Source organism: Podarcis pityusensis (genome assembly GCF_964106645.2).
Source record: "Podarcis pityusensis genome assembly, chromosome: 3".
NCBI lineage: Eukaryota > Metazoa > Chordata > Lepidosauria > Squamata > Lacertidae > Podarcis > Podarcis pityusensis.
In genome coordinates, this window is record NC_138026.1 from 31,694,603 (window position 1) to 31,837,425 (window position 142,823).

Below are 142,823 nucleotides of genomic sequence, written 5' to 3' on the forward strand. Positions count from 1 at the left end.
CGGATCTGCTGGCTGCTATGAATGGCTCCCTAGGTCATAAGGCCAGTGCTTTTTTCTGGGGGGGACGGGGACGCAGGGGTATGCATATCCCTAAACATTTTGTGAATCTAAGTTTGGCCTCATTGAGGGGTAGTATTTCAAGATGAGTAGGAAAATGAGAGTACCCCTAAACATTTTTTTTTGTGGGGGAGGGGAAGCATTGTGTAAGGCCACCAGAAACCTATCAAAACCATGAATTTATAGAGAAGTGTGTAAAAATAGTTTTTTCCCATGCCTGTCGTCCTATAACCCTTATCATGGAGTACTATCCATTTTTTATTGTTGTTGTTATTATAATAATTGAGTCCCCCGCAATCTTCTAAACAACCATCTCAAGGCAATTTACACATAAGATTATTATAAATAGTTAAAAACACATATACTATGCATTTAGGACTGAAAAAAAAGCTAATGCTCATGGTAAAAAAAGAGGCCCATTTATCCAGATGGGAAATCCTATCAGGAAAAAGAAATACGCAGATAGAAAGCACTTGTCGGGTTTCAACAGGAATGCTACTTCACAGCACAGAGGCGGCCACACTCAAAACCCCACTCCAAGTTATTGTAGAGGCAGCTTATGAGACCTTTGCAGGAGAAACTGTCCCGTGGACTGCAGTGATCTCTTGGGTGTACAGTGGTACCTCGGGTTAAGTACTTAATTCGTTCTGAAGGTCTGTTCTGGAGGTCTGTTCTTAGGCTAGCGGAGTCTGTAACCTGAAGCGTATGTAACCTGAAGCGTATGTAACCCGAGGTATCACTGTATAAGCAATAAGGCGGTCTCTCAAGTCGCCTGGTCCTGAGCTGCATAGGGCCTTATATGCTCTGGAGGACATTCCCTTCCGCTGGGGGATTTCAAATTTATTTTTTAGGGCAAGTGGAGAAAATGGCAGGTCTGTTGCCCTTCCCAGTGGCTCCTTCTGTGTTGCTGAGGAGAGGGGAGCTTCCAGAAACGGTGGGTGCTCCCCATGGCAGTGGAGCCCCTTATATCCATTAGCAAGCAATCCCTACCACTTGCCCCCTCCAGTGTCTCCTCTTTTGCTCTTGGTTGCCAACTCTCTCCCTGCCCCCCACCCAAATCATTGTTCTTGTGGCTTCAATAGAAGTTTCATCAGGCAAAGCTTCCCCACAACTGAAAAAACCAAATGTATGGGAGAAGGAAGCCCAACTTTATTAAATGTGGGGAAAGGGTGGCAGCCTCAGTCTTTGGGTAGGGGTCACCTTGTTAATTCCTGCTTGTTATGTATCCATTTGGCTTAGTGTTTAGCTGCCGAATTGTCAAATTTGGCTTCATTTATGCAAAGCACCAGGGACGTGGGTGGCGCTGTGGGTTAAACCACAGAGCCTAGGACTTGCCGATCAGAAGGTTGGTGGTTCGAATCCCCATTACAGGGTGAGCTCCCGTTGCTCGGTCCCTGCTCCTGCCAACCTAGCAGTTTGAAAGCATGTCAAAGTGCAAGTAAATAAATAGGTACCGCTCCGGCGGGAAGGTAAACGGCATTTCCGTGCGCTGCTCTGGTTCGCCAGAAGCGGCTTAGTCATGCTGGCCACATGACCTGGAAGCTGTACACCAGCTCCCTCAGCCAGCAAAGCGAGATGAGCACCGCAACCCCAGAGTCGGCCACGATTCGACCTAATGCTCAGGGGTCCCTTTACCTTTACCTTTATGCAAAGCACCAGCAGGAACTAGTGGTGGTTGGACAGACATGTTATTGGCTACTCAAGAAAAACATTGCACAAAAGTATAAAAGCTGTAGAATGTTTTATTACATTTCAGTGTAGTGCCACACAATATTACTATCTTTTACTCTTGTTGTTCTCACTGTAGCTTCGTGAATTTACACCCCAATATGTGTAGTTGTAGGTACCTTCCATGAGGTGAAATTATTTTGCTTTGTTTCAGTTTATCCGTAGAAAATCTTCATGATCTCTGGCACATCCTTAACTTCTAATGGTGGTTTTCTTGGACTCCCGGGCTGCAGAAATTTCTTAACTGTAGGGATGCTGCTGATTCTTACTTCAAAAGCCTGAAAAGAGAAACAGCAAAACATTTAGAAGAGAAAAGAAGAAGTCTTATAGCAAAAATGGTGGCATTCCTGAAGAATCATCTCTCACCATGATGGTAGTACAACTTGATCATCGATACTGAAACTATTTATGAGAAACTTTATTATCTACAAAACACAGTTATTTCAAGGTTGCTCCTTTGAAGATGGAAGCCACTATTTGAACACTATTTGCAGGCTTCTGAGTTGCTTTTAAGAGTCCACAGTAAATTCACAAATGGCTTATCAATGAATATGGGCCTTATTTGTGTGATGGAAACCCAAGTCACGTTTCAGAGACGATGGTGTTTTAGGTATGCAAAGGGGGATAAAAGCTCCATACTAGAGCTCGGCTTATGCTTCAGTAAGCATACTGAGCTCTCATCTGTGAGGCCTCCCACTTTCCTTTATATGGAGGCTGAAGATATCCAGAAAGGGGTGTGTCAGGGAACTGCCATCGGAGCTAGAGGCGGAGGGAAGGCTCCAGAGGGATGCCGGAGAGGGTCCCAGTAGGGAGAGAGGCAGCCCGTCCGCTGGGGAAGGAAATCAGCGTAACACCAGTGGAGAAGGGGGGCAGATGGGGGAACCGGAGAGGAGGCTCCAAGACTCTTCGCCGGAGACCAGCGGAGAGAGTACGGGTCCTCCGCTGCCCACACCCTCCCTGCGCAGAAGGCTTCCGCGCAGGGAGACTAGGCGGAGACTAGGTGTCAAAGAACTTTTGTGCTGGAAGAAGTTCAAGAAACGCCCACTGACGGATTCTGCCAGCGACTGAGACAGCCATGAAGCTAGAGGCTGTCCGGTCAGAAAGGGTTCAACCAGGTAACCTAGCCAGGAGTGGCGGCAACTTACGCACGAGCAACCCCTAAACCCATTACAGGGTGCAAGTATAGATCTACTAGTTCGGTTGAATTAATGGCACCATACTTATGAGCTCCAGAGCTGCTCTTCCTATCAAACTACTAAGTCCTCGTTTAGGATGTGTGCCTTTTGCCGTGTGATGCTACATGCTCAATCATCAAAACACATGTGCACACATATATACTATATGCGTACAGACATTTTTAAAGCCTGGGAACCTGCACAATCTATCTATTGTATACCAGCAAAGGTCCCCAGAGAATTACAGTGCTGTACTGAGTATACCTTGGAAAACGGAATATGGAGTCTCGCTTTGGGGCAGTTTGACTCGAATGGCAATTGCAGTTAGTAGACGTATTGTTCCCTATGGTATGTCGCTGCTTCCAACCCCCTTGCTATTCTGCTACTCTTGTATGGATAGTGTGCTCTAGCACAGAGGTGGGGAACCTATGAGCTTTCCGTTATGGACGGCCTACATTTCCCATCAGCCCCAGCCAGCATGGCCAGTGATCGGGGTGGATGGGAGCTGCAGTGCAGCAAGATCTGGAGGGTTTCACAGCTAATGAGAACTTGCTAGAGCAAGGAACCTGTACCTTTTTAGGGAAGTTTTTAATGTTTGATGTTTTATTGTGTTTTAAATATTCTGTTGGGAGCCACACAGAGTGGCTGGGGAAACCCAGCCAGATGGGCAGGGTATGTATGTATGTATGATATGTATAAATACATACATACATACATACATACATACAGTGGTACTTCGGGTTACATACGCTTCAGGTTACATACACTTCAGGTTACAGACTCTGCAAACCCAGAAATAGTGCTTCAGGTTAAGAACTTTGCTTCAGGATAAGAACAGAAATCGGGCTCTGGCAGCGCGGCGGCAGCGGCAGCGGCAGCGGGAGGCCCCATTAGCTAAAGTGGTGCTTCAGGATAAGAACAGTTTCAGGTTAAGAACGGACCTCCGGAATGAATTAAGTACTTAACCTGAGGTACCACTGTACATACATAAATACAACAACAACAACAACACCTGTTCATTCTCTATCTTTTATAATAAGTTGTGAAATTGTGTTGCTTACCTTTAAAAGAGGGAATTGGGAGAGAATATCAGCCTTCAGCTCTTTTGCCATTAAAATGGCTTCAAGCAGTTGAATATCTGCTTTGCTGAGCTGATTTCCAACCAGGAAATTTTGCCTGTGATCTTTGAGGACCTACAGAGTGGGAAATGTTTTAAAAGTACTTCAGGTACATAAACAAAATGGAGAATATATATTTGGGCAACTTTTGAAAACCACACACCCAGATAATATTGCATCATGACATGAAGAGGATTTGGATCAGTACTGATGTAAGGAGTGCCAAAAAACAACAACACTTCATCTGAAAAGCCACTGCACCAAAAATGAGAAGCTGGGGTATTAACATGCTGTGTGCTATGCTTACTCTTCTCTCACACCACTAAAATGTTTCCTTTTAGCTCAGGACATGGTCTAAAATGTAATGTTGCCGTTTGGAAAATGAAGAATTAAGAAAACGATTTCTGACGGACCAGACAGTCCTGTCAATGTTACCAGGTGCCAACTACTGTTGAGCATAGGTGACTCTGTTCTCTCAAAAGGGGTTGTAAGTTCCGTTCCTTCTTTGCCTCGTACCTTTTCGAAGGCTGGGAAATATCTGGTGGTGGCTTTTTCGATGATGTTTGCAAACTCCTTCTCCCTCGTATCAGCTGGCTTGAAGGGAAGCATCAGCATCAGTTCATAGAGATCCATAGTACCTTCACAATACATATCAATCCTGAGGGAAAGAAAATGTTGTTGTGACTGGATCGCCAGAGACCATGGGACTTGGCGTGGTACATTGAAAATCGCAGACACCAATAAAGCTCGTGCGTCAATAGTGGGAAAGTGTTTCTTCCTCTCAGATAATAATAACAACATCGGCAATAATATTTTTTTAAAAAAGAAAAAAACTAAATTTGTGTAGCCACTTCAACAATTCAGAGCACCTCACCCACAAAGAAAGACGGCAGCGAGGAACTTGAACCTCAATTTGCTTATTTCCTCCTCACACCTGATTCATGTTCCTTTCATGTCATTTCTTTTCAGATGAGAAGCTTGAGGTATGTGTGTGTGGAGGGGGGTGTCTTTTCAAAGTGATTTTTAAGCTGCTCCAGGAATGTTTTTTTGGCTGAAGGGTGGGCTTTAAAGAACAACTCAAATAACTCCATAATAAAAATCATACGGATATCCCTGTGTGCTAGACCTGTTGCCCCTCTGTAGCAGGGATAGAGAAGCTGTTTACCTCCAGAAGTTTCTTCGGTTCCTACTTCCATCACCCCTGACCTTAGGCCATGCTGGCTGGGGCTAATGGAAGCAGGAGTAAAACCACAAATGTAGGACAGAGTGGGATTGTGAAAATTAGCCGCACAGATCTAGAGTCTTGTGGCAACTAATTCCTATTTGTATGGGGCTTTCCATGCCAAAGCCTCTTTTACCTTGCTCTCTGAGGAAAGCCCTTTAAACTATACTCTTTTCAGAAAACAGCACACATGGGCACTGGACAAATGGATATAACAACAACAACAAAAACAACAACATCAACAACAACAACAACACAATGGTAAGACAAACAGAACCAACACAAGAGGGAGAGGGGAGAATTGTGTCATCTCAGTAGAAAAACAGGGACAATGCTTCTATATTTTGGAGAAGGCATTTCTTCCTTTGAAAGAGCCTTTTTCTCTCTCAGTGTCTCTCAGTCTCAGTCTCTCTCTCATACACCATAATAAAAGTGCTTTCTGAGTAATATCATTTGTCTGATAGAAAAAAACACATTGGCAGGAAATGCCCCTATTTTCAGGGGCATAAATATGCACAATGAACAAAAAACTGTATGGTTTGCTGATCAGTCATAGAGACCTTCAGTTACACTTTTTTTTAAAGCAAATCATATTAAAAATCAGAATTATATAAGTGAAAAGGGGGGGGGGAATGGGAAAGGTGTATTGACCTCCAGTGATCCAATCTATTGAGATTAAATGAATGTCTAGGGCATGAACTTTGGAGCAACCACCTTGATTTCAAATGAACCAGTGCACATGAACTAGTTGGGAAACTGAGAGGTTCTATTAGCTCACATTGCTCAATCTTGAACCTTTTTTGTTTTAGTTGGCAGTCACAGGGAGTTGAAATGTGCTGACTCATAGCTTGTCAGCAGATTATATCACAGACTAGAGATTTCTTCTTGGATCATGCATTAATAACAAAACTTATAGAAATGTTACAGTACAATGCTCTCTGCTTCACATCCTTCCCATAGAGATTGTATTTGGTTGCAATGTAGTTGAGAATAGCTCGCGTCTGCACCATCTTCATCCCATCAATTTCCACCATGGGCGCTTGTTGAAAGAGCAGGACTCCAGCTTTTCAAAGGAAGATGAAAAGTGTCATTTCATTCTCCCAATTAATTACAAGAACATGTGAATTTTCAGGAACAGCTTTGAATCTGAGTATTTAGGTACTTCTCCATTGTTCCTTTCTGATCATAAAGTTTGCCTCTGCTTTTTTTCGTATAGTGAAGAATGCTTTTGCAGAAATGTGCTAAACCTGTACAGCAAACACACAGTAGAAAACTAGTTTTGTGTGTATATGCTAAATCTGCTCTCTAGCTAAAAACAAGCCCTGCAAAATGCAGTGTTGAATATCATGTGTCGAAGGTTGCTGTCTATTGCTAGGAAACTCTCTTCTCTTTCAGAGGACAGAGTTAAAGGCAATACAACCAGATAACAACTGTGAATTCACACATATTCTTGCCGAAAATCGTGCACAGGTAACTGAGATTAAGGGCACAATGAAGAACTGGAGAACTTTGAAAACACCTATGATTAAGACTGGAAGATAGTCCCACTGAACTCAATGTGGCCCACATGTGAGGAGGTATATGTAGAATTGCAGTGACTCTTCAGAGTAGATTGTCTATTCTTCATATTGTACAGGGAATCCATCTAGACTATAAACTTGCTCTTTTAACTTCCGTGTAATCTTGGTGTCTGTGTGATTATCCTCTAAAGTAACCTGAGATATTCAGATGTCATACTCACCCTTCCTTAACTTTTCCAGATCTTCGTTTGACTCAATAAATTGTTCTTCAAACTAGAAAATAAAAGAGGCAGAAGATTTCAAGGGTCTCATGAAATAATTTCAGCTGCAATAAATGGCCCAGAGTTTTTCAAGCACTGGAGGAAATTTCATGGAAACCCCCTAAGTAATCTCCTCTTCTGTTGTCAATTTTTTGGGAAAGCAATCTGAGACAGGAAAGTGCCACAAAGCAAGGGAGGGGATTATAAGGGCTGGGACAATATTAATTCCACTGCTAATGTCATTGATGATTGAAGTGGGGATATGATATTAAAAGTGGTGTGAGTCTGAAAGCAGTTCATGCGCTGAAGCAGGGAAGTCACAAAATGGATGTCTTGGTGTGAAAGCAAGGCCAGCCCAAGACTTTTCTCTGTCTGAGACAGAACAGCAAATGGTTCCCCTGCACAAGTCAATTTATTTTGGCGCATGACGCAGAAAATCCCAGTCCCTGACAATAAAGGTACAACAATAGTGAATGAAAACACTGTAAATGCGACAATTTGCTACCCTTCCAGGATAATTAAAATCAGTCACCTGAGGCAGGTGCCTCACTCTGCCATATGGTAGGACTGGACCCAACTGCTTGAAATGAATTCCTAGTCTGCATGCCTTCAAAGCACTTTGAAAGCACATGACTTCTCCCAAGGAATCCTGGGAGATCTGGTTTATCCCCACAGAGCTACAATTCTCAACACCCTCATTTATGTATGCACATAACAGCCTTGAACAAGCTACATTTCCCCATATTCTTTTTCTTGTGGGGGCAGAGAGGGATGTCCTTCAAATATGCGGTTATATTTACAGCCTTAAATAAATGGTGGGTTTAAATTCTGAAGACAAACCTCGACCCCAGCTGCAGCCAACAGCCACCTTATGGTTTCCATCCGGCCTCTTCCATTGATGTAGTAAAGCTTTGGTTTCCCAGCCATGTTTCTAAGTGCTTACTTTTCTGTTGTGATAACAGAGAGAAAGAGAGATGGTGTTTAGTAGAGAAACAACCACCACTAGAGAAGGACAACTTTTTAAAATGCTGGTTGGTGATTGCTTGTAGCAGGATTTCAGATTGAAGAGGAAGAAGAAGAAGAAGAAGAAGAAGAAGAAGAAGAAGAAGAAGAAGAAGAGTTTGGATTTGATATCCCGCTTTATCACTACCCGAAGGAGTCTCAAAGCGGCTAACATTCTCCTTTCCCTTCCTCCCCCACAACAAACACTCTGTGAGGTGAGTGGGGCTGAGAGACTTCAAGAAGTGTGACTAGCCCAAGGTCACCCAGCAGCTGCATGTGGAGGAGCGGAGACGCGAACCCGGTTCCCCAGATTATGAGTCTATCGTTCTTAACCACTACACCACACTGGCTCTCTTGTCTAACGGCTTCTTGTCTGTTGGTTTTTAAAAAACCAGTTTCATAATCATGGTGCACAAGCAGATATGGCATATCATAGTAAAGATAAAATTGAAAATGTGTTTTTAAAAATAATGAATGTTTAACCCTCATTACAGATAGGTAGCCGTGTTGGTCTGCCATAGTCAAAATAAAAAAATCCTTCCAGTAGCACCTTTAAGACCAACTAAGTTAGTTCTTGGTATGAGCTTTCGTGTGCAAGGTATCTGAAGAAGTGTGCTTGCACACGAAAGCTCATACCAAGAACTAACTTAGTTGGTCTTAAAGGTGCTACTGGAAGGATTTTTTTATTTTAACCCTCATTAGACAGCCATGATTCACAGAGGCACAAAATAGTAAATTCCCCCCTCATCCCTGCACTGTTGCCATTGTCACTATCTGCCTTGTATCTCCTAAAACAGCTCTGGAAACCTGCCTCTCCAGGATGGCTAGCTATCAGGGATGATGGGATTTTATGGTGATGGATCACATCTGGAGCCCACCTCCATCCTAAAACTATTTCAGATTTCCTCACAGAGACACTCCCTTCTCTCAGCCAATTTGCCCCAGTCTCCACCATCTGTAAATTGCCAATTTAACGAAAAGCAAAAGATTTGCCTTGCCTTCCTTGCCCCCTCTTCTTGAGGTTTTGAATCCTGTTTGGTCCTTGCCTTTGTATCTATGCCATGGCACCATTTGGACAACAGCAGGTGCTGCAGAATGGACCCATAAAACTCATCCTTTAGCTACTTAGGTGGCAATTCACACTAGAACTTTGCAAGGCAATAAGCCAAAGTCAGCCTTCCCTGTTGGAGAGCTGAGTTCGCAGGATCCTGGCATAGGAACCTCGCTCCCAAAAATGTAATGGATCTATTTCTCTGGACAACTACATGGTACATTGTTTTCACTAATAAATGCATTTATATGCACACTTTGTGCATTTTTATGCACTATTTGTCTGGAGGTATTTGTCAGGTATTTGCAAACCTCAAACGAGAGCTATGTTTCAGGTGGCATATTATTTCAGAAAATGCAAATTTGGCACGTTAAAATGCAAACTGAATCAAATTTCTCTCGCTTTCCTGAAATCAAGAATAAGAAATCAAGATAACAAACTTTTTATAGAAGAATGGAAATGGTTTATTGAATATTTGCAGATAAATTGCAAACAGATATAAACACCGGCAGGATTATTGTAATAACCTGCAGTTTCATAAGAGTACAGTATATATTTAAAGTAGATAATTAAATGAGCAAATTAAATGAATTTGGATATGCAGAAGATATTAAAAAATAAATTTAAGGAACTGCAGAAAGAGGGGAAAGGAAGACAGACTTTGAAATGTTAAAATGATTGTAAAATTAATGAATATTTGAAAAGTATATATATATATATATATATATATATTAAATCAAATTTCTCTCCCAACTCTACCCAACACTCCTTTGAGGTGCCACCAAAACCCTCAACCCACCGCTATTTGATTTTTAGAGTTCTGCCACTGTCCAGCTCCTGCCTTTGGTCTATCCAGACAGAAAAGCTTCTTTCACAAGATTACAGATCTCCAGAAAATCCTACCACCACCTTTTAATGTTCTGTTGGGAGCCACCCACAGTGGCTGTGTAAAAGAAGAAAATCTTTGGGCAGAAGTGAGGTCTTTGGGAATTGTCCCTGCACCACTCCTCTGTCAAGGGTGTCACTCTTGAGCTATGACTCTCCAAAGGAATTGCCTACCTTTGACTACTAACCTGCTGGAAGTCCTGCTGGGCAAGTGATACTTCTTATGAGACAGAGCAAAGGCTGAACTTGTGTGCATCAAGTTTATAAAAAGCTCAGAAGCTCCACCTTACAGCTCTGCCTTTTGTGAGACTTTTCACCTAGGGTCAAATCAGTTGCACAAAGTTAATCCATAATGGGAAAGGTTCTCTCGCAGGTACATAACGTGATGCAACTCAGTTTAGTGTAAATCTGTGCAGCTGCATTGAGGGCAAACGTTAATGTCCTTATCATAATTAACCCAAGCTCTTGTATCACTGGGCAGGAGGCCACCGCAATCTTTGGCTGCAGCTGCTGGCTAGGAAATATGGACAAAGGTCATCTACAAAGGAGTTCCCTGCTGGTGGCACTCACCTTTTGAGGGGTTTGGGGTATATAGATGGCTGTGATTAATTTACACTGGTGTGCAAAACAGTGAGAAGTGCTTTTGGTCAAGGAGTCTGGACGCCTGTGTCAGCTGCTTCTCTTTAAAGAGTAAATTATTATTGAAAGGCTTTTTTCCATAAGGTGCAATACATTCCATACCACAATATCCATGAAACCAAACATTGGTACCAGAGCAAAGGGAAAATGAAATATCATAGCCTGATAAGAGTCTGGTAGAATAAACAAGTTTCGCATAGCGTGAACTTCTTTTGACATATAGGGTTATAGAGTAAAACACCGAGATCCAGCTCCGAGGGTCTTCTGGCAGTTCCCTCACTGTGAGAAGTGAGGTTACAGGGAACCAGGCAGAGGGCCTTCTCAGTAGTGGTGCCCCCCCCCCCGTGAAACGCCCTCCCATCAGATGTGAAGGAAATAAACAACTGACTTCTAGAAGACATCTGAAGGCAACCCTGTTTAGGGAAGTTTTAATGTGTGATGTTTTATCGTGTTTTTAATATTCTGTTGGGAGCCGCCCAGAGTGTCTGGGGAAACCCAGCCAGATGGGCGGGGTACAAATAATAAATTATTATTATTATTATTATTATTATTATTATTATTATTATTAAGACAGAAATGTTTCTGCGTGATATTAGACCAGAGTAGATTATTCCCATCTAATACAGTGGTACCTCGAGTTACAAACGCCTCAGGTTACAAACGCTTCAGGTTACAAACTCCGCTAACCTGGAAGAGCTACCTCGAGTTGAGAACTTTGCCCCAGGATGAGAATGGAAATCGTGTGCCGGCGGCGCAGCGGCAGCAAGAGGCCCCATTAGCGAAAGCATGCCTCTAGTTAAAAAGTTTCAGGTTAACAACGGACCTCCAGAATGGATTAAGTTCATAACTAGAGGTACCACTGTACTGGGGTTTATCCATCTAACCCATTTCAAATTTTTTGAAGACTCACTGTACTTCCTCCTCCATTATCAACTATTCTATTCTTTATGGTCATGTGGCTACTTTTTATCTACAGCTTTCTCTAAAACAAAAAAAAGAGCTTCTGATGGAGAGCTAGTAGAATAGTAGAAACCTATAAAACATCTCTAAAAGTGAGATTAATGTCATTAGTAGTGAAAAGGGAACTGTCATCTATCACAATATGACAGGGTGCCATGCCAACTTGAATAAAATATGGGGGGGAGCAGGTAAGCCCCACCCCGCATAATTGATCACAATATGTGGCACATGCACACCATTTGAATAGCAATGCCCATCAGCTTTGTGGGGGCCCGGTCCCCTCAAATATTTTATGGGGGGGGCAAAGGGACCTTGGCCCCTAGGAATTGGCTCCTAAGCAACATGGCCTATATGGTTTTGTTCCTTCTGGACCTTAAAGGCTCTCGGTATCATTTTAGAGCATTTATTTCCAAGCTCATAATATACACGGTTACTTTTTGCATAGAGGTGCTTATATACTCAGCATCTAGTGCTTAGAAGCTCACTGTGCTTATGCAATAAATTGGCATAAAGTTTTCAGTTCAGTCCTTGTGTCTGCTGAGGCCGATATGTCTTTCACCATCTCAGTTTGCAATGCTGATTTCTGCTTCTTCAAAATGATGGACTTTAGGCAATGTCTCCTCAGTACTGCTTTCATAGCATCCCAGATTATGGCCTAAACTGGTTCAGTTCAAAATAGGCTATCAATTCTGTTTTCAGTCTGTTCCTAATTTCTGTATGTGTTAAGAGAGTTATTGGGAGGCACCAACAGAAGGGTCTCGAGATCCCCTCTCATAGTGTTGAAATCAATGATGACTGAAGCATGGTCTGATTCATGTATGTGGATTATCAAATTGTTATTTTATCAGACAGGGATTTGAAAGAACTACATGATCTATTCCGAAATATTGTGGCTCAAGGATTAGAAAGAATAATCACTTAGGGTCAGATTATAGAGCCACCATGCATCTAATAAACCATTGCCACAGAGTACTGCTGGTAGGAATGTTGAAGACCGCTGTTTACCGGGACCAGACATACTACTATCCACTTGAGGGTACATAACTTCATTGACGTTCCCTCTCTTGATGAGACAACCCACCTTAAATTTGTCCAACTCTTTAAACTCCTTTTGGCCATTGTTTGGAAATTATATTGAACCCAGCATGTGACTCTGTCCTTCTGTTGAGCCTTGGATAAAAAATATAGCGTCCTTACATCATATGTTACAAAAATAAGCATTTTTTAGCTAACCATACTCCCTGTTCCATTAGCTTTGGAGGAGCCATGTGAACAGTGTTGTTTTACAATCCATTATGTGTGTGTGTTTGATTATGGATTGTGGTGTTTTTTTTAAAAAAAATTATTATTGTAAGTCACTCTGGTTAATAAGAATGCATTAGATGGGAGGTTATAAATATGTGAATGAAAGAATGCATAAATAGCCTTGTCATTTTGCAGTATGAAAGAAAATACACTCTTGTTGAATATTTTAATGCAAGCACTTTACACACTTTAAATCAACATCTGCTCAACATTCCATGTTGCCACTTTTGCTTTTCATGGCAGGTAACAATCATTTCATTTAAAGATCCCTTGGTTTTCAGCATTCATGGTGACTCTGGCAAGCAGCCTTAAAATCTGATGCAATGTTTTTTAGTCACTTGTGAGAATCTTCAGCACAGTTGCGATATATGCATCGTCAGGGGGTGGTTTCCTTTGGCTTCCAGGCTGCAGGAACCTCTTTATGGTGGGAAGATTGCTCACCTTTGCTTTGAAAGCCTAGGGCAAAAAACAAAAAACAAAACAAAACGAAGAAGTGTTTATATATATATAGCATCAGAATAGCTCGTAGTGTATAGACTAACATCCTTCTAAAGGATATTTGACAATACAACCTGAAGTAAGGAATTATGCCAATATACGTTAACCAACCACCAGAAAGAGAGACTCGTCCTGCACATAAAAAGCTAATATCTGATCCACACAGTCTGATTGCTGCTTCCCCCTGAATGGATCCCACTCTGTGGCGCTAACATCTAAATGTGCCAAACAGGTTCACTCCTATTATATGGAAAACAGATGCTGGAATCAGCTGCATAGGTGGAAGCCTCTGGGCATTGCTGGAGCTATGTGGGGATTTCCCTAGGGTACATCTTCTTGAGTACCTGTTTTTCCTCAATCCCCAACTTCCCGTTTATTGTAAGGATGGGGGAGAAATTTGGTTTGATTTGCATTTTACGAAGAAAGTGCATGATTCACATTTCGTGAAACAGGAAACTGAAACACAGCTATCCTTCAACGTTTGCACTTCCCTGCATTTTGCTCTCCAGTTAACCTTTTCCACAAAAATGTATATTAGGAGAAAGGGCACAAAAATATCCTATAAGTGAAAATGACTTCCCCCAAATGATTCATATTAGGGGAAATTACTTGCAAAGGTTAGGCTAAATTGGATAGAATAATTGGTTCCCCTGTCTGAAATCATAGAGAAATGGCCATTCAGTGTAGAGAATACTGAGCTGTGTGTACCTGACTTCCTATAAGGCAGCTTTTTGGAATCAATTGCCCAGAAAGGGAATCATTATAGTCCCTTAACTATAGCTTAACCTTAACTGAACTCTATGCACCTCAATCCAGAGGTCTGAACAAACACATTCTGAAACATAACGAGAGCAGAATTCTGCACAATGAACTCTACCAACAGTTTACCTGCAGTTGAGGGAAGGATTCAAGAACCTCCGCTTTCTTCTCCTCTACCATTAAGATTGCCTCAAGCAGCTGTACGTCTGCCCAGCTGAGGCAATTGCCAACGAGAAACTCTTTTCCAGCCTGTTTCAGGGCCTAGAAAACAACAATAAAGAATGTGCTTGGTTTGTACTCTCTTACCTTAAAATGAACTTTTAACTCTTCTGAGAAATGTTGGGACAGTGTGAGACATTTTGGGGACTTAAATTTAAATGTCATATAAGCCACATAAGATGATAACCACTCTGATCACTTTTAATAAACTAACACTGAGAGGGCCCAGCACACATTGTGTGTGTGTGACATTGTGCGTGCAGTGCATGTTGTTCATGACATCACAACGTCTGGAGGAGGCCGAATGCTCCGGAGGAGCTGGCCGCTGAAGCTACGGTGCATCCTGGGGCCCCTTTCCAAAAAATATTGAGGGGGCTCAAAACTCATCAGCCCCCTAGAGTTGGTGCACCTGGCCCCCAGGAATCTTTGGGAGAAGGCATGACTGTTTAAAGTTGCACAATGCTGCCTTAATTGCATAGCACAGATGAAGCCTCACTCTATATTCAAAGAAGTCTCAGGACATAGTAAAACCTGTCTGATATTTTCAAAGAGCTACGAAAAATATGACCTGTGCCATTAGTCCAAGTCATCATTCCCCAATGAAGAACCTTCCAGATATTGTTTGGCTACAGCTCCCAACATCTTTGACCATTGGTGATGATGGCAGAGGCTGATGGGAATTGTAGTCCAAAGTTTCTGGAGGACACCAAGATAGCGCAGGATGATCCCAAGTAGCTCATCTTTGGGTTCCCCATCCCTGATGTAGCTACTAATAGGAATCTTTGGTGCCATACCTTTTCGTAGACTGGAAAGTACCTGGTAGTGGCCTTCTCAAGGATGGAAGCAAGCTGCTTCTCCTTTTGCTCAGGTGGAGAAAAGGGATACATCAGAATCATCCCCATCAGGTCCATGGTTCCTTCCACATACATGTCAATGCTGTGAGGACAAGGCAGGCATAGGTAGAGAAAATTCATCTGTTTAATTGAACTTATTGGGAAAATAGGAACATAAAAATGGGAGGTGGGTCTAGCTCATGTGGCCTGTCGATCTATCCTCATGTATTATTTCAGTGCTTAGGGGTTATCTGAACCACCTTAGAAAGAGAGAACTGGAAGCTTCTAAGCAGAATTACCGTATTTTTCGCTCTATAAGATGCACTTTCCCCCTCCTAAAAAAGTAAGGGGAAATGTGTGTGCGTCTTATGGAGCGAATGCAGGCTGCACAGCTACCGCTGCACTCAGGAGGCTTTGTGTTCCTTTCGCTGAAGCCAGGAGAGCAAGAGGGATCACTGCTTTCGCTGTGCAGCGATCCCTCTTGCTGTTCTGACTTTGCTTCGCTGGAGAGGCACTGTGCAGCTTTCCCTCTCTGCTTCTGTTTCTCCTCCCACTTTGTTGGAGAGGCACTGTGCAGAGAGGGAGAGAATATATTTTTTCTTGTTCTCTTCCTCTAAAACTAGGTGCGTCTTATGGTCGGGCGCGTCTTAAAGAGCGAAAAACACGGTAGCTGAGCCTGGGAGTGCTACTTTAGGAGGAGGAGAACTGCACAAATAGCTGCCTAGGGACTTGTTACCGGCTGATGAAAAGACTCTTTGCTTCCAGTGTGTCCCACCTGTAGATATGTAAATAATGCCATTATTTACAAAGGCACCATCAGTCTCCAGGGTTCTCCCTCTGTCATCGAAAAGGAAGCCAAATTCTACTCGTTGACATGCCAAAGTGAAACCACATAATTGTAGGTTGTTTGGGTTGTTGTTGTTGAAGAAGAAGAAGAAGAAGAAGAAGAAGAAGAAGAAGAAGAAGTGCCCTTTTGCCCATTGATTTCAGTGGATCTATCCTGAGTGTGATCAACATTGGACAAAGACATGCACACACACATATAGGTTGGGCATTAGAACAAGTTAGACACCAAACCAGAAGCCCAAATCTTCAAGAATATCTTTTCCCTGGCCTCTCACAGCTTTTTTCTCTTTCCTAGGCAATGCAAATTTGTGAGCATGTGCAAATACTGTTAATACCACTAGAGTCTTTTAATGCAGCTATTAAGTACAGTATGGTGAATCATGATAAGTACTGTGCTCTTTCTTTCAGGTCCTTCCCATGGAGGTTATATTTCCCCGCGATGTAGTTGAGGATGGCCTTGGTCTGGACCAGCTTCAGCCCATCCATCTCGACCAGAGGGACTTGATCAAACAGCAAGTATCCATCTTTAGGAAAGCAAAGGAAAAAGCCAAAACAAAGTCATTGATCAGTCCAAAATGGTTATTCCGTGAGATTAAAGAAATGTGGCAAGATTCTGCCACAGTAAAGCACTTTCAGAGCTAGCATTTGGCCTCACTTTCTGCAAGAATGCAAACAGCCAAGTGAAATTTTGATCAAGTAGCCAAACTACTATCATTTTGCAACACGTCTCATACTCTGAATGCGTGGGCACCTTCGAAATAGACTGGAGGGTCTTCTGGTGTCAGAGAAGAAAAGCTAGCTTCTCCCTGCTATTATGACCAATGAGTCCAACATTTGAGACATTGAATAAGCTCTCCTATCTTTCCCAGGTGCCATCAAGCTCACAACTTGAGATAGAAAACCACAACAAATTCTTTACATGGTTTGCAAGGATGGGAAAAAACAGCTCGGCATAGACACAAAGTGCTGTGCAAGGACCACGGCATTAGTTCTGCAGAGAAACCGACCCCCTTTGGCTCCTCCTTTCCCTGATGTGTTTCTCCCTCCCCCTAGCTGGCTTCTATAAGTAACGCGATGGTGTTTGTTTTTGCTTATTTTCCTCTTCTCTGCCCAACACCTTTTCCTTTTGAGTCATGTCTTTTAGGCTGTTAGCCTGAGAGCAGGAACTGTCTTGTTTCTGGGAAGCTTTTTGGCTAAAAAGTAGGGTAACAATGCTTAAAATAATTAAAAGGCTTAGGTAAAAAAAGATAAAGGTAAATGACCCCTGAATGATCAGGGTCAGTCAAAGGCAACTATGGGGTTGCAGCGTTCATCTTGCTTTCAGGCCAAGGGAGCCGGCGTTTGTCCACAGACAGCTTTCCAGGTCACGTGGCCAGCAGGACTAAACTGCTTCTGGTGCAACGGAACACCGTGACAGGAACCAGAGTGCACAGAAATGCTGTTTACCTTCCCGTCACAGAGGTACCTATTTATCTACTCACACTGGTGTGCTTTCAAACTGCTAGGTTGGCAGGAGCTTGGACAGAGCAACGGGAGCTCACCCCGTTGCGGGGATTCAAATTGCTGACCTTCTGATTGGCAAGCCCAAGAAAACATTGCTGAGTAGTAAACTTTATATCCCAGGCCCTGTTTTAAATATGATTCAAACCTCCATCCTCCCATGGGTTCTGAGAATCAACCACACCTTTAAATCTGGAAAGATTTCTACATGCTCAGGTGATTTTAATGTCAGATCCTGGGGCCATTTTATAATCTACCACCCCCAAAGAATACACCAAGCAAAATAAAAGGAAATAAATAAACTAATTGTTCCAAGGACAGTCTGTCTTATAACCCAGGTACTCAAACCCATCTTTAATTGCCTTTAAGGAAAAAATTGTATATTGTAGCCTAGATGATATAACGTGCAATAAAATTCGAAAGATCTTTTGCACTGAGGAATGTTACACATTTTGGGGAAAACATGAATTATGTTTTCCCCCATCCAGATCTCCAATAATGCATGTTGTATTTGCCATCTACATGACACACTAATGACACACATTTGGGCATCTGTTGTTTTATTGTGTGGGGCAGAAGGCAGAATAGAAATATTTTAAAATATATTCCTATCAATATAGATTTTACATTTACATTTTATATGTGGGAAATGCAGAGGGAGAAGGGGCAACAGCATGATTTGTGCTTTATGTGCGAAAACACCCTTGGCTGGAGCAAAAGAGATTTTACTTATTTTGCTGCTTATTGCATGCAGGCCTTCCACTTTTGTCTCTGGTAAACATTTTGTGGTTTCAGAAATATCCATGGGTAGAAAAAAGGCTGCTCACTCGTCTGGGCTTACGCCCCACTGAATTTAGTGGGGTTCCCCTCTGAATAGCCATATATAGGTTTGCACCATGAGTTTACCTTTGATTAACTTCAAATACTGTTCTCTTGTTTTCAAAAACGTTTCTTCAAACTGGAAAAAAAAGACAGGAAAACAGATCAAGTTATTTCCATTCCTGTGTCATGCCAGTTCTTTTTATTGCATAAAGTTACTACGTGGCTCTTTTGTAGATACAGAAATAGCTAAGAGTGTGAGCTGTGAATTGGGAAATCTCCCGTTCAAAGCTCTGAGCACACAATTGTGCAAATTTCTGGTGCGAAACAGAAGCAACCAACCTCCACTCCAGCTGCTGCTAAGAGCCACCTGATGGATTCCATTCTTCCTCTGCCTTCAAAGTACGTCAGTTTTGGTTTCCCAGACATATTTCTAAGCTGGTGGTTTCCTGATGAGTGCCATTTAATGGGGAGAAGAAAACGTTTAATTAAATATAAACCAGCAATTGTGTACACAACCATGCAGGTAGAATTTTGCAGAACAGCTCAATTAGGTGGAGCAAAATGAAGAGAATATGTATTATGAATTTTATTAAATGTTACAAAAAATGAATAGAATATGCGTTATGAAAGGCTGAGCATTATTGTGGTTACAACAGGAAAAGGATCTAGAAGGATTGTCTGATTTCCAAAGACTGCAGTCCCAAGCACACTTAAGGAGCAAACAAACTTCACCGAACACAGTTGAACTCACACCTGAGTTAAAACATGCTTAGGCTCGTGCTGATTTCCAGGCATACGGAATGGTACAATTCCTGGATGTCAGCCTGGAGGCAAAAGTCAGCGTCTACACAATTTCTAGTTTTCTCATCCCCTTCAGCTCATAAACACGCTGTGCGTGCCTCCCATTATTCCCACCCAGCCTCCCCCCTCCACTCATTCAAGGCACATGAGTGAGCTCTTGTTCTTTAGCAGGGTGGATTGGATTACAATAGGCATGCACAGGCCTCAAGTTTCTCAGTGGTGTGGCTTACTGAGTGCATAAAAAGGTAAAGGGACCCCTGACCATTAGGTCCAGTCGTGGCCAACTCTGGGGTTGCGGCGCTCATCTCGCTTTATTGGCCGAGGGAGCTGATGTACAGCTTCCAGGTCATGTGGCCAGCATGACTAAGCCACTTCTAGTGAACCAGAGCAGCACACGGAAATGCCGTTTACCTTCCTGCCGGAGCGGTACCTATTTATCTACTTGCACTTTGACGTGCTTTTGAACTGCTAGGTTGGCAGGAGCAGGGACCGAGCCACGGGAGCTCACCCCGTTGCAGGAATTCGAACCGCCAACCTTCTGATCGGCAAGTCCTAGGCTCTGTGGTTGAACCCACAGTGCCACCCGCGTCCCTTACTGAGTGCATAGCTACCCACAAAACTCACCACAATATAATAGATATGTTAGGATGGAACTTGGGCTCCATTCAAGCAGCTCTTTGCCCATTGTCCCAACATTTCCTTACCTGATAATGTCCATGTTTTATGTGATCTTCCATAGGATGTAAAAGCCACTTCTTAAAAACTAGCATAATCTAGCTGATGATCAGTGCTCATTTCCATGTTAATTACTTCCAGGGGAAAAACAACCCAGAATTTCACATGATCAAATTTGGGGCAGCATTCTAGCATACAGTTTCCCTCCACCATTTAAAATTTAGCACACATGGCAATATATCAATCAAAAAGCCACAGTTACACAACGCAACAGGTAATGCAGTGAAAAGGGAACCTTAGAATCTAGGATAGCAGCGCTGGCATTATAGTCAGGAAAACAAATGCAGTAATCCCGCAATCTGAATGTGCCCCTGCTTGAGTCTCCATCCTCCTAAATCCAGATCATTGAAGAATGGTTCAACAAGCCATTGTTTATTGGCTAAATAATGAGCAAAGTGCATGTGCAATGCGTATTCACTCCTCTCTTCACATGTCCAGCTTCAGTGCCTATATCCTGGCTAGTTAAACCACATTTCCCATGAGGTCTGAACTGGGGAACTGTGCTTTAATTTCTTTTTGCAAAACACAATATGAAACCAGGATAGTTTCTCAGCTCAAGATCATTATGTCTGACTGAGCCAGGTCATCCTGCTTTTCTTGGCAATACCTGACACCAAGGGGGGGGGGCAGGCAGGTAGAGAAGCAATGTTGTAGTTACTATGAAGTAACTCAACCCAAGCCGAGTTATGGGTATTAGTGCTCAAAGGTTTAAAGCAAACACTCAACTTTCAATTGTCGTCAAAAAATGGATGGATTGACGGTGCTATAAGATCATTGTTCTGTAAACAATGCACAGCTCAAAAGCTCTTTATTAGCTTTGGCAGCGTATATTTTAAGACTGGAATGAAATCCACAGCACATCAGAGATGTTGGATGTAATTGCAAGAGGGGGGAAAGCAAAGAGCTTTCTGGAAACGTAGGACTTGTTAAGATCCAGATCCAGTATGCTGGCTGCAAAAATTTCATATGTAAATATGTAAAGTATTCGTTTCATTCTAATTAATAAGGTGATCTAATTATTTCACCTGAAATAAATACCCCCCTTTAGCTGTTTTCACATGCTGATGCCTTCATGGCAAATCATGAGATTCAGAGGTTTCCAGTTGGACCAGGATGGGTGGTGGGTGGACAATTAAATTTTCCAGCTGGAGACAACTGAAAGGGGGAAAGGGTATTGCCTTGAGGGTTATTATCAGGGGTCATTCGCCTACAGCAGGAAAGTGCTGGCCCACATTTTAAAAATTCCAAAATCCATCTTAGTACAATACCTTTATTAGGCCAACCAAAATGCCACAAAATAGTGTGCAAAAGTTCTTGTTCTCCGGAACCCTTTATCAGCCTAGTTGGCCAACTAAGCAGGGCGAAGGGAAGAAAGAAAAATTGCCCAATAGTTTGGCTCTGCATGCCTGCATCTGTTAAGGAGCCTTCAGATGGAAGGTGGGAGAAGGTAACAGATATTCAAGTGATGCTCTGTCAGGAGCCGTGCAGGTTCCAGGTTTGCACAAGACCTATCAGGAGGGAGAAACACACAGGGCTCATCCATGCTTCTGCTTCTCCTGTGCCTAGAAAAGATGGGTCGGAGTGGTTTTCTCCTCCTTTCCCAGGGAAAACCCTCTCTTTGGCTCTAAACTGGGGAAAATGGGAGTCTACAGAAAACCAAAAGTGCCATTTGCTTAGATTGAGCTCTAAAGAGCAGTTTTCCCTATGGAAGGAGATGGGAGCAGCAGGAGGGACAAATCCACTCCACTTCCCAGTGGGGAGGAGTTGCGGTGGACCGCATGGCCACTCACTCCCCACCGGGGACAGGGGACTTTGTTCCCCATTGTCTGGGGGATCCCGGCCACATCAGAGCCCGGCCAGCCAACCTGCTGTCCGGGGGGGGGGCGTGGTCGGGGCTGTTTAAATGGAGGGGCGAGCCAGAGGACTTCCTCTTTGGCTCACTTCCTCAATCACCTGCCCTCCCTCCCTATTTTGCAGCTTAGGCAATGGCCTTGCTATGGACTTTGGTTGGTTGCCTTGGTTGTCTGAGGGGCCTGGTAGGAATTTTTCCACTTGGCAAATTGGCACTGGCCACTTGGTTTTCACCTACCTCGTAGCAATCATCACAACTTTGTTAGGGTTGCAGGTAGGCATTGTTTGACCTTGTGTGGGGGAGGGGAGGTGTGGCCATCACCTGCCCCTCCATGCTTAAGGGTATTCCGTTAAAGGAATCCAGGGGTGTTGATCTAGTCTGAAGCCCGGCTGGGGGGTAGGGCCTTGACACGACCCCAACGGAAATACCAGGGGGAGCTTGAGTGGGTTCGCATCGACAGGGCTCCCCCTACCGGTGGCTTACCCTTACTGGACTTCCTGCACAATGGGCAGGAGTCAGGTATGGTCAGGTCCAATCAGTGCCTAAGCCAATACTGCTCACATTCTGTAATTTCAATAAAGTTGTGGCCCAAAATTTGCCCAATACATAAACCTAATATCCGTGTCCTTGTGTGAGTTATTTCCAACGAGGGGGTGGCTGTGGGGTCTTGACACGCAAGGGGAAATGCGGATAAGTTGAACTCCCATCTCTGGAAATGCAAAACCCAAGCATCTCCCTCCAGGTCTGACTCTCTCCCATGCCCAATGGAGGTTCCCTGGTAGGTGAGAAAGAGGAATAAAGAGAAACGGGGAAGACTTTAGACCAGGGGTGTCAAACTCAAATTCATCAGGGGCCACATCAGCAGTTTGGCGCCGCTAGAGGGCAGACGTTCTCTGGCTTGTAGGCTGCCGCGCATGCGCTGAAGAGGCGGCTTTCTAGTGTTAAAAAAAAAAAAGCGAGAATAAAAGATGAAGGCTGGCGGCCGCCGGTGGCTACATGGGCCACATGACGAGGTCTGGCGGGCCGGATTCGGCCCGCGGACCTTGTGTTTGACACCCGTGTTTTAGACTAACAAAGGTGGGGTTTGAGTAATTCTTCCAAAGAAATGAGAAGATGGGGCGTTTTGCATTGGTGTGGTTCAGTGGTGGCCGTTTCTCAATATAGAAACAGGAAAGTGATGCCATCACCACTTCGTTTCGTGCATACAGATTCTGCAGTCTACACTATTCAAGTTATTTGGTGTGTACAAGTTGTTTTGGTGTGAGGCAGATACCAGCAGCAAAGCACCTTGTTCATATTTTCATGCAAAAACAACCCTGCTAAAGAGGCACTCTTCTGGGTACACTGTCTATCAGGAATCATCTGTACTGTCGGATAGGCTATCATTTTAACTGCACATGTTCCACTCTTATATTATCTGCACTCAAGTTCATGCAAAGTTTGTCTGAGACCCAAGGCAGGAGTCTTGTTAGAATGTACAGTAATGAACACAAAGAGAAAAGCAGCTGGTCCCTGGTGCTTCCCCCCCCCCCCAGCCATAGCCCCTCAATACCTGGGGCAAGTGTACCCTGCTGCTCTGTCCAGGCCTCTCTGCACCGAAGAGTATGCAGAAGAAAAGCAACATATTCTGGTTTGGGGGTTTTGTGTTTTGTTTTTTGCAATTTATATGGCCGTCAAATCAACAGGTGCTGTTGTATGCCTAAGCCAATCCTTAGCTTGAGGGATGTTTTGCAACAGATTAAAAGAAAAAATATGCATAATAAATAATATTTAAATGCAGCGCACACACACACACACACATTTTTTGTTAAAAAATGTTGTCTTGGAAGTAAGTGTCACTGGTATTTACTTCCAGGAAAGTGTGCTTAGGGAATCCCATTACAGAAATAAGCGCCATTGAATAAGTGCCATTACAGAAATAAGTGCCAGGGCAGTATGCTCAGAGATTACAGGCTTTGTTTTGCCCCTTCAGATGATGGCCGTTCATTCCGTCACCCGAAATGTATTTGCTCTATTAAAATAAGAGGCCCAACAATCTTCCCCTTCCCTCCAGCAACATAGTATGCAGCAAATCCATGTGAAATCCCCATTTCTCACAGCAAGAGGGAACGCTCTTCAACCTGTTGCTGTGCTTCAAAGCAAAACATAGAATCATAGAACTGTTGAGTTGGAAGGGACCACGAGGGTCATCTAGTCCAACCCTCTGCAGTGCAGGAATCTTTTGCCGAACATGGGGGTTGAACCCATCATGACTCTGAGATTGCTTTCATCTAACTGAACGTCAGCCACTCTTTATTATAGTAACCTTTAACCAACCCCACACTTTCACTTTTTGCCCTGGCTAATCCTCCCCATGCTTTATTCCCACTTTCCTTGCTTTCATCAATTAAAATACAATTATTTATCCCCTCCTTCCTCATGCCAAAGGCAAAGTAAAATATTCTTGCATTGCTGCACGCAGCTTTCTGGGGTGAATATTTAACCCAATATCCACACAGCAGCTAATTTAAAGCCTCTTAGACCCCACTTAGCCTGTGAGCAAGTTCAACTGAACTCAATGGGGCTTACCTTTGAGTAGAACTGTATAGGACTGCACCTGTTAAGGCTGAAAAAGTTGCTTATTTCCAACTTCCAGTACTAACCTTTTCCAAAGCCGAACTTAGCTGATGTCTTTCTCCACACGCAGATAAATTGTGCCTTCAAAATCCTGCAGTCCAGGAAACTCCACCTACTTTGGGGGAGTCTCTTCCTCTTGTCTTACCACTCAGTTAAAAAACAAAACAAAAAACAGAAACTTGGGCTTGGTTAACATTACTAAAGTTTTGTGGGCATGCACGAATAAACGATGTTCTATCTGAAACTGCTGTATTTACTGTTTTTTAAAGGTAGATCAAAATGTACAGTTTCACGCATTCAAAGCAGGTGAGAAAGGGTCCATTATGCTTTGTATTTGAGAGAATCCTGTGTACAGAGCTGCACATTTTTCATGGATTTACAATGCATGATATCTGCATTCATCACATGATGATCAAAGGCTTCACACTTACCTGGGAGAAAAGCTGTAAAATGCATTGGGGCGTGCTTCATTCTGAGCAAACAGTCCTTGGGATTGGAGTCCACATGACCTCACTGAGCAAAACGGGTCTTAATGGGTCCATTAAGGTATGAATCTGCTATGATTCCAAAGGTACTGCACCACCACAACCACCAAACAGAATTAAACCTGCAGCAAAGTATGTATTTCCACCTCTGGTGAGTCAGGACCTAATGCAACTCCCTACCACACCATAGCTGCTCCCTACCATAGCTGCTCTATGCATCTCAGACTGACAGGGCCGGTGGCTTCCTGTCAGGTGTAAAAATGGTGCCATACACTTCCTGTCACGTCATGCATGAGGCAACCTTAATTTTCCATTTGCTTGAATTCCTGATGAGAGAATAGGAGGACCAGCTCCAGGTCTGAGGTGGACCAATGTAGGACATGGGTGGCGCTGTGGTCCGAGCCTCTGAGCCTCTTGGGCTTGCCAATCCGAAGGTTGGCAGTTTGAATCCCTGCGACGGGGTGAGCTCCTGATGCTCTGTCCCAGCTCTTGCCAACCTAGCAGTTCAAAAGCATGCAAGTGCAAGTACAGTGGTACCTTGTTTTGCGACCGGGATCTGTTCCGGAGCCCCGGTCGCTAGCAGAAAAGGACGCAGGGTAAAGTGCTCGTCTGCGCATGTGCGCAGAGCAGTTTGTGCTTCTGAGCATGCACGAGTGACAAACCCAGAAGTAACCCATTCCAGTACTTCTGGGTTTGCTGTGGATGTTCGCTGGAATGGACGCTAGACGAGGCAGATGTTCACAGAGGTATTACTGTAGATAAATAAGTACTACTGTGGCGGGAAGGTAAACGGCGTTTCTGTGCGCTCTGGCTTCAGTCACGGTGTTCCGTTGTGCCAGAAGTGGTTTAGTCATGCTGGCCACATGAGCCGGAAAGCTGTCCGTGGAAAAACGCTGGCTCATAGCTGTCAACTTACAGATTTGAAAATAAGGGACCAGCAGTCTTGAAAATAAGGGACCAGCAGCCAAAATAAGGGACCTGCAGCCTCACCTGTTCCAGGCACTCCAGTCTTCCTGTCCTCCTGCAGTCTGGTCAAACTCATGCTGGTAGCTTCGAGAACACTGTCCAACCAACTTTGTAACCAGAGGTTCAACTGAATAGAATCTGAATCACATGCACCACAACTCAACTTAAGATGGCTCCCCGGCCTGGCTTTGCACTGCAAAGTTTGCAGCAGCACATGCAACAAAATGGCGTCCAGCATTCAAAAACTCCCTCAGCTTGCATGAACTAGCCACACACAAGGCATGCAAGCTCCACCCCCAGTCGTTCTTAGACTTCTTATTGGGTGAGCAACACAGCCAAGCAACACAGTTGGAGCCTCCCTCCTCCCTGGCCGGCAGGGAGGGAGGGAGAGGAGCTGCTTCCTTTGAAATTTAAGGGACATCATTTAAGGGACATTTAAGGGACATCCATCAATAAGGGATAGCAGCGGGACATGGTGCTGGAATAAGGGACTGTCCCTTCAAATAAGGGACACTTGACAGCTAAGCGCTGGCTCCCTCAGCCTGAAAGCGAGATGAGTGCCACAACCCCATAGTTGCCTTTGACTGGACTTAACCATCCAGGGGTCCTTTACCTTTACCTATCATCAGGTCCTGGAGACATTTCCAACAGCTGACAACTCTGGTTAATACAGTCATCTGAACAGCCATTTTTAGTCTGCATTTTCAAGAGGATCATCTTTACCTATGTGTGTGCATACAGTGGTACCTCAGGTTACAGACACTTCAGGTTACAGACTCGGCTAACCCAGAAATAGTACCTCGGGTTAAGAACTTTGCTTCAGGGTGAGAATGCGCGGTGGTGGTGCAGCGGCAGCAGGAGGCCCCATTAGCTAAAGTGGTACCTCAGGTTAAGAACAGTTTCAGGTTAAGAATGAACTTCCAGAACGAATTAAGTTCTTAACCCAAGGTACCACTGTACATAGTCTTTCTGGCAAGCCATGCTTGCTATCTCTCCTGATTCCTGCGGTACCTCACTTTCTGCCCTCTGGCTACTCCCACTGGAAAAGTAGATAGAGCTGAAGGAGGAAGTTGGGAGAGAAGTACCCTTTCCCACTTCCTCTTTCAGCTCTATGTTCTTCTCAGGGTTTGGGTTGGCACGTGAGCAGCTGAACAGAAACTGGAGTGACCAAGAGAGTGGAAGGGAAAAGGAAGTGGATGACGGGGAGCAGAAAGTGGGGTGCTACAGAAATAAGGAGAAAGACTGCCAGTCATTCTATTCCCCCCCCAAGGTGCCAATCTAAAATTTGAAAAGCACATATAGCTGAAAGAGGAAATGCCAAAGAACACCACTCTTCCAATATCCCCCTTCAGCTCTGTGTACTTGTTCAAGAGGAGGAAAGATAACTATCTCATGACAAAGAGGACCTGAGTATCATAGGCTTCATGAGCACCAGGGGAAATATTCAAGGGTGCCATTTCATACATCATGTCTGTGACCCCAGCCTAAGTATTTAAACTGGATAAAAACACAGCATTTCTTATTATAACATCATTTTTATTGTTTTATTGTCAAATGCTATCTATCTTAATATATTGCCCCAATCTAGGTTTGTAATCGCCCACCCCTACACCCAAATGCGGCCCGCTAAAGAGTTTTAGATTAGCATTTATCTCAAAACTTTATTTGTTAGCCAGAAGCCAACTGGATTATTATTTAAAAGCAGCCCACTAGCTTTAAGAAGCATTTGCAAAGCATTGTTAAAGACAGCTGCTTCCCAGATAGGAGTTAACACAGTGCAACATATGCCCAGTTTTCATTTCCTGTTGAAAACCCTGTTTGCTGTTGTTACAAATTTTTCATCGGGGGGAGGCTTCCTTGGGCTTCCAGGCTGAAGGAACTTCTTAATCGTAGGGACATCACACATTCTTGCTTTAAAAGCCTAAAATTGCAAATGTTGCAAATCATTCAGAGCAAGTAAGTTAGGTCTGCAATCTTAAAATTACAGTGCTGAACAAATTTGAAACCAGTGTAAGTGTCAGGCCCAAATCCTGAGAAGTGTGAGTTTGCTGACTGCAGCCCCCATCAACGACTGTCAGTTCCTGAAGTCTCTTGGGGAAAACCACAATAGTAAAACCAATAATTCATACTTTCCAAAACAAAATGCTAACCGAAACACAGCTACCCCTTGGAAATAGGCCCTTCTCTGAATTTTGCAATGCAGTTCTGCAATGAAAAAATGTATACAAAAATGTGTATATTAGGGGGAAATGTGCATAAAATGGATAGCTCATATGGAAAGCAAGAGATAAAGGTTTAGGATACTTTGCTGCAGGGACTTGGGCCTTCAACGTAATCTAAGATAGAAACTAGGGTTGCCATATGTCCGGAATTTTTCGGACATATCCAGGTTATTGCTGTCTCTAGCCGTGTCCAGGCAGAAATCAGCAAAAAAAAGTCTGGAAAATCTGGACATATGGCAGCTCATGCAGGCAGTGCAATTTTTGGCTATTTTCCTTAAAAATAGCCCCCAAACAGCATTTATTTACTTTTATTATTTTTTTGCGATTTTGCCATAAAAATCTCAACCATTTTTGTCTGGATTTTCACTGTTTGAAATATGGCAATCCTATGGAAACTCTAGCTTTCATTAGAATGGTGTTGTGTTGTATAACATACTTCCTTGTTCTCAGGAGTATCAGCATCTGACTAGCTATACGTGAGTTTGGAAAATGTCGAGGACACAATCAGTCGAATGCCTGTTCACTTCAACTGAAGGTTTATATTACTGAGTACACGGTCATTGTTAATTCAGCTACTTCTTTTACCTGCAACAAAGGAAACGGTGAGAGAATGGTGGACTCCTTCTCTTCTGCCATTAATAGGGTCTCAATCAGTTGGACATCAGCCCAGGTCCACTGGTTGCCAAGAAGGAAAGGTTGCCCGTTCTCTTTTAAAACCTACGGAAGAAAAGTTCATTGAATGCATGTACATGGCTGTACGAAGCGAGGAGGTAGCTACAAGGCAAGAGGGCCTTTTCAGGGTGGCACTCATATCTAGAATGTCCTTCACACAGAGGGTCATCTAGTGGCCATGCATTGGTCATTAAGGCACCAGGCAAAGACCATTTTGTTCTTCAAGGCCTTTTAGGGTTTATGCATTTACACCCCACTTTTTACCAAAGCTTAAGGTAATGCACATGGTTCTGCCAAACCCTAACTAGCACCAAAATCTATGGCCTTTCATTTTCAACAAAATGTGACGTAGCAGAACATGGTGCCAGCATGTTACATACAGTACCTTCTCATAAACTGGGAAGTATCTTTTTGTGGCTTGTTCAATGATTAAACTAAGATTCTTCTCTTTTTCTCCAGGAGGTGATTTGTGGTGAACCCTGATCATTCCCATCAGATCGGTTGTTCCTTCCACGTACATATCAATTCTGGGGGGAAAGAGAGGCAATGTCATCCTAAATAAACTACAGGCTGCCCTGATCATTAGGCGTTGCTGAGGCTTAGCTTCCCATGTGTCTGGTTTCGGCTCCAGCACTTGATGGGATGCAAAAGCAAATGGTGGAGGAGAAGGGAGCAGGTGGAGCTGAGCATCTGTGCAACGCATACTTGGATGCATGCTGATCCCGCTAGTCCCAAGGCCACCATCTGAATGGTCAGGGATCAACACAGGGATCTACACACTCAGTGTGGGGTTTACAGGTTAGCAGGTGTACTGAGGTGGCATTCCTATGTACCTGGACCAAGCCTCATAGGCCATAGAAGAATTTACTTCCAAGGAAACATGCATAGGCTTGAATTCGGGGGGGGGGGTATATCTGCTCCTACCACATAAACACACCTCCTATTTAGGAACACCTTTACAGTATTGTCAATAAGTACTGGGTGCAACTTGCTTATAAAACTGCACTGTAAACCAAATCCTTCCCTATCTCTGTTTGTTCTGCCTTTCCTCCCACGCCTTCTATGCCTTGCTTCAAGTGGTGTTTGTAATATTAACAATCACGCAGGGGTAAAATAAAACAAAGAACTTGATTAAAGCAAGCTTGCATTCAACGCCTAACTCTCTCTGACCCTCCAGCAGTTTTTGCTAAGACACTTCCTGGTAGCTGTTTCCTGAATCTGTGGTAAGTTTCTCTCCCTGACTGCTGTCCTCTTGCTTCGTTCCACATATAAATATTTATATAAATATAATCTATATAAATTAAATTTTCTGTTTTACATTTTAAAGTACTCATTTTTACATCCTTAAGATATCAATGACTTCCCGTCTTCTCCTTCCATAGCTCATTTTGCATATCATAAAGGTCAAGGTCCAGTCATAGCCGACTCTGGGGTTGTGGCGCTCATCTCGCTTTATTGGCCGAGGGAGCCGGTGTACAGCTTCCAGGTCATGTGGCCAGCATGACTAAGTCGCTTCTGGCGAACCAGAGCAGCACACGGAAACGCCGTTTACCTTCCCGCCGGAGCAGTACCCAATTATCTACTTGCACTGGCGCACTTTCGAACTGCTAGGTTGGCAGGAGCAGGGACTGAGCAACGGGAGCTCACCCCATTGCAGGGATTCGAACTGCCGACATTTTGATCGGCAAGCCCTAGGCTCTGTGGTTTAACCCACAGTGCCACCTGCGTCCCTCATAATCGTATTAGGGTGCTCCTAATAAGCACCCCTGAGGAATGCATGTGTATAAAACACATAAAACATGAAAGTTCAAAAATACTAAGAAAGATGCTAAAACACACCCTGGACAGCTCAGTTGGGTAGAGCGTGGTGCTGATAATGCCAAGGTTGCAGGTTCGATCCCCGTATGGGACAGCTGCATATTAAAGTTGTAGTAGATGATCCTCAGGGTCCTATATGATTCTTCCAAAGTCTTAATCCCTTTGCACAACATTAGCCACTGCGGGAGTCAGAGAGGTACCACAGGCTATCGGGTTAACCCTTCATCTGCCAATCACTCTGCAGAAAGTATTGATAAAAGGCTACTTTCAGTCAGGCCCTTTTCTCAACAAAAGGGCCAATTTGTCAATGAAACCATACTCTATTCGAATAAAACATGAACCAAACAAATACACTGAGCAAGGCTGAGACCATGTTTAGCCTCTAGTCGACCTCAGAGACCCCTCCATCCACATAGCAGGAAATTCTTCCTGAGCCTCCCGCCTGTGAAACTGGTTTAACAAGAAACTATCTAAGCAGACCTGTCAAAAAGGCAGATCTGTGTATGAGTGAAACTGGTCCTTGTCAATGGATTCTGGAGTCGAGGTATTCACCATTTCAAAAGGGTGTCTCAGACAGGCCAGGGAGGGCTGTTTTCAGGTATTGTCTTCCAATCAAGATGCCTGACTTGTAAATATGTCAGAGAAACATGAACTCTGAGCAGGATCTGATTTACATAGAATTGTAGAGTGTAGAACTCATTTTTATGGCATCCGTATTACAATTTGGGGTGGTCTTTCTGTTACAATTTCTGAAGCTTTAAAAGGGTCTGCACATTCTGCTCTGGGCTCCTGACCTCCTTACGTGTGTGTATTTGTGTGTGTGTGTGTGTGTGTGTGTGTGTGTGTGTGTGTGGTTGCAACAGATATGCAATGAATAACAGCCAGCCTTGCTTCCTGTTACTAGGTTCCATCTCAGTTTTGTTTTCTCTGACCAACACTGGACCTTGACAGAGGTGGGGCTGTAAAATCCAACTCCAAATTTTCTTACATGATTGCTATAAATATGGAAGAAGTGTATATGCAAAACATATGCATATGCTTCTTCACAGCTGTTCCAAGACCTTTTTGCTACCTGAAGCTGAGCTCAGAGGGTATCCCCCCTTCTAAGTTACTGCTGTTGCACTATTCAGTCACCAATTCCTGCCTTCATTTCTCCTCAAGCAGGTGGCGCTGTGGGTTAAACCACAGAGCCTAGGGCTTGCCGATCAGAAGGTCGGCGGTTCAAATCCCTGCAATGGGGTGAGCTCCCGTTGCTCGGTCCCTGCTCCTGCCAAATTAGCAGTTCGAAAGCACATCAAAGTGCAAGTAGATAAATAGGTACCGCTCCGGCGGTAAGGTAAACGGCGTTTCCGTGCGCTGCTCTGGTTCACTAGAAGCGGCTTAGTCATGCTGGCCACATGACCCAGAAGCTATACGCCAGCTCCCTCGGCCAATAAAGCGAGATGAGCGCCGCAACCCCAGAGTCGGCCACGACTGGACCTAATGGTCAGGGGTCCCTTTACCCTTTATTGTTTTGTTATATTAAAAAGGCAGGTGCTTAGGCCAGAAAAAAACCTTGCATATTAGTGTAATATGGCTTCTAAAAAGCATACTGTGCCCTCTCCTTCAGGTTTTTCCCATAGAGGTTGTGTTTTGCAGCAATGTAGTAGAGGATGGCTCGAGTCTGCACTAGCTTCATTCCATCGATTTCAACCATGGGGACTTGTTGAAAGAGCAGAAATCCATCTGTTGAAAGAGAATCATCATGTCAGCCCTGACAAGTCCCTGTACTGCTTCCTACAATGGTGAACTTCCTACAATGGGAAAGGAAGCATCTAAAGAAAAAAAGGGGGGATTTCATTGGTTGAACCTCTGCCCACGTTCCCTAGCGAGAGCAGAGAAGCTTGTAGCACCATTTCCAATGGTGAAGCAGAATCAACGTAGCTGAGTTCTTGTTCACACACACCCTGCCCAAACACACTTGCATTAGAATTTCTTGGCACACACACACACACACACACACACACACACACACACAGCTGTGGATCTGGATGAAGTTATTAAATCTGTAGCCTTACCTTTTAATAACTTTTCATACTGCTCTCTTGTTTCCAAAAACTCTTCTTCAAACTGAAAAAGCGAGAGGACTAACATTTCATTTATTTCGTTAAATAATCAACCAAGAGTGCTGTAGCACGTTAACCAATAAATTTATTACAGCGTATGCTTTTATGGGTCATAGCCTACTGCATCAGTGACCATCTAAGTGGACAGTTTATATAACCTGAGAATAGAAAGAATGAAATTTAAACAGAGGTCCAAAGGCTAAGCAACATACAAACCAGCCATGGCTGTGTTACGAGACTATACAGAGCATTAATGGATTATTATGGATCAGGGATATTGAGTGAATAAACATAATTGGTTGATATAGGACTTTAATTCATGTAGAAGCTAGATTAATCTTTTCCTAGTCCCCGGCATGGCAGCTGTTGTTCTGTTAAGTGGTTCTGTTACGGTAATTTCAAACAAGAACACACACTTGTCTATCATGTTGAGAGCTCATTTCCATGTTATTGTATTCCAGGAAGAAAGAAAAAGTGTTTGTAGCCTGCTTAACCTGGAAAAGGTAAAGGTAAAGAGGGAAGCGGGTGGCGCTGTGGGTTAAACCACAGAGCCTAGGACTTGCCGATCGGAAGGTCGCGGTTCGAATCCCCGTGACGGGGTGAGCTCCCATTGCTCAGTCCCTGCTCCTGCCAACCTAGCAGTTATCTACAAGCACATCAAAGTGCAAGTAGATAAATTGGTACTGCTCTGGCAGGAAGGTAAACAGCATTTCCGTGCGCTGCTCTGGTTCACCAGAAGCGGCTTTGTAATGCTGGCCACATGACCTGGAAGCTGTACGCCGGCTGCCTCAGCCAATAAAGCAAGAGGAGCGCCGCAACCCCAGAGTCGGCCATGCCTGGACCTAATGGTCAGGAGTACCTTTACCTTTAGTAATCTGGAAAATGTGGGAGTAAGGTGAGGGAGTCAGAGGCAGCATCCCAGCATACAGTTCTTTCCTGATTTCCAAGTGGCCCTATAACCAGAGAATTTCAACATTACAGACAGGAGTGTGGCTTGTGGGATATGTGATATCCTTCTGCAAAAAAAGGAAGCCTTGTGGCTTCCTTGGTTATGCTTTCCTTGGTTTTTAAAACAAAAAATATTGCATCGAAAGGAAATGTGTCCATGATGTTGGGTGACAGCCAAGGAACTTACTCCTATCGTTGTGAAATAATGGGTTATGTACCTGTGGCTGCCCTGCCAAACCATCTAGATCAGAAACCCAGTCTCCTGTCTGCTGACATGGTCCTAAGGATGCTCTAATTGTGGCAATGGTTCCCATGGTCATCCTGGCATGACTTCAAACAAGCAACTCATTTGCAGATTTCCTTCTGGAAGAAAACAAAGGCACAGACCTCGACACCTGCAGCAGCTAACAGCCAGCGAATGGATTCCATTCTCCCTCTTCCATTGAAATAATAAAGCTTAGGTTTCCCAGCCATGGTATTCAGGTGCTGGGTATTCTGGAAGGAAAGAGCGGAAAGATGGAAGTGTTTATGGGGAGGCTGAAAGCCATGCAAACAGTATAGGTTTGGGGAAGAAAATTAATAAATGGTAGGATTTTTATTAGTTGGGATATGAAGGGAATATACCAGCTGCAGAGGAATTCCTAGGCGGGCCAATGCAAAAATGACCTGGCCAAGCGAGGGCCATTAAGAAACAACAGAGGACCATTGAAAACCACTGGCAAGGCAAGAGAACTGTCTTTCCCCCCTGCCCTGAGGTGTGAACAGGAGGGATTGGGAAGGTGGACCAGGTAACTGGGTGTAAGGTGACAGGAAAAGGGTGTTTTAGCAAGGTGTACTGGGGAGAAGAACAAAGACAGAGATCCATCTTGAGCAGGCTGACTGAAGACAATTGCGGCGGGGTGGGGGGGAGAGATGCCTTGGACTCCAGTGCTGGCTTTGTAGTCTAAACCACTAAGCCTCTTGGGCTTGCTGATCAGAAGGTCAGCGGTTCAAATCCCCACGACGGGGTGAGCTCCCGTTGCTCTGTCCCAGCTCCTGCCAGCCTAGCAGTTTGAAAGCACAACAGTGTGAGTAGATAAATAGGTACTGCTGTGGCGGGAAGGTAAACGGTGTTTCTGTGCGCTCTGGTTTCCGTCACAGTGTTCTGTTGCACCAGAAGCGGTTTAGTCATGCTGGACACATGACCTGGAAAGCTGTCTGCGGACAAACGCTGGCTCCCTCGGTCTGAAAGTGAGATGAGCGCAGCAACCCCATAGTCACCATTTGACTGGACTTAACCGTCCAGGGGTCCTTTACCTTTAACTTTACCATTTCTTAAAGCTACAATAGCCTCCGTCGTGTCTTGAATTCTCCAAAGGAGCACAGACCTGGCTTGAGGTCCAAGACCCCTAGAATCCTGTGCACAGCTTAGCAGGGATTGGGGTGGCTTATAACAATATTTTGCAGGAGGTACATTTTACAATATTCATCTCAAGTCTGGGAACTAAATGCAGATCTTTGTTTTCTTTGATAGGTTTTATTTATTATTCATGTGTGTATTGAAACACACTTGCCTTTTCACGCACAGGGCAGCTTATTATGAGTGATACGAAATTACACAGAACCAACAATAAAACTGAAAAGCTCCACGACATAACAAAAGCTTTCAGCATCCAGCTGGTTGCCAACTCTCCAATGAGAGCATGACGACAGTAAAACCACAAATCCTAGAAAAGCATCACTCTGTGGCCAAATACCTTATGAAACAAGCTTTTTTAACATTGCTTTTGAAAGATCAGGAGACACAAATGTATACAGATTAACCTTCCTTAGAAGCTTGTTCTACCGGTTGATTCAGTTGTGATCTCTCCAATGGGACATGTTTTTTTTTATCACCTCGGGTGCCAAATTAATATGCAGCTGTAAATTCAACAATTGTGGAAGCTACAAAGCCTTAAAATTGGCTTAAAATTAAGGTTCTGTTACAGGAAGCCAAAAGAGCAGTATTGTATGTCTTAACCCCACCCAAACTCTGAGTTAGCTGGCAAGCAGACAACTTCTGCCTTTGCCATGCTTTCTGCCAGTGTTCTTGTGCCTCTGACAGTTGCCTGACAAGGAAAAAGGCAACAGGTGGAAGGTGAACCTTCTCTAAACATGGAGGAAATGACCACAAATGCTTCATTTGCTGAATGCTTGCTCTTGAGGCAAGTGGCATGCAAACTCATACAGACAGGCATTTCCTTTTTGCCTGTTAAACCGTTCTTCAGAACACATAGATTAAATGCAACCACGCCAAGATTTTTTATGATTGCTGTCCCTGCTTTCTTTGTATAGCCTTAACTTCGTTATTAAAGACATGGATGTGCATCAGGAACTAACCTTGGAGCCTTTGGTGTGAGCGTCAGGTGGGTCTTCCTGTTGTGGCACAAAAAGCTTTGCCTAAAAGCAATTAAATCCTGGAACTCCTCCCTCAGAGGTGACTTTCCCACTCAAACAATAAAGATAACGTTCCAGCCTCTGTTTGAGTGAACCTAAAGCTACGTTCGCAAGCTCAACAAGGATTTGCAGTTCCTTCCTGCACTAGTACTGGCTACTTTGTCACATCTCGGTTCTAAAGTGTCTGTTTTCTACCCCGGATTAATGATATTCTCTCTAACGTGCGCACAGGGGGTCAAAGATGGTTTTTAATGTCATGTGTGAAAACACTCAGAACTTTCAGATCTGCGTGAATTTAAATATAAGTTAGTGTGTGATAAATTCCAGAGAGTTAGCCATGTGAATCCTTTTTGGCAAATCCAGTTGAACAACTCTTCAAAAAATCAACAACCTTGTTAATAAATAGTGTGGCATAAGCTGTTGTGGGCCAGCTTGTCTGTCAAAGTTGGATGTGGCCCATGATAGCTTGTGCCAGGATATTATCGTCAATTTGTTCATCGACATCTTTGGCCAGAGAAGGAGGTCCTGACAGGCCCCACTGTTGACACCTAGACCATGGGTAGGCAAACTAAGGCCTGGGGGCCGGATTCGGCCCAATCGCCTTCTAAATCCGGCCCGCGGACAGTCCAGGAATCAACGCATTTTTACATGAGTAGAATGTGTCCTTTTATTTAAAATGCATCTCTGGATTATTTGTGGGGCCTGCCTGTTGTTTTTACATGAGTAGAATGTGTGTTTTTATTTAAAATGCATCTCTGGGTTATTTGTGGGGTACAGGAATTCGTTCATTCCTCCCCCATATAGTCTGGCCCCCCACAAGATCTGAGGGACAGTGGACCAGCCCCCTACTGAAAAGGTTTGCCGACCCCTGACCTAGACTCTGTCTCCCTTGCTTCCCCTTCCTAGCCCACCATTCTGAGGAGTGCCAGCTTTTAATTGCCTATAATGCCCCATAATTTTGTTTTGCTTTTGCACTGTTATGCTGTGAACCGCCCTGAGATCTTTGGATGAAGGATGGTATACAAATTTACGGTAATAAATCATCATCATCCAGAATCACTTTTTGGGAGTCGTGTGCAACAAAATCGTTCTGTTGATGCTTTTAACTGGCAAGATTAGAAAACAAAGCAGTAGCCAGCAGGTGGCACCGGCAGCAAGCAATTGAATTTGATTCATTTCCTCTACCTGGCAGGTAGCTTTCGCCTAGGAAAACTTATCAGAAATGTAGCTTCCAAAAAACAGCCTTATTAGCAAAAGAGGGTGTCTTCAGAAAACCCACACTTATTTAGTAATTTGTGCATTGCGAACTGACCAGGAATTTGAGTTAGCAGACTATACTATCAGCTGTAGCCATAGCCTTTGAAACATAGCATTTTGGTAGTCTCCTATCGCCCACCAACTGTAACCTTAGCCAGTAACGTAATAGCCCTAATATTAGTCATTATCCAACTGAGGTTCAGATTCAGTCTAAAAATAGCCACTGATATGTTATCTGAAAGAAGGTTCTGAAAAAGCTACCCCAGACTGCCTTTTGTGGCCTGCGGCTTTTTTCAGCTACGTCAGGCTGGGGCTAGCGAATCATATGGTTGCCGGTTCGATCCCCATATGAGACAGCTGCATATTCCTGCATTGCAGGGGGTTGGACTAGATGATCCTCAGGGTCCCTTCCAACTCTACAATTCTATGTTTCTATAAATATATTAAGTGAGAAAGCAGCAACAGCAACCACAATCCTATGTGTGGGTAGACACATATAAAATTGCAGTATCAATAAAGGATCCAGAATAGGGCCCCATTTGGGTTTGATGAGGCCCTAAGCTACTGAAAGTAATGGGTACAGCTGTCCTTTGTGAACAACAAATTGTCGCTGCTTTTGTGTTGAACATATGCTATATGATAATTTATGGATCTAATAGGCATCAAGCCATTTGCACATAACAAAATATGTATTTTTTCAAAGTAATTGTTGAACTGAAATCTGGAACAGAGAACCAAGGTACCACTATATATAGAAATGATCAAACCAGTGATATTTTAGGGAGCAGACTAGCAGGTGGGGCCCATTACTTACATCATAAGTAACACTGTTGCTGTATGTAGGTTTTGTTTTTTATCTTATATTTTGGAAATGTGTTGGGAATCTGAATACATGCAGCTACTCACACAGAGTCAGTTAGGGTTTGGCAGACAGCCAAGGCAATGTAAAGGAGTGCAATCTGCCTGGTGATACAGAGGCATGGAAACAGCTCCATGATTGGTCAAGCTCTCTCAGGGAAATAATGATTAATGGCCTACTAACTGGAATGTGTCAGTGTAGGAGTTGGAGGTTGAGAGTTGTGATTCATGTATGAGAGAGCTAGCTAAAGATCCGTATTCCAGTAAATAGTCCACTGTATATAATAAACACCTAACTACAAGTTCCTGGTTCCTGCTTCGTCCGGCCTGTCTGCAGCCAAGTTGCCAATTGCTTTCGTGAACTCTGCGTTTAGTTGTGAGACCTTAGCCAGACCTAGCAGAGTAGTCAGAAAGCTGCAAAACACCAATAGGTTTTGCCAATAAAATGTACATCCAGTTTGTTCTCCCTTTAAATTTTTTGGGGACCCCCAAGAGAGTGGGGCCCTAAGCTATAGCTTGTTTAGCTTATACGTAAATCTGGCACTGATCCAGAAGCACAGCTTCCACACAATATTTACACAGTAAGGAAAAGCAAATGCTTCTTTACTCAGGAATCAAGGTAGTTTATTAGAGAGTTTTCCAGATTGTAGCAGCAATAGGAAGAAAAACACTACATAAATTGAATATACCAAATCCAATGTCAGCTTAGTATAATAACAGAATGCAAAAGTTGCAGGAGATAAAATATATTGAAGGTTTAGTGTATTTTGATTTCACAGGAATTTGCAAATAAGTGTCACTTTGAATGTCTTCATGCGTTTTGCATAAGCTTGGCCGTCTAAGGTCAGAAATACCAGCAATGAAAGGCAGAAAGACTGAAACGGAATCTCTTTTGAATTTTTTTCCAGCTCTGCAGCAAACCCCTTCCATTTGCAGAACACACTGGTAGGCAGAAAAGGACTGTCCGAGCCTCCCTTCTAATAGTGTTTTTTATATCCGTCCAGCTGAATAAAAATATTGCTTCACCCGGTGAAACAGGATACACAAAATATATTTAATAAAGAAAGCTGCATTCCAAAAAGAGTAGGAATATTGATCAATATATCTGCTAATAAAGAAGGCCTCGTATATGGCATTCTTCTTTTGCTACGTATGCTACTACTAGCAAGTACACAAGTAGTAGGGGTGTGCAGGAGAAATTTTGGTTTTGTTTTGCTTTCTTAATGGAAAAGGTGTTTATATAATCTATTTTTTGAAGCTTTTCATATTTAGTTAATTCAAAATCCATTCATTTGTTTGTTGGGTTTCAGTTCAGAAGGAGACACACCCTGTCTTTTGCCATCTAACTTAACTGTTTGCTAGATTCCAGGGATACTGAAGATTCCTCAAGTCTGATAACTAATCTTCCATGAATTTTCAATGAAGACCAGCCAGTCTTCTTCCAGCTTTTAGCCTGGAGTGGGGCAGCCAAATGGCTTCGAATTTACAGGCTATAGTACTACTCCACAAAGGCATCAGATCTGCCAGGATTCAAACAGATCAAAGGCGCCATTTTCGAGACAAGGAGGGGGGGGGGGGAAACATTGCCTTTAAAAAATGTCTCTGAATTTGAAATCCTGCCTGGCTCAAATGTTCAGCGGGGTATTTGGTCTGTCCCAGAGTGCTTTGTAACAACCAATCCCTCTCCCCAAGGAGTTCTGGGAGTTGTAGCTCTGTGAGAAGAATAGGAGTCTCCTAACAGCTCTCAGAACCCTCAACAAACTACAGTTCCCAGGGTTCTTTGCAGGTAGCCATGACCAGTGTTGGACCTTGGCACCTCAAATTTCGGTGTGCCATCTCTGGGACTGGTAGGACTGCTCTCACAAGATCCTGCAGGACAATCCAACTTCCCGCCAAATCTCACGAGAGCATCCCCACCTTGCCTGCATATAGCTGAAATTGTGCAATTTAAATGTGTTTTAGATGTGGGCATATTGTTTTTTCTGTGTGGATTGAGTGAATGCACATCCCCATTCTGTTTAGCAGCTATCAAGTGTCATATAGCAGTCTAGTCTCTAACACAATGCCATGAGTTTTATGACAGCCATTGTTATTAGGTATTAGTACTGGTGATTCTCTGGAGCTCAGCAGAAATACTGCCTAAGGAGTTGCAGACAAATTGTGATACATCTGGAGGACCTTTCTCACGGTCTCCACGTATCTCTCGTCAGGCACAGGTTTCCTCTGGCTTCCTGGCTCCAAAAAATTCTTAATTGTGGGGATGTTGCTGATCCTTTCTTTAAAAGCCTGAAAACAAGTGGAAAGGAAGAAAAAAAACAAGAGCAAGCAGACTCAGAATCAAAGAACCTGAACTATGGCACTAAAATAACAAACTTGCATGCTGCACCCATCACCTTCAATCCATTTGGTAGAGTCTATTAAAACTGATGGCCCAACAAGCCAATCAATCTCTAGAGCAGGGACCCCCAACCTGAGGCCTTCCAGATGTTTTGGCCTACAACTCCCATGATCCCTAGCTAACAGGACGAGTGGTTAGGGATGATGGGAATTGTAGTCCAAAGCATCTGGAGGGCTGGAGGTTGGGGATGCCTGCTCTAGAGCATAGGCTAAAAACCTTTAGAGCTGCAGGTGTCACTGGACTACAACTCCCATCATCCTTGTGCTGGCTGAGGCTGATGGGAGGTGGAATTATCTGCAAGGCCACATGTCCCCCAACCCATGATCTAGAGTGCCACAGCTCTCTTTGCTACAGCTGTGTCAACAGCCTTTAAAAAAAAAAATGAATTTTTAACATGCACATGCTTCCCATGTTCACTCTGGTTTGAATTAAGGAGAGTGGCTTCATGGGCATCTAAGCATTTTTGCCAATTCAGAATTCTGTAATGGGAGGCAACATTAAGTCACTCATCACACAGAACTAGCGTACATCATCATCATCATCACATTACCCTAAGGTCTAACTTAGTTTTCTAGAAGGTGTTTCTACAGAAGCCCATCTGCTTTCAGGTCTGGAACAGATGGGAAAGGAATTCTTTTTAAAAAGGAAGAAACAACATAACTCATATTCAGTGTTTGAAATTAGCCAGGCGCATTTTGCACCTGGTTTTCAACCACTTGCAACCAAGTGCCAGGATGGTGCCTGACATCTCCATCTGGGGATCATTGGATATCAATTGTTTTCACGCACTAATATCCTTTCCTGTAGAATTCTATCAGTTATAGTTTATCTGCACAATTGGAATGAATCTCAGGAACCAAAACACTTTTTCTGAGCAGGAGCAGTGAACTTACCCCACCCCACTGCCCTGCTCACATGGAGATCCCTACATTATGAATGGCTGTGTCACCATTAAGAAAAAGAGGTCGGAATAGGCTGATATATATGTGGGCTGTCCCTGAATCAAGTGACTTTTCTTCTTTAAGTTCTCAAAGCTCTTCACCGAGGTCAGGGTTATCATTTGAGCTAGCCAGATGCTTAATTGAGAACCAATCACAGTCAGTCCATCGTTTGAAAAATAAGACTTTAGAGCCCCAAAATGGCAACCAGACATTCCATTTTGGCAACTGCAACCTTGGTTTAAGGAGCCATTTGGTGCCGAGCTTATAGATCTGGGTTTCCAACACCGCTCATATCGTGTTTGTTTGCCGTACCTGCAAGTGAGGAAAGTCGGCCAGAACACTGGAGGATTTTTCCTCCACCATCAGAATAGCTTCAAGGAGCTGGACGTCCGCCCAGCTGAACTGGTTGCCAACAAGGAAATCTTCTCCATGGCCCTTCAGCACCTGCAAGACACCAGTGTTAGCCCAACGCCTAAGAACAGCTTCCCAAGCACACATAAGCATCTTTCTCATCCATCACTATACCTGTCCTTTAAAAAAAAAACCACACCACACATTTGTTCTTCCTGTGTTACATTTTACACATTAAATTTGTGAAGCGGCCCAGATCACAAGCCTGTTTCATAAAGCAGGGTTACTGAAACGCACCTTTTCATAAACAGGGAAATATCTTTGTGTTGCTTTTTTGATGATTGTAGCCAGTTGCTTCTCCTTGTCCTCAGGTGTTAAGAAAGGGTACATCATAATCAAGACCATTAGGTCCGTTGTTCCTTCTGCATACATGTCAATTCTAAAGAGACATATATACACACATCTGTTAAGGCGCCCATCTTGTTTACGACATGCACAAACAAAACAGAATTTCAGCTCTTTCCTGCTATGCAGAAAAGAGGCCACCAACTACTCTGTGTCGAGGCAGACAAGACATTGCAATTCCAGCTGCTTGGTGATGGGGGATTTTCTCCATGTTGTTGCAACCCAGGGATGTGGCAACATGATGCTATCCAGATGTGCTGGGCTCCAACTCTCAATTAAGGCAGCCAAAGGCCAGGGATGATGGGAGTTGTTCCCCCAAAATATCTGGAAGGCACCACTTTGTAAACGGTCAGAATGAGAGGACAATTGGGTCTGCAGGCGACTGAGGCAGAAAGTGCCCACTCCTAGTCCACATAGAAATGCTATGATTTTTTTCCCATCCCATCATTTGCTTTTCATGAAGACTATCTAAAGAATCATCCGTCACCAACTACTTTCCCACTTGTCCCATGCTTAGAAAGCACAGGTGAAAGTTTGCTCCTCCACTTTCTCTAGAAAAATCTGCTTTTCACTCGCTCTTTTCCATAGAGAATCTGACTGATGCTTGCTCCGATTCAGCAGTAAAGAGTCAGTTTCCCTGGGGAAAAGTGGCAGGATAAGTGGAATTGTGGAGGACAAGCCCTTTGATTCAGGCCACATTTCTACCATACATTTAAAACCCTGCAATGCCACTTCAAACAGTCATGGCTTCCCCCCAAAGAATTCTGGGAGCTGTAGTTTGTTAAGGGCACAGAGAGTTGTTAAGAGACATTTATTATTAATTATTATTATTATTATTAATAATAATAATACCCTGCCCATCTGGCTGGGTTTCCCCAGCCAACAGATTAAAAACAGAATAAAAAAGCAAACATCAAAAACTTCCATAAATAGGACTGCCTTCAGATGTCTTCTAAAAGTCAGATAGTTGTTTATTTCCTTGACATCTGATGGGAGAGCGTTCCACAGGGCAGGCACCACCACCAAAAAGGCCCTCTGCCAATTGCCCTCACAGAGCTACAATTCTCAGAGTTGGTTTCACTGTCAATCCCCCTTCACAGGCAACTCTGAGCAGGGGCTGATGGGATTTGTAGTCCACACTATCTGAACGGCCCCAGGATGTAGTAGGTCTCAGAAGCCAGAAAAAAGAGTGAAATACAGGACCCGAAATATAACTTAAAGCTAGCTAAATGTTTCTGGTACTGTACAGTGCTCTCTCCTTCAGGTCCTTCCCGTAGAGGTTGTGCTTTGCAGCGATGTAGCTGAGGATAGCTCGTGTCTGAACCATCTTCATCCCATCCATTTCCACCAAGGGCACTTGCTGAAAGAGGAGGAATCCATCTTTTGAGAGGATAAAAAAAAAAACAGCGAAAGGTCAAAATGTTTCTTCTAGAAATGAAAGTCAGTACAATTCCACGGTATTGTATTGGTGCTCAGAAGGACTGCAGAGACCAAATGAGGAAATGGTGGAGCAATTGGTGGTGACTATTATTCTACATGGGCTGGCCAAAGAACACACAAAAAAAACTATCTTGCAACCTTGCAGTCAGCTAGGAACTTTGTTTTCAAGTCATGGAAACAGTGACCATTAAAAACAGGTTTCAAGAGAACTACTGTATTTTTCCGTGTCTAACACGCCCCCGTGTATAACACGACACCTATTTGGGGGGATTCCAAATTAAGAAAATGGGGGCAGTGTCCTCTGTAGCTAGGTGTGCCTTCATGCATTCATAACTTCCAATATAGTGGTACCTCGGGTTAAGAACTTAATTCGTTCTGGAGGTCCATTCTTAACCTGAAACTGTTCTTAACCTGAGATACCACTTTAGCTAATGGGGCCTCCTGCTGCCACCGCTGCACGATTTCTGTTCTCATCCTGAAGCAAAGTTCTTAACCCGAGGTACTATTTCTGGCTTAATGGAATCTGTAACCTGAAGTGTCTGTAACCTGAAGTGTCTGTAACCCGAGGTACCACTGTACTGAACTTTTCTGAATAGCAAAGGAGTTGGAGCAGGAGGATGAGGAGATCAATTAAAATCAACATCTCTCCCTTCTGCCACTAGACTATGTTGCTTACTTGAAATGCAAGAGTACAATTCTTCTCTGGCACTCAAAAGTATTTGCCTTCCCTTTGCTTGTATCCAAGAAGATACTGTATTTTTCCATGTATAAGACACCCCCATGCATAAGATGCCCCCTATTTTAAGAAAATAGGGGAGAGATTGCCCCGTGTATAAGACGACCCACAGTTTTTCACATAATTTTAAAGTAAAAAAACCTAGTCTTATACAGTGGTACCTCAGGTTAAGTACTTAATTCGTTCCGGAGGTCCGTACTTAACCTGAAACTGTTCTTAACCTGAAGCACCACTTTGGCTATTGGGGCCTCCTGCTGCCGCTGCGCTGCTGGAGCACGATTTCTGTTCTCATCCTGAAGCAAAGTTCTTAACCTGAAGCACTATTTCTGGGTTAGCGGAGTCTGTAACCTGAAGTGTATGTAACCTGAAGCGTATGTAACCTGAGGTACCACTGTACATGGAAAAGTATGGTACTTTGTTTGTCTTGCCTGGTCAAATATTTTCAAAATCACCGAATTACCTTGAAGCAACTTCTCGTATTGCTCTCTGGTCTCCAGAAATTCCTCTTCAAACTACCAGATGGGGAAAAGAAAAAGTGTAATGAATTGTTGTAGTGCTTGAGAAGCACACTGATCATTGAACGTCATCAAAGGACAAGCCCCCTTCTTGAGTTTGTTGCTTCTGAAAAGTCACAACTAAGCAATGAGCCTTTCATAACTTAACCAAACCGTTTCTTATCAAGATGTGGGCATTTCCAGCACTGAATCAGGTTTCCAAAACCAGTGAAATGCAAGAAAGGAACAGCTGCTTTCTTCACTTCTGATAAGATTTTCCTTTCCTCCTACATCACTGTGATACCGAGTGGATTTCAACTGAATCATACAATGCAATAGCACGAGGACTAAAAAAACCCAAACACATGCAAAAACCACAAGCAGATACACAGAGAAAACACATGTCCAGTTGCCCAAGTTTAAGTGCATTGAAATCATATTTTTAATTCCTCTCCCCTTGTACTGCAGTTAGGTATTTCTGATAAACTGTTTTGGATTACTGATTTGTACTGGGTAAAAGTTGAGTAAAATAGGAGCACTCTAAGACAAAAAGCAAACTTTCTTCATATTATGTTGGCACATCTAAGAAAGTACTACTTACTTGATTTTTAAATATATATATCCTGTCTTTCTGGCCTAACAGGGTCATCAAAGCAGCTTGTAATAAAAAATAAAAACCAGAATTAAAGTTTTTCATAAAACATCAAATCCTCCTTGTTTCTTTTGGGTGGTTCATAAGCTTTCAACAGAATTCAGAGGAATCTGAGGCAGACACCAGCTAAGTGCTTCTGCTAATGCAAAGATTTCTACTTGCACAGTGAAACTTCCCCTTCCTCTCCTTTCACACCACACTCCCCCCCCAAATCTGCTCCAGAGGGTTAGAGGAACCCCCATAACAGATTTAGGGGGCAACTGAGGAGAGGCAACAGAGAGGAAGCCCCATTCTGCAGTGAGAAGTCCTGGGACTAAAGGAAGCATTTTGTTGGATACCACTCTAGATTTTTAAAGTCATGTTTCTAGTTCTCATGACTTGCCAACAATTTGTACATAACAGTAGAACATTTTTCTGTATTGTACTGACATACTGATTCTAAATTCCTCTCCCCTGGGAGCAGCCGCCGAGACCACATAACACCAGTCTTGAAAGACCTACATTGGCTCCCAGTACGTTTCTAAGCACAATTCAAAGTGTTGGTGCTGACCTTTAAAGGCCTTGGCCCAGTAGACCTGAAGGAGCATCTCCACCCCCATCGTTCAGGCCAGACACTGAGGTCCAGCTCCGAGGGCATTCTGGTAGTTCCTTCCAAGTGAGGTTACAGGGAACCAGGCAGAGGGCCTTCTCGGTAGTGGCGCCCGCCCTGTGGAATGCCCTCCCATCAGATGTCAAGGAAATAAACAATTATCTGACTTATAGAAGACATCTGAAGGCAGCTCTGTTTAGGGAAGTTTTTAATGACTGATATTTTAATGTATTTTTAAACTTTTGTTGGAAGCTGCCCAGAGTGGCTGGGGAGACCCAGCCAGATGGGTAGGGTATAAATAATAAATTATTATTATTATAAATGACTGTGTGGCTTCAGAATGTGCAGTTGCAAAATAAGCAAATAATGAAAATAATTTAAGTGTAGCAGGTTGTACATGCATACATTCTCAACAATTCTGTATGCTGTGCTGGTGAAAGGAAGGGGCAAAATATATTCCCATGGTATGAATGGGATATCCAAAAATAAATGGAAGGGGGGACCTTCCCAAGGCTAAAGGGCGGCTTATCCAACCCCAGGACAACTTTATCTGGCTTGATGGCTTTATCATATATTCCATCAAGATATGGCAAAAAAAAAAAAGTTGCTTGCTTCAAAGTTTCAACACATCAAGAAACAAAATCTGTTTGTGCTGTAAGAAATAGGAATACCCCACTGATTCTCATCTCTTTTGGCTACAGTATGTAATGTGCCCTAATAACTGCATCCCACATTGTACAAGGCATAACCCATAACCATGATAACATCTCTGTACAGAAGCTGGCAGACAAGGAAACACAAACCTCCACCCCAGCTGCTGCTAACAGCCATCGTATTGACTCCATCTTGCCTCTTCCATCAAAGTAGTACAGTTTGGGCTTTCCAGACATGATTTCAGCTTCTTGATTGCCTGATGAAAAGAAACACAAAGGCATCATTCTTGGTGCACAGCCAACTTGCTTGAGCAAACACATTTCACCAAATAAAGATCTGAAACGAATCATCATTCGTTAAGCAACAGTGAGAGGTCATAAGGTCTCTTGGCACATCGAGATATAGTACAAAAGGCCATCGTTCAGCAAATGCAGTTTGTTATGGTTTGCTTATTGATACATTGCTAACATACAGAGTACTTCCCACTTGTTTCCCTGGCATGTTAATAAAAACTGCCCAAACAGCGTTGTTGTTGTTGTATCCCTTTGTGCAAAAGGAAAAGTGGATGCAGAAGCAGATTAACGCTAAGGGCAGATGGACCACCAAATTCAGAGCTTTTCTGGACTTGCACTGGCAAGGCAGAAGGTGGGCAGGGCACCCCACCAACCTCCTTAAGAAAAACCCTTTCCAATGGTCCCAATTGGAACAAATATTACGTATGTCAGTCCAATGGCTAGGTTACCTCCCTGCACTAGTAGGGGACAAAAGTTAAGATACACTTGTGTGAACAGATCTTGTATTCTTCTATCTCTTTTCGTTTCTCTTATTTTGCCCCTTTTATTGTGTAGGTTAGCTTGTCTTCTATTGTATTGTGAAAAACTTTAACGAAACTTTATTTAAAAAGAAATAAAGGAAAGGAAAGGAAACAGCTATCAAGCCTGAACAGGTTACTAGAAGAACTCAAAAAGAAAGCTATTCTATTCTGCAACCCACAAGGCAGGAAGAGTGCACAATTAGCAATCCATTCAAGTCAAACTAGTTACATTTTTGGAAGTAGGAAAAGAACCCAGTCTGTTACTTTCTCTAGTCTTCAGCAGAAAGGATCCTGGGAAAATTATCTGTTGGCACGTAAACAATAGCCCACAGTTCTCAGTGTTGCTGCGTCCCTTAATAAGGAGGGGGGAAGCAACGGCTGAAAAACTGTGGAAGACAGCTGCATCATTGGAGAGAACAGCTACTTATTCGGCTAAGAGACATAAATAAAAAGACAGAAAGAAAACAAAACCACCCAGATTTCAGCTGCTCATTGATGATCCAAGAATGTGGGTGAAGGCTAGCCAACTGCCGCTTGCAAATTCAATCTACAGTGGTAACTCGGTTTAAGAACAGTCCTGTTTACGAACAATTCAGTTTATGAACTCCGCAAAACCGGAAGTAGTGTCCCGGTTTGTGAACTTTACCTCAGTCTAAGAACAGAACCCGAACGGTGGAAGGGCACCGGCAGCGGGAGGCCTCATTAAGGAAAGCGTGCCTTGGTTTAAGAACAGTTTCAGTTCAAGAATGGACTTCCGGAACAGATTAAGTTCGTAAACCGAGGTACCACTGTATTCTATTTTGTAGGCTCACACTGAGCACTGGAGAAATTATTTCAGATCCCACTTCTAATATGAAGATGGTGAATTGAGAAAACCTGGAATAAGAGCAAGTTCTTCACATTACAGCACCATTAGAACAGGAAAACAAAACAATGGCTATTTGTAGTGGGGTAGCTGGACCAATTATCCATTGAAGCCCCTTATGATGCAGAGTATTACTACTACTACTACTAGTAGTAGTAGTAGTACTATTACTACTACTATTGCATTTGAGTTAAAGAGTACACCTGGCTGCTGCAATCGCACAGACACAACACGGATGATTGTAGGTAAGAAAATAATAAAGTTGTTTATTGTAGGAAATAAATGCCTTGGATAGAAAATGTTTCTAGCCTAACTAGTCTAGAGGAGGAGAAGGCAGCCATGTTTGCTCCTTTCTTCTCTCAGAGGATCATTCAAAAGGAATACCTTATTCTGAGGTCCAATAGAGAAGTGTGAGAAGGAAAAGATATATCAGTCCAAACAACAAAGAGAAAGGACATACGTATAATAATACCCTAAGGATGTTGTCATGCTACAGTTCAGGTGGCACTGCAAACTACAGTATGATGACAAATGAGGAGGAGGAAACTGGAGGCAGAGGCAGGCAGGTGGGCAGCAAAGAGCAGAATGAACCAGAGATGGACAATATGTATCAACCCTTTCCTTATGCACAAAAAGCACACCTTGTACCAGAAAATCAAAGCATGATCTGTACAGGATCCTCTTACTTAGACAACTGGTCTGCTTCAGAATAAGATGGGAGTTCTTCATGCGAAAGTTATACATGAATGAAGTAGGTGGAATTAATTCTTGCAGATTCAAGTCAGACAAAAGGAAGTCTTGCCTACACAGCTTTATAGGGGATTAGAGCTAGTCTAGTGAGGGTTGGACTAGGATCAGAGAGACCTAAGGTTAAATCTCCCACTACCTTGGGTAGGTCACTACCTTCAAGGGTTGTTGTGAGGATATAATGTGGCGGGATGATCACATACACTGCCTTGTAACAAACAAATAATAGGAATAGGTCTGTTAAAAGTTTTTAGCCCTGAAAGGTAAAGAACTGCCATGTTGTGTGCCAGTATTTATCCGAACATCAGTTGCCAAGGGGCAAGAACAGAACGTGATTATTGCCTTGTGGGATTCCTGGAGGCTTCTGATTGGCCACTGTCAGAAAGAGGATGCTGGGCTAGAATGGCATTGAGTAGGATCCACCAAGGCTGCTCCTATGGGGTTTCAGGATCATACCACCTGGAATGCTGGTTGTGACTTAGGGCCATACTAGATGATACATTAACTAGGTGTGTGCTCTTAAGTACAGTTTATTACTTACACAAATTGCCAGTGCAGACCCACCAAATCTGGATCTGGACCATGGTAGAGAGTTAGTGGGCTTTAACAACTAGGGTCCCTGTCCCAATGCCACACATCAGAAATGTGAATAGGGAAGGAAAAAACCTCACATTTGCTTTGATTGAAGGTTTGTCTCCTATGCCACCTGATGTCATGGGGCATCTAATCAGGCAAAGGGTTAATTCCCCCCCTCCCACCAAGCTACATACTGTATAAGGATTCTCCCACACTGACCATTGTCATTGAAAAACCTTGCACTTGTGCACAGACATGGAGCTGAAGTCTTGCCACTTTCATCTGACTTTTAGGAATAAATGTTCAGTGACACAGATGAATTAGGGGGGAAAATGGGTGTTAACTGGAGAGAGAAACTTTCACAGAAAGGTTGGAAGAATGGGCGACAAGGAGGGAGGGAGAAATGAAACACTGAAATTAAGATGATTGCTAAACAAAGTATCCAGTGATGAAACAAAACAAATCCACTTTACTAAAGTTCATATTATACCAGTTTTGTGGAAAAAATATTACCCTTCCCTAGATATCTTAGACAGCATGCCTTAGACACCTTGCCAACAAATATGGGACATAAAATCAGTACCACTGATTGTACTCTTATTTCCCCATTCTCAGTTCAAATTCTGGGGTTTTTTTTAGAAGGGTCAGACAGAACAAACTGAACTCACCCACCTGGTAGATGCATAAAAGCAAAGGAACAGATTGTTCTTCGAATATAAAAATCTCAAGTGGCTTTTCACACACACAAAAACATGGTTTCGAAAGCCAACAATAGAAACAAGCAAGTGTTTGAAGGTTAACTAAGCCCCCACATTTGGCAATATTTACTGCTCCCTGAATATCATTAGTTTGGCATCATGGTTGTCAGAAAAGACAAGGAGAAACAAAATGATAAGCAGTGGTATTTTTTTAATTGAACCAAATTCTTTTGGTGTGAAGTTATTCTAGCAGATAACTGACTCTGAGAAGTGCAATTTGGGAGGCAAAGTTCTCCCTTTTTGTTCTCCTGGACTTCTCAGCGGCTTTCAATACTACTGACCATGGTATTATTATGGGCTGTCCCTGAGATGGGACTTGGAGGGCTGGTGCTATGGGGGTGCCAGTCCTTTGTTCAGAAGAGGGGGCAGTTCTAAAAAGTAGTGCTGGGGGACTATTTAAAAAAAATTTAAAAAAATTGTAGTAGATACAAAGGACATCCAAAACAATACACAATAAAGTCAAGTCAACTTACACCCCGTGTGAAATGTTAAGGAAGAGATAAATGTCAGACTGCTAGAACCACCAGCAAACAGAAGACAGGGCACCAATAGAATGTTATAGGTGGGGATCTAGTATCAGAAAGAAGGGGCGATAAAGAGAAGACACAGATATGCTGCTACTAGCACTCCAATTCATTGAATCTACTTGATCCATTCAAATGCTGGAGGAAGAGTTAGATGGTGTACAGCATTTTTTACATACATAATAAAATCAAAGATAATTTGTCTCCTTTGCTTTGTCCTCAAACCAGTGGCGTAGCGTGGGGGGTGCAGGGGGGCCGGCTGCACCGGGCACAACATCTGGGGGTTAGGGTTAGGGTGCGCAAATCCACGGATTAGGGGGCGCAAATCCACGGGTTAGGGGGCGCAAATTACTTGCCTTGCCCCGGGTGCTGACAACCCACGCTACGCCACTGCCTCAAACAACTCTAATTTTTCTAAAAGGGCTCTCTCCTGTTCCAGGGGACTTTTGAGCTACCCCTTGGAGTTCCTCAAAGCTCCATTTTGTCTCCCATGCTTTTCAGCATCCATGGGAGATATCATCCAGAGCAGATGGGTTATCTGTAGGAAACGCAACTCCTTTCCACCATGTAGAAAACCCTGGGATGCAGCTGAAGTCCTGACGGGAGATGGGTGGAAACGAGCTAACATGCTGAAACTTACTGATTCAAGTATGGAGGGTTGGGAAAATCTGTTGAACTAGAGGGAATTGTGTCGTCCCTACAGGAATAATCGAATCATCAAATTGTAGAATTGGAAGGGACCACAAGGGTCATCTAGTTCAACCCCTTGCAAATGCAGGAATCTTGTGCCCAGATCTTGCCCTGGGCAGGGTTTTTTTTGGAGGGGCACAATCCTCACGGCACCCTGCGATCCCAGCTTTGTCCCCTGCCCTGTTGCGCCCTTCTCATGTGCGAGGGCAGCTTGAGAATGATGCAACAGGCATGCACCCTGCCATCCCCGCTCCGTGCTTGGTTTGCAAGTTGCAAGCTGGTCAAAGCAAATTGCACATTTTTTTATTTTACAAACACAAATAGCGGTTTTTAGTCTAATAAACCTTTCCTTGTGGTCCAGCGACACCTGGAGGGCGGCACGTTGGCTACCCCCATTGCAGGAGCCCCATACAGGTGAGAAGCCCTCTGGATCTTTTACAGAGCCTCCCACTCATGGGCAGCTGAAAGCAGGAGGGAAATAAAAGTGCATTCACTGCCCCTCTGACTTGGGGCTGCGGCATGCAGCCCCCCCTGCTGCTTTAGCGCTGGATCGCGAAGTCTCAGTAACCAACCCATGTTAGCAACCCACTTCCAGCGGAGCGCTTTGATCTGGGCACATCAAAGGCTTCGAACTTCGAACGCTCAGTTCCCACCCAGTTCCCGCCCAGCCCAGGAATGGCTCTCCACGTTCCAAACCCGCAAAGCAAATGCGCAAAGCCAAAGCAGCGCTGGGGCAAACTGCAGCTTAGCTCCCCTTCCTACGTTCACGGTGCCTTTCAAAGGCAACCCGATGGATGGGTGCAACAGGCCTGGTGGAGCTACTGCTGCTAACCACTCTCCATCACGATCATCATCGACGGGCAACTTTTTTGCGCCTCTCGTCCCGTGCCAACCCCCCTTGCAGCTCTTCACACGATGCACTCCTGCACACGTGCATGGCTGCTGCAACTGCGAACAAGGAACCCTACCTTCGGCGGTAGCTGCAAATGCTGAAGGCGCTCGCAGTCCAGGAGCAGGCAACGCCTCCCTCGCCGTTTTGTGCACGGCAGGCAAGGGGGCGTGGGCAAGACGAGAGGGCCCAGCCAGTAGCAAGATATTTAATTTGCATGTGGCTCAGTGCAACCTGGGAAGGAGGTCGAGGGCCAAAATAATCGGAATAATAAATAAAACCAACCCGATTTTGCAGAACGCTCTTTAATGTTCTCTTTCAGCGTTCGAGTAAGAATTTCACTTTTGCACAGCGAGACAAGCTGATCAGAGTCACTATGACTTGAGAGCAACAGGCTCCCGAGAGGTATATATAGACATTAGGTCTCCTTCCTCTCTGGATGTGAGGGCGATCTGGCTGCGACATCTGTCACCCCATTGATCGCCAGGGTTGATTCGGCTGATCTGGCTGGCTAGGCGGGTGTCCCCTTCCTCCCTCACCGCTCCATGTGCGTCCCTCCCGAAGCTGCGCGCTCGGTGGAAGAGGACGACCATCCCAGATAGAAGGAGTGTACCGTTCTTCGGTCAAGGGTATACGATAGCTGCGCTCCCCTGCTAGAACCTCCAAACAAGCTCAAGGTCCATTTGTAGGAGAACGTAGGGTAGTCAAGCTTCCAAGACTCCAGACACATCCAAGTAAGGCGCTGCATGTGGCAGTTTGCCATTCTTTTCGCATCATAATGCGAAATTTAAAATTTTTTGCAGCGTATTATATTCAACTGTATGTTCTTGTATGTGTGGGAGGAGAAACACAAGCATTTTATGATGTTGGAAAATCCAACATTACAGTACACCAATCCAACACAACACAGCATAAATATGTCTACCTGTATTTTTCCAAATAAATGTGTTAAGAGTTATCTATAACGAGGGTTGTCTAGTGCAACCCCAGCCACACACACCCTGGAAATGCAGGGGATCTCAACTAAAGCACCCATGACAGGCGGCCAATCTCTGCTTTAAAAAAACTGAGGAATGAGAGTCCACAGAAGTCTTAGGGGTGGGACCATAGCTGTCAACCTTCCCTTTTTTTGCGGCAAATTCCCTTATTCCAGCGCCGTTTCCCGCTGCTATCCCGGATTCTTAGATATCCCGTAGACTGTCCCCGGGACAGGTGAGGCTGCTGATCCCTTATTTTTGAGGCTGCTGGTCCCCTATTTTCAAATCTGAAAGCTGACAACTATGGGTGGGACTAGGGACTTTATTCTTCTCAGCCAAAGTCGCTGGGATGAGTTTTTTTCACAGATCTGTTCCCAACAGCCTACTTACTGAGGATTCATCCCAATTGCTTGGGGAGAGCTTATACTGAAGGGGCATCTCCACCCCCCATCGTTCTACCCAGACACTGAGGTCCTCCTTTGAGGGCCTTCTGGCGGTTCCCTCACTGCGAGAAGCGAAGTTACAGGGAACCAGGCAGAAGGCCTTCTTGGTAGTGGTACCTGCCCTGTGGAACGCCCTCGCATCAGATGTCAAGGAAATAAACAACGATCTGACTTATAGAAGCCAGCTGAAGCCAGCTCTGTTTAGGGAAGTATTTTTGATTGATGTTTTATCGTGTTTTTAATATTCTGTTGGGAGCCGCCCAGAGTGGCTGGGGAAATATATTATTATTATTATTATTATTATTATTATTATACTACAATGTCAGCTGCATGCTGAATGTAGAACATGACTGTGGTACAAGCTGGTGAGAGGTGAACTGGCCCTTGAGTGCTATCCTGATTATTATTTTATTATTTAATAGTCTCAATGGTGCCATTAAGAGTTGAACGTTGGCTAAATATTTGTGTCTTTTACTAGTTTCCGAATGTGTAAAGGTAGAAGAGGAAAGGCACTGAACACTAGAGGGCATAACCAGTGGTATTTTTCTAGAAAAAGAACTCACCATGAACACCTCCCTCCTTCCCTTAGAATGACCATGGCACCCACCTGAGAGGTGCTACATTCAGCTGGAAAAAAAGCACTGGGCACAACCAAATTTCACTGAATGCAGGGATTATTCAACACGACTCAAAAACATGATTTTTTGAAACACTTTATTTCGGGAAGAAGCCTCTCGTGACACAAAAGGAAACAAGCATTTGTTTAAAAAACCCCACAAAAGACCCCTAAGTAGAAAACATGTTAGGTTTTCAATACCCAATTATACCCGTTGACTCACATTTAACTTTGTACTTATTCTCCATACATATTTTTCCTTGGCTACAAGACACACAATGTTTCGTGTTTTTACTAAAGCGTTCCTTGGCTGTAGTGATCCACAAACTGTGCTAGAGTCACCGTGTGAGTAGAGTGGAGCTATTCAACACTGATACATTATTGACTAATCATCACAAATATAAACCAATAACCGGTTTTTATAAACCTCAACAACTTTATAAGCCAGTGTAGTGCTGTTGAATGTAGGAAACTGTACGTTTACTCTTCAAGCAGGTTTAGGATTGCAGCCTTAATCACTTGAAGAAAAACAAATTTAAGGAGGTCGAGGTGCCCATTCATTTAAGTGCAGAAGATTTAAAACAAACCTGTAGTACAGAAATGGAACAGGTGAGTGTATCTTACTTCAGAATAAAGTGTCTTTCACGCTCTTCGCACCCACCAGCTACTCTATAGCATGCAAGACAAATGGTTCAAACATGAAGAGGCGTCACAAACATTGCTAAGTGAAAACATTTAACATGTGGCATATTTGGCAGAGATGTTGCTTTTGGTCAGATCTCGGGGTAAGATACCGCTTGTGGTTTTTATCATTTTTTGTGAGACAAACCAAGGAGAAGTGGAAATAAGGCCATTTTATTGCTCTCCAGGGAATTATGTTGTCAATTCAAATTATAAGCGTAAGAATCCATGAAAATGTACTTCAAGCAGAGGTGCTCCATATGAATTCAGTGACAGTTGTGTCACTGTAAACTGCTACCAGGTAATTTTGTACAGGACTGCAGAGTTAAGCAATCAGACAATAGTAAAAGTAAAGGGACCCCTGACTGTTAGGTCCAGTCGCGGACGACTCTGGGGTTGCAGTGCTCATTTCTGGGCTATTATCAATCATGATCCTTACATTGCAATCCTTTACATGCCTGAACATCCTATACATGTACTGAACTGAAAAGGACTTTCAGGTAAGAGAGCCAACAGGATTACAGCCTAAGCAGTTATTGAAAAGTAAATGCCGGTGGGGTTCGCTCCTTAGTAACTGTGGTGAGAACTGCAGCTTAATAAGGAAAACATATTAGCAAAATTAAATATAAGCTAAACCATTTAATAATTAGTAACTCTAGTGTCCTCGTTTAAAAAAAAGTTCTAAATGAAATAATCCTCCATTAAATACTGGCAATTTTGCTTTCCATTGGAGGGGACCCTCCACATATTTTTCTAAACAGTATAAAAGCAAAAGTATGTTTCTGTTTGTCCCAGTGCCTGAAGCAGGAACCAAAGAATATACAAATACCACAACAGAGGATTTACAAATACCATGTCAGTAGTAAATTGATTTAACAGGTTATAGTTATCTCATTGATAAATGAATTTTGAAAATTGCGTTGTCACTGCAGAATTAAAAATGGGTCAAATTTATCTCCTTCCAAATTCATCTGTCTCATATAGCAGCCACCGAGGACTGCAATGAAACAGAGCAAGGCTTTGTGTAGGCTCTGATAAGAAAGTATAACGACTTCTTGGTCCATTTTGTGCTTTACTACAAATAGGAAATACTGGTCAAATATAGCTCATGTACAGGAGAGAGGGAAATAGCTGCTAGTCTTGTGTTTCCATGGTTGCAGAAACCAAAACTACGTACGAACTTTCCCTCAATAACAAAGGGAATAGGGGAAATGAAACAGTTGGTGGGATAACCCCCAAATGCTGTTATTTTGGGGTAGGGAGATAGCAACTGTTCAGCTGAAGGCAAGTGATGAGTTCATATCCTATTACCTTCTGGAGAGAAAAAAAGCTGATTTCCCAAAAGTTATGGAGTTGGGATGTTGCCTGTGACAGGTTAGAGCAGAGGTAGGCAACCTGGGAATGCATGTTACACCATCACTGACCACTGGCCATGCTGGCAGGGGTTGATGGGAACTGGAGTCCTGCCACATCTGAAGGGCTGTAGGTCTCACATCCATGCATTAAAGAACAATGCAGCTGTTACGCTTTTTAAAAAAACTGACAACACCTTTGTTGCCATCCTAGCTGTTTGATTGCCAACTTCACCCTATGTTTTCTGTGAGAGAATCATCCATAGCTCTGCTTTCAATTTCCCTCTGCATTTCTGTTATCTGCCCACCTCTTTCGCTGGCTGTGTGGAAATGCTTGAAGCAGAATTGTTTGTATTTTAGTGAAGGAGTGGCCAGACACCACAATGCAAAAAGAAACGGAACTTTCCTTCAGCTTGTCAGCTGATCATCGGAATGGGAAGGTGCTGACACACAATTTTAGCATGCCTACTTGCATCTCCTGCCCTCATGGATGACGGAGAAGGTGCAATGGCAGAATATGGCTCCAGACACAGCGTGATTCCTACCACAGATTGGACACAAAAACGTAGAAAAGATGCTCATTCTATACTCAAAAACTGCCTAGACAGAAACACCCATCTAGTGGCTTTGGGTAATTATTTCTCCCTGAGAAAGAGCCTTTTCTGTGAGCTGAGCTCTTAATCCCCATTCCTCCCACCTCAATTTAAAAAATGATGTATCATTTCAGCTGAACACTTGCCAAGCAGGGCAGTCTCCTTAAAACCTTTTCAACTCTTTGTTTTCATTTAAAAACAATGCATAGGTTTGAATCTGCCATTTTCTATACCATGTTCTGCTGTATAGCTTCAATCTTTAAAATTCTGGCTTACTGACATCTGCTAAAATCTGGCCATTCTAGAACGGCTGGAGCTCGATCCTAAAATTACAGTATATAAATATGCATGTCAACTCATTTCTTAATGTAAACCTCAAATTATATAAAGGATAAATTTTGTCAACCCTGTAAAAGAAGTCGCTAAGCTGCGTTTCCAAAAAGGCAAGCCATAAAAATGAAATGTAGGCTGTGTGGAATATAAAAAAAATATTTTAACTTTGCTGCTGGTATTTATCTTAATACTCCATTTATATTACTCTATGAACCAGCTTTGTCATATTTAATATTGCTTTAAATATTATCCAAGGGCCTTGCTACTCTTGCAACCCATATTGCTTCCCACTGAAGGATGACTCCATCTGTAGATGGTTTAGTTTGCATTGTGGAAAGAGGCTAGAATGAAGAAGCATGTGGTCAAGTTAATTTCCTGCTGTCACAAGTCTTTCCCTTTTCCAGTTTACATAGTCAGCAGTGAGAAGCTTATCCTGGACCAAACCAATATGAGCTGTATGTAGGGAACAAATGAACACTGAAAAAATAGGCTGGATCTTTTCACCTGCCAAATTCATGTTTTATATGCAAGGATTTGGTTTTTCAGGTTTGTTCAGAACATACAAAACTCTTATCTGCAGCCTGAAGGAAAAGCTTTACTATTCTATCTTGCTGATCAACTAGCTGTAACAATTCTCAGTCACATGAAGAACAAGGAGTTCATGCCCCAGTTGTTTTTATGATTTACTACAGCTAAGACGAGACCAGTAACATGACTGTGGCTGCTGAATTATGAAGCTGAAAGGCGGCTCTGGATACTAAGCTTAACAGGTTATTTTTCCAACATACCAGGTTGAAAATTTAACTTTATAAAGTATTTGGTAAATGCCCTTATGTCTACCTGCACCATATTTATATTAAATACTGCTTCAATCTGCTACATTTATTCACTTATATAAAAAAGGCCAAAAAAAGGAAAAATAGTTTTCTTTTAAAAAGTTACAAGTTCATCATATAAAAATGCCAAATAAAGCAAGGGACCCACAATACTAAACCTGATATACAAATGTGTATTGGTTCTATGAAAATAATTGCCCAATCACATAATAAAAATGATAGAAAAAAGGTCCAAGATTTGCTTTCAAATACATACAACTAAAAATAAACCCTCTTCGACGGTCTTGAAATTTCTTGGTCATACAAAAAAACGATCGACAGAATTGCCAGCGTATAAAATATTGCTGGAGACAGTCTTATCATTGGTCACTGTTCGTGCAACGTATACTGCAGCTCAAGAGTTCAATGGTGAGCGCCATATTTTGAAGACCAGTCAATTCGTCCATGGACTGGTTGAACTGGAGGTGGGTGGGGCAGCAGACCTGGTGTGCTTTTCATAGGTATGTTAAACGACGGCCTCCCTATATGAGGTCTGACAGACTTCAGAGAAGTGTATTCTACAAAGGAAAAAGAGAGGAAGTGTGAAAGGAGAGAACGGATCAGGGGTTAAATTCAGATACAGAATCTGGTGACTTTGACCAAAGGATCCTTAGAGAATTTCAAATGGGAGGGGTGATTCAGAACTCCTGTGCTCCCTTGCTCTGAGAAGTTAGGAGGCTGTCCAGAGTAGTGTGAGAGATGTGGAGAATCAAGAAAAAATTGTGATTGCAGAAGGCTCCACTTGACCCTTCCATTAACGGAAAGCTTTTCTGGATCCAAACCATTGTCACCAAATCTGAATCTGAATGAATAGAGTGGTACCTTGGTTTACAAACTTAATCCATTCCGGAAGTCCGTTCTTAAACCAAAGCATTCTTAAACCAAGGTGTGCTTTCCCACAGCAGCGGGGGACTCAATTTACAAATAGAACACACTCAACAGGAAGCGAAACATGCTCTGCTTCCAAGGCAAAGTTCACAAACCAAAACACCTACTTGTGGGTTTGCAGCGTTCTTAATCCAAGTTGTTCATAAACTAAGCTGTTCTTAAACCAAGGTACCACTGTATACCAATTTGATAAGCAGAGCTATTCTTTTTTAAAAAAAATAATATACTTTAACTAGCACGCAGAATCCAATCCACAACTTTCTATGCAGATGCTTTTAAACTATCTTAGTTGAATGCTTCTGAAGAAGTCAACTAAGATACCGTAAGACCTGCTCTCTCACTTCACATATGAAAAATAAAACAGGACAAAGAGTTGCCTCACTGGAATAATAAGTTACGGTGTTTTTGAGCTACTGCTCTAGGTTCTGTCAAGGGCCAAAGAAAGGAGTATTTTAGGTTGTTTTTTTACTGAAATGGCTTATTTTCTGCTACCACTAGTTGTGGGTAGAAACACAGAGCTTTGAGATGCTCTCAATTCCCTGCTTACATTGTTGAATCCTAAAGTTTAACCAAGTACTCTCTGTGCTAGAGGTAGCCAACATGGTGCCCTCTAGATTTTATTGGACTTCAGCTCCCATCTGCCCTAACCTGCATGGTCAATTATCAGGGATGATGGGAGTTACAGTCCAACATTGTTGTCATCACAAGGTCTAGAAATATGATTGCCAGGGGAAATAATGATAATAATAATAATAAAGCCAAAATCCTTAGGACACTGAATTCTTGTGTGAGAGGTATACAACTGCAGAACAAACAGGGTCTGTAGTCCTAGAGGAAATTCAGTCTGCTGGTATTCGGACAAACAGTGGCTCTTTTGTATCAGCCATTTCAACTACTGAAAAAAGATTAGATTTGCAATATTAGCAACTACAGGCCCTGTCCCTCGGTTGCCATGGAACTTCCCCTTCATCTGATCTCCCCTGCAGCTTTCTGTATATTCTCAAAATCGGCTCCAGAGTGTTGGAGGACTTTCTGGAGCAGATTTTTTTTTTTTGGGGGGGGGGGAGCAGGAAGAGAAGAGGAAGGGGAAGTCCCAGTGTGTGAGTACAACTCCATGTATCTGACTGGGTACTGCAAAACAAAACATGGGAAGCATCCCAGAAAGCATGCCTATCTTTCTGGAGTTACTCTTTAATCCACAGTGGGAAAGCTGGTTCAACAATTGCCCCTCTTGCGCTTTGTATGCACACCATACATTTAAAGCATGACCCCAAAGAAGCATTGGGAACTGTAGTTTACCCTTCACAAAGCTACAATTCCCAGCAGCCTTCCCAAACTTCAGTTCCCAGCATTTTTGGGATGTGTGTGTGTGTGTGTGTGTGTGTGTGTATGTGCGCTTTCAATGTCGGGTATGCAAGCAGCCATGGTCATACGAACAAGATAAAGGCTGAAGCCCAGGCAGGTACGGACTGCAGATAGTCACAGATGAAGGGCCCTCATTTTGCAGTGCAGTGGCATTCTTGCTGTGCTCCCCAGCACCATTTTCAGAAACAGAAAGAGCTTACGAGACGGGTCTGAAGACGATGCATCAATAATCGGCGCTAACTGAACCCTCTGGCCAGCAGAGCCAACTTCTTTCTTCAGAAATGAAGGGATGTAAGCACCCCTTAGCCCACTGGCTCCTGTGTTGCCTGAAAGAAAATCGGAGGTCAATGCAGTAGGCCAGTACAAAATTTCACAAACAACCACAAACAACCTTTATTTTTTCCTTAAAAAATTTAATCCAGTTATTTTCATTCATACATATATATATATATTCCAGTTAATAATCCAGCCAATGCTTAATCCAGTTATTGTCTTAAAGTCCCACCCCATGTGATGTGATAGCTTCCTTTTCTGTGATAAGATGGTACTGTCACCAGAAAGAGTTGAAACTGCGCCAGCACTGCGCCACACGTCTACTTGTCCTGTGCATAGAGTCCAAGTGGCTTTCTGCTTGACCCACACTTTCTAGGCACAGGTCCCAGCAGTTTCCATCTTGCCCTGCTCCAGGGAAAACCCACTGCTTAGTGCTAAATCAGAGCAAATGTCAATCCAGAGAAAACCTGGATTGCCATTTGCTCTCACTGAGCACTAAAGAGCGGTTTTCCCCAGGGGAAAGCAGTGGGAAGTGTGGATGAGCCCTAAGTGTCTGAATTGATTCTTCAGAGACTTTTATCTTTGAAAAAAAATCTGATATTTTATGTATATGATGTCATGATCTTCAGTGTAAAACCAGCAGGAATTTACTTTAATTTATGCAGAAGTATTAGGGAAGAAATGTCACTCAACTCAGCGGGACTTACTTCCAAGTAAATGTGCATGGATCAAAGCTGTGAATAAACTTAGGATCACAGCCACTTTACCCTGTTTTGTCTGTCTTATGCAGTAAATACCCAGCAGCCAAGGATGTCAATACATCAAACACTGGATCACTATCACAAAATGCAGTCAGCAAACAGGTCAAAGTAGGTAGAACTAAAAAAGAAGAAGACAATTTTTCTTTTCCTTACTGGAGTTCAGCCTGGTGATCCCTCCTGCCACCACCGATGTCTTTCCAGGTAAATTAGAACTGGGCCATGGATTGGACGGGATGGAATCTTTGCTTGAACTGGAGACTAAATTATTTCTTGTGCTTATTCCTAGAAGAAGAAGTAAGATGCTGTAAAAATGCAGCAGGAATACATTTATTTATATACATATCTCGCTCGTCAGTTGCCCATTGATGACAAGCGCTTTGGGGTTGTATTATACCTTGCTTTTGTATGTTAATTTCATAGATATTCCACACAATTAGGTTAAACATGCCTAAATGTGAAGGGCATTAGATTGTGGTTGCTGTCCACGTAGAATGTAAGCTGAGCATGTTCTAGTGAGAGACCAGAAAAGAACCAGCTGCAATACATGATGGGTTTGGATATTGGGAAACTCGGGGACAAACCTATGCCAGGCAATGAAACTCAGTATATGGCCTTGAGCAATTCACTAAGCCACAGTTCAGCTTACTTCACAGGACTGTTTGAAGCTAAAACACAAATAAAACGCGTTCTGAGCAACTTACAGGAAGGATGGTATAGAAATGTAACATTATTTTACAACCAATCATAAACTCGAGACAGTTTGATCAACACCTAATCAACAGTCAGTAATAAAATAGTTTCCCAAACATTTTTTGTTGCTAAATATAAAGTTTGCAAAAATGCATTTTGTAGCAAATTTAAGGGAAATGGCTTAATGAAAACAAAACATATCTACTGGGATGTAAATCCCACTGAAGTCCCTGTAAGTGTGGTTAGGATTGAAGCTAATAAGCAGTAGGATGTCTGGGACTAGAGGTTACTCACTCACGTCAAAAGTGAGTTATCATATTTTACGAAGCGTCATAGTAAATATTTATTTTTACTAACCAGGTAAATACCTAGAATGTTTCAAGTAATGTTGTTTGGCTGCAGAAACTTGCAACGTTGGTGTGTCCTGCCGAAGATAGGAAGGCGCGCTGTTCCCAGTTCCTAAGCAAGCTGACGGCTTGAGATCCAGGATACTTTCAAATCTGAAACCAAAATCAACCAGCCATGTTTATACTACAGGATACAGCAGTATGTATGATACAGCAGTATAGAAATACTTCTATGGAAAAATAAAGAAGAATAAGGCCAGTAACTTGCCTACAAAGAGCTTCATCACTCTGCCCTTTGTTTTTAAGCTCCTTTCTGGCAAGTGAAGAGTTAACACCTCCATCTTCCAGGTCTTCCCAATCCTCAGAGTCTTTTAGTGTCCCGGGAATGTGACCCCATCTACGACGGTTCTTTGGTTTAAGTTCCCCATTTGTCTTCTCTGTCCCAATGTCTGCTTTCTGACATTGCGGGAGGAAAATAAGAAAACAGAAAAGCATGTGAAGATCAGAACTGCGGTATGAGCAAAATAAATATTGGAAGTGCTTCCAGTGGGCAGAGAATGGGCCTTTGGCAACAGGGCTGTGATTTTACTGCCAAAATCTGGTCTCACTGGCCACCACTCACTTTCATTTTCTCTTCTACGGTTTCTGCCAAATAAATAAATCCCCATTACAGTCGTACCTTGGAAGTCGAACGGAATCTGTTCTGCAAGTCCGTTCAACTTCCAAAACATTAGGAAATCACAGTGTGGCTTCTGATTGGCTGCAGGAAGCTCCTGCAGCCAATTGAAAGCCATGGAAGCCCATGGCTTACTGCCTCACCATGGGCAGGAGAGACATAACTACCTGCTCAGAGCAAGGTGTAGCATGTATCTTGAGAAGTTGGGTCTGCACGCGTCATCCAAATGGGGAGACCTCCAACTTCACTTGATGGTTGTACCATACTTCCTCCCCAAGAAGATCATGTATAACCATCAGTACCCAGATGTTCAAATGAGTAGAAGTTTGGATCCTTCCTAACAGGCATATTTCAATAAACATTCCCCATGTATCAGTAGAGCCAAGGTCTGCCCCACCTGCCTGCTCTACACTAAGGAACTCTTGATTTCCAATTCACTGGAGACCAAGTCAAGAGTTCCCAAGACTAACGCAGAATAGATGGGAGAGGCTGCGGCATTCATGCAACATTATGTAGCCTCTGTGTTGAGAGCAACTGTGGAAAGATCAGCTCAACACGAACAAGCTCCTAGCATCCAGAAACAAAAAAGAAAAGTAGAAATCTGTTTTTGCATTTGCACTTAAAATCACACAGCCAATCCTATTTAAAATACAAGAGTGAGATAATGTCCACATTTTAGAAAGGCAGACATCTCATCCAAGACTGTGTCTTACCTGCTGAGGAATCTTATTGTGAATTTCTGGCAAAGCCACCTGGCTAGGCTTGTCTTCTCTTAAATGGTCACTCACGGTGGTGTCTGTTTTGTAGGGGTATATCAGGGAGTGGGAGGGCTGGTTCTGCTGGAATGGTCTGAAGGAAAGGCGAACTTGTGCTTTAGGAGGAGGCTGTGCTGGTGGAATGGGTTTCATGTGGACTTGTGCTTTATCAGGAAGGTCTCTCTGTTGCTTTCCCAGCTCCTGAGTAGAGCGAGAGGTGCCCAGTAATTGGCCAACCTGGAAGTAAGGATATCGAAGAGCCTAAAAGTCAAGGGAGAGAAATTTTTTAAACAAGGAGAGTCAAGCAAGCAGAAACAGGCAGTTTCTCAGTCCCAATATCTAGGGCTCTGTGCATGCCACAATACCACCTAAGGGCAAGGAAGACCCAAAATATGATAGCACATGCAAAATTCAACTTTCTAGTAGTTGCTGCTTTCATTTTTTATAAAAGTAGGTTTCTTAGTGCTACAAATATATGCCTGTTGAAATCTCAGAAGGGAAACGGGTTGGTCTTCCATGTTCTGCAACCCTCCTTCTCCCCCTCCACAACAAAACCAGATTTATGCAAAAATGAAAAGCAACTCATCCATGCCACAAACAATTTTGCAGTTTGCATAACGTGTTTAATCTGCACAATTTACAAATTATACGCAAAATCTGGAATGTCTGGGTGCAAAATTTTAATTTTTTTAAAAAAATTATGGTGTTGTGCACAACCCTCCCCACACAGTCTGTATGCCCAGAGACTTCTCTCTGGCATAACTCATATTGGGCTACCTTTTTACCATGGCATTTGACACCTGAGAAATGTTTTTTTCAGGATGCACGCTATTCCAGTGACCGCAATTTATTTTTAACAGTTTTTTAAATTGCTGTAACCTGCCCTGGGACCTTATGGTGAAGGACAGGTAAGAAATCATAAACATAATAGACAACATCTCACTTTATTAGGGCCCTTTGATTAAACCAATTAGTAGTGCATGTTAATCAATTAGTGCCAGGCAGCTTTTATTCTCAAAGTATGAGTTTTGTTCTCACTGCTTTATTTCCACTGAAAACAAATAAAGGATCAGATAAAGCTGTCCGCCCTGCTGCAGTTTTTAAGAGGTGCTGATGTGAACACAAATCCAATTCCATGTGCTCCTTTTCTGAATAGCAAGGATGGGAATGCATAGAAGAAACAAAGCGAGGTATAGAGTTAAAAACTGCAATAAGAAATAGAGAAAAGCAGAGCTGTGTCAGCAGTGGGTGAAGAGACTTGAGACTTCCCTGAATCAGAAAAATATTCCACTGAGTTGGGACTGGAGGTGGGAAATAGTGGTCAAAACCAACAGCCTGCAACACATGTTTTGAACTCACTCTTCCATATAACCTTTGAAAGTTCCTCTGTTCCTCTGAGTGAGCTGTCAGCAAGGCAGAGAGTTGTAAAGACATATTCATGAAAGAAGAGCAAACCTGGCTTGCCGTTGGCCGCTTTTTGGGGTCCCACTGCAACATGTCTCTCATGAGCTGTATTGACTCGCTGCTTGCATTAGGGATGAGGGTCTTCAGGTTGTTTGGGACGCACTGAGGCCAGCGGAAATTCATGGTGCCGGCAAGCTGGTAGCCTTCAGGCCAGTCATTCTGAAAAGGACGGAAGCATGCCTGGTCAGGAAATGAATACCCATGTAGCTGGTGCAGCCTTGCTCAAGATGCCACCCTCATGCCCTCATAAGCAACGTTTCCAACATTGCATTAAGGTCTGGCTGACTAATGAACTGATCCTGGGATAATTGAAGCAAGCGGATCAGCTCACACATTTGAAGGGGCAGGTATGAGGCTGAAGTGATCCCAGAGAATCAAGAGCACGTGAGAAGACCAGGGAGTCCTAACTCATGACTAGAAAGCTGGAGGGTGAAGTGAAGGCAATGACAGGGTAGAGTAAGGCAGTCCTAGGTTAGCTGATCACCGCCATATTTTGGCCAGGCCACTCAATAGGTAGACCGTTGTCAGGCATTTTGTTTCTGTTATTCTACTGCATTCATTGTACCTTTATTGTATCTTTCTTTCTCATATCAATATGCACTATATGCTTGTACACCATTTAAGCAATGTGTGTTCTCTTTCGCAGCACCAATGCACAGTAATGTCAGCCAGTTCCTGGCATAGAATTCTTATGGACAGCAATTCAACAATAAAGAATGACTCCAAGCATATGCAGAATGCTCTCCTAAAGTTTGAGCGGTCACAGCTTCCTCTCACGCATGCTGAATTCCACTGGAATTAATTCCAAGGCAGCACATTTTTCTTCCCTTTGCTCCCCACCATCCCATACAATGTCTCCTTTTTAGTACAAGTTACTATTTTTTCTATCAAGACTGTATAAAACTGGAGACATCTTAGCAATCAGCTATCCAGTGTCAATAGCAGAAAAGAAGTTGAATAGTAGGGGGGAGGGGAGAACAGAACATATTCAGAGTTATACTCCTTCATGTGCACTGAAGACAGGCTCACAGTTACCTTTTTTGGCGTCCCCAGCACTTGGCAAATCTTGAAAATAGTATCAATTTCGCTAGCTCCTGGGAAGAGCGGCCGGAGTGTGTAAACCTCTGCCATGATACAACCAACAGCCCAGATATCAATGGGAGAACTATAGTTAGTGGATCTCAAAAGCACTTCAGGAGCTCTGTACCTGAAAGCCAAAAGCGAAGGGGAAACACAGCGGGGTTCATTTACAAAATATGCCAAGCAGAACCTTACACCAGACTAGTACATTTGCACTGGACAGCAATTGCAAAAGGTCCCTTTCTCTCTGCCAGCATGGAAACAAGAGCCTCTAAAATGTTTCCCAACCCAACCTCCCTCCCTGAGCATCGCTCAAGGTAAGAAGCTGAAGCAATTTTATTCAAGGGTTGCTTGTCTTGTCTAGGGCTTAGATCTTCCCCAATATATCCTCTGTCTTGCAGGGATAATTAACCCTTGAAGTTCTAAACTATAATCAAAGTGGTGAGGTGCTGAGCAATTGTTATTTATTTTATTTGTAAATCACCTAACGCAGGACATTCTCTAGGCCAGAGCTTTCCAAACTGTGTGTTGTGACACACTAGTGTGCTGGCCGCAATGTGTAGGTGTGTTGCATACAGGTGGTGCTGTGGTCTAAAACCCCATAGCCTCTTGGGCTTGCCAATCGGAAGGTTGGCAGTTTGAATCCGCACGACAGGCTGAGCTCTCGTTGCTTTGTCCCAGCCCCTGCGAACCTAGCAGTTTGAAAACATACCAGTGCAAGTAGATAAATAGGTATTGCTGTGGTGGGAAAGTAAATGGCGTTTCTGTGCACTCTGGTTCCAACACAGTGTTCAGTTGTGCCAGAAGCAGTTTAGTCATGCTGGCCACATGACCTGGAAAGCTGTCTATGGACAAACGCCGGCTCCCTCAGCCTGAAAAGCAAGATGAGCACCACATCCCATAGTCGCCTTTGGCTGGATTTAACTGTCCAGGGGTCCTTTACCTACCTTTTACCTTACCCCATGCTCTTCCCAGGGCTGGAAAGGGGTTAGTTTACCTCCGTCCTGCTAGTATAACTGAATTACTTTTGAGAATTGATGCACATCTAAAAAATGTGTCACCAACATGAAAACTTACAATCAAGTTTTAAAGCGTCCAAAATTGTTAGAAACCACTGCCATCAAAATGTGAGCAATAAAACCAGTAACTTAAAACTTGAAATACCAGCTTCCAGGAGTGTGGGTGAATTTATCAGTAATCCAAATTGGCAGTAACATAAAGCATTGAACTCAAATTCCATCTAATGCCTGGCTAAAGAGGAAAGTCTTAACCTGGCACTGAAAAGTTGTTAGCGTCAGACAGCTCTTAATTATTCCCAAAAATCACATTCAGAGTGGAATAGAAGTAATCTTTAACACCACATACACAGCCATAGCCTACTCAGTGTAGACCCATTGACATTAATAGACCTAAATGAGTAGTGTTCATTAATTTCATTTGATCTACTCTGAGCATGAGTAAAGGGAACACAGCTTAAGGCATATGAGCTCAAGTGTTTACCATCTTGTGGATACGTAATCTGTGTAGGGAGGTCTGGATCTGATTTCCCGTGCAAGGCCAAAGTCTGCTATCTTCACAAGTTCCGGTCCCATGCAAAGGAGGTTTTCAGGTTTCAAGTCCCTATGGAAAAACCCTGTAGTTATGAAAACAAACATTAGTCAGTCTGTTCTGCCGCCCACATTTTCATTTCATTGTGCATGTTTGCGTGGTTAGTTACTAGCAGGCTTGTCGACTGACCGGGAAAAAAATATCTGGCTTTCCCACTCCTCTTCAAACAGTGGAAGAAAACTGCTGCGAGCAGTAGATGGAAGCTTTTTACGGCATGGAGATAAAGGGTGATAGTCAATGTTAATCATACACAGAGCAAACCCATTGAAATTGAGAGACTTAAATTAATTTATTTCAGTGGGTCCACTCTGACTTATAGTTGGGGAATCACTCAAATGCTATAATTTGCTCATGTACACAGAGCAAAAGCAGTTAAAGGCATAGAATGTTGGAGCCGGGGCGGGGGATATAAAGATCTGGAAAACCTAATAATCAGTGGTTAATTTTGAGAAAGGGGTGCTAAAGCTCAGGCGTGTTTGGATGGTCTGTTTCCTAACCCCAAAATGTGGCAGCTGGCAAAGGTGACTCAGTGTACTCTGCATATGCTATGAGGTTCTTTATTTTAGTATTACTTAATCTTCCAGGGCTGATTCCTGGCACAGCAAACAGAATCTGAGGTCAGGTCCCTGCTCAAAAGACCTCCTGCTAGAAATTCATTAATAAAGCATTAAAAACTCTTCCATGCCACAGGAAAGGGTCAAACCAAGTGGCACAGTCCAAAAAGAGTTATCAAGGCACACTTGAATTGCTTTACAATCTAGTTAACACAACAGCAATTAATTAGACAAAGCCATTCTATCAAATCATCCACTTCGTTTTCACTTTATGAAACTGTTTCATGTTTCTGAAACTGCAGTGCATTGGAAGTTACAAGGAATGAGTTTATTCAGGAAATAACAAGCCCTCACTCCGGTTACATAATATCTGACCCCATCTCCTTTCATTGCCGCCATTATAACACTTTATTAAGAGAAGTTGCCAAGAGAGTAAACTGAGCTATTATAAACCACAAAATGTTCTCCTCTAATACTGCTTTATATTTTGAGGTGAAGATCTGACCAGGTAAAATATCTTTTCTTTCTTTAAAAAAAAAAGTGTGAAAGGTAATAATTTCTCTTTCACACTCACTATCACTAAACATGAAGAAAACAACGATAATCACACTTAGCGTTACTATTGTGCAAATGTTCAAGACATTTCAAATATATCAGTAAACCATGCAACTGTATTATTACTAACAGTACTAACAGTTGCATTTATCACTATACAAACAAAGGTCTCAAAGCGACTTAACAACACGATACAATACAAGGTCAGTATTATTATTGCCAGAATTGCACAGAACTACTGTGGTCTGCGTTGGCTTCAGAGACGGCATCTGGCCACACAACTTTCTGTCTTCTTTTGCAGCAAAACAGTCTTGGCAGCTTTCCTTGAACCCTGTAGCTCCTGCCTGGGATGACATCCCATGATCAACCCATAATCCTCTAACAGGGGTAGGAGGTCAGTTTAACAATAGAACTGTTCATTCAAATAACCAGGCTTTACAGATACATTTTGTGCAGCTCAGTCTTGTTGCATGTTTACCCAAAAGCAAGTCCTGTTGACTTGAGTGGGGGCTACACCCCAACAGTAAGGATGTTTCCAGCTGCAGCCTTAATTAAGAATTGCAATAAATGGTATAATTCTACAATAAATATATTTTGTTTAACGAACATTAGCCTTTTTGGAACACACTGGAGAAGAGTGTGTTTTCAGCCTCACTCATACCACTCTCGACAAGTCATGTTTACCTTCCTGAACGCAAACAAAAAACCTTTAGTGCCTGCTCAAATATTTCTTAAGTATTTGTTAATATCACTTCCTACCATGCCATCAATACAGTCACAGATACTCATCCAATTTGGCCTTTAGTCAGGTCTTACCGTGTTTGTGTATGAATGCAAGTCCTTGAAGAATCTGATACATAATATTCCTGACAGTAGATTCGGGAAATAATTTGTTCCTGTAAGGTAAAAGTATAGGAGGGGGATTTATGTTCACACAAGGGAGTTCTTAGCTGTACTTCTTTATTTACTGGAGATACAGTCGAAGGCTAGAATGGATACAGTTATACAAGCAGTAATAAGCATGCGTTTATATATCCCTTATTGGAGGAGGACGTTCTGGGTGCCACAGTGCACAGAGCAGGAGATCTGCAGGCAGAGGTGTTCTGCCCAAGAAGCAGGCATCCTCATTGCACCCATGGAAAGATCTGTGGTTCTTCCTCCACCACCGCTGCTGCAATGGCAGAGAAGGCAAAAAAGAGCATGCCAGGAGTGGATATGGGTGGGCTCCACTGGATCTAATGACCTCCCATTCCTCTAACACACTCCTGGTTTGAGGAGAAAAGTATGCCACACCTGGAACTAGCATATTTATTTTCTCTCCCATTGATAGCAATGGGAAGGGATTTTTGTTGTTGTTGCAGATTGCAATGCTGATGGGGAATCGGAAAAGGAAAAGTGACCCATCATTGCCTTCAGTCTTAATCAGATCTGGCACCGTGTCTGCCTTTGATTCGTCCTCCTGTTCCTCCCCCCTTTCGGATTGCTCTGCTCAAAATTCTACTTCACAGCGCCAAGAGGCTCTCAGAAGCAGCTTATAAAATATTCTCACAAAAAAACCATTCAAGTCTAGGAGTACCAGAACAAAATTACATGCTATACATGTGGTGCCAGGATTATTCAGGCAGCGTTTCCTGTCCCCATCCTTGGTCCTTCCGGGCATTGTCACTGGATCATGGCCTACTTATCACCAGTTGCCAGGCAAGGACCTCCAAGACAAGAAAGTGGGAGCTGAGCAATCTCAGTTCAAAAACCTAAATATCATGCTTATAATGTACTTGATGTGATTTCGCTACCATGAATTACGATTGCATAGTTATAGTGCTTGGTGAATAGTAGTTCATGGTTTTGGTTAGTTATACTGGATGGTGGGGGTTTTTTTTGGGTGGAAATCAACATACCTTTCTTTCATTAACTGATAAAGGTTCTCCTTCATGTATTCAAACACAAAGTACAGATTATCATTTTCTCTGATAACTTCTTTCAGTTTCACCACATTGGCATGGTTGAGTTTCTTCAAGGACTGGGAATGCAAGATAAGACAATTACAGACACTGTTGAAACAGGGCTTTAAGATAAGTGACAATGAACGCTTGTCCCAGAAACATAAGTTGAGATACTGCTAAATTTAAGCGCCTGGCTGTTAAAAAGTTCTCAGACTCTTAGAGTCAGTTATGACCAATGTTCCTCTGGCCTTGTAAAGATGAATGCTGATAGTGGGCACATTGGCACAATCCGTTCTTCAGCCGAGAGGCACTCCAATTCCCCGGAGAAATGTGCAATGCTGCCCAAGACAGCATCTGACCATGGACTTTCAACCACAGCTCTACCCGAAGCTGAAGGAATCCAGTGCAAATTTTGGATTTACGCACCTTAACTTCTCGAAGATTCATACATTCTTCCCAGGAGTAGAATTTCCTCTTCATCCTGTGAAGCACAAAGTAAGGAAGTCAGTATCACAATCTGATACTACTCATGTACTAGGTCCATGAAGGAATAAATGGAAGCTCACAATACTCAGAGCTGTGCTTCTTTTATGGCTGGGATCCAACAACCACCCTAATTCTGCATGCCCAACAAGGTCTTTGGGCTTGTGCTTCTTGAACACTGCCACTGTCACATGGAAACACATTTACAATACTAAGAGGATTTTTAAAGCACATATGGTGGTGGTGGGAGGAAAAAAACCCCCCCACTGTGCACAGGTCTAAATGGTAGCTCTTTGGCACTCCACCCAGTGGCGTAGCGTGGGTTGTCAGCACCCGGGGCAAGGTAAGTAATTTGCGCCCCCTAACCCGGTAGGGGCAGAGAGCTGCGAGTGCGAGCGCGCCCCCCCAGATGTTGCGCCCGGTGCGGCCGGCCCCCCCTGCACCCCCCACGCTACGCCACTGACTCCACCCATATGCTAGGCCAGCACACATATTTTTTTGTTTTTGTTTTATTAATTAATCTGTATTTTTGCTCCTTTTGGCTTTAAAGAGGTTTAAAAGCCATGCAAACCTCTGATAAGATCATTGAGGCACTCATGACTTGCAGAAGTAGAATTACGCAAAATGAGAACATGGTATTCTTCTTTGCATGTGATTTAGGTCAGCTTGCTGAATTTTTTTTAAAAAGCACACAACCATATTTCTTAAAGTTTATTGTTGTCGATTTTTTTTCCTAAATAAGCATTGTTTTATACCGCAATTTATATTGAGGTTTTCAGCATAAGGGGAAATCTTGAGGTCTTGGCTGTTTTACGTTCAGGGTAAAGGGTTTGATCTGATGATCCTGTCCATTCCACATTCTGGAGATCTGGAGATTTTGTCTAAAGTGTTTGTGTTTTCCTATATGATACTTCAGTTCTATAACATGTATACAAATATACTGTACCATCTCCTCAGCATTGCCCACCACCAAATGCAAGCGATTGGGTAAATTCATTTAATACAAGCACAATGTTCTCCCTACCCACAGATTTCCACTTTTAGCTGGAAAATAAGCCAAACACCCTTTAGCACAGAGTCTGGGAACCTGTGCCCCCCTCAATGTGGTTGGACTCCAGCATGACCAATGGTAAGGGATGGTGGTAATTCATCAACATCTTGAGGGTCACAGGTTTCCCACTGCTGCTCAATCAAAATGAGACTTGAAAGAACAGCATCTTATTCAAACAACCCTGTGAAATGATGACCAGGTAATCCTTATGGTGATGTAAGTGCCACATACTCCCAAAGCCATAAATATAACTGGGTCAGTGGCTCCTTCTCTCCCTCTAGCACAAGAAAAAATATGGAATATTCTCTTTTTCTCAATGAAGGGAAAAAAATCAGAACCTCTCTCTCTCTCTCTAGTAGAAAAATGCCTGAGAAATTGCTGATTTGTGCTGAAACAAGGCATTCTGGCAGCAGTTCAAAAATATTTCAAAGCAAACCTCAACCTAAACTACGGCTACTAAACATATTCTAACTATATGATGCCTTCTACTAGTTCATGTGCAGTTGTTGACAATCGTCTACCCTAAAACAAACCAAAAAATAGCTGGATTGTGGCTAACATTATATTTGGAACACGCCTGCAGTTCTAGTCATCTCTGCCCATCAAAACATGCATAGAGCCAGGACATTTTTTTAAAAGTACTTGTGATCCAACTAAAGCTGAGGATCAGGAAATTAAATAACATTTGGGCAAAAAGTATGTGGCAAAACACTGAAACTAGCTCAATGTGAAGACAAAGCTTCCTGCTTGCACAGTGCATTAATCTGCAGTGCATGAATTGTGGATGAATTTGATGCCAACCTTCCCAATACAAATGCATTGCTGCTATTTTTCTCCGGGCTATTCATTTGTTATTGTGGTTCTGAACAAGTACATTGTGAAATACTGCAAGCTGTACATAAACAATACATGCACAGACAACACATCCACATTGACATGGGAGTCAAAATCCCATCACAAGCCATCTGGTCAGCTGGACAGATGTGACTGTAACATACTGGTTGGTTACAGCCACGGCTTTCTATATTCTGTGCTAAATAAACTTGCAACTAGGCAACCAAATTCTGCGCAGAAAAGCTGAATGTGGATAATTGAAAATTTATCTTTTCCCATAATTTATTTCGTTGCAGTGAGATGAGAAGCTATTAAGGGTAGTGTAACTCCATCACAAAATTCCAGTAACTTCAGAGATTTCAACAGGCATGACCTAGCCACAAAAGGCTAGAAAGCAGAGATTCTCAAGAAGCTGCAGTTTAACTCAATACCAAGTCCTACAGGTCTGCTGAAGAGCAACAAACACAGATCCCTGGTAGTGGCCTATCAAACATGCTGATATTTGTACCACATCACACTGCTTCGGACTCCCCCATCCAATGGATCAGGCCCAGTTTCAAAGCCAGCAAAGTTGGATTCCACAATCTTCAAACACGTTGTCAACTTGTAGTCACCTACTATTTAAGCTGCACGGTGTCTCCAAAGAGTTAATGCTGAAGTTGTACAACATACGTGAGCCTCTTACCTCTTAATGGCGATCAGCTCCCCTGATTCAATACTTCTTCCCAGGAGAACAGAACCGTAAGTCCCATCTCCCAGCTGTTTAATAGTTGTATATCTATTCATGATGGAGATCCTCCAGAATGCAAACTCATTTCAGTCCCTAGGATGCCGTTTTCCACAGCTGCATTTCCTCTCAGAGTGAAGTTTTTCCAGTGGCAGCACAAACACAAAGCATCTGGAACAGTGTGAATGTTGTCCGGGCTCATATTTTCAGGGATTGGCTTTGCGTCTGTAAAAATACAGGGAAATGCTAACCATTTTCCAAGCCCAAAATGTCTGGATATTCTCATTTCCCTGCAATGTGGCTCATAATCATTATCTGTGTTTTTCCTGGTCTGCCTGAAGACAGGGGATCAAATGAGGGTGTGGTGTGCTCTACTGATAAGATGGCCCACATGAACTACTTAATGCAATTTATACTAGCACCAGAAACTGACAAAATTATAGGCACAAAAATATGAACTGGAAGAATGAATTCAAGAGAAAGTTTGTTAATGACAAAGACATAGTCCTGTCAATTCTGATAAAATAATGCACTTTAATTTATAATAATTTCTTATCATCAAAATCATATTTAGATGGATAGACCAGACAGATGCAAGACATAAATGGACAATGTTATCCCAGCATAACATAGACCAATGATTAATCTGATTCCAGAAGGTTTAGGATTATCAACAAGACCAGCTGCCCCTGTCTCAGATTCAGAAGAGAGATGAAAAAGAGACTCATTATTCCCTCTTGTCTACCATCTGTCAATCATTTTCTTTATGATTAGGTCAGCTTACTTACAGGAAGGCTAAATATAATCTTATCATATTCAAATGATACCTCCATAGTTGTTGTTGGTTTTTTTTTAAAAAACAAAACAGTGCCGGGGGGGGGGGGAGCACTTGGAAAATTCATGCACCACAGTGTTTGTTTTCCTGTAGCCAGAAGGAACCCTATGTCAGCCTTCATTATTAAAAGATTAGCAATGGGTCGCTGACTCAGAGCACAGTAGATTTTCTTCTCAAACGTTTCGTAAGATGTTAATAAATTTTCAACATATTTATTTAATTGCCACAATGAATATATTTTATTGAAGACAAACATTCATCACGGGTCAAAGATGACAAGCAAATAAATCTTTTAATATATATTTTTTAATCCGAGTATTTTTGTTCCCTGCTCTTCATCTTTAAGGAAGAAGCTCTTTTAAAAAACACCCTGCATTGTCATTTTTCTTTGGAAAGGAGCTTTTGTTATGAAACTGTGTGTTCAAAATGGTTCTTAACAGAGCTATCACTCACTGCTTTTTACTTCTGCTTTAGTTGATGAAACTGTGGAGCGTGGTCATTCGTTATGTGATGTTTGTGCCTAATTGTGTGATATGCTAAATTCATGGCCAGAGGCTACAGACTGACTCTCTGCACAGTTGGAACCATAAGCGGGAAGGAGGTAGGGAAGTGGTTTAAAGTGTCTGCTGCGTGATAAGTGACCATCTGATTCTATGTACAGAGAACAAAATTCATATCCTCCCTATGCTACCCAGGCGGGAATTCTTTTGGTCCAGCAATGCACACCTGGAGTTCTGCCACACACATGGATAGAGGGCCACACTACATATATATCACTTTGCACAGACATAGGACTCTTGGTAAGGTACATAGTTATCCCCTGGTCTTAATTATTCTTAACTTTCCAAGAAAGCTTTTGTCATTTTAATGTAATGGACCCTGCTTCAGAAATGTCAAATAGCATCTTGGCAAATGGAAATTAATCGTGTTAATGTCTAAAAGCACTCATTTTGAAAGCCGTAATGGAGACATTTTAGTATTTTAATTCTAACCCCACCCTGCAGCAAGAGTTGAGCATCAAGGTAGCAAGCAAAAGCAAAGTCAGTGGTAAGGATACAAAAGGAACGTTTCTTGTTTGGTGTATAACGTGAAAACATATAGGACTCAATCCCTGGTCCTAGGTTTATTGATTTTCATGAAAATAAGACCTATCGTTTAAATGAGGCTTCTGAGTCTAAGTGCTCAAAACGAGTGTAAAATTTCTGCAGGTTTCAATGGGATCTCAGCCAAACGATTCTGAAGTTAACTGGTTTGCAAATCTGAAAGTGAAAATGGCTACATAAGGCAAAAGGCAAAGGACCCCTGGATGGTTAAGCCCAGTCAAAGGCGACTATGGGGTGCAGTGCTCATCTCGCTTTCAGGCCAAAGGAGCCAACGTTTGTCCACAGACAGCTTTCCGGGTCGTGTGGCCAACATGACTAAACTGCTTCTGGTGGAACAGGACACTAGGATGGAAGCCGGAGCACATGGAAGCACAATTTACCTTTCCGTCACAATGGTACCTATTTATCTACTTGCACTGGTATGCTTTCAAACTGCTAGGCTGGCAGAAGCTGGGACAGAGCAATATCATCACTGAGCAGATTTGAACTGCTGACCATCTGATCGGCAAGCCCAAGAGGCTCAGTGGTAGACCCCAGTGCCACCTGCATCCCTTGCTATATAGTATACTAGCAGTCTTGCATCCAACAGTTTTGAAACCAGAGGTTCAAAACAGCACAGTTTTGAAAAGTTCAGTCCACCAACATGCATGTCCAATTTTATCCAAACACAGGGGAAAGCCTGCTCCTTCATCTTAGGAACCATTATGCAAACCTTGGTTACAATAACTAAAGGTGTTCAAATGCATAGCGATTTGGTAAACAATCAACATTCCAAAATATATAGTAGATAACCATGAGAAAGCTGAACTTTGCTGGCAATTCCCACAGTTAAGAGTCATGCAAATGAAAAACAAAACAAAGCGCTCAATCCCATCACAGACAATATGATTAATTTGCACTGGGGGGAAATCAAGAGAAATGCAGAAGGATACCTCCTGTTTGTTTTCAAGTGACTCCTACCTGAAAACTAAGTACATAAATGAAAGTGACCACAAAGCAAAACACAGTACTCATGATTACAAGATAGACAGACAGATATAGGCAAAGAAGATGTTCTAGAGATATTCTTTAAAATAATGTTATTTGAGGTTACAGAGTCAGTTTTCCATAGCGAGTACAATGAGTTTCGTAGTGAAGAATGAATGGATGACATGGTCACATTCATGCCCCTTCCCTGTCCCCAAAGGGCCAACAGACACCATCTGCTCAGTAAGGAGGAAGCAGCATGTGTGGGAGGCAGGCAAAGGCAACATTAGCAGCCTGCTCCAACCAGACGGTCTCCTTCTCTTGCTTCTCCTCTCAATTGTACAGTAAATTGTAAACTGCCTTAGGTGCCTTGGCAGAAAGGCAGCATATAAATGCAATGAATAAAACAAAAATCTCAGTATTCACAGCAACAGCTAAATGTGAGCAGTATATGGGTCATGATAATTCATTACAAACCAAAAAGGCCTTGTGTAACCCACCCTCTAGACCTCTCAGAGATCATGTTTGAAATATGCAAGGAAAAAATGCTATTTAAAGGTTTTGAATTGATGCTTTCCCCTACATTACCTAATTAATAGTGAATATCTATTAAACTATGTAAATTTACAACTAAATATAATATGATTTATGTACTGTAAATAAAGAGACAGCTTTGTATATTTTATTTGGGTTTTACTAAACTTAGAATATCTTACAGATGCTGCTGCCCAATATATAACTTTGCTGGTGACCTGTGTTATTCAGATTATTTTTAAGAAACAAGTTTTTTTTTTAAAAAAAAAACAGAATTTATTATTATTTAATCTGTTCTTTAAGAGAAAATTAGTGATTACATTATATAGTTGTTGCTTTTAGATCAGTTTTTATTTTTTATCCACCGTTATCACAAAATAAGCATTTGTATTAAAATACTGCCAACAAATCACACTAAAAGGCTACAGAACGAACAAACAGAAACAAAAAACTATCAATGTCTCTACATCCTTTCCCACAGTAGATAATAGGCCGAATCAGAATATTCTTGCAAGCAGACAAGTTTTAGGCCTCTTCTTGAGATGTCAAAATAGTAGCAAAAGTCATCTTTTAACAATTCAAAATGTAAGCAACAAATGAAGTTTCTACTCTTATTTTACTCCTTGTCAGACATGGAGGGATGGCTAAGATCTCAGGAATTTGGACAATAAACAAAAACCTGAGGATTAACCTGATTTTACGAAGCCCCCAAAGCTGTCATGTCTGTGGGACTGAGATACAAAATTTACATCAGTGCTCCAAAGGAAGTCTGTCAGCTTCACACGCACCCTTTCAGGAGAAGCAAGTCCTGCAATTGCTGGAAACAAGATTAAAAACTACAGTTGTATAGCCAGTACAAACCCTGCTAGTGGAAGCCGTAGATTCTTCCATCAGAAGGAAACCAGAGCAGAGGCAGACTCATCGCACTCATATGGGCAAGGGGAAGCTTTCCGCCCACCAAGAGAAAAACATACTGTACACACACAAAAGGAAAACGCGGCCACTGAGCAGGGACAACCAAGAGCTTTCCCTGGTAAAAGCAACTCAGCAGCTCCCCCGTATGGCATTTAGTTAGGCAAGCACAATTTTTGTCTTATTTCCTGGAAAAGCAGCAAGTTCAATGCATGCAAGCCTAAGATGAGCAAAGCTTGGCCCCTGGACATTTTTTCAAACATGCAGCAACAACTGGGAATGCTGAACTTGTCATTGTATCAGCCAACACAGCAGGCTTTGAGGGAACAGTGGTAGGATCGGTCAGCATTGCACAGGAAGGCTTGAGCTTTGATACATATCATTGTAGAAGCTAAGCACAACATAAACAGTGTTTGTTTATATATCACTATGCACAACACTGGTGCCTTCAATGTGTATGACTTCTTCATAGAGCAAGGAAAGATGATAGGCCCATGTCACAAAGAATAACCTGAAATTCAACACAGGAGAGGTAATAAAAATGAGGAAGATGAAGAACAAGGGATGAGCAGGTATTCAGTTCAGTCCTGTCTTGTTAGGAAGAGTACTTTAGGCCTAGTATCAGCAAAGGATGAAGGCTGGACAGTTCAATTCTATGCTTACTTGGAACTAAACCCCACTGCATCTAACCAGACATAATTATATTAAGCACTGCAGCCTAAGAGAGTTTTTTCCTTTTTAAACGAAACCTTATCGTTTACTTGCCTGTACAGGAATTGTGACAGAATGCCATAGGATTGGGAAGATATAAATTTCACTGTGGAAGACCCTACCTACAATGTTAAAAGGCCAAGGAAACAGCCACCTACACGATGGGTGGACAATCTAAACCTAACAGCATTGCTTATGAGGATTGCAGGAAGCAAACAGCAGAAAGCGATGGGAAAGAACTTGAGACGGAAACTGAAAGATGGATGCAAAACGCTTTTGTCAAGAGAGGGAGAAGTTCAGCTTATCAGTTTCTCCGTGAATGTAGTCCAAAAGCTGAAAAAAGGGAATATATATTTGGGTCTGTCTTCCCAGATGCTGTATCCAAATCTGTCGCAGGCTCCTCATGCAGCCAGCCCGCTTTCCCCTTAGTTGCACCCAGTGCTTTTTTTCTGGGGGGACGCATACCCCTAAACAGGGCTGAATTTAGGGTTGATGAGGCCCTAAGCTACGGAAGGTAATGGGGCCCTTTATATGTCCAGCTGTCCTTTGTCAACAACAAATTGTCACTGTTTTTTGTGTTGAATATATGCTATATGGTAATTTATGAACCTAATAGGTCCATACACAACACAAAACACTTTTGCTGTATGTAGGATTTATTTCATTTGTTTTTTTATCTTATATTTTGGAAATGTACATCGTTTTCTTTTTCCTTTTAAGATTTTTGGGGGCCCCCAAGAGAACGGGGTCCTAAGCTATAGCTTGTTTAGCTTATATGTAAATCCGGCACGGCACCTTAAACATTTGGTGAATCCAAGTTTGGCCTCATTGAGCGGCAGTATTTCAACATGAGTAGGAAAATGAGAGTGCCCCTAAACATTTTTTTTTTGGAGGGGGAAGCACTGGTTGCATCTCTAGAGAAAACGGGAGTAGCTCGGGTGGTGGGAAGGCAATTGGAGATGGGCAAACACTTGTCGCTTAGGCTGCCTCCTTTCGCCACTTACCAGTCAAGGAAGGGCTACCGAGGCCCGTGGGATTTGCTTGTGGGAAACCATGCTTAGGTCACGCACATTACTCAGTTTAAGGGGAGAGCCAAAGGCCTGAAACCACACAAAGTCCAGATGGTTGGTTTGGTTTACAACTTGACACCCCCCAACACCTCTGTGTGCTTAAACGGCCCTCAGCTACCGCGAACTACAATCCCCATCGCACACCACGGAGCGACGTTTCTGAAAGCCTCATCCCAGCCAATCACCGTCCAGCTGAATGCTTAAAGAACGCTTTCGCAGCTCCCGGCCTACACTGCGCCGCCTACACTTCCCGGCAGGCAGCGCAGGGTAACGGAAGACCAAAAAAACAACCGTTAGCGCATTGCCTTCTGGGTACAGTAGGTCCCTCCTCTTCGCCACACCCACCCGCTCTGGTTCTGCGCCCCGAGTGGGAGGAGGGGAAAGGTTTGCGCGCGTGCGCACAGCGGCGTCCCATCTGGCACCCTGCGCCTCGTCTGCTCCGCGGCTCAGTTGGCGACACTCGCTCGCGCGCTTGCCTGCCTGCCTGCGACCTGCTCTCGCTCTCTCTCTCTCTCCTTGAGAAAATGGCTGCCGTACGCCGCGCTCGCAGTGACTCCCGCTGCGTGGTCCGCTTCTCCGACCGAGAACTCTACTAAAATTCCCTTCCCGGCTTGTTTAACCGCTCGTAAGAGGAGGGGGTGAAGAAAACTTAAAAACCAGACATTATTCAAGGCACAAAAGACGGGGCCCGCGGCTGCCGGTCGTCACCGACGCTCGCGAAGAACCAGCCGAAGAGGCCACTCGCGCCTTGAAACAGCCACAGCGCCCGAGAACGACCGTTGGACGGGCGGCCTGGGGTAGGAACTGCCTCGGCCTCAGCATGGTAAGGGAGGGGGGCGATGGCGGGGCGTGACGGGGGCGGGGCACGTCGGGGCGGAACGCGCCTGCCTCCTCCCTGCCCTCCTTTTCGTCCCGTGCGCAGACCCTCCCAGGTGTCAGGGGCCGTCCCGGATTTGCAGAAGCCATCCCGGTTTCTGATTCGATCCCTGGATTCTGACTTGATCCAGCGTTTCCTTACGGCATCCCTGTTGTCATCGGGAGAAATGTTGGAGGGGAAATTCTTAGTTCTCCCCGGTGATCCATCATGTTTAAAGTCCGGGGCAGATTATACTAGCACCGAGATGCAAAATTAAGCATATGACCGCTGTTATTTTGTCAGTGTCTTTATGTGCATATGTATGTATATGACTATGCACATATATGTATATGAATCTGCACATATATGTATATGAATGTGCGTATATATAAATATGTGTGTATATGCATGTGTATATATGCATATACATAAATAGATCCAGTTACAGATAGGTAGCCGTGTTGGTCTGCCATAGTCAAAATAAAAAATATTCCTTCTAGTAGCACCTTAAAGACCAACTAAGTTAGTTCTTGGTATGAGCTTTCGTGTGCATGCCTGAAGAAGTATCTGAAGAAGTGTGCATGCACACGAAAGCTCATACCAAGAACTAACTTAGTTGGTCTTTAAGGTGCTACTAGAAGGAATATTTTTTATTTATACATAAATAGAATTACTGTATATACATACATACAGGGAGTAGCCTTGAACACCCAGGGCTGTGGAGAAGACTTCATCACTGCCAACAGCAGCTTCTACTCCTGAGTGGCCTATGGCAAGAGGAGGCGACTAACCAAAATAAAAATAATAAAAATAATAAATAAATCTACAAGAGCTACTGATGCCATCCATCCAGTGAGGCCCACAGAACTCGAGGAAGATTGTATATGAAACAATAGTGGAAACATTAGCATTAAGATATTTTTAGAATGTTTGAGCCACTTTGAAAGCACTTTGGTCCCAAACTTTGAATCTGTTCATTGGATGAGTCTAGTTGAAGCCATCTATGATTTTCTTTAACACCTGATAATGAGTTAATAGGTGTGTATACAGTATATGTATTGAGCACTCAGAACCTGGGTGTCATGCATTTATATCCCAAGTAGCAAGAATGAGTCATTTGCTGAGCTGGGTGTGGTGCTGCACATCAGTTTTGCCAGTATGAACCTGCTTTTGAGCAGGTTGCAATTAAGATTTTTCTGAGTTTTAGGATCCCACAGTGAAGGAAAACTCAATCCAGGTAATATTCCTGTCAAGAACTAGTCTGAAAAATCAAATAGCAAGCCGCCTAAAATGACTCCTCTTCCCACTGTCTTGATTCTGTGCTTTCTTGTGAGTGTGGCTGAAGGTTTCTGTGAAAGGAGGTAAGAGACTTTCATGAGAGGTAGTGGGAGGATTTTTTATTTTTCTACCTTCAGCTCTTTGTTGCAGCTGCTACACTAATTCCATATACACAGTCTATTTTCATGTGTACTTGTCCAGGCCTTGATGGTCTTGATACTGTTGAGGCTTAGTGTTGCTGTTTTTTAAATGGATGAATGACTTCATTTTGGTTTATATATTATATGTATTTTTTATTGTTTCAAACTGCCCTATGTTTTCATCTGGAGCAAATGACATATAAGACTGGAACAAATAAAATACAGCATTACTTCATGCATGGTCTGATAAGGTTCTGTATTTGCATGCAGGATTGTACGTCAAGTTACTGTGACTCCGGTGTTTGTTCATCACTGCTTTATACAAATGAGGTGAATACAAAATTCTTTACCTAGAATGCCACATAGTTAAATTTACACTCGAAAAGTTCCTGTTTCAGAGCTTAGCTATAGATGTCTTAGTTTTAATAGTAAATAATAGTATTTGTCCACTTACCTTTTCTTCCAAAAGATAGCTTATCTTAGGAAACACATCTTTAAATGTTTTTTAAACATTTTTGGTTGTCTTCTGCAAGGCTGTGTAAATGGTTTTATGTATCCTGTTTTATGTTTTTATTTATCTGTTGCATGAAGAGATCTCATTTTAAAAATAGCTACGGGGTTATCTTTGAGAAGACAGGTCAGCCATCGAGCACAATCTAAAGTTAGTAAACGATCCCATTAATAAACTGTAGCCAATTAATATTCATCTCATTAGTATTAAGCAGTGATGAACAAACCCCAGAGTTGCAATGACATAGAATCCTGCATGCAAGTACTTACTATTATTATTTGACTAATAATATTTAATAATTTCAGAGGGTATACTTTGAGTATGAATAGTGACGCATCTATAACATCTGCTTAAAAATTTTGTATGATTTTAGATTAGGTGTTTTGTAGGATAAGAACAAATTATGGGACAATACTAATTTCATTAAAAATGTGACTTTAAGTACTAATTTCATGTGATTTATTCTCTCAGGCAGAAGGTGAAGAAGATTGTCACTCTGACATGGTAAGAGCAGATGACAATGAAAGGTCTGGGGAAGCAAATCTTCAGGTATGTCTGCTATTGTATTTTAGGGCATGGACTCATCTGCATAATTTTGTTCTTTGGTCTGTGTATTTTTTGCCCTTTCGTTGGTACACTTGTCCCAATCTGCACTTTAGAGCCAATGTATATGAATGCTTTGAACACATAGGCAATTTGATAACGTGCCTCGTTTGTTTCTTTGGACTGAAAAGTTTTAAGGATTTTATTGTGCTATAATATTCATAAAGATAAGTAATTCCAGAGGCAGTAGAAGTAAGTTCTATCTGTGGATAAGAAATGCTTCACAATCTGAGGGAGTGCATTAATTCATACAAAATGCTGTAATTCCTGGCTTCTTTCTAACTTCCAAGCTTTAAAATACTGACATAGTGTATATTGGTCACTCTTTGAAGAATGAGCTATAGTAAGCTCTTTCTGCAAATAGACTTTTCCTTTAGGGTATTATCTTTTTGTGTAGATTGAGACATCTTAGCATCTTATTGTGACATACTTATCTGAAGGATTTGAAGAATGTTGCAACTCTTAGTTTTCTTACAATAAATAGGAAATGGGGCAGCTTATAATTTAGCAGCAATAATGATTGAGGAATTCACTTCATTTTTCAGCAAGTTAAATGATCCAGCGCAATTACTTTCACCAAATGAAAATACCCCAAAATAGTTCTTCACCATATTTGCTCAGAAACTGGCTTGGAAAATAGTAGAAATTCATTGGTGATTAGGACCTTGCAATCTTGTTCAGAAAGCAAGAGGTGGCTGAGGTGGCTTAACTATATAATAAACAGTTTGTGGCTTAACTATATAATAAACAGTTTGTTTAGATGATTGTCAGAACCCATTTATTGGCATTCCATGTTTTTGTGATGTTTCAGTTGCACTGGGTTTGACAAGATGTACCAGAATCTATTTTGCTTGTTTCCAAACTTGCAAATTTGTCCTGGAAAGGCCCACAGCAAAGTGATTCTTTCTCACATATAGACTCTAAAATTAGTAGCTATGAATACACTAAAACTCAGCAGCAAAATGTCAGTTACTGACTGGAAGAAATAATACCTTCAGATTTTTTTAAAAAGTAAAATACCAAGAATCATTTGCTTCATTACGTGGAAGAAATTATCTAAATATCTTGCACTTGTAGACACGTCTACCCAAATATTGGATTTAGTTTCTGGATTTCTAGGCAGAGCTCCAGATGTTCAGAGCACAATGGATGTTTGAACTTACCCCAGGGGTGAGCTCTACGGGTTTGGAGGTTCGATCCTGCAGAACGTCGGCAAGAGGGCCTTCAGTAAAGGCTGTAGATACCAAAGGAAAGCTGGAACTAGCAAAAGAGGAAAAGGTAAAGAACTTGAGCTTCTTATCTTCAGTGAGCTAATGGAATGCAATCTCTACGGGCTAAGCACTTAAAAAGCATGGGCTACTTTTTCTCCTTCTATTCTTACCGCTGTGCCATCTCTCCCTACTTTCTCATTCTGTTTCATCTTCTGAATTAACAGAATATGGACGTATTACCCTTAAAGCTGGGTAATACAGAAAGATGCTTTAAAATATTTATTTGGAAGATGTTGCTCAGAGTTCCTAAAATGCTTGTCTGGGTCCAAGTTAAAAGAAGAAAAGGGACTAGCCAAGTTTATTGTAGATAAATTAGTAAAATGATGGGGACAATTTTTTATTAGGATAGATAAATTAGCAAGATAAAAATGACAAAAATCCTACTAATTTAACTTGCATGTGTAAATAGGAAGAATTCATAACAGAAGGAAGATGCATGTCAAAACCGAAAATGCTGAAGAACTTGATTCACCTCAATCACTTTTTTATAGTAAGCTAGACAGTTTTTCTTCTGAAGGAAAGTGGAATGACAATAACTATCTCCCTTTCCCATTTCTTTTTTGCTGTGTCTTTTTCATTCGATGCTCTAGGAAATTTTAGAGCAAATTTTATTTATCAAAAATAACACAATATGTTGGAAAAACTTGCTATTTCACTGATTTGTGTGTTCTGTTCTTAATTGCAAGACTTGGCAGAAATACTGCAGCTGTAATGTGCTCTGACGACTGTGCTTTCTCTCACAACTGCCTTAGACTTCACTTTTGGAAATCATCCCGCAGGTGCTTTCTTGCTTAATATGTCACCAATTTTTGCTCTAGGTGTAGAATCTACAAGGAGTTACTGTTTTTTCCAGCAGACGCTAGTCACCATGATAGTATCAAATCATAATTTTATCTTACTCTTGGAAAAACTGCTGTAAAGATCCACAATGGCACATCCACTTGTGGTCATTGCATTGAGATATTTTCAGATGAGTGGAATTACTGCCAGTTTCAGAACTGCCGTAGATGGACAATTTAATTGTAAAACTGCAAAACAAATAGTAGAAGTAAAATGTTATTGCGAGGTGCTGAAAGTTTAAGGTTAAGAAAATAACTTCACAAATACAATCCATTTAGTTGGACAAGAAAAACTTCACTTCTGTGTGTCTTAATTTTATATTTAATGCTGATAAAACTTGCCATATAGTATGATTGAGTAGTAATTTTATTTGGCTTGCTGGCAAGGGACTCTTAAACAATTCACTAATTTTTGTACAGGCAAGAGAACTGTTCCTGAAAGCAGTGGAACAAGAACAAAATGGGGCTCTTTATGAAGGTAATCTAATATTTGTGTTTTAATCTTTATACAGTAAATTTCTGGATCTTAACTGTTGCCTATGAACTGAATTCATAGGCTGCTGTGGGTGAAAACTACTATTTGTACAGTAATTGTTGGGAGGAAATAATTGTGCACACAGCTAAGAGCTAGGCAGTTTTGTTTTCTCATCTGCTGATTAAGAATCATGTTGCAAAAGTGAAGGACCACTAACTACAGTTCAGATAACCAGGGGCCTCCGGTGCCTTGGCTAGAATATTGATTTTGACTTGGGTGAACCATGTTAAATGCCCTGCTCAGTCATTAATTTAATTAGGTAGCCTTAGGGTGAGGGAAGAGATATCTCAGTACCCTACCTCACAGGGATGTTGTGAGGATTAATAAATGATTCTAAAGCCCTATTCTTTTTAAGAACTTTTAAACTTAACTAACACTTTCATTTTAAAGTATGTATTGTGATATATAGAACTTGTTGCTCCATTTTTCTATTAGCACTGCATGAGTGACTTGACAAGTACTCCTTGGCAGAAAATTATTAATTGTCAGGAGCCTAGTTCCTTTACTTGGGAAGGATTCAGAATCCAAGAATGTCTCACCTGTGGTGTGCTAACATGCCACCATGATATAAAGTACAGTGGTACCTTGGGTTACAAACACCTCGGGTTACAAACACTTCGGATTACAGACTCCGCTACCCTGGAAGTAGTACCTCAGGTTAAGAACTTTACCTCAGGATGAGAACAGAAATCGTGTGATAGTGGCAGCAGGAGGCCCCATTAGCTAAAGTGGTACCTCAGGTTAAGAACGGTTTCAGGTTAAGAACAGGCCTCTGGAACGAATTAAGTTCGTAACCAGAGGTACCATTGTACAGAATTTGGTTATATTTAGAAACCCAGCATGTGTTGGTGGCAGATAGGTGCTATTGACACTGGTGAACTTTCATAGCTAAGCAAGCTCTTCTACATGCAAATTCACCCTTGAGTGTCTTGATATCCAATTGGTACAAAGTAATATATACCTGTGGGAAAGCTTCCTGTGCAGAAGGGATACTGTGCTAAAAAGTCACATAAATATTGGCCTGTGTCTAAATGGCATTACTGATCACAATGTGACTAGGTACCTTCTAAACATACTGTTATGCAGCTTTTGTCATCTTCATTTTTGAATGCTCTTAGGAGGAAGTTTTGGTAAAAACTCTCAAGGAAATTCTACTGTTTCATACAGGAAATTATTACATGCTGCCGGTGCCTGAAAACAGCTTCTTGGGGGTCTTTAAAAAGGCTAAAACTAGTGAAATTTAAAGCTGTTGTACAAGTGAGATATTTGGCCAATAATCCCATTTTTTTGCTGGAAAAAAAGTCAAAGTGATGTCTAATTTGACTTGAATAAGATTTCTCTTAAGGATCCCTCTCTTCACTTTTATTGTTCAGTGTGAAACAGATTTTTACCAGCAGTCTAATTTGAGAAGTAGTCTTGACATATAGAATAGGCAGCAGTGGGTGGTCTTTTAGGATCTTGCTAAATTTAACCTGAACAAAATAGCATACTATTCTATTTGTTGAGGGTAGTTCTTGTCACTGGTTTTCTGAGGCTTCGATATTGAAAAACACAAACTAGCTCCTGTCCCAGTTTCCATTCTTATTAAATCCTATTTTTAAAAAAGAACCTTAAAATAGTTGCTTCGCTTTGAAACATGCTGCTTGTGTGAATTGCTGTAGCAAGTTATGCTTTTATATAAAAATGTTCGTACTCAAGAATGACTTCTAATGATCCTGACATTGATATTCCTGTCAAAGAAGAACATTAGGCTACAACCCTATGCCCACTTAAGTGTGAGTAAAACTCTTAAAGTTCTACTGTGTCCGGAGTAAATATACATAGAGTTGCACTGTTTGTATACCCTTTAAAATACAATAGAATATTGTCTTTGTGCAGTTGGGATGCTGCACTAATATGTAATATTGCTAGGACAGGATAGTTTTAGCCATATACCACATTTTAAAAATAAAATAACTTGCCCCATATAATAGAATTTCATCCAGTTTCGGTGATGTGCTAAGACTGTATTAGGCTGTGCTGCATTTGCCGCATAAGACTTTGCAGCTTCACCTATTTCAACCTCATCTATTTTCGTTTCTACACTCGAGGCTGCTAGGTTAGTTCACCTAAGTCTTGTTGGTTCTGTGATGTTAACCCTTCTTTTCTTTTAAATAAAAAACTTTATAAAATTCTTGTGTGTGAATAACTTGGTATTTCTGCAAAATGAGACAGAATGATGATTGGAGAAAGTGCATTTATTACTAGAAGATGCACTGGAACAATAAGTACTATTCTATAAAAGAGAGATTGATAAGATGCACCTATACCATAAACATATGGTAGAGTGCCAGTCCTTACAATACAGTCTCAACACAGAAGGTTATTGGAAGGAAAGCATAATCTTTAAGAGATGCTCACAAAATTAATCTCTTTTAATTGCTGCAACTCTGGTGATATCCATAGTGCCCTTTTGTAGGACACTCGATGAGTCATGACTTGCACACTATATCCCCTTTCATGTATCATATAGCCTCTTTCATGTTATAACAACTTTCATGTAGGGGCCATTGCATGCCAGTAGGCCTTTATAAGCCAGCGTGGTTAGAGTGTTGAGAGATCTGGGTTCAAAACCTCCACTCATCCATGAAGTCCACTGGGTTACCTTGGGCCAGTCACAGTCTCACATCCTAACATACCTCATAGGTGGGATATATATGTAGTAGACAGTACACTACTCTGCCCTAACTTGATTCCGAATGTGCCCATTTCAAATGAATAGTCTTGGAGTTTATCAGATGGATTCCAAGGACCTAAGTATAAAACAAACCAGATTTTACACCTGTTGCTGATAGTGGGAGAATAAGAGGTGGCCTGCAGGCCCTCAAACCCTTCTTCCCAAACTTAGGCTATCAAGGACTGTGGCAAGGAAGCCACCTGATAGCAGAAGCCTGATCATTCCTTGGTTGTCATAAGGGATTATGGGAAATGATAATGCAATATGGATTGAACTGGGAAGCATTGGTGAAGTATGTTTTCTCATGATTCCCAATAGCGTTGGAGGAGTGTGTAGCTTTAACTGCTTATATTTTTCTTTCCCCGTCTAGATTTTGGAAAGGGTGTGGAAGGGTTGTTATTACTATTTATTAAGTTTATATACTGTCCTATACTCACAGGTCTCAGGGCAGTTCACATTGTATTGAACCCCCTCCTAAATTGAGCCCAGGTTTTTAGGGTGGGGTTTGGGGTAGATTCAAAATGGACTTGGACATGGCTAAACTAAAAAAGGTCATTGTGAACTGCCCCATTATAAAAATCACTTACGCTGTTACCATTTAAAATAAATAAATGAATACAATACCAGTCCTAGCATTTACTAAATGACATGCTTAAAAAAGTAATATATTTTATAAAAGTTACTTACAATAAATGAAGCTAGATGCTGTATTAGTAAGAATAATATGAGAAAGATGCTAATGGAGCTACCATTCTAAGACTGGGATCCTAACTGATTGATCAAGAAATAAATTACCTTGAAATCAATGGGATTTGATATCATAGAATTTAGTGTAACCCCCTGCAATGCAGGAATATTCAGCTTTCCCATACAGGGACCAACCCTCAATCTTGGCCTTATCAGCACCATGCTTTAACCAATAAAGCATAGTTATAATCTAGCTGCATTTGATCCATTCCCTTCATTCAAACAGAAGGTTAAGTGTGAATAAGAGTACATAATTTTCACTGGCATGTTGAAACATCCACTATACTTTTTACAATCACCCGGGACGCGGGTGGCGCTGTGGGTAAAACCTCAGTGCCTAGGACTTGCCGATCGCATGGTCGGCGGTTCGAATCCCCGCGGCGGGGTGAGCTCCCGTCTTTCGGTCCCAGCTCCTGCCCACCTAGCAGTTCGAAAGCACCCCTAAGTGCAAGTAGATAAATAGGTACCGCTTTCTAGCAGGAAGGTAAACGGCGTTTCCGTGTGCTGCGCTGGTGCTGGCTCACCAGAGCAGCTTCATCACGCTGGCCACGTGACCCGGAAGTGTCTCCGGACAGCGCTGGCCCCTGGCCTCTTAAGTGAGATGGGCGCACAACCCTAGAGTCGGACACGACTGGCCCGTACGGGCAGGGGTACCTTTACCTTTACCTTTAAGCAGTCATAACGTTCCCCAAAGAATCTTGGGAGCTGTAGTTAAGGGCACTAAGAGTTGCTAGGAAACCCTTATTCCCTTCAAAGAGCTAGTTTCCAGAGTAATTTAGGAATCAGTCCCTCTTCCCATGACTTTAAAGTGGTGTGATGCTGCTTTAAATGTATAGTGCAGATTATTATTGAATTTATGCCCTAGTCTTCCCACGGAGCCCAAGGCTGCAAAGAAATACACCATTTAAAAACAAATGAATGCACTATAAAATAGATTTAAACATTCCAAAAATGATTACAATTTTTTTAAAAACCTGAAATCAGTTGCAGAGAAAAACATTCTTCCGTTCAGTGATCTTAGGGTTTCCAGGAACAGTATTCTTCAGACAGCAAAAGCCTTGTAAACTGGAACGTTTTTAAGTTCCTTCTGCAGGTTAATAATGATGGAGACCGGTACACATCACTAGAGAGACATTCAACAACTCAATAACTACCATTGAAAAGGATGTCTTAATGGGTCAGTACCAACTGGCCAGCTCACCAAGATATCACAGGCTATACATGAGGCCTAGATGAAATTTATAAAGACTAACCTGTGTTCTCCAGATGATGAACACCCGACTCCCATCAGCCGCAGCTAGAATGATCAGTGGCCTGGAATGATGGGAGTTCTAGTTCACTAGGTTTTGGAGCGCCATAGGTTCTCTGTCCCTGTTCTCACTGGTGGCTCCCAAGTGCTGCTTTGAGGATAGTCACAAAGGAGATAGTAACCAACTTGCATTGAAGAACTGGTGGATTTATACAGGTTTCAGGAAACACTGTATTACCTGATATGAGCAAAAATAGGCCTTGTGGTGAAAGACGCTTTCAGCGTCTATATGCTGATGACACCCAGGCCTGCCTCTGCCCTAGAATCTTCACTCCATCCAAGCACTGCTTATGTATAGATGCTATACATTGGCCATGGACATATTGCATACCTGCAACTTTTAAGGGGGAAGGCCAACTTATCTGCCCATCTTGTAATGCATTTCTCTGCACAAACCATGTTTCACTTGTTTTGCTTGTTTTCCAAAGACTTAGTTGTTTTTGCAAAGCTGCTACTGCTGTGTTATAAACTCTCTCCAAACTTCTCGAGTTTGAACAGCGGCTCGTCATGCTGTTCGGGGACTGTTGTATAAGAAATACAAGTCCAAATCCCTCCTGGACCTGTGGGACTAGTTACATGGTTCTTGAGCCAGTGTGGTGTAGTGGTTAAGAGCGGTGGACTCGTAATCTGGTGAACCGGGTTCGCATCTCCGCTCTTCCACATGCAGCTGCTGGGTGACCTTGGGCTAGTCACACTTCTCTGAAGTCTCTCAGCCCCACTCACCTCACAGAGTGTTTGTTGTGGGGGAGGAAGGGAAAGGAGAATGTTAGCTTCTTTGAGACTCCTTCGGGTAGTGATAAAGCGGGATATCAAATCCCAACTCTTCTTCTTCTTTCCCATTGATGTCAGTTAAAAATGATAGCTGAACATGCACTAGTGCATTAACTAATAGTGTGAGGTAGCCTTCCCTAGGAAGATACAGTTGCCAGGGGAATTGCTTCTCCTCTCTGGTCTCCCATTTCACCTTATTCCAGATCTTGACTGGACCAGAAAAAATAAGGCCACGTTGCCTATTCCTGACTGATAGAAGGCGACATGCTGACATTTTAATCTTTGGTTGATTGTGACTACTTTCATAGGTCCTTAGACAGTTTTAATGATTCAGGGGTTCAGCTTTAAGGTCCTGTTTGGTGTAAGAAGTGTATACAATCGTACCTTGGTTTTTGAAGAGCTTAGTTCATGAACAACTTGGAACTCGCCGCAAACCTGGAAGTAGGTGTTCCAGTTTGCAAACTTTGCCTCAGAAGTCGAACATCCGTTGCGGCTTCCGATTGGCTGCAGGACGCTCCTGCAGCCAATCGGAAGCCACTTCTTGGTTTTCAAACATTTCAGAATTTGAATCGACTTCCAGAATGTGTTCTGTTTGAAAACCAAGGTACGACTGTATGAATTTATTTAGTGTATGGGAATAGACTGTCCCCAAGATGTGTTTGTATTATACACTGCTTATTTCATGGTAATCATTCATGATAATGAACTTGGATTCAATCATTTATTTTACAGAAATAAATATTGATCTTGGTCAACCTCTCCTACTGCCTCCTGGTATTTTATGAGTGCTCGGGAGGGGGGCAACCCTTTGGAGCAGTTTTTCAGCATTGTTAGATACAACCTTCTGAGAAATGTGCTAATAAGCATGCTTTTGATGCAGATGCTCAGTAAAGTAAGTGCAGTTCATTTAAGTATACATTACTTTTATTTTTAGCTATTAAGTTCTATCGTCTGGCTATGCAACTGGTCCCAGATATTGAGTTTAAGATCACCTACACCCGATCTCCAGATGGTGACAGTATTGGGAAAAGCTAGTAAGTATAATATATTATTTTGAAAGCTTAAGATGCTGATGAGGAAATATGCCGAATAGCTGCAATTCTAAACACTTAAACCCTAGTCCTATGCAGTGAGATGTGCCTAAGTGCTCTGAAATTAGTAGGTTGAAATACACCTAACTGCAGAGGTTTAAGCTGTTACTAGAGAGAATTTCTTATCAAACTCAGTAAGACATTTATATGTCTGAGTAAACGTGTAAAATCACTCTGTAAAGTTGCAAGTCTATGCACAGTTGCTGCTTCCAAGTGCCATTGAAATAAATATACAGTGATACCTCGGGTTACATATGCTTCAGGTTACATACGCTTCAGGTTAGAGACTCCGCTAACCCAGAAATATTACCTCGGGTTAAGAACTTGGCTTCAGGATGAGAACAGAAATCGTGCTCCAGCGGCGTGGCGGCAGCAGGAGGCCCTATTAGCTAAAGTGGTGCTTCAGGTTAAGAACAGTTTCAGGTTAAGAACTGACCTCTAGAACGAATTAAGTACTTAACCCGAGGTGTTTTGGACACAATTGGATCATTTTAATCCTTCATGCTAAAGGATCTCCAAAGGTGTCATATAATGTATCCTTAAATAAAAGTTGCTGTACAGTAATTAAATATCCAACTCATATTGCCTGCAAATATTTTGAGTGTTGTACTATATCTAGATCCTACTCTGAAGCAAATATGATCCTATGATCCTAAGACACAAGTTGCACTTAGTTCAATAGGACTTAATAGATTTAGCTTGTGAGTAAACTCTGTTAAAGTCACTGGAACCAGCCTCTGAAAAAATGTGCACGTCATATTGTTATTAAACTTACAAATGTATTTTTCATACAAATACAACAGCCATCACCCACATTTGCACATAAACCTTGGTTTATCAGCATGAGCCTGAGGCTCCTTATGGCTTGTGCCCATCACAAAAATACCATTGTTTATTGTAATACATGAACAGGGTCATAGTCTTTTTTTTTCTTTTCTTTTTTAATGCCAAGAGATATAAATTAACTGAAAATCTGGTGTGTGTGTTTTTAGCCTTCATTAATACTGGTTTTCTCTCAGATGGTAAAAGGTTAGGTTTAGATCTCATTTATTGCTCTTCTGAAGTATTCTGCAAGGTTGCTGTGCACTATGCACACTTACCTTAAATCAAAGTTTATTTTTATTTTTGCTTTATTTATTAAATTTGGTAGTCACTTTATTTTGCTCAAGGCAACTTATAACCAAACAAACAATAAACCCGCATAGTTACATTGAAACAAAAATTAGAAGCCAAATGATAAGTTGAGAGTCCAAGAGGGCATAGAATTCACAAAGAGTTTGTATTTATCATTCTAACATGTTTTCTGTGATTTATCTAGGGTTCAAACTGCACCTGACACATAGACTTGTGTGATATAATCCAGTGACTCTCTTTAATAAAGTCAGAAAAAGCACGTAAGGACAGTTGCATTACAGAAGCAGGGGTGGTAGTTTATATGTTCTTTGCGTGCTATTTCCTGATCTAACTGAAATATCTCTTCCTATCCCCAATTTCTAAATACATGTTTACATGCATCTGTCAATTCAGGGCAAGAAAACTTCTTGAAAGGGAGCAATCTTGAACAAAGAAATGGCAGGATAATCCTCTCTCCCCGTTTTCTGATCTCAGTTGCTCTTCTGGAAGCATTTTGTCTGATTTTTCCAAGAGCTGTACTGATAAAGATTACGTGCCTCAGTTTTTTAATGTCCACGGCCGTGACTTTCCACACATTTCATTTGTAAGCCTAGTCTGTACAAGGAATGCATATTTGTTATTTTATATGCGAGAAATCCTGTTTAAGTTTGCACAGTACAACCCTGCGTTTGTTTACTCAAACATAAATTTCACTGAGTTTGATGCAGCTTAATCCCAAATAAGTATGCAATCTTAAGAGTGAACCCTTAGCTTCATCTTCTTGGAAGCATGTTTCACTGAGCTCAATTGTACTTATATCTAAGTAGATATGTGTAGGTTTGACCTGTATCATAATAATTTCCAGAACTAAGAGCCTGTCTGGAAATTTACTTACAAAAATATAGAATTGTATTGGTGAAAAACCCTCATTTAAATTGACAAGTATGAATATTGGTGACAGAAACCAATAAAGGTTGTTTCTAAAACATGGTGTAAATAGGAAAGAACATTACCTTTCAGGAACAAGGCTGCAATTCTAGATATACACACACATGGAAGTAAATTAATTGAAATTAAAAGTTCAGCATAAACATGGTTAAGGGACTGTTGTATGATAATCTAAACACTTTATGCTTCCTTCTTCTAGCATTGAAGATAATGAGAATGATAGCAAGGTGGCTGACCTTCTATCCTACTTTCAACAGCAATTTACTCTTCAGGAATCATCCATCAAACTGTGTCAGCCTGAGCTTGATATGAATCAGACTCATATCTCAGGTAAGGGAAGTTTTCATATTGAAATAGTGTGCACAGTAAAAAGGTAGACATGGGTTTTCATTTGAGCCTGGTAAACCTCTGTCTGAACTGTCCTTCGTTGTTGTTATAATTTGGAATGCTATAGGCTTAACACTACAATTTCCATGTTAAAAATACATATTTAGTGTCGGAAATGTGTAATAAAAATAGGGACGTGCAGGGATTATTATTATTTTTTGTTTACAGTTATTTTTAATCCTACCTTTTGTTTTTGCGTTTAATTTCATAGGCTTCCTGACCCAAGTGAATGGAGGCCTATTTGTAAAGGCCATGATCTGCTGCTTGTTAGTAGTTGCTGTAAGAACTTACACTGCCATCTTCTTCTTGCTGGTTTTAAGAATCATATCCCTTTAAATAACACTCTAAAGACTTCTTGTTTGGTTGTATTCTTGATAGTTACTTATTCTTTCTCCTTGTATGCTGGTGATAGCATGTGATGTATCAGACACAGCTGTCATCAGAAGAAGAGAGTTGACTTTATAGATGCTGAAATTCTTTGTTGCAGGTGATAGAGGGCTGCATGCTTCATGTAAACATTTTGTTGACATGCAGAATCATTACTTTAACTTGCTTAGTGATATAAGCAGTCACTGGAGAAACAGATGTTTGGAACTAACACACTATGCTTAATGTAGCTAAAGATAGTTATGATATCTTTATTAAAATAGTACGATTCTAAATAAACAGTGAATAATTCTTAGACACATCCAAAGAACCACTTATTTTGGAAGTTGCTATCTAAAATAGGCTGGGAGTAATTATATATAATTACTATTTATCTGTTTTTTCCAAAGTGTTGCCAATGGAGCTGATGATGTATATTTTTCGATGGGTGGTTTCCAGTGATCTGGACCTGAGGTCTTTAGAACAGTTATCATTGGTCTGCAGAGGCTTCTACATTTGTGCCAGGTACAAACACAACTATCATTTAAGAAACCTGTCATAGTTTGGTAGTCTGTATTAAATCGGGGTTGGGTATTTGGTTAAAAATATTTGGTAAATTGACTGGCCAAAGGATCAAGTATTTTTAAACCATGTGTTTATTTTATAGTGTCGCCTCCCTCACACATAAATGAATTCCAGGACAGTATACATAGAAATGGAAAATGACAGAAACATTTTAACTTTATTAAAACAACAATAAGATATTTTAATCATAAACAGAGTTTATACTTGTGTTAAGTACAAAAACAGACTAAAAACTTACTGTGAAACCATGAAATTTACTTCTTTAAAAATGGTAATAATTTGTGCTTGTAATTGTGCTTGATTCATGGAATAGTTCTTTTTGACTTTTATCTTGGGATAAAAATAGGGGAGGGGGTTATTGATTTGTGTTTTCTTGTTCTTGTTTTTGTCATATATTTTGTGTTTTTATGTTGTGAACCGCCCTGGGATTTGTGGATGAGAGGTGCTATACAAATTTTATAATTATTATTATTATTATTATAATAAAAAATAAAGTAAAATAACAGCAACTATGAAAAACAAAAGCCATGTTATAAAGGTAGTTTTGCTAAGTATAGAGCAGATCAGTTCATTGTCACATCCAGCTTTCTGCTTCCTGCAACAAACAAAATGAGAGTAATAGCAGGTCCTAGATTGCCACGTATTTGAGAGGTCTGAAGTTATAGGACATGGCCAGCAGGAGAAACTGTGCCGTTATGCTTGCCCCCGTATGAAGTAACAGGGATCACTCTGTTGCCTGCTTCCTCTGTGGTGTGTTAGCCTGCTGCCTTCTACCCTGAAGTTCTCCATCCTTCCTTTTGTCCATGGGATTCAGATCATTCCCATTTAAAAGCTCTAGCACTTCCCACCTCCCCACCCCCACCCCATCAGCAGTTCTTTTCTGCAATGCACATGTGAGCCAAATGACTCCCAATGACAATAGTAGCAGCTGCCTATTCTGACAGCCCAACCAACCAGCAAGAACATGAACAGAACAACCTTTGATTTACGGGGGGGGGGGGGGACAGGCAGGCTGGCCAGCCGGCCAATCAGCTCAGTGGTTTATTTACATTATTCACAGATTTGTTTTATGTATTTGGGGGGCAAACGTGGGGTGGAGCTAAACAGTGGAAATCTTGCCTGTCCTTGCAATGCCTCCTTTGGGGGTGGGAATGAGGAGGATCAAAAAAAGGTGGACCACTTCACTGCTTATGGCAGAAGTGCCTCTTGTGACCATTAGCAACTTTTGTGGATTTCTCTCTCCAGCATGAACTTGGCTGCTGGCATTCTTGTTATTTCTTCTGGAGTGTTCAAGCATGGTTGGCTCTCCTGCTTTGCGGGTCTAAAGACCTAAGGTGCACCTGGGGCTGTCGCATTCTGTCTCCCATCTAGCTCCCATTCTGGTTTGTGCTGCATAGTCCCCAGTACTCATGAATCTTACTGCTTCTCGGTTGTCAACTCTTCCCCCACATCTCGAAAAAACCCACACCACTGCTCTTTTACCTCTGAGCAGGTGAAACGTCCTCATCACTGCACAATCCTATGCAAGTTTACTCAGAAGTAAGTCCCACAGTGTTCTTTGAGGCTTAATGTGTGTAGGGTTCATTTTTCCAAACTTTGGTCTAACAGTTTTGTTACTGTGGGGGAAAATACAGGTCTATAAATTTAAACTGTAGCATAAATGCCATTCATAAATAGTCTCTTCTCATCACAGCCAAATACATTCTTCCTTGTATTTTCAAATTCCTTGTGTTTTCTTATGTCTGTGCTTTTCTTTTACTAGGGACCCTGAAATCTGGCGTCAGGCTTGTTTGAAGGTTTGGGGCAGGACCTGTAACAAATTGGTTCCTTATACCTCATGGAGGGAAATGTTTTTGGAAAGACCTAGAGTTCGATTTGATGGTAAGGCAATCATTAACCAAGAAAAGCAGCACTTAAGACAATTGCAGCAGCATTTTCTCTCTTACTTAAAAATATCTCAATGTAATATGTTAACTGGTCAGTTACTGATAGGTGAAGTGTTTGAGTGTTAGTTCGCCCAGGGGTTAAATGACTGGTAAAACTGAAGTGGTTGAGTTGGTGGGACTATATCACATGCTTGATGCATTGACCTCATGCCACTAGATTAACCACAACTGTGTTGCAATGGATAGGACTGCAGCATGTAAATTAATAAGAGAAAGATGAGGATCACTATGTGACCTCTATATTAGAGATCCAATGGATTTCAAAGAGGTTTTTAGATGGAATAATATAATTGAAAGTTTAAAAAATTATCACTTTATAAGCGTGAATCATTTAAGAACTCAGTGGGTCATTGTTCATAAATTTATATATCTCTTTTTTTACTTCCTATTCCATAGGCGTATACATCAGCAAGACAACATACATACGTCAAGGAGAACAGTCTCTTGATGGCTTCTATAGGGCATGGCACCAAGTGGACTATTACAGGTACTACTACTTCTTCATGCAGTTCAGCTTGGTTATTCTTAATAGTGATAACTGCAGCAGATAAGACCCTAACTTGACAAATAATGCTAATGTATAATTTTGTAAGGATTAAGGTTTTAATTTCTAAATCATAGTTCTATTTTCAGTTGGAAACCACTGAAAATCACTTGGACTCAGTATTTCACATTGTGAACCCTTCCACGTTTCTCAAACTATGAGCATACAGAGCATTAACTGCTCTTGGATATGACACCCCAGTGCTAAATCTTCACACTGATATCTCTGCTTGTGCTGCTGGTATACCTCCAGTAGCACCACTGAATCTCTGTGATTGTGAAATTATGGGGACCTATGCTGTTCTGTTGCATTCTCTCACCAAGATCCAAAACACTGTGTGGTGAGCCTCTTTCTGGTCTCAAGACTCCCACATCCCCAAACATGGAACATTTGGGAGCAGTCTGTCTTTACATAAGAAACTATTTGAAATAGTTCTGGTGGTCAGAACTAAATAGTCAGACAAGTTCTGGTGGTCCTGCACAGACATTTGTATGCAGGTACAAGCCGATTGCAGCATAATCACCTGTTTTCAAGTAGGAAAAATGTAAACATATATGGGAACTTGGTTTAAGTTGTATTTCTTTGTTTTGTTTTCAAATTTATGTGATTTTACAGAAGGAAAATCATCCTTCCCAGGTTAATTTTGCTTAATTTTGTAGGTACATGAGATTCTTCCCAGATGGCCAAGTAATGATGCTAACAACTCCGGAAGAACCTCAGTCTATTGTTCCTCGTTTACGAACTAAAAACACAAGGTGTGTTAAGTTTATGTATCACAGAATTTTATTTGTCAAGCATTGAAAGGATTGGCACCTCGTCTTTTAATTAAGGGAGATGTCAGGATTTAAAGTAAGGTGAGAGCACTAAAATACTGTACCATTAACATTCAGGAGCAAACTAAAATACAAATTAAGTGGCTTGAGAGTTGCAGCCCCAAGTTGTCACTTAAAGAGAGGAAAGCAGTATCTGTGAAGTATTGTCAGCTCTTTGAGAAGTATATTTTAATGGAGTCTTTTCCTTCTAAACCTTAGAACGGATGCAATCCTGCTTGGCCATTATCGCCTTTCCCAGGATACGGACAATCAAACCAAAGTATTTGCTGTAATGACAAAGAAGAAGGAAGAGGTACATATGAAACAAAATGCTAGAGGACTGAGACATTGGTTAAGATAGCAAGAAAGCAGTAAATGCTTTCTTGAACACAATTTCTTAATAGAAAAGAAGCTATCAGCCTTGTTCCCAGCGTTGCTTGGAAATTCCAAGACACACAAAAAAAATCAGTGTACTTTTGATAGAACTGGCCTACCATTTTGATTCAAAATGTTGTCAAACTTTATTGAAACATAGACAAAAACCTGCTTCTTAATCTCAAGAACCATTATGTGAAATTCGGTTACAGTATCTTAAGAGGTATCAAGATGCATAGAGAACAGATAGACAAACAACTTTTCAAAATAAATAGAAGATACATACACCTCCAAAGTACTTCCACAAAGGCCCTCAATTTCCTTTTTAAAACCCATAAATTTAGTTTTTTGTTTTGTTATTGCCATTCTAGGCTGCCTTCTGGTATCACCTAATTTACCAGTTACTTAAAATGCCATTTAAATGTAGACAGAGTTAACAACAATTTGTAATCTCTTTTGAGGGAGCTAAATGAAAGGGGTTGGGCAAATACATGGTTTCTGCACATGCCTTTAGATTATGCCTCATTTGTGATCTCTCTCCTGCTCCTCTGAACCAAATAATTGATGATTGTTAGCTGCAGGTTTAGGGGGAGGAATGTGGGCTTATGGGCAAGAAATAGTAGAACATCAGAATTTTAGTGGGCAGGGAGAGAGAGAAAGTAGACAAGGGTCAGTTGAAGTCAAGGGATAGAAATTCAGGTGGAGGTAAGACTTTACGGGAGGTAAGCTGAAGGCAGCAGAGGTGCCGAGAAGGACCTTGTTTCCTCTGTTTGTCTTCCAGTAAATTTTTTGCAGGCCTCCACTGCTATGTTTTTAATAGGAGCTTTCTACTGTAAGTGTGGTTTTTAGATATTTTGATCTTTATAAGCCGTTTAAATATAAAGAGCATCCATTTTTCTGTAAAATAAACTCAAACTGCTTAGGTGATGATTTTTCACCCAAAAAGCCTTCTGTTGCTTACAGTTTCTCAGTTCTGACCATCCTGTTGTGATTGTTTTATGATAATGATAGGTTATCATATATAGAACCTACGTATTTTCACAAATGGAAATATACAGGCAGTGTCATTTATTCAGCAGCCTTAACTCTGATTTTCAGCTTTGGCAACTATCTTTACTGTTACATATTCTCGACAGCACTATATTGTTTCTGTTTCCATGTAGAAACCAATTGACTACCACAAGTACAGATACTTCTGTCGTGTCCCTGTGCAAGAAACTGACCACAGCTTTCATGTAGGGCTACAGCTGTGTTCCAGTGGCCGCCAGAGATTCAACAAGCTTGTTTGGATTCATCACTCTTGTCACATTACTTACAAGTAAGTTTTTGGATAAAAAAAAGGGAGAGAGGAAAGAATACTGTTTGGTTGGGATTAATGACAGAGAGTGGTCAGTCCTTCTGTCCCATTCCTCATGTTTGGTGCCTGGAGGAGGTGAGGATGCAGTTCCCCTCCATCAGCCTCTACCAGTGGGGAAGAGTGGTGATGGTGGGGGCTTTGCCATGGTGGGGGCCCCTAGGGATGGTCCTGGAGCAGTCTGTGGGACAGGGGGCGGAATGCTAAAAATTGCCTTTACGCCCATTCCACTGATGGATGCATTAGCGAAAGAAAAACAATTGGATTTCCTCCACTACAAGAATTTGTAAATAGATGAGGCTTGGTACAGTCACCTCAGTCCTTAAGTTAGATGGGGAAGATGCTTTGCTTGTGTTGTCCTGCATTAATCCATGGTTCAGGAATGCACAACAGGGGCATCTTGGTAGTGGCACCTGGTTTTGGAGATGGCATTCCCTTGAAGATAAATTTGTTCTCACTATATACAGTATTCAGATGTCAGCTGAAGATAATGTTTGCTTCCCCAGGCTTTTACAAATTGAGATTAGATCATTTTAATACTTAACAGTTACTGGGTTTTGTTTTCTTTTTTGTAAATTTTAATGGTTCAAATAATTATTTGCTTTATGAGGTGGCATTACTCAGCACCTCGTGAGATTACTGGAATTCTTATTCCATTTTTTCCTCTGGCATTTACAAGGTGTTGGCCCACATGGCTTTCAGATCCATTTTTGTAACCATAAGCTGCAGCCATAAGTTACAGAAACTAATAAAATGAAATGAAATCTTAAGATTTTGGGGAAGCTGAATTTTGTCTTCAGTACCATTTTCTGCAATATTGCAGCACCGGTCTATTGTGTTTCTGTAATATCTTTTATAGGTCTACTGGTGAAACAGCAGTCTCTTCTTTTGACATCGACAAGATGTACACCCCTTTGTTCTTTGCACGAGTGAAGAGCTTTACTGCATTTTCAGAAAGACCTCTCTAAGAAGGTTACATCTCTTACTCTTGCATGAAAAATTACAGCAAACAACACTTAAGTTATAAATGTGTGTATATATATACATATATATATATATGAATTTTATTTTAAAAAATGGGGGATCTTTTTGAAAGATATATACTGGAAATAATTTGATTTAGGGTGGCAGGGTTATTTTATTGGTTCTGAAGTCAAGTTTACACATTATTTTAAACTTGTTTATGTTGTGAAAAGACTTTGATAACATAAAAGGCATTTTTGCCATGTCATTTTATGAGCAAATTTATAAGCTGTTCTCTTTCCAGCGTAAGGCTTCATCTGCCTATGCACCTTAAGTTCAGGAATCGTTCTAAACCTACTGCTGTACATAAGACATGGTGTGCGTGCATTGGGGGAAGGCTCAAAATGTGAAGAAATTGTCCTACATCTGTGTGTGGCCTACACAAATGTAAAATAAATGTTTACTTTGAAATACATGTATTTGGATTGCCTTTCAAGAAGAGACATTGACTTTGCTGTAAGCCGAAGCCTTACAAAAAAAAATTAAGCAAGGGAAGCAAAGTCGGAAGTTCAGCTTCAGTTGTTGCTATCTGTTTTGGCATCACATTGTTTCAACAACTAGTAGTTATTGCATTGCAAGGGGTAGAAGATGAGCGAGAAGTCACATTGGGGAACTGGCTGCCTCTCTCTTCTTCTTGATCCAGGAAAGGATTTCAAGAAAGCAATTTGGAGCACTGAACTTGAAAGTTCATTGTTTGAATTATGTTATGCAAATGAGAATAGGGCTGTACTCAAGTATGTTTGTCTTTTCTTTGTTTAATCCTTCACCTAACTGCTAAGAATACTGCACACCCCTGGGGTGTTTTGTCACACTAAACTGATTTTTTTGCTTTTGGGGACTCCTACAGATGTTCAGGTACTGTGTGCTGCTTCTCCTGCGTATGTACTTTGGGAGTTGAATGCAACTGCTGTATGACGCTTATCATAAATATGTACTTACAAACATAAAACTAAAGTTTCTAAATGTTTTTCTTCTCCCAGTTTGTGTTACATTTATTTATTTACAATCAAGCACATCCCTTTAAAATGCCGATTTATATTATTTATCATAGGTTTGTCCCAGGAACTTGAGAACAATATGCTTGTTTTTGCTATCATTTTATCCACACAGCATCCCTATGAAGTAAGTTAGACAAGAAGGATGTTTTATTGAAGGCCACCCAGTGATCTTGATTGTTGAGTCAAGATTTGAACTCAAGTCTCTGTAGTCTGTATTCAGTACACCAGACAGGCTTTTAAAAATAAAACAAATGGCTAGTTTATAGGACAAAGCACAGGGCTACAGTTCATAGCTACGAGGCAGAATCTCAAAATATTTTATACAGTAAAATTAAATGCATTCTTTATTAACCTTTTCGGGGGTCACAGCCTAAACTTGGAGACAATGGCTTGGGTCCACAGATGTCTTTCAGAAGTGACCTGCTGCATCGTCCCTTTGTCTCATCACGTATCATTCCAGAGGACAAGCTTTTTGGAGGTCCAAGGAAGGGGCTGTAGGACAAAAGAGCTCCATTGCATAGAGGTTCCACTAACCTATCTGAGCATCCAACCTAGTGGCTGGGATCTAAAGAACTATCTGGGTGTGGTAGATTTCCTCCCCTTAGCTGGTGCTGTTACAAATAGCTTATGAAGTCCTGCTGCTGTTTTCAAAAGTGCTTTGCCATACTTTTGTGGAAGACGTTTTAGAAGTAGAAGTCCAAAGTCCCTCGGGATACAGTAGGTCTGCTTACTTCTGGTTTCTAGCAGTATTTTGAATTCAGTTGCTAGAGTTGTAAGGTCCAATTATATGACTGCAAATACAGCTTGTTTACTTTAAACATAAATTGCCAGTGCACTTTTGAACTCTTGAGTAAATTGACACAACTTATATTCACACATCTGCAATCTCCGTTCAAGGAGAAGTGCTCAGGGTCAGTTTTTTTAACCCATCCACACATTCAGACCAAGCAGACAGAAGTATTTGCTCAGATTGAAAAAAATGTCACTGTATTTTTTTAACCATGTTCTGCTCTCTTGGTTGTTAATTTAGAACCATTTTCATGACAAAGGGAAATGTATCCCTATTAATTCTCCTTGACTTCTCAGTGGCTTTCAATACTATCGACTATGGGACCCCTCTGGAGCGACTGCAAGTTTCAGGCAGTGGCACCACTCAGAGGTGGCTCTGCTCCTCCTTGGATGGACGTTTCCAGAAGGTGATGCCTTTCGGCCATGTGAAGCCTTCAATGTGGGTTCCTCAGGGTTCGATTTTATCACCTGTGCTGTTTTAACACCTACATAAAACCACTGAGTGAGGTCATCTAGAGGTTTGGAGTACGTTGTCAGCAATATGTTGATGACACAAAGTTCTACTTCTCCTTTACATCTGCAGGTGAGGCAGTGGATGTGCTGGACCGTTGTCTTGCCTCAATCATGGATTGGATGAGAGCCAACCAACTCAAGCTTAGTCCATATAAAGCTGAGGCACTGTGGTTCCCTAGACTGAATGGATAGGAGGTTGCCTCTTCCTGGGGTTACACTTACTCTGAAGGAGCGGGTATGCAGCTTGTGGGTACTGCTGCATCCTTTGCTGTCATTTGAAGTTCAGGTGGCCTCAGTGACATGGAGTGCCTTTCATCAGCTTCAGTTGCTGGTCCTGCTACGCCCCTGTCTGGACAGGGATAGCCTAACTTCTGTTGTTCAAGCTCTGGTAACCTCTAGGTTAGATCACTGCAATGTGTTGTACATAGGGCTGCCTCTGAAGACTGGAAATTCCAGCTGGTGCAGAATTCTGTGCCAGGTTGCTCACCAGAACAAGGAAGTTTAAACATGCTACACCAATCCTGGTCAAACTGGCAATCAAAGTGAAATCAAATCAGTTCTACACAGTGAAAAAGGACTATGCTGTGTTATAAAAACATACCTGTTGTAAAGAAGAAATTTGAAGCACTTGAGTTGTACAAATGTATTCATTTAAAGTGGAGGGTTTGAATTGAGGAGGGGGTCTGTGCATGAGTGGAACAGACTTCTGCTCATGCAATGGGACTCACCCCTTTTCCTCCCCCTGCCACTCCCTAAAAGGTAAAGGTACCCCTGCCCGTACGTGTCCGACTCTAGGGTGTGTGCCCATCTCACTTAAGAGGCCGGGGGCCAGCGCTGTCTGGAGACACTTCCGGGTCACGTGGCCAGCGTGACGAAGCTGCTCTGGCGAGCCAGCACCAGCGCAGCACACGGAAACGCCATTTACCTTCCCGCTATAAAGCGGTACCTATTTATCTACTTGCACTTGGGGGTGCTTTCGAACTGCTAGGTGGGCAGGAGCTGGGACGGGAGCTCACCCCGCCGCGGGGATTCGAACCGCTGACCATGCGATCGGCAAGTCCTAGGCACTGAGGTTTTATCCACAGTGCCACTCCCTACATGTCCCGAAAACTGGCAAGTTGGGGCATTTTCTAGAGCAGATTTTGTAAGAAAGGATGGAGAAGGAAGTCCTGTCTGTTCATACATTGGATTTCACCCTAAAAGTAAACATGGCATTTAAAAGTAGGCTCTCTTAACATTCAATAATAACAGTAGTGGCACTCATCTGTTTTCATTGCACAAGTTGAAGAACTTGAAAAAGCAAGCAAGTAGACCAGTCTTTGAAAATGGATCATAATAGGATAGAATGTGTATTTGTCATTTAATAGTGTTTTCTAGCACGTTGCCCTTGGGAGAAGTCTGGTTCTCTTTGATGATAAAGTAACACATTGTGCAATACCTTATCTGGAGGAAATAAACCAATAAATGCTGTGCTGTAGAATTTATTGTTGCATTGAGAATGCAGCCACAGGGCTGTTAACTATGCCCTGATTAAGCTTTTTATCATGGGAAATTGCCCTGGAAAATTGTGATTTATTTTTATGGATGTATATTTGCTAGGTTGCAAAAAAGAACAACAACTTCAAGCTATAATTAAAAAGGGGTCCTTGTAAGCTGCACATAATGTGGAACATACTAGGCTTACTTGAAAATTCTAGGGCACTGTTCATCAATTAGTTTTGATAGCAGGCCATGGTGACAAGGGAATAGGAAGTCCGAGCTCCACACCTCCATTGTTTGGATGGACCTATGGTAGCCATCATTACTCCAGGGTTTTCCCTTCCACACCCTCCTTTTACTTTGATAGGACCAGTTGACCACCTGACTAAGAGGCCGCCAGTTCCTGATCCTTGTTTTAGACTTGAGGCAGATAAAGTCTGCCAGAAAGGATTTTGGTATATCCATCAGAGACGAGGTATCATTACTGAATGACGGAAGAGCTACTGGGTAAAAAAAATGAATGAAGGGTCTATGAAGAGAACTAAGAAGTTTCATTTATAACCATGGACTCAGCTACATTAGTAAAGAAACAACGATATGCATGCACTATAAACATGCAACACCAGATGGCGCCAGAGAGCAGAAAAAAATTATACACATTTTCCTATAGGGTTTTTTATTTAATTTTGTTATAACAATTTAATTTCTGACTTATTTATAGAGGGTTTTCCTGCTGTGTGTAGATCCTCCCTATGCCATAGACCAGAAAAAGCAAAGCTTTTTCACAAAGTTTTGGCTTTGTGAAGTTTCCAACCTTAAGATGTGATTTTACTGATGAAGAATCTACCTCCAACATTCACGGTATAAAAGGTTGTGGTCCCTATGTGAAAAGGAACACCTTCCAAGATCAGCCACTGTATCCCTGCCATGACAAGTGGATTGTAGAACAACACAAAATATGACAAGTGCTGCCCCCAAGACAGCAGTGACACTACACTGATAATGGTGTAACCAGTGTTGCATAATGGTTAGAGTGTTGGGGGGATTTGGGGTGAGCTCCCGTTGCTCGGCCCCAGCTCCTGCCAACCTAGCAGTTCAAAAGCATGTCAAAGTGCAAGTAGATTCAGCATTACATGGGGCAAAAAGAGAGAATTTTCTGAGGGAAAACTAGATTTTCATCTCACGCCCAATCCACAAATATTTCGCAAGTGCCCCATTTAGGTAGGCAATTTTTGCTAAGTCCTTAACATTTCGTGGGCGACGTTAAAAGGAACCTTAAAAAGAGTTATGGGCGGGGGGAGCCAACAGGATGTTTTCCAGAAGCTGTAGACTACAATTCCCATCATCCCTGACCATTGCCTATGCTGTCTGGGGCTAGTAGGAATTGTAGCTCCAGACATCAGGAAGGCACCACACTGTTGGCTGCTCCTGCAACAGAGGATCTGTTTTTAAAAACAAAACCCACTTATTAGGGAGATAAAACAAGAAGCTTAAAATAGAATGTCGTCAAAAGGAAAATGCAAGATAAGGAAGATTTAAATTGTTTTCTGAAAGAGGGCAGAGAGGAGGCCTGATGGAAATATAAAGGAAAAGAGTATAAGGAGCTACAATAGAGAGAGCACCCCAAAGGAGAAATAGCACAAGGAAATGGAAATTTAGAGAGAGAGATAACAGACAGAATGAGGAGGAAGAATAGTGAACAAGCATGTGGCAAAATCAGAGAGAGGCTTCATCATTCAAAGAAGTTTGAGTACGAGTCAGCAGATAAAGGTGATGGAAAGAAACGAGGTGTAGGATGATTAAAGAGTGAAAAGGGAATAAACGGAAGAACTCAGAATAGAGGCCATGCATATGAACAGAGAGACTGGAAGACTAGCAAGCAAAACATGGGCACCCACCCTTACAGAAACAGTGAAGGATGCGTTTGGGTGTCATAGAGGAGCTGTTTTGTCTTATTGAAGGTTGAGTCTCTTTTAACCTGTTAAAAAATTGAAATACTTCTTCCTTGCCACTAGGTGGCAGTTGATGATTTGGATATGTTGTTTATTGGCTCACTGGAAATGGAAGAGTTATTTTGTCTCTGGTGGCCGACATCGATATTTAACGTGGAATTCCCTCCTTGGCTCAGTCACATCAAACAGCATCCATACACCACCACCACCCAGTCATTGTCCTGTATTTTCCCTGTAGGTCTTTTCTTAGGCTGCAGAAAGCGTAACCTCCCCCCCCCCCCTAAGAAAGGAAGATCAATGCCATTTCCATAGGTGTAAATGACACAAGCGAATAGTGGGAAACGTTTTTCAAAACCCCCAGCAAAATCATGATTGTGTGTGTGTGAAATTAGCAGAAAATTATTGTTTTGAAGGGTTTTGATTGTTGGACGGGCATGATATTTTAAATCTATCAAGGGGGCGAAGGAAGCAGCAACAGTCTTGACAGGTCAGAATCAGAGTCAAGCATTTAGGAAGCAGCTATACTGCAAATACGCTGTTGATTTGTATTGTTGTGCTTCTGCCATGGGGGGGGGGGGGGGACATGCTGAAAAAGTAATGAAGGTTGCAATCCTATCCACAAATACCTGGATGTGATCCTTATTGAACTGACTTCTGACTACATGAACTGACTAGTCACATGTAGTCACAGTGAGTCATTTGGCTTAAAATGGGACTTTATGGAAAGGTACCTAAAATCATGAGTGGTGGGGACTAAACAGAGAATTTTGTCCTTTGTCCTTCTGGAAAATATGAAGACACAGCTGTTAGGCAAATTAATTGACAGCATTGGTTTCTGCTCTAAACTCACCAGGAAGCATTCTTACTTGGGTCCTACTGAAATAGACTCAGGATGTTGTTTTGTCTAGCGCTCAGTGTCGTGAAGAGCAAACCCTGAAAATAAGACTAAGATTGCCACGTTTTTCCTGGCAGAACCACCTGCATTTAACAGCTGTATCAAAGGTAAAAATTCAGCAGGTGCTGCTTTCCTCAGCAGAAATACACAGAAGACGACAAACTTTTTTTTCTTCTTCTTCCTCTTCCTCTCTATTTTTGTGAGTCATTAATTCATTGAGTTGTTCAAGAGCCTTGAGGCTAGATACCAGGTTATTGGTGCTAATTAATCACAAAGGAGAAAAAGTATACAATGAACTACATATGAAAGATATGTCCATCCCACCAATTACCACACTTGTGTATATCAAATCAACTTAAATGTGAATCTGCTTGCCTCCTCTTCCTTTCTGATTGTATCTACAAGCACTTCTTGAAACAGCATGCACTGACCCAATATATATACTAGTTTCTTGGCCCTGGTCCCACATTTTCTTTTAATCTTTGTTGAGACTGAGAGTCCCATTCATCAGAAGCGATCATGCCTGATTCTTTGGGAATTTCTAAGCAAATTATTATCATGGAGCAAATATAAATGGGGGTAAAGGGACCCCTGACCATTAGGTCCAGTCGTGGCCGACTCTGGGGTTGCAGCGCTCATCTCGCTTTATTGGCCGAGGGAGCCAGCGTACAGCTTCCGGGTCATGTGGCCAGCATGACTAAACCACTTCTGGTGAACTAGAGCAGCGCATGGAAACACCGTTTACCTTCCCTCCAGAGCGGTACCTATTTATCTACTTGCACTTTGACGTGCTTTCAAACTGCTAGGTTGGCAGGAGCAGGGACCGAGCAACAGGAGCTCACCCCGTCGCGGGGATTCGAACCACCGACCTTCTGATCGGCAAGTCCTAGGCTCTGTGGGAAATAAAGCCGCAATCCTTTTTTTAATCAGGAAGAGTGGATAAGGACTATGGAACCATTGTCACTAGCTATGTGTAATAACAGCAAACGATTTATGGGTACGCTGTCAGTTTCCAGATATGCTCCTCTTTTGTACTCAATATTCAAGGAGATTTGATGCATATATCACTTGATGCTTTTCATTCAGTTTCTCATTAAAAGGCAAGATACTGGAAGGAACTTGACCTGCCATCGAATTGTCCTTTGTCCAGTAGTGTCTGGATTTGCCATGCAGCTATTCCTCATCAATCTAGTCATGACTATCTTCCCTTTCAACACCTTCTCTCCATTCATTACTAAGTGCATGAGATTACATCAACTGACCTTGTCTCCTCACTTCTGTGAGCTCAGCAGAAGATTGACAGAAGTATTTTGTACCACACACCAGGGATGGAAGGATCTGCCGGTGGCTGTTCTCATTTTTCCAACTTTAAATTCAGTTCTCCATATTTCTGCAACAGTTTGTTTTTAAATCCTCATGAGAATCCTTCAGCTTTTTAGAGCAAGTTTCTCCTAATGAGCACATTTTAATATGCAATTTTGATGAACATATTTTTTTTGCAAGCCATTTCTCCCAATACCATGCATTTGTGCATGTTATCTTTTACCAATAAGGCATACATTCCCCCTAATATATGTATTTGTGTATACAGTGGTACCTTGGTTCTCAAACTTAATCCGTTCCGGAATTCCATTCCCAAACCAAAGCGTTCCAAAACCAAGGCGCACTTTCCCATAGAAAGTAATGCAAAATGGATTAATCCATTCCAGACTTTTAAAAACAATCCCTGAAACAGCAATTTAACATGAATTTTGCTATCTAACGAGATCATTGATTCATAGAATGAAAGCAATAAACAATGTGCTGCAGTCACACAATCCATCCATCAGTAACTGAACTAGGTTCCACACAGTCACACACAAAAAAGAGCCACAAAATCAAAAACACAAAATAAATAGCAAAAACAGACAGACCTCAGCATAACACTCAAAACGGAAGTGTGGCACTCAAATCGGAAGCGTAACACTCAAAACGGAGTACGTTCGGTTTCTGAAAAGAGTTTGCAAACCGGGACACTTACTTCTGTGTTTGCATTGTTTGGGTTCCAAGTTGTTTGAGTACCAAGGCGTTTGAGAACCAAGGTACCACTGTACATTGGTCGGTTGGAGAATTGTATCGCAAAATTCAGATATGTGCGAATTTCAAAGGTTGGATGTGTTTCAGTTCTCCTATTGCTTCAGAAATTGTGGATTTGACATATTCAGCTTTAAATGTAAGCTGAACTGAATTTCTTCCCTATCCGCACGGCACACACAAATTGTGACAGAGCAGTTGGACAGCACCCAGAGGACAGGGAGGAGAACCAGTGGGCACAGCCTTGTTTACCTTCTGCAAGTTTGAGGTGTGTGGAAGGAGATGAAAGGGGCTATTGTTTCCCTGAAGCTACAGAGGTACATTGGTTCTATACCAGTTTAACTGTTGCTACTTCCTCCAAAGAATCATAGTCATTGAAGTTTGGTGGCTGTGATGATATAATAATATACCTTTAAGTATTGGTGCTCACTAATAATTCTGTTGGCTAGAAAGGCAGTATATCATTTTCCTAACTAAGATTAAATTAATAATACCATGCACACACACACACACACACACACACATACTGAGTGACTGTCTTCACCCAGTCATCTAAGTCCACTACCCAAGTTGGCAGTCACAGTTTGTTTTATGATGGGTGAAGTGGTCTGTATTTGTCCTCAGATGGACAATCTTAGAGAAGATCTCTAAGATCTTAGAGAAAACTGGTGGTGCCGAGGCGAGACCAAACAGAGAAGCTAGCTCAATCCTGATAGCTCTGTTTTTTCACAGTAGAAATGCAGGCACCCATATGCATATTAGTGCATTACTAAATCTACAGAAGCTTCTTCCTGAAGCCACCATAGTTTTGACAGTCTCCATCTTGACATGCGTTCTTGTAAAAGAATTGTTGTAGCATTTTAGACCCAGGGCAGCCTAGAATCCTTGATCACTTACTGGAACAGAAAAAGACAACGCTCTAGAGCTTCACATGTAACTATTACTAATTTTTGACTGTAATGGCCTAATAATTATTATTATATTATATTATATTATATTATATTATATTATATTATATTCATACATACCCCACCCATCTGCGTTTCCCCAGCCACTCTGTGCAGCTCCCAACATAATAATAATAATAATAATAATAATAATAATAATGTGATAAAATATCAAACATTAAAAACTTCTCTAAACGGGGCTGCCATCAGATGTCTTCTAAAAGTCAGATACAGTGGTACCTTGGGTTACATACGCTTCAGGTTACAGACTCTGCTAACCCAGAAATATTACCTTGGGTTCAGAACTTTGCTTCAGGATGAGAACAGAAATCATGCTCTAGCGGCGTGGCAGCAGCGGGAGGCCCCATTAGCTAAAGTGGTGCTTCAGGTTAAGAACAGTTTCAGGTTAAGAACAGACCTGCGGAACGAATTAAGTACTTAACCCGAGGGACCACTGTAGTTACTTATTTCCTTGACATCTGATGGGAGGGCGCCACTACAGAGAAGGCCCTCTGCCTGCTTCCCTGTAATTTCACTTCTCACAGTGAGGAAACTGTCAGAAGCCCTTCAGAGCCGGACCTCAGTGTCCGGGCTGAACGATGGGGGTGGAGACGCTTCTTCAGGTATACTGGGCCGAGGCCGTTTAGGGCTTTAAAGGTCAGCACCAACACTTTGAATTGTGCCCGGAATCGTACATAGCCTCTGAAGATTTTTTAATATTGCAAAGCATCTCTTTTTGTGCTGTATCTGGATCTCAGAGGATTTAATTCCCTACTGTATCATCTCATCTGCCCAGATCTAAACCTCTGCCAGGAACTCTGATAGATCAGTTTGCATCATCAAAGCACTACTAGTGACTTGAAGAATATTCCTGAACATAGATGCAAAGGGCCTTTGGGAAACAAAAAAAAATACAAAACTCTGCAACATTTGTCCCTGCCTCTCCATGATGCTGGCTTCCTCAGGAACCATCAACTTCAGCTGAAGTGAGGACATCTCCTGCTTAGTCCTAGCTAGGTTCAGCTTTCAGCCCTTCTTCCAAAGTTAACTATGGGAAGAATAATAGGTTAAAACCTTTCTGCCTCCAACCCTGATTTCATCAACAGTAATAGATAATGAAAATAGAGTTGCTATCCTTGGTTTCTGATAAGTCCAAATGGAAAACATATCAAATAAAAAAAACCCCCAAACTACTTTACACTTGTGTGTAGGATTGCCTTCTAAAGACAAATCTAGTTGAACCTGAAAAGCTAAAGAAAATATGATGACAAAGATGAATGCATGTCTGGGTATGTAACAAGACAGGGACAATCTCAATCTGGTTTTTCCTCTTTGTTTTGAAGGGATGCTAATTAAAAGATCTTTTATGAGTGAAAGATCACCAACTAGATAATAAATGTAAATGCATATGATTAACATGCTTCTTGGGTGTAAAAATTTCCTCCTCAGGGCAGATTTTTTATGTTTCTCTGATTGGGATCTTGAAGTTGAGAAAAACTGGCATTTTAACTTATTCCAAGTTAAGAATTGACATCCATTTGTTGCTGAAGTGCAGTTCTGCCAAGAACATTCATCCCCAGTGTCTCTCTGGACGACACTCATAGATCCCATTGGTTCTAATGGGACAGTTTTTTACCTTTTTATATACATTTGATGCACATTCCTCTCCCTTCAAAGAATTCTGGACACTGTAGTTTGTGAAGGGTTACTGGAAATCATAACTCTGTGAGGAGTAAACTACAGTACCCAGAATTCTTTGAGGGAAAGAATGTGCTGCAAACATGCTTTAAGGGTATGGTGCATATTCAGTCATCAGTGTATACTTAAATCTCTCACTAAAATTAATTGAATCTAAAAATGCTGACCTTTGGCAGGATTGTGCCCAATATTTCTTGATAAGGAAGATAATAAATTCTTTGATAAGCATTTGTTTGGCAACATTTACTGGTGACTCCTTTACAGATGGTATTCTTTGGAATGCAAATGATTAAGCAGAGTTAATTTATTGAACTTTAGATTACTCACGACACATCCAGTTTAGGTACAGCTGTCAACTCAGAAAGTATATTCAGCAATGGTTACAAGGGTTTTCTTATCCAATGAATGTTACAATGCAGATCCATTTAGATATGTGAAAATTTTGCCTTTGACCTCAGTGGACACTGGCATGAAGCATGTCTGCATATATACAGATTCTGAGCTTTATACAATCTGGTAGACAAAAATGTATCTGGGTAACTTCTTACATGAGAAGCCTGACATCATTAATGAAAATACTGTCAATTTAGAGTTAAGTCAAGCAGTTAATTAAGCAAACTCCTTTAATTTGTTGACTGGCCTAATGCTTCTAATCACGCTATTACTAATTGTATTAATTACTTTCTGTACAAAAGCTAGCAGTTCAATGTGTTGCATGTGTCAAATTCTTCTGTTAATCTTGCTATTATGGTCTGACATCACATCTGGGATATGAAGAACACCATCTTAATTGGAAACATTTTGGAAAAATCAATAGCATGGTAATACAGGGAAGGTAGGATGATAATAAAGATTAATGGAGCTGAACTCTCAGCATCTATTTGTCAGCACCTGAGAGCTGTGGAGTTGACATGCATCCATCTGGCATTCTTAGCAATTGCATAAGAGATCATAATGCTGGTTTAATGTCACGAGGGATTAGTCAAGAAACTGACATATCATTTCTTCCATTGTGAATCCCAAACATGGGATCGCTCTGCAAGGTGGAGGTGGAACAGCCAGCCTTAGTTGTCTTTGCTCAACTATCCTGTCAGCCACTTTTCCTCTTGAGCGCCAGAAACAGCATTTGGCTATGTAGTACATATGGCAGCCAACGCTTGGTAAGTTGGTCAAGAACAGAAAGTTACCGGCTGTAAATACAAATGATTTTATGCCCTTGCTAATTTCTGTTTACGATGGGTTGTCCTCAGGGAAAGAGTACATTGTGTAAGGTTGCGTTTCACAATGAAGAATAATCCCCTTGTAGCGTGCAATGGATGTAATAAATATGCCAGTTGGGGGAAAGGTGCGACTGGTTATGACAACACAATCCAGACATATAAATGAAGCCTTTTGAGAGATATATTGCGAAGCATTTTTAAGCTATGGGTTCTGCACAAGGGTGCCTTAAATGATGAGCTTTTCCTTTTGCAGTGCGGAGTACAATAATGGATTTGTACCTCCAACCCAGAAGCAGTGGGACCCCTCCCTATAAGAGAGGACAACTTGACCTACAGGGAGGGGCAGACCTTGGTAATATGCTGCCCTGTGCAAGACCAACATTTGACACCCTCCCCGCTGTCATCTCAGTGCTGGCTTACACAGGGCTTTGGGAAGGTGGTATAGGCTCTGGCAGGGTCTTAGAGCCCTCCTGCCTCCTTCCCAAAACCTGGTAAGCACTTGCCTGCTTTGGGCACGGATAAGGAGGATGCTAGGACCCTGGCGGAACCCTCCTGCCTCCTTCTCAAAACACTTTGAGAAGGCACCCTCCTCAGCTGCTCACCTTGCACAGCTGCACCGCTTGCACTGCTCTAAATCTGCCTGTGCTCCAGGGTTACCAGCTATGACCTGCAATTATGGTTAATCTAATGGCTCCTGCAAACAGTCTGTTGATTGAACATTCATCCCGGTTTGCTTACATGCTTCTGCAGAGGTTAGAACATGGGTAGGCAAACTAAGGCCTGGGGGCCGGATCTGGCCCAATCACCTTCTAAATCCTGCCCACAAACGGTCCGGGAATCTGTGCGTTTTTACATGAGCAGAATGTGTCCTTTTATTTAAAATGCATTTCTGGGTTAATTGTGGGGCATAGGAATTCGTTCATCCCGCCCCAAAAAATATAGTCTGGCCCCCCACAAGGTCTGAGGGACAGTGGACCGGCCCCTGCTGAAAACGTTTGCTGACCCCTGGGTTAGAATATGCCCAGGGCTTACAGGGTATTCCTACTTATTTGTCTGCAGGCTGTTCATATGACAATGAGCATTCACCCAGAACTGCTTGCAGGATCAGTAGCATAGCAAGGCTGGGACAGCCGGGGGGTGGGGGGCGGGCTGCACTGGGTGCCACAGGGCATTCTGGGGGACTGCTGGGCAGCATTGGAGCTGCAGGGCAGCATGGGAGTTGACTGGCGGTACTGGCACTTCAGGGCTGCAGAGCCACTGTCCGTTGCTCCCAAAAATTTCAACAGCAACTTTTGTTGATTTCGTATAAGAAGCTCAACAGCTTTGGGGGTATCTCCTTTAAAAAGCTCAACAGCATTGGGGTATCTCCTAAAGAAAGCGCAACAACTTTGGCAGATCTCCTTTAAAAAAGCTCTGCCCCAGACACCGCTGTGCAGGGTGTTTTTACTTCTATTTTATTGCGGCATAGGACCCACGTACCTACGTGACCGCCTCTCCTGGTATGCCCCATGGAGGATCTTAAGGTCCACAAATGACAACATTCTGGAGATCCCAAGTCACATGGAGGTTAGCTTGGTCTCAACTAGGGCCAGGGCCTTTTCAGTACTGGCCCCGACTTGGTGGAATTCTCTGCCACAGGAGACTAGGGCCCTGCGGGACTTGACATCTTTCCACAATGCCTGCAAGACAGAGCTGTTCCGCCTGCCCTTTGGTTTGGACTCAGTCTGACCCTTATGTTTCCCTCCCCTTATGGTTTTGACTTTTAAAATGAGGCTGCATTTTAAATTGCATTTTAACCTGTATTTTAAATAGTTTTTTTTTAATTTTTTTTTCTTATTATGTTTTTACTGAAATTTTATTGATGTTAGCCGCCCTGAGCCTGGCTCTGGCCGGGGAGGGCAGTGTATAAATAAAATTTACTTACTTTACTACTAGTAGTAGGGTGACAGAGTGCTTTAAATTGTACTAGGGTGACAGAGCAAATTTAAATTTTTTATATATGCCCTTAAATCCCGCCTGCAAAACAGCGACAGCCTGAAGGCACTAGCAGTAGGTAGAGCTGCGTTGCTCTCCCTTCTTTCTAATGTCGTGTGTTGATGCTGGTCACCAAGAGGGGCAGGGGGAGCTCATTGTGGTGAGGGTGCAGTGGCAGGAGCGTTGGATTGGCTCTACCGCTGGGCCCACACTGCATCAAGCCCCAGACCCTTTCCCCTCCCCCGTCTCTCTCAGGAAACAGAGGGACGTGTGGCATTGGGCAGATTTGAGGGCAGCACAGACGCACCCGCACATCCCCACCGGCCACCACTGTCTGGAGGCACCCTAAGAATAGTAATTACCACTAAATAGTGTTCTTTCAGTGTTTCAAGGGCTGCACCTTTGTTATGGCAGCAATCCTGCAACAACCATATAAAGTGGGCCAATATGACTTATCTCCATGTTACGAAAGGAGTCCTGAGGCTACGATATTGTGGCTTACCTAAGGCCTCCCGGTGAATTTGTGCCAGCAGCCAGGCACTACTTCGCTCACGGCTCATACCTTTGGCCGCTACGGGTCATCCGTGTAAAAAGCTGAAGGAACATCTTGTCCTAAAAAATCCTTAACTATTTCCCCTGTCACCCTGACCATCCAGCTGAGAATCTTCAACTGGCCCTTATACGAGTTGTCCTACACAAAAACACCCTCACAATCTCTCTGTCCTGACTATGCATTCTTCTGTCATCGGTACAGTCAAATGGAATCAGATAGCTGCATACCACACTTCCATTTTTTTGGTTGTCGTCTTGTAGCCTTTGGCCTTTTGGTGACCTGAGTATTACCACCAGCTCAAATTTCACAGGTCCCATAGGAGTTGTGGGAATGTGATAACTGCCTGACAGGAAATGTCTAAGCAGTGCCATGTGGGAAATGGTTGACTGAACCTCACTCTTTGGACAAAGAAACCTTCTGCTAACTCATTCATGTCTTGGTGGCCTCTAGATTAGATTAATTTAATGAGCTCTAAGTGGGCCTGGGCTTAAAAACAATCCAGAACTTTGGTTCAGAATTGGCTCATTCAACCATGGATGGGTCTAACCCAGTGCGGTGATATTACACCCATTCTAAAGCAGCTGCTTTGACTCCCAATTTGTTTCAAGGCCCAGTTTTGCTGCTTTACACCCTTAGTGCAAGGTGACTCAAGCTTTATGGAATTGGCTTCCAATCAAACAAGCACCTAATATTTTAGCTTGTAGGAGGTTGTTGAACACTTGTTTTTTGTTTTTAAAAAGGGCTTTCCCTGAAGAGTGTATAGTAGGTAGAGTTTTGTAATGTGATGCTTCTAAATCATGTTTTTAGATTGTTATGTATTTTTATTTCTAATAGATAACGTTGGGCTTTTAAATGTGTGTGTGTGTGTGTGTGTGTGTGTTGGGCACTGCTTCAGAAGCATTCATTGGGAAGTGGTTTCTAAATCCTCAAATAAAATAAAGAAACGAAAGTGCCCCTTTCCCCTTAGAGACTTAAAATAAATGGGCTTTATAGCAACTTGGCCTCTAATGCAGCAGGTGCAAGCAGCTACTCTCTGAGGCCCGCCCCTCAACCATCAGTTTTGTTCCATCATATTTCAACACCAGTTCCTTGAATGTCGCTTCTTGGACTCTCCCTGAATAGATCATGATTTAAGTATGGCAGCCAGCAGAAATGGGAAGCTGCTTTATGGGTGACTTGTTTTAAGACGGCGAGAAGGAACTGAATGTCACAGCATTCTCTCCACTCACAAACCAACATTTGGAGTCCTGCTGCCACCAACAGTTGAGGTGGAACGTAGCCCTTGAGGCTAGCGGAGATGGACAGCCTTATCCTCCATGAATTTGTGGACTCCTCTTTGAAAGCCATCCAAGTTGGTGGCCATTTTGTGGGAGAGAATTTCGTAGTTTAATCGTGGACTGTGTGGAGCAGTCCTTTCTTCTGACAGTGGGAAAGAGAGCACGGACATCAAGATTAGTTGTCACTGATAGTCTTGAGTTCGTCAGCTCAAAAGGTTATATCCCAAATAAATCAGCAGCACTACCCTGGACTCATAGGAGCCAGCTTCTAGGGGCTGAGGGGTCTTTGGCTCCCCCTGTAAAATATTAGAGGGGGTTGGGCTCCCCCAATTAATGGACATTGCCTTTCAAATGGTGTGTGCTCACCGCCTCATTTGGTGGGGGCTTAACTGTCCCCCCCCCCATGTGTTATTCAAATTGGCATCCCTGCTTGGACTGACTTTTACTGTTACCTTGCATTCCTTTTATCTGAATCTGTTGCTCTACCTCCTATTCTTCAATTAACTCACAAACATCCATGTCTTTGAAAAGAGATGAATGAGGTAGATAAACTGGAGTGGTAAGACCAGGGAAATACAGGGAGAGACTCTTGGACCTTTCCTAGCCGTGCACAAGGAAAATGGCAGCAGCTATAACTTGTTCATGCAGCAATATGACAAGGCAAGCCATACCTGTCTTCTTCAAAGGGGCTGGAACCTGTTACCTCACATTACTTTGCTCTTTTCCCTCTGGGATTGTTTGTGCGATGGACTGTAACAAGGGCAGCCAAGATATTTTGTGGGTTTTTTAATAAATAATTTTTATTAATTTTCCAATATACATTTATAATATCCAATCTAAATTTATCACATATTTTCTCTTCCTTCAGCCTCTCTAACAATCATCAATTATTCAATTTTTTAATTACACATTTCCTAATTTTTATATTGCATTTTATATACCTTCACCCTCTTATTTTTCTTCAACACAATATTCCTCAAACATTCACAGAGCTTCTTGAAATCCCACTAGCGTTGTTTGCTCCTCACATATACATTTCAAATAATCTGAAAATTTTCCCCAATCTTCGATGAACTTTTGGTCACGTAAATATCTGATCTTCCCCGTTAGTTTATCTAATCCTGCATAGTCCATCAGTTTCATTCTCCATTCTTCTAACGTCGGTAGTTGTTCCTGTTTCCATTTTTGGGCCAGTAGTATACTCGCTGCAGTTACGGTGCTCTCATAATATTTTGGACTGTCACCTCCCATCATCCCTGACCATTGCCCATGCTGGCCAGGACTGATGGGAGTTGTAGTCCAACAACATTGAGAAGGCATCCCATTGGCTACCCTGGACTGTAAGAAAGGGCAGAAATATCACTGTGTTGGGCCTATTAAATTTCACTATGCACTGAGTTCTGCAAAGCTTCTTTTTCACTTCCTTTCAGTCTTTTTCAGTTTTCAGAAAAGTGTATTGAGTGACCTGATCAGCTTTTTGAGTATTGACTCATATTACTACTGTCTTTTATTAATTTGATCCAACTATGTGGTGGCAAAGAACTCTAAAGGGCAGTTGTCCTTTTTCAAAACTATGCTCACTGTGTTGCATGCTGATTTTCAGTGTGTGCTTTCTCATTGTGGAGTTAAGTGGGAGACTGAATAGTTTTCCTTATTCCTGTTACAAACCATCTGTGATAACATTTAGGCTTCTCGTATCTCACTCTCATTTAAATGCCAGCTTTTGGAGCTCAAGGTCGCGCAGTGTTCTCCAGCTTCTTTATGCCACACAACAGCCCTATGAAGTGGGTTAGGACAAGAGAGAGACTGATTGGCCAAAGGTCATCCAGTTCGTTTCATGGCTGAGCAAAGATTTGAACCCTGGTCTTCCAGGTCATAGTCTACACCCCACTGATGTTTCCTCTTGTGCTGTGTCTCAGTGCAGATGAAGGTCATCAAAGATGTGTCCTTGGTAGCTGTTGAACTATGTTCAGTATTCATTATTTGAAATATCATTTGCTGGGGTGGGGTGGGGTCCTATCTCTTCCCCAACAAATCCCCAATACCTTGGTTTTTGAACAACCTAGTTCTCAAACGTTTTGGCTCCTGGACCCTGCAAACGCAGAAGTGACTGTTCTGGTTTGTGAACGATTTGTGGAAGCCGAATGCCCACATTCCATGGCTTCTGATTGGCCTGCAGGAGCTTCCTGCAGCCAAACAGAAGCAGCACTTCGGTTTTTGAATATTTCAGAAGTCGAATGGACTTCTGGAACGGATTCCATCCAACTTCCAAGGTACAACTGCATTAGTTTTCTTATCAGTAGCGTCAATGCATAGAGTATTAGATGTACTGCTGGATAAGTGTTTGATGGTTCTTGCATTTGTTTAAAAACCAATAAAAATCGGTTATAAAAAGGTGTTTTTAATTTGTTTATTCAATTTAATTATTGTGAGTGGTATCCAACATTCATGTTCTGGTAGCGCAAGAGGTTTTAACATTTTTGGATCCACACAGTTGCAAACGTTTTCATGTGTGGTGGTGTTTGCGAGGGACATATTCGTAGACTTCACAGAACAGAGTAAAATTCACAAAATGTGAGGTTATCTGGAGCTGAGGCATAAGTTGACGGACTAACCTACATTTCCGTCTGCTGACCTATAGCTAGAAAAGCCACTGTCACACTGTGAGGCACCTGTTGTGGTTGTGAAACCAATTACAGGCTCGCAAATTGCTGTGTAAATTTTGAAACATCCCATAAATCCAACTTAGCCAGCTCCTGCCAATGTCACTAAATGCCACTCTTGCTGCTGACAACGTGGTTCCCATAGTAACAAGGTATTTTGGGAGGGAGGCAAAGGGGATCTAAGAAGGCAGAGACTGGCGAACAAAAGGCAAATTGTAGTTGACTGAGCCCAATTGAGAACAGCCAAATAATAGCACCCTGTGAGGTACTATAAAGTAGTTTACTGCTGCAAGGTCTGAAACATTCTCATCCCAGACTTGTATTAATAAAATTTTATAGCGCGAGCACACCTCAGTTTATTTGAAAATAGGTATGGTTCTGGAAACTGGGGAAGCCTGAACGTCTTTAGGATTTGATATATGTAGCATTTCCAAACCCTCAGAAGCGATCCCTCACAGAGCTACAACTCCCGGCATCTTGAACAAACAACAGTTCTCAGGATTATTTGGGGAAAGTCGTGTGCATTAAATGTGCATTTAACGGATGTATCAGTGGTATGGGCAATGCCCTCAATGTAGTCTTGTTCTAACAAAGGGCCTAAACAAGCCCAAACTGGAAGGAAATTTCAGCTAGAAAAGGCAGCTTCTGATGACGGGGAAGGAGAAACTTCTGGTGGCAAAAATAAAAGAATAGATCTCCCATACAGAGGGATCTGTGGCCTCTTAAAATCAGGGGCTGCAATCCTATACAGCAGCACCTCAGGTTACATACGCTTCAGGTTACATATACTTCAAGTTACAGACTCCGCTAACCCAGAAATAGTGCTTCAGGTTAAGAACTTTGCTTCAGGATGAGAACAGAAATTGTGCTCCGGCGGCGTGGCAGCAGCAGGAGGCCCCATTAGCTAAAGTGGTGCTTCAGGTTAAGAACAGTTTCAGGTTAAGAACGGGCCTGTGGAACAAATTAAGTACTTAACCCAAGGTACCACTGTACTCACTGTCCTGGCCATAAATCTCTTTGGACTGAAGTATGGGACTAACATCTCAGTAGACACGTCTAGGCATTCACTCCATATATTCAAACTGATTTAAGGTCATATTGCGTTTGTTAGCGCAGCGTAGTTGTGCTTTCTGTGCATATTATTGAGAAGCAAGAATATCTATTTTAGTGAAGTGTGTTGCCAGGTCAGCATTTTTAAGATCACCGCTCAGGTCAAAATAAGGACAATTGTACTGGTTTACATGGCTCTGTTTACGAGCTGCAGTCGGCATTTTTCAGTAGCTGACCCAATGTGCTGAAACCATGCAAAACATTGCACCCAAGAGAGGAATGTAAGCGAGGGACTTCACTGGTCCTTCCCTCCAGTACATGAACCACTGAAAAGGACCTGAAGAGCCAATGTATACAGAAGAGCAACTCTCCATGAGTGTTTTATGCATATTATAACATGAATGTGCCTATGCACTGCTGTACAACCTTTGGAGAAAAGGTTTCCTCTTTATAGGAAAGGGAACCTGTTCTCTGATGTGACAAATCCAATCCGCCTTCTTTTCTATAAAGTGAGGGGAAAAGCACTACAACATCAGCAACTTTATTTGCCTCAACTATAAGCATGAGTTTGACCAAACTGCGGGAGGCAGTGGAAGACAGGAGTGCCTGGCGTGCTCTGGTCCATGGGGTCACGAAGAGTCGGACACGACTAAATGACTAAACAACAACAACGCATAAGTAACCACCCAAGGTTCAGGATAGCAGACAATCCGTGGCACTGCCAAGAGATACAGAAGAGGTGAGCAACAATGGAAATGTGTCAGTGTCATCGCAAAGGGAAGAAGTTAAAAAACATCTCATTGTTGCAGTGGTCCAGATTTGTGTATTTCCTTTCTTCTTCAAAGTGCCACTCGTTTCCTTTCAGGGGCAAGGAGCTCTGGTAATAGTGATGGGCAGCGTCTGCAATGAGGCAGGGCTCCTCTGGAGAGATCGGGCAGCAGGAGGAAGGAGCGTGGTTGCTGTTATAATGCAAGTGTGGCTTTCCTTCATACATGCCTTCTCCTCCGAATGTACCTACATTAGATCTGAAGGACTGGTAGCCAACTTTTGCCATCGGGTCCCACTTGGTTGGAGCATGCTGAATGCCTGCATCAACCGCACTTATGGAAGCCAGGGTTTCACAGTGTAGACCCGCCAGGGCTGTCGGAGAGCCGCTGCAGTATTTCTCTGCTAATGGGTTTCTTCCCAGGCCCACAGTCTTATTCCAGGTTTGTTGCTCTCTGTATTCAGAATATGCAAATACTGAGGGTTCAGCTGGGCCTCTGTAGCTATATTCTCTGCTTCTGATCTGTTTGCACCTGTCCAGGTATTTGCTGCAGTCTACGTCTGGAGTGTGCTCTATTAGATAAGAGGATTTTCTTGAACTGTACCCTTTGGCAAGAGACAAGCAATCGTTCAACACCTGCTCTTGTCCCATGAAGGTACTTTGTGACATAAGGTCTTCCTGTTTGGAGACTATTAATGGCAAAGTGTCCTGGTTTGCCTTCTCACCTGTCAGGGACTTAAGAGAGAAAAATGCATCATAATATCATGCAGCCAAACAAAAAGCCCTCTTATTTCTCAGATTGATACTATTGAACTAGAAGGCTGCAGCTAAAGGACTTTAGCTGGGTTGTTCAACTCTGTATGTGAAATTCATCCACCTTGTTTTCCCTTTTTGCCCCCTTAAGGTTGCCAGGTCACAAAGTAGCAGACTTCTCTTAGCCTGACATGCCTATGCAGGGCCATCCCAGGATATTCTACTGCTTGAGGCAAAGTAGAAAATGGCGTTCCCCCTGCTACTTCCTTCTCTACCCGCACTCTTCCACCTCCACCTGAGGGGACCAGAGGTAGCCCAGGGAAGCCCTGGTGCACTGAAGGTGGTGGGGAAGAAAAAAGGAGTCCAGAGAGGAGCAAATGGAATTGGGGAGCAGAGGAGACAGGTGACAAATGCAGGAGGTAGCACGCTGTGTGCTCCTCAGAGGCCTGGATCTGTGACCCCTCACAGCTGGCCTCAACCTGCCACCCGAGACAACTGCCTCACCGAGCCTCAGGGGTGGGCCAGTCCTGTTCCTATGTCCTTATGCTTTTCTCTCTTGCAAACCTTATGGTTCTCAATCTTGCAAACAGTGCACAGCTCCTCCTATCTCTTAGGCCAAGGATGGGGAACCTGAGCAAAGTAAGCAGTAGCTCTCCAGATGTTTAGACAAGAATGCCATCAACCCCAGTCAATATCCCCAGTCAGGGATAATGTAATTCAACAACATCTGGAGGGCCACTAGTTCCTCACCCCGTCTTCATCTATGGGAATTTTGCTCCACTTCTACTTGGCCCCTCTTTTATTTAATTTCATGTCTCTACTGAATATTTGTTTCCTCAGGCCACTGCCTACTTTGCTCAACTGTCACTTAGTAGCTGGGACAGTTGACGAGTTCTTCTAGTACTCTGTTGTCTCTCCAACCAAACCATGCAGCCCCTTCTCACTTTTAACACAGCTATGTTTATCCAGCGTCACCTCTCTGTTTTATTAGTTCTTCCTTGCCTTCAATCCCTTTCCTTAAGCTTCATTCTCATTTATCTTTCCTTCATCCCCCTCCCCCTTAGTACCTTTCATTCGGTTTCCTTTCCTCTGGGCTCTTCCTTCGTTATCTTCCCTACAGTGGTCCTTGTTCATCCTCTGTGTGAGAGTTTTTAATCCCAGCCAAACTGACAACTCTCCCTTCCCTCACAGAAACTAGACTGAAAATGATTTCCTTCCTTGAACAACTGGATATTCTGAACCGTCGCACAAGTTCAGCTTCACTGCCGCAGGCACAAATAATAGAGACAGGTAGGAGCACCAACCAAATGGGCGAAGTGCTCCAGTTCAGGTTTCTGCCAGCCAGCCAAGCCCTCTTACAGAATACTCCATTGAATCCCCTCTCCTCCCTCCCCTCACTAGATAGCATTCTCTGGCTAGTGACTGAGGAAGCTCAGACCTTACTAGATCTTTTTTCTGAAGGTTTTTGGGGTTTCTGCAAACCTTGGAGTTCTCCTAAGCCTGCTGATGCTCCCTCCTCATGTGTGTGTGTGTGTGTGTGTGTGTGTGTGTGTGTGTGTGGGAGGACAAATCAGCACTCACCCCAAAAACATTGCTAATAGAGGGAATTATACAGTAAATATGATGCAGAGTCACCACAAATTCTACAGTGCTGCTCATAGTGCCAACAGCTCTTCTTTCATGAACTGGAAAATTGCCATGTTGTGATTTTCCAGTTTGCAGAAGAAAGGGGGCGATCTTTTTTATAAATTAGTCACTCCAATGTTACATTACTCATGTGGGTAAATCACTTGCATGAACAGCTGCTTTTGCAAAAGCTGGCTGCCAGTGTATTGTCATAAGTGACCCAGAGATTCCTGGTCCGTTCCTTCTGCTCCTGCAGCTATGCAATGTAACCCAGAGAAACCCAGGGAGCCAAACAGCTCTCTAATCTAAAAAGGATCGCACCCCCTCATCAGAACATGTATTTTACAACTGCATAAATCAAAGTTATTTTGCCTGCACGTGGTTTGACCTAAATGTATGAAAAGAGACAAACGTGTCACTGTGGCTAGAAACCTGTGTCTGGAGTAGGGATGGCCAAGCCTATCAATTTCAGTCTTTCTCAATTTCTCATTTTTCTCATTTTTCTCATTTTTCTCATTTTTCTCATTTTTCTCATTTTTCTCATTTTTCTCATTTTTCTCATTTTCCTCATCTTTCGCAACTTCCGTTCTCCACATTTCAAGGCAGTCTGCAAAGGCATAGCGTTTGCCTATATGGTTTGAACAAACACCAGTCATTTGCTAAACACCTCTCTTGGGCACAAAACAACGAATTTGCTTTGAACACCACAGCTGTTGGATTATAACTGGGGCGAGTTTAATCCTCCACCCCCCCAAAAAACCCACATTGGGCCACTGATAAGACACTTGCAGCCATTTATTATTATTATTATTATTATTATTATTATTATTATTATTATTCCATATCAGTGTATTTTGATAATTAGTAGTAAATTACCGCTTGCAGAAATAAGACATAGCAAAACACGCTTCTGCTGTATGGGGACTTTGTGAAGACATTTTGCTAGTGGCAAATTCTTTAGAGCCCATCCCTAAGTTAAAAAGTAATGTGACACTCCAAGGAAAATGTTGAAAATCCATCTAATTTTAGCCTGTTCTTTTTTTTAGGTCATGGAACATACTAGGGTAGTCTCCTTCCTTGTGCATAATTTAGGGGTGATTTCCCCCACTCCCTTTCCTAAGTTGCTCCACATCAGAAGTCAGTATTCTCTCACTGTGACAGCATTTACTGATAGATGTCAGAGAGATCGCTCAACTTGCTGCAGGTGCATTAAAGTGCAGTAAAATCCCATTGAAATTAACATAAATATAGATCAATGGGACTGAAGTTAGGTAAAATAATTTAAAACCTGCAGGCAACATATCTTTATTGATACAGATATCTGTTTGTCAAGGCATTTGCTATGCAGAAACATTTTCCTTCCTTCTCCTCCTGACCGTCTGTCACAGGTCTAAGGAAAGACTTTGGTAGGTTGGAAATGATGCACCACGCCTAAGCATGTGTCCCTGAAAAGCCAAGTAGGCTTAGTTAGATGCTTAGTTACAGTAGGTCAGCCTTCCCCAAGCTGGTGCCCTCCGTATGTTGTTGGAGTCTAGATCCCACAATCAGCATCATCACTGGTCAGGGATGATGGAAGTGGTGGGGTCGCGCCATATCTTTAAAGCACTCTTACACCACCGAAACAGTCGTGGCTGCAGTTTAAGGGTGCTGCCTCCTAGACATACAATTCCCAGCACATGTAACAAACTACAGTTCCCAAGATTCTCCATTCCTGTTAAAAGTTGTCCAAGAGTGATGTGGAGGTGACCACCAAAATCTGGAGGGCCACAGCTTTCCCCGTCCCTACTGTATTTCTTCTCTGTTTACCCAATCCCTTCTCTTCCTCCGTTGTTTCTCCAGTGTCTGAATTTAGAGTGTAAGCCCCTTGGGGCAGGGAACTGTCATCCTCTGCTCTGTCAAGCACTGTACACACGATGGTTCACAGTTCTCGCACTGTTTGTATTCATATAAGACCCCCAAAAGTGAAGTACCGTATTTTTCCGTGTATAACATGACCCCATGTATCAGACAATCCCTATTTTTGGGAGCCCTCAACAGTTGTTGAGCTTCTTTTGTAAGTTCGCTGAGCTGTTGAGCAGCTTTTTGACGATCCCCCACTCTGGCTGACGGAACTGGTACCGTAATACACCGCATACTGGCGCTCACCAACTACTCTTCCTAAGCCGGGAAGAGCGGGTAAGCAGCCTCCTCTCCGACATTTCCCTGATACCGCCGCAGCACCAGCCCTCACTTACTTAACATACAGATAGGTAGCCGTGTTGGTCTGCCATAGTCAACCTGGTTTGAACAAAGACATTGGATTCTTATCCCATTATACATGACTAAGCCATTTCTCACCTTCTCACCCCTTGCCTTTTCCTGTAAGACCCATTACAGTCGTTAAGAGTCGTCAGCAGGCTCATCCCAGCTATCTGCCAATCTCCCATTCCCACCACCCTTCTGAGTAATACCCCTCCCCACCTTCTCACTATATAGAAGGATCTGGCAACTTCTGTTTCAGTGTATCTGAAGAAGTGTGCTTGCACACGAAAGCTCATACCAAGAACTAACTTAGTTGGTCTTAAAGGTGCTACTGGAAGGATTTTTTTAATTTTTACTTAACATATTAACCCGTGTATAAGACGACCCTCAATTTATCACCAAAAAATTCAGGAAACAAGGTCGTTTTATACATGGAAAAATACGGTAATAATGAAACCTGAAGTCAGATTGAAAAGACAGATATATGCAGGATGCTGGCTTTTATTATACAGTGGTACCTCGAGTTACAAACGCCTCAGGTTACAAACGCTTCAGGTTACAAACTCTGCTAACCTGAAAGAGTTATCTCGAGTTGAGAACTTTGCCCCAGGATGAGAATGGAAATCGTGTGCCAGCGGCGCAGTGGCAGCAAGAGGCCCCATTAGCGAAAGCACACCTCTAGTTAAGAACAGTTTCGGGTTAAGAATGGACCTCCAGAACGAATTAAGTTTGTAACTAGAGGTACCACTGTACAGAATAAAACCCAGTATCCCAACATATATCCATATCTTCAACACCTTTCCTGTGTGACCAAGAAACAGAACCCAGGAAAGGCCTATGAAGAGTCACCAGGGGTAGAGAGCCCCCACTCTACCACATGGTATCCCCAAATTACTATTTTCCATATGATTGAATGGTTGCTATTCATTCAGATGAGAGAATAGTACACCACTGCAGTTGGGAGTACACTGCAACAGTGAGGGAGAAACCTGCCTAGCCCTCATTGATAGAGGTCCCTCACTTGACACACTGCAGTCCTCGTTACCCTCCTTCAATCCACCTGCCATAATGGCAGACATTTCGTTGGTAGTTAAAAAAACAAGCGTTTACCTCAGCATCTCTGCTCCGTTTATGTCTTGGAGAACTTGGGGCGTGTGCTTTTTGTATCGATCGTCTTGCTTCGGCTTCCGATTTTGTTTCCGGCCTTGGATGATCGTGAGCCCCCTTTGACTTTATAACAGCAAGTGAAGAAGGCATAGGGGCATAAAACCACAAGGCAGTTTTCAACACAATGCTCTCAAGACAAGGGGTGTAGAATCCAAAATGGCTTGCCTGTCTCGTTGGATGTATAGCATAGCATAGGCTTTCTTCAGGCAACTCATTACATTTTAGATTAAAGTTTCAATTTAAATGGAAGTGGGTTGCCGAATTTGCTGAAATGGCAAAACCATCTCAAAAGATCCATGTATAGAATAGGTTATTCCGCAGGGGAAATCTGGCTTCATAGACTAGTTAAAATTGGTGATTTTATCCTGATACTGGTCATTGACTGCAATAAAAAACTTTATCCTTGGTCAAAATTAAGAGCATAGTCACCTATAAAGGCACAGGAATGATAATCTGAGTTATCTATTTCTATTTCTATTTTTTACTCCTATTTTCCCCGAAAGGTTATGTGACTGAATTCTGACATAACTTTTTGAAATTCTATCTTGGAGGAAAATGCTACCATGATTTCCATGATGATTCCCATGTGGATGTTTAGTTGTCTTCTACATTCATATACCAAGGCTCATATCAATAGCTCATTTTTGCTTATTTGTGGCTGCAGTGCTCTGCATGCCATGGTGTTGACCTTTAAAGCCCTAAACAACCTCAGCCCTGTGTACCTAAAGGAGCATCTCCACCGCCATTGTTCAGCTTGGACAGTGAGGTCCAGCTCCAAGGGCTTTCTGACAGTTCCTTCATTGTGAGAAGTGAAGTTGCAGGGAACCAGGCAGAGGGCCTTCTCAGTAGTCATGCCCGTGCTATGGAACACCCTCCCGTCAGCTGTCAAGGACATAAACAATTATATGACCTTCCGTAGATATCTGAAGGCAGCCCTGTACAGTCATACCTTGGTTTTCAAACAGCTTAATTCTTATGATTTATAGGTGGTACATGACACCAGTCAAGCTTGCAAAAATTTACCATTTGCCTGACAATAAATGTTGGAAATGTAATGAGACTGAAGGCACATTCTTTCACCTTTGGTGGACGTGCCCAAGGATTAAGACATTCTGGGAGATGATTTATAATGAAATGAAAAAGGTATTTAAATATACCTTCTTGAAGAAACCAGAGGCCTTTCTCCTAGGCATGGTCGGCCAAATGGTGCCAAAGAAGGATAGAACCATTTTTATGTACGCAACAACAGCAGCAAGAATACTCATCGCGAAGTATTGGAAGACACAAGATTTGCCCACCCGGGAAGAATGGCAGATGAAGTTGATGGACTATATGGAACTGGCGGAAATGACTGGCAGAATCCGAGACCAGGGAGAGGAGTTGGTGGAAGAAGACTGGAAAAAGTTTAAAGACTATCTACAGAAATATTGTAAAATTAATGAATGTTAGAAAAATGTTGAAATGAAGTTATATGGCTTTAGTAGAAATATTATAAGGAATTAAGTACAGATAGGTTAATAGAGTATTAAAGGAAAAAAATAAGGTTAGAATGAGTTAAGATAATTATAGGATAGAAAACAGAGGAGGATGGAAAGGAATTGCTGAAATAATTAATAGAAGTGGAATACAAAAAGGGAGGTGTGAGGAGGTTGTGGAAATAAGTGAATGAAAGATGGGATAATGAAATTGGTTGATTTATTTTATTGTCTTAGTCTTGTTCTGTTAATTTGATGTGTTGTATTGTATTGTTTTTCTTTTTCTTTTTTTCTTTTCTTTTTTTAGTGTTTTTCGAAAAATAATAAATATTATTTAAAAAACAAAACCAAACAGCTTAATTCTTGAACGTTTTGGCTCCCCAATGCCACAAACCCAGAAGTGACCGTTCCAGTTTACAAACTATTTTGGGGAGCCAAACGTCCGACTGGGCTTCTGTGGTTTCCGATTGGCTGCAGGAGCTTCCTGCAGCCAATCAGAACCCACGCTTTGGTTTCCGAAAGTTTTGGAAGTCGAACGGACTTCTGGAATGGATTGCGTTTGACTTCCAAGGTACGACTGTATTGAAAAGCTTTTAATGTTTGATATTTTGTTATGCTTTCTTATATTCTGCTGGAAGCTGCCCAGAGTGGCTGGGTGGGATACAAAATAATAATAATACTAATAATACTACTAGTGGTTGTTGTTATTTTATTTATTTAAGAGTAAACACCATTGAACCTAGTGGGACTTACTTCTGAGTAAATGTGTAAGTAATGGAATTGTGACATGTGCTATGGACTTGACCATCTGGTTCAAAAAACTGAGGCAGATGTTTTCCTGGATTCAGCTGAGAATGTTCTATGTGCCTACTATTTTCATGTTTCTCTTTCTTAGTTCCTTTGCAGTTGGTATGGTTTAAAATGGTTGTTTTTATGCAATGCTATTTTTCTAGAGGTGTTGAAACTCATCCTGAACACCTCCCTTATTTTCTTAGAATGGCAATGGCGCCCACCTAAGAGGTGCCGGAACTGAGTTCCAGAGAGTTCCAGCTGGAAAAAAAGGCTTGTTTTTATGTATAAGCATGGCCAACTGGTTAACTTTTGTGGATCCCCTTACCTGAGGTGTCATACCTCACTAACAATTTAAATACTCTCTTTGGCTCAGTGTGAAACATTTCCTGGTTTGCTCATCTTCCAAGCACAGTTCAGCTATAACAACAGGCTTGCCTTGAATAAATCAGGTACTGTTACCAACCTGAAAAAATATGAATGGTCCTTCATGTCTCCAGAAGTTTGTTACAGGGTATCCACCATGACCTCGGCAGGGAATAAGCTTCAAGGGCCCATAGCAGTTGGGACACGATTTTCCTGAAACAAGTGTACCATTAAATATTTTATTTTGAATGAACTTAGTTTTAAGATTATGTCATGTTAGAAGTTCATTGTGTAGGGTACAATATACTCTTTTCATGTTGGGTTATTGACAGCAGATGTCTCTGCTTGTAGCAAAGGTGTAAAGGTAAAGGTAAAGGGACCCCTGACCATTAGGTCCAGTGGTGGCTGACTCTGGGGTTGCGGCGCTCATCTCGCTTTATTGGCCGAGGGAGCCGGCGTCCAGCTTCCGGGTCATGTGGCCAGCATGACTAAGCTGCTTCTGGTGAACCAGAGCAGCGCACGGAAACACTGTTTACCTTCCTGCCAGAGCGGTACCTATTTATTTACTTGCACTTTGATGTGCTTTCGAACTGCTAGGTTGGCAGGAGCAGGGACCAAACAATGGACGCTCACCCCATCACGGGGATTCGAACTGCCGACCTTCTGATCGGCAAGTCCTAGGCTCTGTGGTTTAACCCACAGCGCCACCCGCGTTGCAATAAATGCAATGGGACTTGTGTCCTGGTAAAATATCTTTGGAAAGTGAAATGTGCTGTAGGCACAAATGAAACACAAAAGCCAAACTTGTCTAAGGCTGTGAACCTATGTTCCCTTACCTGGAAGTAAGTCCCATTGAACTCAATGGAACATATTTCTGTGTAGAAATTAGATTGTGCTGTAGGATTCTCAGCTTCAAATTGCAGTATAATATCTTGATCAACCTTACTTACCTCTACTTGAAATAAAGTCCCATTTGATTTTATTGAGATTTTCTGAGTGTCTTATTACCTTAGACTATAAGCTCTTATGTTTGTTATTACACCATCAAAAAAATATACATGTTCACTTAGCCTGAATAATTTTGGTATTCCTCAGTAAAGGACCAATATATGATCCTTATAATTAGATATATATACAATATTATCCTTAGTGGAACTAATTCACTTTCTGCCCCAAATAAATTGCATTCTTTTGGGAAAGTTTCCATTTAGAAGATTGCATGAATATTCTCTTCCCAAAACTTCATCAAATAATTAAGACTTCCAGAAATTAATTTATCTTCTATGAGTGTCACAATCTTTCTTTCATGATTGTCCTAATTTTTGTCCTAATCTTTACCTTCCAAGTACATATTCTATTCTGTACACACCTGCAGATCTGTTTTACTGAATTACACAGGGCTCATGTTCAAGTAAGAATACTCAGGATCAGCTTGTAAACTAGGCTCACTTACTTTAAAGTAAACTCAGTGTACTTTTTTTAAAAAAAATGCACATATATTATATAAGGGGAAAGTGTACTTTTAAAAATGCATCCATTTGTGAAAGAAAATCACTTGCAAAATGTGTTTATTAGGCGAAATGTGAACTGGAAAAAAGAGAAAGAGAGAGGGGGGAAAAGGCCATATCCATCCATCCCTATAATTATATGTACTTCACGATGTGATACTTCCAACGTGTGGCTGGAGATGTGCTAGTCTAATGCAAGTCAGGTTCTGAACCAGGATTACCCAGTAGATGCTTTTTTGTGGCAGCGGAAACCCAAATTGAACTGCAAGAAGTCTAATGTAAGCCCTTTTCAAAGAAGCATACTTACTCTGCTGTTTTTGCCTGGCCTTGTCACATATAGCCGGCCTCAGATACATCTTTCCCCCATCTGAAGTTGAGCAATCATTGCTGCAGACCACGACTCCGAGGCAGGACTTTTTTAAGATGCGCGAGTTGTGATTGTTGGTGTTCCTCATTGCCCAGCTACTTAGGTGCCTCTGAGCATTTTTGTCATCAGAGCTATAGATGCATTTTACATAGGAGTCTGGCCATTCCTGAAACCAATCTGTTTGTTTCACGTCCTGTAAGGAACCCAAAGAATGTGATGTTTCAAAGCTAGGAAACAAGTCCCCGCCACACGACCTAAATTCAAAGACAATGAATCAAGTCTGCAACACAGAGCTCCCTTATTTGTTTGCATTTATTAAGTCTACTTTACATTTATTGCAGAAACAATTATCTGTTCCCCTCTGCCCTAGCAAATATATTAACCTGGCTGAATATTCTTCTATATTTCATGGTAGATTCCACATGGCTGTGCATGACCCTTATTCATTTACAGTGGTACCTTGTTTCTCAAAAGCCTTGGTTCCAAAAAACCAAAAACCTGGAAGTAAGTGTTACAGTTTCAAGTGTTTTTCAGAGGCCAAACATCCAATGTGGCTGTTGGCTATTGCCTGCACCAATCAGAAGCTGCGCCTTGGTTTTCAAACATTTCAGATGTCAAATGGACTTCCGGAACGGATTGAGTTTGGCACTTTTGTTTTTGCTATTTACCGGTATTTTGCGTTTTTGTTTTTGAGGCTTTTTTGGTTAATTTGTTTTTGTGACTGTGTGGAACCTAGTTCAGCTACTGATTGAATGATTGTGTGACTGCGGAAATGGATAAAAGCACTCTCCCCATCCAAACAATGACTATCATCAGTGCAGGTATGAAAAATATTTATGTTTAATTTTTATCATCTACAATACTGTCTTATTTATTTTATAGTACAGTTCGATTACTGCTTTCATTTTATGGATCAGTGGTCTCGATAGTAAGATTCATGCTAAATTGCTGTTTTAGGGGTTGTTTTTAAAAGTCTGGAATGGATTAATCCATTTTGCATTACTTTCTATTGGAAAGCGCACCTTGGTTTTGGAACGCTTTGGTTTTGGAACAGACTTCTGGAACGGATTAAGTTTGAGAACCAAGATACCACTGTAATTAATTTGGAAATATTTCTAAACTGCTCAATGAAACCGCTCTTGAAGAGATGTGCATAATAATACTGTAGATGAAACACTGAAACCCACAAAACTATAAAGAAAACAATTACACATAAAATAATTATGCAAAGACAGACACAGTAAGTTAAACTTTTCAAACGAAGGTAGGTCACTAAATTATATGTCTGGGTAGACTTGCTGAAATTAGAAAAAAGCCTCAGAAGATGTCTAAAATAACATAGGGGGTCTCTGCCTAATGTCAATAAAACTTTATAAACATTCAGGGCTGATGAATGGCTGAAGGTACATATCATTTTAATTAGAACAGCATGGAGGATGATAACTGAGGCAGATAAAGGCTGCATATACACTCTGCCTTGAAAGCATAATTCTTTCCATCAAAGAATTCTGGGCACTGTAGTTTGTCGAGGGTTGCTGGGAATTGTAACTCTGTGAGGGGTAAACTACAGTGCCCAGAATTCTTTGAGGAAAAGAATGTGCTTCGATATCAATTCTTGCTGTTTGGATATGCACATTTGCATAACACTCAACAATTTGTGCCAATGAAGCAAAAGCCTAATTCCAGAACATCAAAGATGTCTCTTGGGACAAAACTGATGGTTTTCCTCCAATAGGAATGCGCTACAGCTGATCATATTCTAAAGGAGAGCAGTCACACTCTATCTTCAAAGTACTGTAGAGCAGGAGAACCCAGGCAGATATGGAGAGCAACAACGCTTGTTGTTTGCTTGTGGATATTTGCATATTGTTCATGATTTGTGCTGAAGGTTACATATATAACATCAGAGATATCTCCTTGGGACAAATGTGCATTCTTATGAATGGGCTGAACTGATCACATCACAGAGGGGACTGGTCATTCATTCCCCATTCATATCTGAGTGTTTGACTTTTGGAAGATTTTTTTGATAGAAAAAAGAGGGAAAGAAATAGCATGCAAGTTCTGGTGGCTTTTCAACCTTTCAAGATCACCTGCATAAAAATTACAAATTACTTTTTCAATTTACTTTACCCCAGTTCCACTGGTGTACTAGAACTATTTTTAAACGTGGAATTCTTTTAAAATATTTGTATTGTTTTTATATGTGGAAGTGTTTTCAATTTTTTATGCTTTTCTATTTTATAATTTCATTTTTTATTGTTGCCACTCAACCTGGGACTGTATGATAAAGAGTGGGTATGAAATCTAATCAAATAAAGAAATAAATTCAGGGAAAATGATCAAGCACTATATCTGTTCTGGCAACTTTTGACACAGAAACTCTTAGAAAAACATAGATACCTGTATATCCATTCATGGCACTGTGGCTTGCTAGTGGTTGGATCTCAGATATTGTCAACTATTATCTAACCACAAGTTGACATCATGAAAATTTATGGTTTCTGTGACATGGATGGTTGTAAACATGAATGAAACACTCCAGCCTGCATGTGCTACAGCTGATTGGGATCTACCATAAATATGAGAATTTTGCATAGAAACCACAAGATGTCTTTGGAGGCAACACTCATTACTCCCACAGCAAAGATATTGTTTGAACAAAGTCTACTTATAGAGCTAGGATTGTTTTCGATACTAGGCATGATCCAACCAAATCCTATAGGTTTTAACATCTCAATGGGTTTTTCACTTTCTTCACTCTCCTTAACTTTTTATTTCACAGGACTTAATTTCTTTTTGCATTGGAATGAGTGTGATGCAAAGGCTCTTAACTTTTGCAAAGTCCAGAGGTCCCAGAACTAAGACCCTCACAATGTATTTGTCAATAACACCTATCAAATTCCTGTTGCAACTTCAGCTTAAGTTACCCTGTTAACATTTAGCTCTAATTACAGTCTAATAATGCTATAATATATGTTTTATTTGACAATGTTTAGAAATTGAAGACGTATTTTAAAAATATTTCAGTTTTGAGCAGTTATGAGTGCATTTTCATGCGCCTCCATGAGGCTTGCACAATGCCCAGAAGTCCCTGGTGGCATGCAGTCAAAGAAGGTAACACGATATATGTGCCAAATGACCAACCTTTGCTGGGAATCTCATTCAAGCTACCGCCAAACCCATTTTGACCAAATGAATTCAACTCAGTTGCAGCCACCCTATAGCGGAACAATCTCCCCACCAAAATCCATTAGGACCTGTTGCTCTTTCATTTTAGGTAACAGGCAAAAATTTGAATCTTCAAAAACTTTTGATGAATCTTTCCTTTTCTAGCCTTTTTGTTTAAAGCACAGTTTGCCTTTTGACTGTTCCCAGAAATCATCATTGATGACAATTGTCATAGTAACATGGGTGGTTTTTTTTTTATTACTGTTGTAGTAAGTAAAAGTGGGTGGCATACTGGGTGGCATGCAACTACATTTTACTCACTCAGAGTAGACCCATGAAAACTAATGCACACAACTAAGCTAGGGCTATCCATTTCAATGGGTTTACTCTGAGTAAAACTTAGTTGATTACCACCCATTACTTTTAAACATTGAATTGCTGTTGTTTCGCTTTGTTTGTCACATTGAATTTCTTTTTTGAGATGGATATAATCTTTTTAAAAAAATTCTCAGGTTTTATGATTTTTTTTGTTTCATCACCCTGTTGGCTGTTGATTTTTAAAAACATACACCACCTGGAGTTACAAATAATTTAGCGGTATACAAATGACTTAAAGAAATAAATAATATAGTAAAGAAATAAAAACAGTAAGTAATATTGTTATCATCTAGTCCAACCGCCTGAATTTGCAGCTGTCCCACACAGGGATTGAACTTGCAACCTTGGCATTATCAGCACCATGCTAAAACCAACTGAGCTATCACTGCTGAACTTCTGACTTGAGTTTCAAGAGTTTTCAACTGCAAGGGAATTATAAAGCACAATGGCAGCAAAGAGGTATTATCTGTTGTGCATACACTGATGGAATTATGCAAATGAATGATCAAGTAAGCAAATCAATAATATATTATAATATAATGACAGAATATGATGGTTTTTAGAGTAGCTGCAATTTCTACAATACTCTTGGAATTCTATATACCTACCTTGGGGAGCTTGATGTCATTGATGTCCCAGCTGACCATTTCACCACTTTGAGAACCCAAGGCTTCCTGTTCCATGCTGACATCCTCTGCAGCTCTCAGCATTTCAAAATCCCTTCCCTAGACTCAGCAACAGCAGTCTCTACTGCCAGCCTTTGAAGCTGACTGTCTGGCAGCCACTCGACTCGCAAGTGTTTAGAACCAGGAAGCTGTTTCCTGAAGCCAAATGATAGGCTGCTCAAGCACCATTAAAGATAAAAATCTGTATTCTTTTGCTAGAAAAACTTGTTCCATCCAAAGTTTTGCAAGCGGCAACAATAATGGAAAGTATAGCTTCGAGACAAGAGTGTGGCCTTCTGGAGATGTCTGTAGCAGAGCTAAAGCAAAGCCCCCCCGCCCCAAATGCAACTCCTTGTTCTCGTTCTGAAATTTATGGAGCCAAAGCACACCTGTTTCGTTCTAGTTAAACTTTCACATTGTAGTCAAGAGAAAGACACTATAACACTATAAAAGGACACTTGTTGTTCTTCTCTGTGCTAGAAATATACCGTAAGAATTTAAACAACAGAAAATACAGTTATTTACTCATTCCCTCTGGGTGGAAGAAAATGTTTCAAATGCTGGGATGTTTCACAGCCTGGCCTCAATGTCCCAAAAGAAAATTGTGACAAAGCCTACAGTCCTGACCCCATTTAGCTGGAGATAAGCCCCACCGAGTTCAATATGATTGTTGTTATTATTACTCATTGATTTATTAATGATATTCTATGCAATCATTCCAAAGCAATTTGCATATAAGATTATTACAAACAGTTAAAAACACAAATACAGCAAATATAAAGGTAAAGGGACCCCTGACCATTAGGTCCAGTCGTGACCTACTCTGGGGTTGCGGCGCTCATCTCGCTTTATTGGCCGGGGGAGCCAGCGTACAGCTTCCGGGTCATGTGGCCAGTATGACTAAGCTGATTCTGGCGAACCAGAGCAGTGCACGGAAACGCCGTTTACCTTCCCGCAGGAGTGGTACCTATTTATCTACTTGCACTTTGACGTACTTTCGAATTGCTAGGTTGGCAGGAGCAGGGACTGAGCAACGGGAGCTCACCCCATCACGGGGATTTGAACCACCGACCTTCTGACTGGCAAGTCCTAGGCTCAGTGGTTTAGACCACAGCGCCACCCACGTCCCGTACAGCAAATATACTTAAGACTAAAAACCTAACATGTAGAAACTCGTGGTAAAGTCCCATTTACCCAGCTAGGAAAAACCTGTCAGAACGACAACAAAAAAGTCTTCAGTTGCTTCAGGAAAGTTCAGATAATGGGCATCTGTCACATCATGATGGGAATGCTATTCCACTGAACAACAGCAGACACAGTAAAAGCCCTGAGCGGCTTTGAATCTTTTAGGGAAAACTGTCCTGCATATTGCAGCAATCTACTGGGTGCATGAGAGACAGGGCAATAACTTGGTCCCAAGCTGTAAAAGGCCTGCAATATTAGTCCCAAAATATTCAACTTGGCTTGGTAGGAGAGTGGCAGCCCAGGTGAATCCTGCAAGCAGGGTGTTATATGCTGGTGGTAGTAAGCTCACTGTATGTTCTGCACCAGCTGTAGCCTCCAGACCAACAGCAAGGGTAGCCCTACACAGGGTGCACTGTGGTAATCCAATGTATGGACAATTATGGCCAAGTTGTCCTCTTCTAGGAATGGCCACAGCTGTCAAACCAACCAAAGTTGGTAAAAAAGACCACAGGTATGAAGTTTACGGCATGTAATGTCCTAAGAGAGAATATTATGAAAATGATATACAGGTGGTACATGACCCCAGTCAAGCTTGCAAAAATCTATCATTTGCCCGACAATAAATGCTGGAAATGTAAAGAAACTGAAGGTACATTCTTTCACCTTTGGTGGACGTGCCCAAGGATTAAGGCCTTCTGGGAAATGATATATAATGAACTGAAAAAGGTATTTAAACATACCTTCTTGAAGAAACCAGAGGCCTTTCTCCTAGGCATAGTCGGCCAATTGGTGCCAAAGAAGGACAGAACTTTTTTTATGTATGCCACGACAGCAGCAAGAATACTCATTGCAAAGTATTGGAAGACACAAGATCTACCCACTCTGGAAGAATGGCAGATGAAGGTGATGGACTATATGGAACTGGCAGAAATGACTGGCAGAATCCGAGACCAGGGAGAAGAGTCGGTGGAAGAAGATTGGAAGAAATTCAAAGATTATCTACAGAAATATTGTAAAATTAATGAATGTTAGAATGATGTTGGATAGTAATTAAGTGGTTTCCAGCTGTAATTCTTTAAGGGAATATGAAAAAAGGGTTATAAATAGGTAAAAATTTAATATTATTACTTTTAAAGGATTTGCTGAACCAACAGATTGAAGTGGAATACAAAAAAGGGAGGTATGAGGAGGTCCGGGAAATAAGTCAAAGGAAAATAAGTAATGGAAAATCTGTGTGTTTTTAACTATTTTTATTTTGTATTTTTGTCATTCCCCCCCCCCCCCCATTTTTATTGTAATATTTTTAAAAAATCTTAATAAATATATTATTAAAAAAAAACCACAAAGTTGGTAAAAAAGGCACTCCTAGCCACCGAGGACACCTGAGTGGGACACTTTGTCAACTGAAGACTTCTGCTTGGCTAAGCTATTGGCAGTGACAGCCACGTACCTGCCTGGCCAGTGCCCTAGTGACCAACCTCCATGGTCAGAAGCATCATGCCCCTGAATACCAGTTTAAGGCATCACAGGTGAGGAGAATGATGTCTTGCTCAGGTTCCGCTGGCAGCCTTCCCATCTGACGGGTCACTGTTAGAACAGAGTGCTGGATTAGATGGGTCCTCAGCCTTGGGTCACATCAGGGATCTTCTGGTGTTCTCACTCACCTTCGGGCGACAAAGATGGTGAGGGGATCTGAAGATTGAGTCCTATGATTTATGGCTTAAGGGGTTAAACAGATCAATTCTGGAGATGACGTGATTAAGAGGCAATGATAGACATATTTGAGAGGCTGAAAACCCATCTATTTACTGAGGACTTTGACGCCTGAGATGTGTGTTTACAGGGACCCACCCTATTCCCATAACTGTAACTGGTTTTAACTGGTTTTAATGCTGGATTTTGAGATTGGCCTGCCCTGTGAGAGGTAGGTAATAAATGATTAATAACAGATATGGAGTAGGGAACCTTCTGCCTGAGGGATGCATTTTCTCATGGGCAACGTTTTGGGCAACCTAGTGATGGACGGGGCTAGAGGCAAAAGCAGGTGGAATAATGGCTATGACTGCCTACCTCTGTACAGTAGACGTTCCTCACAAAAGTCATAAGCTTCTACACCAGGCATAGGCCAACTCGGCCCTCCAGATGTTTTGGGACGACAACTCCCATCATCCCTGACCACTGGTCCTGTTAGCTGGGGATGATGGGAGTTGTAGTCCCAAAACATCTGGAGGGCCGAGTTGGCCTATGCCTGTTGCACACCCACACCCACCTCTCTGTTCAAGGAGACATTTCAGCTAGGCAAAAGTCCTCTTAGAGGGCATGGAGCTTGGTCTATAAGAGGTGGGACCCTGGGAGAGTCCTGAGCCCCAGCTCATGAGACCTGGGCCTGATGTCCCCAACCTCTGAGATAGACGACCCAACCAATTCGTTCTCTCTTATTCATCAGGATAGGAATGATAGGGGAAAGGATTTTGATTTCCAGGTGGTACGACCTTTTCAAACTAGGAATCAACCTGCTTTGGAAATTGGCAGGCTCTCCTTCGTTAGAGGTATTTAAGCTGGATGGTGGCCACATCTCTGGTTTCCTGCAGCAGATTTCTTGCATGGGCAGCAGGTTAGAGCTCAAGTCAACGATTCTAAGCAGAAACTCTTTGGAATCCAGGACAAGCAACCTACAGGCCTGGTGATCTTGTAATGCATAACTATGTCCAGCACTCTGAGGAACTTCAAAGAGATTTAAGCAAGCAAGCAAGCAGAGCCCCTGCCTTGGGCACTCCGTACCCTTAAGCCAGTGACCTGGTGTACTAGTGCTGAATGCTATTGCTGCCCTGCAGATGCCTCAAGTGAAGCTGTCCTGGGAATTTCCACACTAGGTGTGCACACACACAATGCCTTCAAAGCACAATCGGAGCACATTCTTTCCCTCCAAGAATTCAAAGTACTGTGGTTCGCCCCTCACAAAGTTACACATGAAGTCGTTTTCAAATTATCGTTCTCCTGTGCTTCTTTTGTTTCCTTTCTGGAGCTCACACAATCCTACCTTCTTCTCTCTCTTTTTGCAGTGGAGAGAACCAGAATAGGAACGCGATCTCTGTAGGCTGTGCTAGATCATCTCCTGCCTCTTTGAAGATGTGTAGTTTAGAGGGGTGTGGTGACATTTCAGGCACCTGAGCCCTACTTCATTCACCACACAATTTTCACTTCCAACATATTCTCATTGTTAGCATTCTGGTCTGTGCCAATGTTTGTTATTATTCTGATCAATTAAAAAAAAAAAAAAAAAGTTGGAGGAACTCTGCTAAGCCCTGTTAAGAGCCAAAGGAATAAGCTGTTTACTGCAGCAACCCAATCTCCTTGATCGTATCGGAGCCAAGGGCAAAGGTCACAGTTATGTTACAGCCACAGGACAGAGCTCCCGGGCAGCCTAAAAGGCTTTCA

At 42.0% G+C, this 142,823-nt stretch overlaps 6 protein-coding genes across 8 annotated transcripts; 1 reads left to right on the forward strand and 5 right to left on the reverse strand.

Moving 5' to 3' along the window:
- Positions 1 to 1,781: 1,781 nt before the first annotated feature.
- LOC308472823 (glutathione S-transferase-like) lies at positions 1,782 to 10,346 on the reverse strand. Its single transcript, XM_080998066.1, has 7 exons — positions 10,193 to 10,346; positions 7,921 to 8,027; positions 7,042 to 7,093; positions 6,231 to 6,363; positions 4,595 to 4,736; positions 4,022 to 4,153; positions 1,782 to 2,063 (listed from the first exon to the last, which is right to left on the reverse strand). The coding sequence occupies exons 2-7, from the start codon at positions 8,005 to 8,007 to the stop codon at positions 1,941 to 1,943; spliced, it is 669 nt and encodes a 222-aa protein (XP_080854192.1). The 5' UTR covers positions 8,008 to 8,027; positions 10,193 to 10,346; the 3' UTR covers positions 1,782 to 1,940.
- A 2,893-nt stretch (positions 10,347 to 13,239) lies between these two features.
- Positions 13,240 to 36,100, reverse strand: LOC308473012 (uncharacterized protein). Its single transcript, XM_080998263.1, has 14 exons — positions 35,978 to 36,100; positions 34,007 to 34,114; positions 32,624 to 32,675; positions 32,159 to 32,291; positions 29,134 to 29,275; positions 28,662 to 28,793; positions 27,651 to 27,775; positions 22,400 to 22,602; positions 18,739 to 18,845; positions 18,484 to 18,535; positions 16,469 to 16,601; positions 15,193 to 15,334; positions 14,309 to 14,440; positions 13,240 to 13,378 (listed from the first exon to the last, which is right to left on the reverse strand). Exons 2-14 carry the CDS (start codon positions 34,091 to 34,093, stop codon positions 13,253 to 13,255), a joined length of 1,566 nt encoding a protein of 521 aa, XP_080854389.1. The 5' UTR covers positions 34,094 to 34,114; positions 35,978 to 36,100; the 3' UTR covers positions 13,240 to 13,252.
- A 2,648-nt stretch (positions 36,101 to 38,748) lies between these two features.
- LOC308472821 (glutathione S-transferase 3-like) lies at positions 38,749 to 52,833 on the reverse strand. The gene is made up of 7 exons (XM_080998064.1): positions 52,752 to 52,833; positions 46,959 to 47,065; positions 44,881 to 44,932; positions 43,492 to 43,624; positions 42,137 to 42,278; positions 41,801 to 41,932; positions 38,749 to 40,435 (listed from the first exon to the last, which is right to left on the reverse strand). The coding sequence occupies exons 2-7, from the start codon at positions 47,043 to 47,045 to the stop codon at positions 40,289 to 40,291; spliced, it is 693 nt and encodes a 230-aa protein (XP_080854190.1). The 5' UTR covers positions 47,046 to 47,065; positions 52,752 to 52,833; the 3' UTR covers positions 38,749 to 40,288.
- A 1,956-nt stretch (positions 52,834 to 54,789) lies between these two features.
- On the reverse strand, positions 54,790 to 80,845 carry CILK1 (ciliogenesis associated kinase 1). 2 transcript variants are annotated; one of them, XM_080998009.1, is made up of 14 exons: positions 80,662 to 80,845; positions 74,555 to 74,821; positions 71,928 to 71,982; positions 71,457 to 71,578; positions 70,375 to 70,454; positions 68,342 to 68,474; positions 66,797 to 66,968; positions 65,753 to 65,920; positions 64,256 to 64,558; positions 63,135 to 63,322; positions 62,877 to 63,019; positions 61,983 to 62,111; positions 60,996 to 61,121; positions 54,790 to 59,060 (listed from the first exon to the last, which is right to left on the reverse strand). In XM_080998009.1, exons 2-14 carry the CDS (start codon positions 74,653 to 74,655, stop codon positions 58,906 to 58,908), a joined length of 1,875 nt encoding a protein of 624 aa, XP_080854135.1. In that variant the 5' UTR covers positions 74,656 to 74,821; positions 80,662 to 80,845; the 3' UTR covers positions 54,790 to 58,905. The 2 variants fall into 2 exon arrangements, with proteins under 2 accessions (XP_080854135.1, XP_080854134.1); XM_080998008.1 differs by lacking the exon at positions 80,662 to 80,845 and adding an exon at positions 78,896 to 79,661.
- Positions 80,846 to 81,204: 359 nt separating this feature from the next.
- On the forward strand, positions 81,205 to 103,814 carry FBXO9 (F-box protein 9). 2 transcript variants are annotated; one of them, XM_080998029.1, is made up of 13 exons: positions 81,207 to 81,550; positions 83,984 to 84,061; positions 85,235 to 85,393; positions 86,646 to 86,703; positions 93,238 to 93,337; positions 95,655 to 95,785; positions 96,619 to 96,733; positions 98,556 to 98,674; positions 99,136 to 99,226; positions 99,943 to 100,038; positions 100,315 to 100,408; positions 101,634 to 101,788; positions 102,684 to 103,814. In XM_080998029.1, the coding sequence occupies exons 1-13, from the start codon at positions 81,548 to 81,550 to the stop codon at positions 102,790 to 102,792; spliced, it is 1,308 nt and encodes a 435-aa protein (XP_080854155.1). In that variant the 5' UTR covers positions 81,207 to 81,547; the 3' UTR covers positions 102,793 to 103,814. The 2 variants fall into 2 exon arrangements, with proteins under 2 accessions (XP_080854156.1, XP_080854155.1); XM_080998030.1 differs by lacking the exon at positions 85,235 to 85,393 and having other exon boundaries at positions 81,205 to 81,550.
- A 19,635-nt stretch (positions 103,815 to 123,449) lies between these two features.
- Positions 123,450 to 138,749, reverse strand: GCM1 (glial cells missing transcription factor 1). The gene is made up of 5 exons (XM_080998028.1): positions 138,144 to 138,749; positions 133,927 to 134,179; positions 132,212 to 132,324; positions 129,425 to 129,544; positions 123,450 to 124,429 (listed from the first exon to the last, which is right to left on the reverse strand). The coding sequence occupies exons 1-5, from the start codon at positions 138,243 to 138,245 to the stop codon at positions 123,695 to 123,697; spliced, it is 1,323 nt and encodes a 440-aa protein (XP_080854154.1). The 5' UTR covers positions 138,246 to 138,749; the 3' UTR covers positions 123,450 to 123,694.
- Between the last annotated feature and the right edge of the window lie 4,074 nt (positions 138,750 to 142,823).

Excerpts from the sequence above, each read along its gene's own strand:
- LOC308472823 (XM_080998066.1), bottom strand. The coding sequence starts at position 8,007 with ATGGCTGGGAAACCAAAGCTTTACTACATCAATGGAAGAGGCCGGATG. Across the intron at positions 7,094-7,920 it reads TGGCTGCAGCTGGGGTCGAG|TTTGAAGAACAATTTATTGA; the intron begins GTTTGTCTTCAG and ends TTTATTTTCTAG. Across the intron at positions 4,154-4,594 it reads ATTTCCCAGCCTTCGAAAAG|GTCCTCAAAGATCACAGGCA; the intron begins GTACGAGGCAAA and ends CCCACTCTGTAG.
- LOC308473012 (XM_080998263.1), bottom strand. The coding sequence starts at position 34,093 with ATGGCTGGGAAACCTAAGCTTTATTATTTCAATGGAAGAGGGAGAATG. Across the intron at positions 28,794-29,133 it reads ACTTCCCAGTTTATGAGAAG|GTTTTAAAAGAGAACGGGCA; the intron begins GTACTGTATGTA and ends TTTCTTCCGTAG. Across the intron at positions 18,536-18,738 it reads TAGCAGCAGCTGGAGTGGAG|TTTGAAGAAACGTTTTTGAA; the intron begins GTTGGTTGCTTC and ends TTTTTTTTCCAG.
- LOC308472821 (XM_080998064.1), bottom strand. The coding sequence starts at position 47,045 with ATGTCTGGAAAGCCCAAACTGTACTACTTTGATGGAAGAGGCAAGATG. Across the intron at positions 44,933-46,958 it reads TAGCAGCAGCTGGGGTGGAG|TTTGAAGAGGAATTTCTGGA; the intron begins GTTTGTGTTTCC and ends CCCATCTGGTAG. Across the intron at positions 43,625-44,880 it reads ATACGAGAAGTTGCTTCAAG|ATGGATTCCTCCTCTTTCAG; the intron begins GTAATTCGGTGA and ends TCCTCTCAAAAG.
- CILK1 (XM_080998009.1), bottom strand. The coding sequence starts at position 74,655 with ATGAATAGATATACAACTATTAAACAGCTGGGAGATGGGACTTACGGT. Across the intron at positions 64,559-65,752 it reads AGCGGCCAACGGCAAGCCAG|GCTCTTCGATATCCTTACTT; the intron begins GTTTGCTCTTCT and ends CTTGACTTTTAG. Across the intron at positions 62,112-62,876 it reads ACATTCTAGGTATTTACCTG|GAATAAGCACAAGAAATAAT; the intron begins GTTAGTAAAAAT and ends TTCTTCTTCTAG.
- FBXO9 (XM_080998029.1), top strand. Across the intron at positions 85,394-86,645 it reads AACTAGCAAAAGAGGAAAAG|GCAAGAGAACTGTTCCTGAA; the intron begins GTAAAGAACTTG and ends ATTTTTGTACAG. Across the intron at positions 93,338-95,654 it reads GACAGTATTGGGAAAAGCTA|CATTGAAGATAATGAGAATG; the intron begins GTAAGTATAATA and ends TCCTTCTTCTAG.
- GCM1 (XM_080998028.1), bottom strand. The coding sequence starts at position 138,245 with ATGCTGAGAGCTGCAGAGGATGTCAGCATGGAACAGGAAGCCTTGGGT. Across the intron at positions 134,180-138,143 it reads ATGACATCAAGCTCCCCAAG|GACGTGAAACAAACAGATTG; the intron begins GTAGGTATATAG and ends GGTTCCTTACAG. Across the intron at positions 124,430-129,424 it reads AACGGAGCAGAGATGCTGAG|TCCCTGACAGGTGAGAAGGC; the intron begins GTAAACGCTTGT and ends TTCTCTCTTAAG.